Source organism: Chenopodium album, chromosome 3 (genome assembly GCF_948465745.1).
Source record: "Chenopodium album chromosome 3, dcCheAlbu1.1, whole genome shotgun sequence".
Classification (NCBI taxonomy): Eukaryota; Viridiplantae; Streptophyta; class Magnoliopsida; order Caryophyllales; family Amaranthaceae; genus Chenopodium; species Chenopodium album.
In genome coordinates this window covers 61,815,554-61,959,732 of record NC_137836.1, presented here as the reverse complement: position 1 = coordinate 61,959,732, position 144,179 = coordinate 61,815,554, and the positions used below count along the sequence as shown (strand labels likewise).

The following is a 144,179-nucleotide window of genomic DNA, read 5'->3' as shown; positions in this document are numbered from 1 at the left end:
CGGACTCCACCCGCGACTCTCCTCGGTCACGCCAGCTGGCCCCGACAGGGAAATCATGGACCGCTCCGCGACGCCGGCGAGGAGCCAAGCCTGGGAAGTACTCGTAGAACCATAGCTGCGATAAAAGTAATCTTTAGCACATGAGTCGAACAAGCTAAAGTGAAACAAAAGGGGAAAAGATCATCACCTTTACGACTCTGTACAGGCCATAAACGGTGATAGGGGACTCGTCATTCAGCTGCCGGCAGCCATGACGTAGAGACAAAAGAAGATCCGCGTACCCAAGACTGGCCCAGCTATAGGATCCTATCTCGGGGATCCTGGCCAAAGAGGGGAGGTAGCAAAGGAGCACGCGTGAACTCCTGTTGGGAGAGAGGGTCATAGAGATCAGGATCAAGATGAAGATCCGCACCTGCTGCTCCGCCGTTGTATCCTCCATTTCGAAGCCGCGAGCTAGAACTGAAGCCAGCTCCGATCGTCCACTCCTAGGACCACCTCGAGACACTGGTCGGGTCCTGATGTGCTGAACAATCGGGCCCAAAAAATCAGCTGCCTCAGCCGATCCCCAAGATAGATCGGGCATCTGACCTACAGCCCGGTCGGTGAAGCGCAACCCTCTTATCATGCTGAAGTCTAGAGGGGTCACCGTCATCTCCCCCCAAGCGAAATGAAAGGTGTTGGAAGTATCCGAGAAATACTCCAACAATGCGCGAACGACCGTCGTGCCGCAATCCCGGGGGCTGCGAAACCCTACAACCGCCGCGTAGAAATCTACCCAGCCAACCGATTCCCATAAAGCGCTCGTAGCAGGATCCCTCGTAATGACCTGGTGAAGTCGAGGGATCAAATCGCCGGCTCCGGAACCATGTTGGCGAAGCGTGCCATCGACTATGCCGGATAGTGCGCGATGAGAGACGTGGTTTTCACGGCAGAAAACCAACTGGTCTGGAGTCCACGGAGGTGGAACCCACCTACCCCTGCTCGTAGAAGTCCGAGGATCGGACTCTAAGACATCGTCGTCCATGCCCTCAGGGACAGTGGGAGTGTCCTCCCGAAAAGCCCGACGCCGGCCGTGGGTAGAAAGATCGCAATCTCGTCGTCTAGGCATGCTATTGTCAAAATCTAAATGTTTAGCATCATTTCCTAAATATTTAATTCAAGTTGCATATTTATAAAATAAAAATCTAAATACTTAGCATCATTTCCTAAGTTATTTAATTGTTTATTGAATTATATGCTAAATTTTTACCTCCAGGCTAAAAATTGGCAAAATTATGGTATTTAGTTTCTCCATGACAAACTAATACTACAGTTCTCCTAGCCGCATGATACTATGTTCTCCATGACGATATAGTACATATGAAAAATATGAATCAACACATCATTTCACAAGATTCACCACCATTTTTTCACCATTTCAAGAGCAAAACATGAACATTATTTCACAAATAGCACCCAAAAATGGTGATTTGCTCAATTCTCCATCAAATCATGCAATTTTTGTCTCAAATTTCACACAAACACATATACATACGTATACAAGTAAAATCATGGCAACAATTTCAACATAAAACCTCAAAATCAATAATCTCCAAATTGATTTTTAAGGGTTTTTCCATGTAATTACTTATGTGAAGCAAATTCAAGACAAAAATCAAAGGCAACTTACATGGATGTTTGTAGAGGGTCGAAAATGAGGAAAATAGCAAGAAATTACATCAAATCGGTGAAAATTCGAACTCCAAAAGCTTGAAAAACTTCCGGCCACCAGCAGGACCGCCGCGACACGGTCAACAAAATCCGTGACACGGCAAAGCTCTCCCGTGTCACGGTGAGCTTCACAAGCGACGGAGCTCCGGCGACTCAGACGGCAGCTCCGGTGACTCTGTCAGCGACTTCGAACAACAGCAACAGCAGTAAGCAGCACGAAATGACAGCAGCAGCGGGTCGCAGAAAAATAAAAATAAAAACGAAAGAGAAGAGGAAAACCGCCGTGACACGGTGGTGAACTCCGGCCGACGGGAAACAAAACCGGTCCCCTGTGAAAACTTGACGAGGCACGGCAACCCAAGAAATTTTTGAGGTTTTTGGAGTGAAAATCAGATGAAAATGGTGAAGCAAAATGTGAATTTAAAGAAAAAAAAAACCGTTGCAACGGACCCCGTTAACCGTGCCACGGTTACCGTTATTGTGTAACGGCACAATTTGACGTGGCGCGTTGAGCAATTCAAACAGCAAAATAAAAAAAAGGAGGGAAAAAGTTCCCGTGACACGGGATTCTGTCCCGTCTAACGGGAGTTATTCCCGTGTCACGACGATCCTGTGACGTGGCGCGGCAATCCTGCACACTGTCAGCGAATATTCTAGGCGTTTTTGACTAGTTTGACTGATTTTCCGAGCTTATTGGGCGATTATTTTTTCGCTAGAATTACGCGAAAAATTCTAACTGATACTTAAAGGGGACTAAAATTACCATTTTACCCCTGGCAAGCGTCAAAGTTTTTTTTCCGGCATTTTAAGCACTTAATATGGTCGGATAATCGGCTTAAAATTGTGAATCATCTGCGGCCCACGTTCGGGGATAATCGAACTATTATACACTTACCAATTTCAGCAATCATCGGCTTTCCTCAGGCATGGAAAGCATTATCGGTGGATTTTTCTTTAAGTATAGCAAACCGCCAAGTCGGCTTTCCTCAGGCATGGAAAGCATTATCGGTGGATTTTTCTTCAAGTATAGAAAACCGCCAAGTCGGCTTTCCTCAGGCATGGAAAGCATTATCGGTGGATTTTTCTTCAAGTATAGAAAACCGCCAAATTCTTTTGTCGGCTTTCCTCAGGCATGGAAGGCATTATCGGTGGAATTCTTCAAGCATAGAATGACGCCAAATTCATACGTCGACTTTCCTCAGGCATGGAAAGTATTATCCGGTAGCTTTCTTCAGGCTTAGAAAACTACCAAACTCTTCAGTCGGCTTTCCTCAAGCATGGAAAGCATTTCAACAAATATCACTCGGTGGATTCCTTCAAGCTTAGGAAGCTGCCAAATTCGTTTGTCACCGATACACTGGTGCCAGATATGTATTCTATCCCTTTACTCTTTTATCTGTGGAATTAACATTTTTCTGCAGGTATCGGCGTATACAGAATGATTTATGATCGCAGAACGTCTCAAATCATTCTCCGTCCCTATCGGCTACTTTGATTATCGTTTTCGAAACTGACGTTTCTACAAACTCAGTCAAAGTGGGGGCTTCTGTAGACACCTAAAAATGTCTCCCCAAAACCAAACCCGATGATAAATAACCTTTCACCGCCACTATTGATCGGGTTTAGTATTTAATCCCGAGAGTGCTTAAAAAATCGTATTTTATTAAATTCATATTTTTGAATGGTCCATGGATTAGTCTTGATGTTTGGTAAAAGCATAGTTTGAGCCCAAACTTATTTTTAAGCCCAAACCTTTTATTTATTTTTATTTAATTATTTTCTTATTTTAGCCCGAATAATAAAAGCCAGAAAAAGCCCGAAATTATCAATCGACACTTAAAAAGCCGAAAGAAATTAGGGTTAAAAATGAATTTAGACGGAAAAATGGACTGGAAGTTCCCGCGCCATGGCAGACTGCCACCGTGTCACGGGAATCTTTCTCGTCTGACGGTGGAGCTTCCCGTGTCACGGCACAGTCTGACCGTGACACGGGATACTTTTTTAGGGTTTTTATCATTTTAGGGTTCCGTGTGCTCCCTCAGCACATTTTCCCTATAAATACCCCCTCATTTCTGATCTACGGGGCACCGAGAATTTTATGATTTTTATTTTCTCTCTTCTATGCTTTAACCTAAACACTAGCCTACCCTTTTCACTTCAAAATTCCTTCTTAAAGCACTCAAAGGAGTCCATATTTTACTCGAGGTTCTGTCCTTAAGCCAAGGCGTGAAAGGTAGAACTGTTTGAGGGTTTGGCCCCAAAATCAACTTTATTATATTTAATTTAATTTAATTATTGTTTATTTATTTCCTTGAAGTTACTAACTCGTTTATTATTTTTTAGTTGCAAACAAACAGAATCAAAGTAAGGATCATGCTTCTTTTATTTTTATTATTTTTCTAACAATTTTATGTTGTTGGAATTGTGATTAATTTGGTTTCAATATTAATGTTGTTCTATTATATTTATTGATCACCATATTGCATGTTTAAAGGGAATATGTAATTGAAAATCACGCCTAATAAGATAATTTGGACAACCGGTTTAGGTTCCTTTTTAATCTTGTTATTAATTCAAGTGATCACAATATTTTAGAATTATGTGTTGCATTAATATTAAACCAATTTAGTTAAATAATAGTTTGGAGCGAATTGAATTATTGTTTGTATGACTTTGAGATCACAGGAATGCTTTTCACTATAAAAATCGAGTAGAGGCTAATACGGGCGAATGTGACTCCATGACTCACTTCGTACCATCATCCCCGATCCTCCTTTCGTGGTTCCGAACCATATGGAGTTAGTAATCTCATGGATTCTGAATGGGGTGTAACCTTCACGGGTCAATCGTTGTTGCCTATCGTTGTCACTTATCGTGGTTGCCTTTTTATGATCCGTGAACGGTTTACAAGTTCCTTAAAAACTTGTTGGCGGCTCCCTATTTTATTTGTCCCTAATCGTTGTCCCTAATCGTGATGTCAATTCCCACTTCCTATGAGTGCCAAGCATATTCACAACATGCTTTTAACGTAGGCGCACTTCGAACGACGCCTACAGGTATCTAAGGAAGGACCCCCCTACAATGGGATCGCCCTCCTTACAATTAGTAACTTCAATAAAATATAAATCAAATTGAAATTAAACTAAATAAAAAGTAGAGTTGATTTGGTCCAAACCCTCACTCAATTCTACCTTTCACGCCTTGGTTTGAGTATGGAAATTCGGGTGTTGTATGGACTCCGTGGAGTGCTTAAGGGATGTATTGTGGATGAAGAGGGAAGGTAAATGTTTAGGATAGAGCATAAAAGAGAGAATGATTTTGTGTACAAGAGAGGAAGAGAGGATTTTTTTGTGCCCCAAAACTGGTGAAATCAACTTCGTATTTATAGAGAAAATATGAGGGGTGAAGCACAAAACCCTAGAATTGAAGTTCCGAGAAGAAATCAAACCTAAAACTTGCAGTCCAACGACATAAATTTCCGTGACACAGTACAGCTTGTCGAGACACGGTGCAATTTGTTGTGGCGCGGCAAATTAGTTTTCCTGAATTCGGTCTAAATTCATTTTATCTTTTTCTTAAGCATTAAGCAAGTTATAATTAGGCATCATTACAATTATCTGGACTTATTTCAAGCTTTATTTTTTTTATTTATTAATCGGGTTTAATTAATAAATAAAACAAAATGGCTTAAAATGGTTGGGTTGAAATACGGGTTGGACTGTGGCTGACTACATGTTTGGACTGATTTGTGGATTGTATATTTTTACTGAATATGAATTTTAAGCACTCCCGAGATTAAATACTTGATCTGACCAATAATTCCGGTGAAAGGAAATTCATCATCGGGTTTTGTTTTGTAGAGACATTTTTAGGCAAGGTGTCTACACTAACACTCATTTCTTCAGTCTTAAATTATGAATGTTAAAGAGTTTCTTCCTCACATGATCAATCACTTTCATCTATTTACACATAAAAACAAATCAATTTCAATGCTATTTCACATAAGCAGTTCAATTCATAGATCCTATTTGCCTAAAGCAATACATAGCTCAATTAACTAAGTATAACTTAAGATCACCCAATCATGGACAATGGCTCTAAAATTTAGAACTCGTGACTCAAATAAGGTGTTATGATACCTTCTTAATACGCACAAATTCACAATAACTCAAGCTTTAAATAAATTTAATTCATTTTGTTATCGAAAATAATAATAATGTACTCGAATTATGATATTATATAGTCGAGCTCGCGTCTCTCGTGTTAGTTGCCTACAACATCGAGGAAATCCTTCATAGAGAGGCGCACCCATTATAAGCCTCTATAGAGAACTCGAGAATCCTTTTTTCAATCAACTTTCCAAATAAGAAAATAGTTTTTATTTAAAATAATACTTTTGACTTTTACGCAAAAACGTGATACTATATCCTATATGCCCTCTTAAGCCTACCCATCAATTTCATTTTCCCAATTTTAATCTTTTTAAGACCCGAAAAACTGATATCATTTTGTAACACCCCCATATATCCCTCTAAGGAAATACCAGTATAATACCTAAAATTATACTTTAGAGATAGACTTAGGTGGCGCGTATTACCACCATGTTATAACGTAAAGTTGCTTTAAAAACTCAAATCAACAATAACTTGCAGCATAACTCAACTCTTTCTTTATTAATACTTCAAAATAATAAACCATTGTCATGAGTACTCAAAAACTGAAACACCATTCCTAATTAAACTAGGTGAAACAATCTTAGGACTCCCATATGCGCATTACAGACTCCACCTAAAATTCATCATTGTTTACCAATAAGGTAAACAGGGTAAACCAAAACAAATAGGAAATACAGATTAGAAAAATATGCTAAGTACATTTAATTGCAAGAAAAGTAAACTCAATTTATTAGCAAACATGCTTTTAAAACCAATCATGGAACATCAAATATTAATTCAATAATGGAAAAATGGAAACTAATAATCCCACCTTTACTCCATCTTCTAAAAAAAATCTCACCATTAGATTATCCCAAAAAAATCCCACCTTAGACCTCAATCTTCTTCAAACAATCCCTAACCAATTTTGTTAAAATGGTAACCTGTTAGTGTAGGTAATTTGCCACGTGTTGATTGTTTATTGGTCACATTAATTTTTTTTTTTAAAAAAATTCTTACCCTCCTAGCCTTCTTCCTTTTCCCATGACCACCATCTTCCATGGCTTTCCAAGTTCCCAGCCACCTTCCTTTCCTAGTCTTGCATGAAAACACTTGTAAACACTAAATTGTGTCTCCTCAAAACCAAACCCAATGATGAGTACTTTTCACGTCATTTGATTATCGAACGAGGTGAAATGTGAAAAAGTCTCGTGATCTCTCTGTTTTTAATAAAAATAATTCATTTTGTATTTCGAAAATAATTCATTTCGTGTCTTAATTATGAAAATGTCCAATCCAATTTTGTTTGGTCCATGATATAGGTCCAAAAGTAGTGTAGGTGGATAGAGTTCGAAAAGAGATTTCCAACGATATATTATAAGCCTTATTCTGATGAATAGTGATTAAGTTATGACCCTAATATTAAATTAGATATTAAATGAGTTTTATTGGCGACCCAATGATCAAGTGGAGGGTCCAATAATTATCATTCCTATAGTTGTTAGGAATTACTAAAGTTTAGTTAGAATATAACTAATTTTTTAAAGGATTTAATCTAATTTTAAATGATAAAGCACAGACTCTAATTATCCAATTATATTGGAAAAAAGGATTTCGCACGATTAAAAATTATCCAGCAGAACCATCGCGTTGCGACAAATGCATCGCGCCGCGATAGGCCTATCGAGCCGCGATGGGTGCAATTTTACTTCAATTGGAATTCGATCTTCTCTTATCGTTTCCAGATGTTTTTCTCTATAATAGAGTCGTATTTCCCCGTTTTCAATGGTACGGTAAACAATCAACAATCATCTTTCTATTCTATTCTTTCTCTCTCAAAGCTAGAAGCTTGTTTTTTCTTCCTTTTTCTAATTAAGCCTTGCCTTTTCAAACACCATACGTCCATCATGAGACTTAGACACACATAACCAAGCTCGAAGTTTTCTTCGCCCTAGACGTAAAAGGTTGATAATTTCTGAAGGTTTGGTCCCAAATCCCTATTTCAATTATTTAAATCAATTGTTTGATTTAATATTTTCATTGAAGTTACTAACGTGTGTATTGTTTTGATCGAAAGAGATACGTGGCAACAAAGTGAGTAATTTCATTGTTATATCTTTAGAAAGAATGCTTAGTGTAGGGAATATTTTCAAGCCTTTAAAATCCCACTAGCTTGAACCCCACTGTGATCATACACTAAAGTACGGTGGCGTCCAAAAGGGAAGAAGATAGAGCAAAAGAGTCGCCAACAAGTTTTTTAAGGAACTTGTAAACTGTTCATAGGATGAAGGTTACACCCCTTAACGATCCAAGAGATCGTCAACTCCATAAGGTCAAGAACCAAATAAGGGTTCGGGGATGAAGGTACAAATCCAACCTAAAAGAGATTGTACCTGCCCTAATAATAGGCCTTTACTTTATTCTGATCGTATTCATGTGCGCTTTTCAATTAACATGCAATCAATAGGATTAACCCTAAACCTGTTTATCTATGTTGGTTGAATTTAATGCACAAATAAACTATTATTGGCGATCACCTGAATTATAATCACAATTAACCCTAAATAAGATTATTAATTATCTTATTAAGCGTGCTTACAAGTACCAATTCCCTTTAACATGCAATAAAAGATGTGATCAAGCAATAAATAATAAATAATATCAAGCAACATAATAATAATCAACAAATAATCATGAATAATAATTATAATAAATAATCATCATCAAAATAATAATAATAATCATCATAAATTATAACAATTATAATCATAATCATGTTCATGTTAATATTAAAGCATAATAATAATAGCAAGATCCTAGGCATGATACTAACAAGATTAATAATAAACCCTAGCATGTCACTAAGCAATAAAAATCAAATCTTTAACCGTAACATGATACTAACAATCACAAATATTAGGAAGAACATAGGAAGTATCACAGGAATCATATTTAATATTAAAATTACCCTAGACATGATACTAGGAATATCATAATAACAATATAAACATGATCTCTACATCATAATATCAATAAAACCATTAAAGTACTTACTTTGATGCTTCGTACCTCTTTTTAATAACAAAATACACACGTTAGTAACTTCAAGGAAAATAATAATCAAAACAATTAAATTAAATAATTGAAAGAGAGATTTGGGACCAAACCCTCAGAAATTAAACCTTTCACGTCTAGGGCGAAGGCAACTTCGAATATGGCTAGGTGTTTCTAGATCTTGCGAATGCGGAATTTTGTATGAGAAAACAAAGTTTGAAGAAAGAATTGAAGAAAGATAAATGCTAATTAAAACTGATTATAGATGAATGTAGATGATGAATGAAAACCATAGGTGAATGAAAACGGAGTTTTTAAAACGATATTTATAGAGAAAATCAGCCAAAAAGATAAATTAAACAAAACAGAGTCTGACGCTCAGAAAACAGAGCTGGCGCCAGGCCTGGTTCCAGGCGCCAAGGCCTCGGGTTAGGCGCCAAGCCTAATTCCAACGCGTTTTCGAAAATCCGATAAGTTTACCGTACTGGAGGATAAAATAATATAATTTCCTCAAAAATGCTATTTGATTTTGATTAAAACTTTGAAAAGTCAACAAAAGTCAATTTATCAATGCTAATTGAATTAGGAATGAAAAGAACCTTCTAGAAGAATCTAGAAGACTAAAACCATTCCTAATTGCATTAGGAATGATAAATCATATTAGGCCCTCCCCTAGATCATTGGGCCGTACATAAAGCTCAAACCGGGCCCAGTTTGGTAAATTGGCCATAACTTCCTCAATATTCATCGGAATTGGGCTTATAATATATCGTTGGAAAGGTATTTGTAAGCCTCATCCAAATACACTACCATTGTACCCATATCATGGACCAACCAAACTGGATTGACTGTTTTCTTAAAATAAGTTTTCAAAAACAGAGAGAAGAGAAAAGAAATAAAACTTTCCGCAACACTAGACCTTTCCACACTTTCGTTTCATTCGATTATGATTCGACGTGAAAGGTACTCATCACTGGGTTTGGTTTTGGGGAGACACAAATGGGTGTCTACTGAAGCCCTCACTTTGACTGAGTTTGGAGAAACGCAAGTTTTGAAAACAAAAAGTCAAAGTATCGACAGGGACGGAGAATGATTCAGAACACTCTGCGATCCTAAATTAATCTTGCAACGCCGATACCTGCAAAACTAGCATTAGTTAAACAGATAAAAGAGTTAAGAAACGCGTATCTTGCACCGTCGAGCACACGTCTCTGAAAGTAGCCGATTTGTTTTGTTGACCTCCTACAAGCTAGAGAATGCCATCCCGCTTGAAAACCGCTACGCCCGTAACTGCTTCCAAATAGAAGATTGCTTCGCCTGAATCGATCCTCCTCCGCTATGATAATATTCCACATCCTAGGGAATACCATCGAAGATTATTTCTCTTGAAACAATCTCCATCCGCATTGATAATATTCCACATCCTAGGGAATACCATCGAAGACTATTTCTCTTGAAATAATCCTCATCCGCATTATGATCATCTTCCATGCCTGAAGGAATATGATCGAAGACAACTCCGCCCGAAATTACCTTCAGTTGTTTGTGACAACTCTCCACAAGCTAGGGAATGCTGTCGAAGATATCTTCTCTTGAAGTCATCTTTTGATGCGATAATTTTCCAAAGGAAATTACCGAAGATCCATGCCTGTTGATCTTTAAAGTGGATCTTTAAAAGTTCGCCTGAACTTTGCTTCCGCTATGCCTGTACGTCGGCGCTTCCGTTGCTTTGAACGTGTATGTCGGTGCTCTTTCGCTTTTGAACCTATATGTCGGTGCCTTTCGTTAATGAGCCAATGCTTAGGCGCTTTAAGCTAAGTGAGACGATCTCTTATTAGGTCGATCACTTTATGTAATCAAGTCGATTACTTAATCATGTCAAATTGTTTAGAGGGGCTAACTGGCGTACCAAGGAACCCAAAAATATGTTGCAGAAGGCTAGCACAACCTCATCAGGTGGCTGGGTGCTTTGGCGCCGCTGAAAAACCATCAGCGCCACCTTATTAGCATTAGCGCCAGGCGTTGATATTGGCGCCAGGCACCAAGCCATATTTGTGACGCCAATGCATAGGGCTTGGTGCCAGCACGGGGATTTTCTTAAATACCCCTTTCCTCTTCATTTCGCTGCTTTGTTCGTCGCGAAACTGCTCGAAGAAACCCGAAAGCTTTAATTGCTCATTGCTTGCTCGTTTTTCAACCGAATTTGCTCAAATTTGTTGCAAATCAAAGCTCTTCTCATCTATTTTCTCGATCTATGTAAGTTTTCTTCAAACTCACATCAGTTTTTATGAATTCTTGGCATGTTTATTCACGAATTTCATGAAAATTCGAAACTTATAATGCTTAATTCGCTTTGTTTGTCAAGTTTTATGCCATGAAGGGTTCGTTTGGCATTGCTGTGGTTTTCTGTTTTTTGGTTTTTTGTTTTTTAAAAGTATAGGATATATGTCCCATAATGAATCAAAAATTATTTAAACATATTAAAATCATAATAATTTTGAAAACTGACAACAGAAAAGTGGAAACACCTTTTTCTTGTTTCCTGTTTTTGGTTTTTAGTATAAAAAAAAAAGGAAACTGAAAACCAAAAATGATGCCAAACAAGCTCGAAATTGCTTGATTATGTTTATATATTGCCTTGGGAGTAATTTGAGACTTGTTTGACTCAATTTGGTGAAGAAATGAGCAATTTGCCATTGTTGGACCTCTTAAGGCCGTGAAGAACAATGTGACTTGTTCTTGATGTTTTTGCTAGAAATTCTTGTTCAATTTGTCACAATAATCACTATAGTGTTGCAAGAAATTGTTTGATTGCTTGAAAAATGCCGTTATGCTTAATTTGAATTTGTGCTCTGTTTTAGTACTACGTACTCTGTTTTTGCGAACATAGTATCATGCGGCTAGGCGAACCTTAGATACTATAGAATCTTAATTCATGATAATTTTTCACAATGTAGCATGGCTAGACAACGAGGCTCGGGTTCACGGTCCCGAAACACTAGACGGGAGCATGAGCCCGTAGAGGATGACATCACGCCTTCCACTTCGCTTGGTCAACTTCCGGAGTGGGATGAGCGAACCTTGTTCTTCGCCCCTGTCCACCACATTTCTGAGAGGGTTGACAGGGCATCGCGCCCGGGAGGACACGACATCACGGCTCTGGCTGTGATGGTTTAGGCGATTTTTACATGATGCACATCGCTAGGGATCTTGAGACGAGACTCCTATGGGAGTCTTGCAGGCTAGCTACTCTGTTCGAGACCTCTGAGGCTATGGTTGCCTCTAGCGGGGGTCATCATGTAGTGCGTGCTTTGGTGGAGTTCTTCTGGGACACCACCTACACCTTCCATTTTCCCTAGGGCGAGATGATGGTCACCCCTACGGACTTTAGTCTCATCACAGGACTGGAGTTCACTTCTGTTCCACTGCCGTTTGACAGTGGAATCGACGTCTTCTCTTCGGAGGTCGAGGAGCTGTTGGGGCCGATCGCTACTCGGGCCCGAGCTGAGGTCGAGACGACTAAGTTTAGTGCTAGGGGAATTCGCCACTCGACGCTGGCAGCGGCTCTTGATGACGATGCGACCACCCGAGAGCAGCGGGTGCGCATCTTTGTGCTGATGTTGTTGTCAGCGACATTCTCCCCTGACAAGGGTAGTAGAGCGTTGCTTTACTATCTTCCTGCTGTCCGTGATCTTCACCAGATCGGGACTTATGACTGGGCCAGCTTGGCCTATGCTGACTTTGTTCGTGCGCTGAGGGACTCGTGTCGACACCGGTCCTTTGGGACGAATGTTGCTTTGTCTGCCTTTTGGAAGGTCGTAGAGGTAAAAATTTATTCCCTATAAGGTTTAGCTCTGCATATTAGTTAGCATTTACCCATACTTTTAGCTCTTTGTAGATCTGGTTCTACGAGTATTTTCCTTTTGCTGCGCCGGCGAAACTATCGCCGCGGGGATTTCTTGTGAGCGCCTCTTGGGGCGGTCATCATGTGGATATGTCTACTACACATGTCCGGAATCGGATCATCTCGGTACGACTTTTATTGTTTATCTTGCTCTTCCGCGGTGCTTTAGATATATTCTTGCCTGATTGATGTTTTTTATAGGGACTTGAGGTGGTATACCGTCCGTGGGGCGGTTGGACAGTCCCTGGGTTAGCCGCACAGTATTCTACTGAGCGTCGCTATTTTATGGGGACTTATGGAGCGGTCGCGTACTTAGGAGAGAGGGTTGCTAGACAGCATTCTTCTGATGTCTTCGTCGTTCCTGCTGCTTCACCACGTCATATGTTTGACGAGGCGCTGTTGTCGAGTATGTCTGAGGGAGCTGGTACCCCTTGGCGGTCCCATGTGATCCTCGGGCGGTGTTATGCTGAGGAGCTACTACCTTTGTTAGCTCCAGCCCCTGTACCGGCTGAGGATGTGAGGGTAAGATTTTCTTAGCTTTACTTTCCACTAAGTAGCCCCCAAGTAATGTTTTACTGACCTTTTTGTCTTATCAAGACAGTGCTGCTGAGTTCGTGCCACCCCGTATGTCCATCCACTACCAGGGGATGTACGGGCCGATCGAGGAGATGATTTCTCCGGCTCCCGAGGGCGAGCGCTTCGTAGAGAGGTCGATTCCTCGCCACCAAACTAGAGTAAGCCCAGTTTTTCCAGAATTTTTGTGTTCATGTATATCATGTATATTTACTGACTTATTTTTCTGACAGTTTTCACGCGAGGTGGTTTCGGCGATGGCACGATGCATAGATGCCTTCCGGAGCCAGCTCGTCCGGATGAGGAATGCGGCCACTTTACTCATTATTTTTGCATTGCTACTTCAATTTTACTTTGTTTCTGATTTAATTCTTTTTGCAGGGTCAGCCTATCGCTTCTCACACCCGCGCGAGACCTGAGGGGCGGAGAGATCCGGCGAGGTCTAGCTCGAGACGTCGTCGCACTTCGTCAGGGGGTAGAGGTGGTCGCTCTGAGGCTGCTCGAGCTGACGTTGCTGAGGGCTCGGGATCTTCTTCTGAGGGTGCTCACGCTGCACCGGTAGGAGAGGCTACCTCAGCTTTTAGAGGTGGTGGGATGTACGAGGTTGGCTCGTCATCGCAGCAGCCTCCGCGTCCTCAGCCTCAGGTTGATCCTGGCTGGAGTGGTCCCATATTGAGTCTTCCTCCTCCTACGGAGACTGGAGTTGGAGCTGGAGCTGGTGGAGAGGTGACTCCTCGTACGGCGCAATTTTATGACATGATGGGCCTACGTCCTCTGGCGCCGTAGTTTGTTCCTGTGTATATTTTATTTTAACTTTTTTATAGAACTTTGCCTTAGACTCTTTATTCATAGATACATTTTGCATATTTATGCTATTATGAATTTATTTACTGTTGTGTGTGCAAGAAATGTGTGACAACAATTTTGCGCAAAAATTCCGTCATTTTTATTATTGATGGAGGGTATCCGACTCTCTCCCCCAAAAAGAAAAAATAAAAAAGGAAAAAATTGAATAGAATGTCGGGTGTTTGGAATTTAGAAGTAAAGTCCAACAGGAATAATATCAATTAAAAATAATAGCTATATTTAATTAATTAAGAAAAGGATAAAAAAGATGTTTAGGAAAATTAAACGGAGCCATAAAATCATTAACCGACTCGAGTCTAATATTAAAAACGCAAGTTGAGCACGCGCGATTGGTCTGGCAACTTAGCGCCAGTTGGCGCCACACCATGGCGCGTGGCGCCAGGCGCTACACTTAGCGTGTGGCGCCAAGCGCTGGCGGCTGGCGCCAATTGACGCTGATGCTGTATTTTAATCTGATTAAAATTCCTCGCAATTTGTGTATAAAAATCCCCCTGTCCAGTCGATTCTTCTCATAATTCCAGCGAATATATAATTCTCTTCTTTATAAAAACAATAATCATGTCTTTAGTCACCAAGACCTTCACCCAATACACTCATGAATGGTGTCGATCTCTTAATGCGAGGGAGAGAAAAGAATTAGATTTATTTCACTTGGGGGGAATTTATGGCATCAAAGGGGTAGATCTTGACCTAGACTTCATACATACCGCTTTAGAATTTTGGAATGTTGATACTCATTGTTTCAGAATAGGGTATGATGAGATTAGCCCTTTGCCGGAGGAATTTGGTTCTATCTTAGGCTTCCCTGCAATAGACCTTATAGCAATCCATAGAATAGATGCATACTATTATAAGGATTTTGAGCGCTTCTTTAATTTAAAGGAAAGGGATTTATCAAAAATAGTAGATGGCAACATAGTTAATTTGAAAGAATTTGCACGCCATTATTTTGATAAACCTCTTTCTGAATCTTTTCATATATATAGAAGAAGGGCGTTCCTATTTTGCATGCTTAACCAATTTTTTCTTAGTAGTGGTAAAAATAATGAGGGCCAATCAATTATAACCACTGTTTTAGAACAAATTGAATCAGGGAGAAATCCAATGCCATTAATAGTTGGAGAGACTATGATTAGTTTAGATGAATTGAAAAGGGACCCAAAAGCGCCTCTTCGCAGCTCTCCAATTTTATTACAGGTAGAAAAATAATATTTTTAATTACAGAAATCAAAATATATATTTTTGTATTGTAGTAATAATTTATTTGCATTGCAATTTTTTACAGATGTGGCTAATGGAGAGGCTAGGATTAATTAGCTCTCCAGACGATATTGAAAAGTATACTCCCAATTGCTAACACCACGGATAAAAAAGCTTGGGTGGAAAAGAAGGATGGAGTGTTAGCTGAAGGGGAGATCATCTACTCTAAAATTGAATGTAGGTCCTCTAAAGGATGCCTACTAGCTAAGGTTATGGATGAAGAGGAGGAAGCAGACAAGAATTGGAAAAGAGCTAGAAAGGAAAAGAAAGATTAAGAGCATTGCTTAGCTTTAGATTTATTAGACTTAGATTGTTATTTTTAATTAAAGTTAATTTATTTCAGCTTTATTTAAATTCCATCAATAATGTAATTTTATTTTATTAATAAAATTTCAGCTTTCAATTGAATTATTTACTTTAAATTTATTTTATTAAAGCAATGAAAATCGAAAAAAATTAATTTTCCAGAAATTCTTCGAGTACAGAAGTCGAAAATTTTCCGAAAAACACCGAAATTCGCCCTGATTTTATTCACGAATTGGCGCCAGTCATTGGCATTTGGCGCCTGCCATTGAAGTCTGGCGCTGATGATTTCTGGCTGGCGCCAGGTTCTATACTGCGACGCCAATAATTCGCCGATTTTTTGTTGAATTTTTAATTAATTCTGGAACGCGGAGATGTCGAAAAATAAAGTGGCCGCACCCGTAAAGGGTTGCCTTCGTATCCTTTCTTAAGGAATCAGGCCGAACGTAGCTCTCTTGAGTATCCTACTCAAGTAATTATGGGTAGTATTTCTTAAGTTGGTCAAGATTGTTCATGTTTGAGAATTCATTGCCATCCATATCAGTTAGTTTTGCTGCACCTCCTGATAGGATTGTCTTGACAATGTAGGGTCCAGACCAATTAGGTCTAAATTTTCCCCTTGGGTCTAAAACATTTTTCCTTAGTGATTTTAATACCAAATCTCCTACTTTGATATTTCTTGTCTTGACCTTCTTATTAAAATGCCTAGCCATATGAGTTTGGTAACACTGAGTGTGATGTAGAGCTTCTAGTCGTTTTTCGTCGAGTAGAATCAATTCTTCATATCTTGCCCTAGTCCATTCAACTTCATCGAGTTTACTCTCTAGCGCAATGCGTAGAGATGGTATTTCTAATTCGACAGGTTGTACGGCATCCATTCCATATACCAAGGAAAATGGCGATGTACGGATTGACGTGCGATAACCCCAAAATGCGAAGTGAAGCTTGTCAGGCCAATCCTTATAATTTTCTGTCATTTTCTCGATGATAGTCTTTAGATTTTTATTAGCTGCCTCAACTGCTCCGTTTGCTTGAGGTCTATAAGGGGAAGAATAATGATGTTGAATGCCGTATTTTTGTAGCAATTCTTCACATTCGGCTTGAAAGTGAGTTCCATTGTCACTTATCATTTCATCTGGGACTCCATATCGGCAAATAATATTTCTTTCAATAAAGAGTGCTACATGTTTTGCAGTGAGTTTAGCATATGATTGCGCTTCGACCCACTTTGTAAAGTAATCAATTGCTACTAGAATAAATTCGTGGCCTCCTGTTCCCGGGGGAGTGATTTTGCCAATGATGTCAATTCCCCATGTAGAGAATGGCCATGGCGATGTGTAGGTGTAGAGCAAAGATGGAGGGACATGTTGTAAATTGGCATAAATTTGGCACTTAGGGCATCTTTTTACGTATTGATGGCAATCCCTATTCCTTGTAGTCCAATAATATCCTTCTCACATTATTTTCTGGACTAACATTTTGCCGTTTACATGAGTGCCACAGATTCCTTCGTGAACTATTCTCATTACTCTTTGTGCATCCATCTTTCCTACACATAAGAGAGCTCGACCTTTAGGTACCCTTTTATGTAGCTCGTTGTCTATGAGTACATATTGAGAAGCCAAAAGTCTCAACGCTCGCTTTGCTCTTTTGTCAGCATGAGGAGGGTATTCTCCATTGGTGACATAATTGAGTATGTCCGTGTACCATGGTTCTTCTTCTTCTTGGACTAAGTCTTCGTCTTCTATAGCCTGGATATATGCTGGTTTGTGCCTTTTTTCGATAGTTAGAGGCATTTGCTCGATTTCCGTGGGAATCCTAACCATTGAGGCTAATCTTGCCAAGGCATCGGCAAATTGGTTTTCCTTTCTAGGTAGATATGTATATTCTATCTTCTCTAACTGATCGGTAAGAGTTTCCTGATAGGTTTGATCGCTCCTTACTTTCCACCTCTTAGATATCTGATTGATGATCAAAGAAGAGTCTCCGAATATTCTTAATTTCTTTACTCCCAATGCCAAAGCTGTTTCAAGGCCTACCACGCACGCTTCATATTCAGCGGCATTGTTGGTAACGTCGAAATCAAGCTTTATGGAGATTGGAACATGTTCTTCTTTAGGTGATACTAGTAGTACTCCAACGCCACATCCCTTTTGGTTTGAGGCTCCGTCGAAATACAAGGTCTTAGTATCATCTTTAGTGACCATTAAGTCTTCATCTGGAAATTCATTGTCTTGTATTGGCGTCGAGTCTTCTATTCGAAAGTCCGCTAGAAAGTCTGACACCACGAATCCTTTAATAGCTTTTTGTGGCATAAACCTTACATCGAACTGGGCTAGATTGACTATCCATCTTGATATGCGTCCATTGAGTGTAGATTTCTCGAACAGATACTTGAGTGGATCTAATCGGGAGACTACGAAAACGGTATGCACCAACATGTAATGTCTTAACCTAGTTGTGGCCCACACCAAGGCGAGGCACAATTTCTCAAGCGGTGTATAGCGTGTTTCGTATTCGAGCATCTTTTTACTTAGGTAATAGATTGCGTTCTCTTTGCCTTCTACTTCTTGTGCTAGAATGGCTCCCATTGTCTCTTTGGTGACTGTCAAATATAACCTAAGAGGTATTCCGGGAAGTGCTGGCGCTAATACGGGAGGATTTGCGAGATAGGCTTTGATCTTTTCAAAGGCTTTTTGACACTCGTCATCCCATATTACTGGTACATTCTTCTTGAGCTTCTTGAAGATCGGTTCGCATATTGTCGTTAGTTTTGATATGAACCTACTTCTGTATTGCAACCGGCCAATAAATCCTCGAATCTGCTTCTCAGTCTTGGGCGGTGGCATAAAATGATTGCTTTAATCTTGGTTGGATCTACCTCTATTCCTCTAGAGCTTATGACGTATCCCAAGAGCTTGCCTGAGGTGACTCCAAAAGCACATTTTGATGGATTCAACTTCATGTTATATTTTCTTAGCCTTTCGAAAAATTTCCTTAAGGCTACTTGATGGCCTGGACGGTCTTTCGATTTTACAATCATGTCGTCGACATATACTTCGACTTCTTTGTGCATCATGTCATGGAGTAAGGCAGTTGTTGCACGTTGGTAAGTAGCACCCGCGTTTTTCAACCCGAATGGCATTACCGTGTAGCAGTAAGTGCTCCATGGTGTTATAAAGGTTGTTTTCTCCATGTCTTCTTCTGCCATGAGAATATGGTTGTACCCTGCATATACATCCATAAACGAAAGAAGCGCGTGGTTTGCCGTGTTATCTACCAGAATATCGATGTGTGGCAAAGGGAAGTCGATAGTCGACACACATCCTTACCCTTCCGTCTTTCTTTGGAACTGGGACGACGTTGGCAACCCATTCGGGGTATTTGGATACCTTGATGAAACCTGCAGTTATTTGTTTTTGAACTTCTTCTTTTATTTTAAGTGCTACGTCGGGTTTCATTCGACGCAACTTTTGTTTTACAGGTTTCATTCCTGGAATTAGTGGTATAGTGTATTGAGCTATTTCTCTATTAATGCCTGGGATATCTTCATATGACCAAGCAAATACATCGATAAATTCTTTAAGTAAGTTAATTAAATTGGTTCTTTCTTGTTTATTCAATGTTAATCCGATTTTAACTTCTCTTTTATGAGTTGAATCATTCGAGATGTCAACTGTTTCAGTTTCTTCAATTACCGGTGTTTTCTTTTCGAGTGTTTCCATTGTTTTAATAATTTCTTTGTCTTTTTCATTGTTAGCTAAGCAATGCTCGTCATCTTGGGTTAGGGAGGAACACAAGAAGTAAGGAGAATGAGAAATATTATTATGCTATGAGATCATTACATCAAAGAGTGATATGTCCTCAGGGACTGGATCACTAACTATCCTAGGAGAAGAAATAGGAGGGGGAGGTGCTAATACTGAAGATCTAGAAGACTCTAAAGGGAAAGACTCTGACTCTGACTCTGACTCAGACGACTCTTCAAACATCGGTCTCTGTCCTGTCGTGATTGATATTTTCCTTCCGCTTGGAGTAGCCACTTTGATAGTCTTGTGCCACCCTTGTAGTGATCCTTCAGCTGGAGTAATTAGCTTCGAGGGGTCGAAGCCTTCACTTTGTAGGACCGTTTGAATGAGTGGGGAGTTATCTTCTTCATAAGTTGGCTCATTCTTTTCTCGCCCAAACAGTAATCCCATGACGTTAAGGTCAAATCATGGGGGTGCTTTCTCCTTATGGACAGGAGTTGGGATTTCATCAGTGAAGTAGCAATCCAAGAAAATCTCGAATCCCGGTTGTCTTATGCTGTTTACAACAAATTGCTCGGGAAATTCATGGCATGGATAGTCCTCTCCTTCTTTTATGAACCGACCATTAAGCGTAAGAGGGTACTGATCCATTGGAATTGCTTTCTTTTGAATGCGAGCGTCCCTACGTGCTTTCAACTTTTCCTGGGCGAGTGAGATCTTTCCGAGTCGGTTCAAAACCAAGTCCGAAAGTATCTAACTTAGGGAGGCCAGGTGACTCCAGCGGTTTTGCTATTCCTTTCTTCTTTCCTAAAGTCCCAGGAAAGTGTCCTTGTTTCTTCAGCATGGCGTTGACGGTCATGTTGGAATGGGGGTCATGGCAAAGAGATGTCCTTTCATCCTCCTGGATTAAAGAGACTTCTTCGTTAAAGCCCCATAAGTCTTCATCATCCTCGTCGTGCTCCACATTAATAATTGGATTTTCTATGGATTTGATTCTCATTGGTGAAGCATCGATGGTGATTGGAATTCCTCCAACTATAGCCTTCACTTGTTGGTGGAGAGATGAAGGGACGGCCTTTAGATCATGAAGCCAAGGGCGTCCCAACAATAAGTTCAATGAAGCTTTGATGTCCACTACTTGGAAAGTAGTAGCATGTTCTATTGCTCCTGCCATTACATTTAAGGTAATCTTGCCAAGAGCTTGACGACGAGTATTATCATAGGCTCTTATTCCTTGGGTGGACGGAGTTAAGTCTTCATCCCTTATGCCGAGCATCCTCGCGGTTCTAAGTGGACAGGCATTGATAGCCGATCCATTGTCTACAAGAGTCATAGGAACATTCATCCTTTTGCAGACTACCGTGAGGTTTAATGCCTTGTAATGTTTGTCACCTTCTGGGGGTAAATCTTTGTCAGAAAAGGTGATCAAATTAATCGGACTAGGAAGGTCACTTGTGAGGAAGTTGGCTAGTCCCTCAGGAGTAGTGTCAGAATCTATCCCGATTTTATCCAAGGCATTCATTACAGCCAACCTATGTTCTCGAGATGTTGCCAGAAGTTTCCATACATTCATCTCAACTTTTGTCTTCTTAAACTGTTTAACAATGTCGTTGTCTTCGATGATAGGTATGGGAACTTGATGTATGGTTGGCATAGGTTGTGTTGAAACGGGAGGTTGCATTCTCCCAGATCTTGTGAGGACATCTATTGATGAATCTTCTTCAGCCCAAATGTCATCTGTGGTGTATGACACAGAAGGTGAAGGTCCTACTATGTCCTTTAGATAGACATCTTCTTCATCACTGTCCCAAACTCCATTAATGGTTGTATCCTCTTCTTGTTGAACTTGGACTAGTTTCTTTTCATCAATCATTTTCTGTACCAAATCCTTGAATTTGAAACAGTTTTCTATAGTGTGACCCCCTGATTGATGATACTGACAGTAATATCTATCTGTCCTTTTTAATGACTCAAATGGTCTCTGTTCGAGAGGTTTGACCTCGCCACTCTCGGAGAGCATTTCGAACATTTGCGCATATGGGATCCCAATTGGAGTGTAGATTCTATTGCTCTTCTTGGGTTTTTCAGTGACTTGTAAGGGAAAGTGCTTTGCCTCATAAGTCGTTCTCACTGGTGTGAATTCTCTTTTAGGTTCTTCTTTTGGAAGTGGAAGCTCATCATATTTCTTATGGATTTTGTTCATAACTTTGAGAGCTTCACGTAGTAGTTGCGATGCCTCCTTCATAGACAGTGTGAGCAATTGTATATCTTCCTTATTCGCCGGTTCTGGAAGACTATCCTTGACATCGAAAAAGATCTCCTCTTCTTTTTCTATGGCACAGATTTCTTTGACAGGTTTAATGAGAGAGGAGGGGTCAACCTTGTTTTCCTCATCAGAGATAGCCAGGGTATGAGCTAGAGGTGCATTGTCAATGCTTGGCTTCTTACTGGCAGGGGGCAACGACAGTTTGTTATTGTCGATTAGGTCTTGGATAGCATCCTTAAGCTTCCAACAGCTTTCAGTGGAATGGCCCCTACCTTGGTGATACTTGCAGTGTGCGTTGGGGTTCCAGTTAACCAACCTCTTCTCAACTGGTGGGTCCCCAAATGGTCCAATAGGAGTTATAAGACCTTTTGCATTTAATCGGTCAAATGCGGTGTCATAACTCATGCCAATAGGAGTGAAGTTCCTCCTAAATGGTTTCTTCTGTCCTTGGTTGTTCATGGCAAGAACTTCTCCTAAATTAAAGGTGCTAACATTATTTGAGTGGGCGGTTTTGGAAGAAGAAGGATTGTCGTTCTTCTTTCCTTTCCAGCCACTGTTGGAGTTATTGTTGGCAGCTTTTGACTTAGCCAAGTCATCTTCAATATTGATCCCAATGTCATAAACGACCTTGAAGGTATGGAGATTATTTAGATATTTGAGATGCTTGGAATATTTTTCTTGGATATTCTTGATAAACAGTCTCACATACTCTTTTTCACTTGGCACCTCAATCATCTTAGCTGAGGTTTCTCTCCATTTGTTAAAGAAAAAGGTGAAGCCTTCATTCTCTTTTTGTTTGAGGATTTCAAGTTCTTTATGGTCAGTCTCAACTTAAATGTTGCACTTATACCTATCAACGAAAGCGTTTGCTATAGACTCCCAGGTAGAGGTCTTTTCTTTCTCGAGAGAAAAGAACCATTGTTGGCAAACGGTCTCGAGAGATAGTGAGAAAAGAGAAGGGAAGACCTTCTTATCGATACCCTTGATACACATTATTGTTTCGAATGCTCTTAAACGAAAGTAAGGGTTGTCAATTGCTCTGAATTTTGGGATGTCGTTGGCGTTGAATTTCTGCGGAAGAAGATCCTTGTCCACCGAGACCCCTTGTGATGTAAGCTCTTGAAACTTGTAGTCGCTGGACAACTTGCTTAAACTCTCTTGCATGAGGTCCATTTGTTGTTGCTTCACGGGATCATCGATCCTAAGTGCGAGAAGCTTCAGTGTCTCAGTCACAGTAGCCAGTTGGTTCTTAAGATCATTGACTTCTTCTTGAGTTGCCATTATAACCTTAGCTTTTCTCTTGCGAGCTATGGGTTTGTCAAAAATTTGGACTTGTACGAAGAGATTTTCTTTGACTAATCGTCCTTCCTTTCTTGACCACGCGCTGTAAATTAAACCATTTTGCGTTTTAATTACTTAACTCGAATCATTTGACTTTATGGTTTATTTTAAGGGAAAAAGAAAAAGACAAGGGTGCATATTTTTGGCAAAAATAATGTACATATTTTTAGGGAACTAAGTATTATTATTTTTTATTGGAGGATTAATATCCGACTTACCCCTCTAAAAAAATGACGGAAAAACGCGCACACAAGACTCTCTTAATCATGGTCAAAGTGTGTGTATTGGTGTGTGCGTTGAGTGTAAGTGACATGTTTGGGCTCTTGTGTAAGACCATGGGACTTAGTGCCTAAACTCGATCATTGATTCAATTAAATATTATTGACAGCAAAACTAACCGAATTAAACAGAAAACTGATTAATTAGACCCTAGGTGATGACTCGACCAATAATCCGAACTGTCGGCCAAGCGACAAGACTGACGTCACACTGTGGAGATTGGCGCTAGACAACATAGCTGTCGTGAGGCGCTACACTCCATAGTGTGGCGCTACAGCTCAGACCTTGGCGCCAATATTGGAGCTTTGGTCTGAGACTGTTTTCGGTGTTATTAGTCAACAGGGGTATGCCTAAAGTCGTACTAGGTCAATTCCGATTAAAATATTAGACTTTATTGACTCAAATTAATTAATTAATTAATTAATTAATTAGGCAAAGTTCTTTAACTCATTAATTGATTTAGTCTCAACACAAGTTAACAAACGGTTAAGAGAAACATAGAATATATATGCACAATAAATAATGCACAATTAGTCAAGTAGGCACAATATGATGCAATGGGTTCGCTATCTAACCATGGCTCTAATTCTCTAAAGTTCGGGATATGGTTTAGTCAAAAAGGGTCCATGGTTAATTGTCCGGATGCACCGCGCGGAAGCCTAACCGTGAAGGGTTGGCGCGAGTGGATGAGACACCGCGAGTTTTAGAAAAAACTCGCTTCCATGGTTTGGTGAATTCAACATCTCGGATGTACCCTTTGTTGCACGGAGCATTCAATCGGGTAGATGGAGCATGAATTCCCAGAGGGTTATGTCCATATGTAGAACACATATGGGTTTCAGAAAAGTGAGAAAAAATTCAATCAGGAAGTAGGATCGAGCAAACAATACGAAAAACCGGTCGAAATTAGAACGCATATTTCTGGCTCGGTATTGGGGAAAATTGGCGCTAGCAAACAGAGACTGGCGCTAGCTTTTCACTGTAGCGTCTGGCGCCAATATTGGCGTCTGGTGCTACGGCTAAAAGTTTGGCGCCAAGCTCTGGCCCCTGACGTTACTTCCCACATGCCTCAGCAGCTTTCTGTGCTCGATAAAATTTTCCAGTTTCGCGCGGTGTTATTTCGGTCCTAGTTGTGAAAGACGTTTCTCAAATTTCCTACGTGTAAAATCCTATGTTTTTAACTCATTACGGATGGTCTTTCCAATGAGATCTTTTTTATGCATATGACAATAATGTTAATCAAAATTACGCACATGAAATACTTAGAACTTTTCGAGTCTCATCCACTCATTCTAAATCATTTCCGAAACAAATTCCGGAATTAAAATAGAAATCCTCCCCAGTGGAGTCGCCAAAAACTGTAGGGAATAATTTCAAGCCTTTAAATCCCACTAGCTTGAACCCCACTGTGATCATACACAAGTCGTGCTCGAAGTGCGCCTACGTTAAAGCATGTGTGAATATGCTTGGCACTCATAGGAAGTGGGAATTGACATATACGATTAGGGACAAGGAAAGTAGGAAGCCGCCAACAAGTTTTTTAAGGACCTTGTAAACCGTTCACGGATAATAAAAGGCAACCACGATAAGGGACAACGATAGGCAACAACGATTGACCTGTGAAGGTTACACCCCATTCATAATCCATGAGATTACTAACTCCATATGGTTCGGAACCACGAAAGGAGTATTGGGGATGATGGTACAAAGTGAGTCATGGAGTCACATTCGCCCGTATTGGCCTCTACTCGATTCTTATAGTGAAGAACATTCCTGCGATCTCAAAGGCATACAAACAAAATATTCAATTCGCTCCAAACTATTATTACGCTAAATTGGTTGAATATTAATGCAACACATAATTCTAAAATATTTGTGATCACTTGATTTATAACAAGATTAAAAAGGAACCTAAACTGGTCGTCCAAATTATCTTATTAGGCGTGATTTTCAATTACATATTCCCTTTAACATGAAATATGGTGATCAATAAAAATAATAGAATAACATCAATATTGGAAGCAATTTAACAATAATTCCAACAATATAGAATCGTTAGAAAAATAATAGAAATAAAAGGAACATAAATCTTACTTTGATTCTATTTGTTTGCAACTACAAAATAATAAACGAATCAGTAACTTCAAGGAAATAATAATAAAACAATATTTAAATTAAATAAAGTAGAGTTGATTTGGGGCCAAACCCTCAAACAGTTCTACCTTTCACCCCTTGGCTTAAGGACAGAACCACGAGTAAAGTATGGACTCCTAGGAGTGCTTGAAGAAGGAATTTTGACAGAAGAAGGGTAGGCTAATGTTTAGGCTAAAGCATAGAAGCGAGAAAAAACTAGAGAATTAATTGATGCCCCGTACATTAGAAATGAGGGGGTATTTATAGAGAAAATGTGCTGAGGGAACACACGGAACCCTAAAATGATAAAAATCCTAAAAAAGTATCCCGCGACACGGAAAACTGTACTGTGACACGGAAAGTCCCACCGTCAGACAGGAAACATTCCCGTGACACAGTGCAAATTTAGAGTGACGCGGGAAATTTTTAGTAAACGGGGAAGAAAACGCGTTAAGGGTTTACGCGGAAAGGACACGGAAATTCCCGTGTCACAGCAGGTTTCCCGTGTCACGGGAAATCCCACCGTCACACGGGAATGATTCCCGTGACACGGTGGGTACCTGCCGTGGCACGGGAATTTTCAGCCCGCTTTTCCGTCTAAATACATTTTTAACCCTAATTTCGTTCAGCATTTTAAGTGTCGATTGATAATTTCGGGCCTTTTTCTGATTTATTATTATTTGGGCTAAAATAAGAAAATAAGCAAATAAAATAAATAAAAGGTTTGGGCCAAAAATAAATAATAAAACAATAAAATAAAAAAAGGTTTGGGCTGAAATTAAAACTATGCTTTTACCAAACATCAAGACTAATCCATGGACTGTTCAAAAATACAAATTTAATCAAATACTATTTTTTAAGCACTCTCGGGATTAAATACTGAACCCGACCAATAGTAGCGGTGAAAGGTTGTTCATCATCGGGTTTGGTTTTGGGAAGACATTTTTAGGTGTCTACAGAAGCCCCCACTTTGACTGAGTTTGTAGAAACGTCAGTTTCGAAAACGATAGTCAAAGTAGTCGATAGGGACGAAGAATGATTTAAGACGTTCTGCGATCCTAAATCACCCTGTATACGCCGATGCCTGCAGAAAAATGTTAATTCCAAAAATAAAAGAGTAAAAGGATAGAATACGTATCTGGCACCAGTGTATTGGTGACAAATGAGTTTGCCAGCTTCCTATGCTTGAAGGAATCCACCAGATGACATTTGTTGAAACGCTTTCCATGCCTGAGGAAAGCCGACTGAGGAGTTTGGTAGTTTTTCTAAGCCTGAAGAAACCTACCGGATGATACTTTCCATGCCTGAGGAAAGTCGACGTATGAATTTGGTGTCATTCTATGCTTGAAGAAATCCACCGATGATGCTTTCCATTCTTGAGGAAAGCCGACAAAGGAATTTGGCGGTTTTCTATGCTTGAAGAAAAATCCACCGATAACGCTTTCCAAACTTGAGGAAATCCGACTTGGCGGTTCTCTATACTTGAAGAAAAATCCACTGATAATGCTTTCCATGCTTGAGGAAAGCCGACTTGGCGGTTTTCTATGCTTGAAGAAAAATCCACCGATAACGCTTTCCATGCTTGAGGAAAGCCGACTTGGCGGTTTTCTATGCTTGAAGAAAAATCCACCGATAACGCTTTCCAAGCTTGAGGAAAGCCGACTTGGAGGTTTTCTATGCTTGAAGAAAAATCCACCGATAACGCTTTCCAAGCTTGAGGAAAGCCGACTTGGCGATTTTCTATGCTTGAAGAAAAATCCACCAATAACGCTTTCCAAGCTTGAGGAAAGCCGACGGCTACTGTAATCGCTGAAATTTGCAAGTGTATGATGGTTCAATTATCCCCGAATGTGGGCCACAGATGATTCACACCTTCAAGTCGATTATCCGACCATTATAGGTGCTTAAAATATCGACAAAAATTGACTTTAATGCTTCTAGGGGTAAAATAGTAATTTTGGTACCCTCCAACCGTCAGTTAGAATTTTCCGCGTAATTTTACCGAAAAATTAACTGTCCAATTTGCGCAGAAAATCGTGCAGCTTTGGTAAAAAATGCCAGGAATATTCGTTGCCAGCTTCGAAAAATGTGCAAGACAACAGCCTGAACCCCATGCCACGTGGACCCATCCCGCGACACGGTGATGATTTGCCGTCAAACGGGAATAATTCCCGAGTCGCGGGAATTTTTGGCACAAAAAAATTCCACACGCTTCGTTCCACACGCCTGAACACCGTTGCTTAATAACGGAAAATGTGGAACGGTAACGGGGTCGTGCAACGGTTACTTTTGGCTTTAAATATCAGCCATTTCTCCCATTTTGTTCACTCACCATTTCTCTTTCTTGTCCTATTTTCACTCCATTTTTTTTTAACTGCTCGGATTCCCGTGTCTCGGCGGCGGCTCACCGGCGCTCGTTTTTTCCTTCCGTCTGCCGGAGTTACTTCCCGTGTCACGGCGGTTCTGCGGTTCTTTCCTCCCCTCTTTTTTTTTAATTTTTCGCTACTGCTTGCTGCTATTCGTTGCTGCTCACTGTCGTGCTGCTGTTGCTGTTTATCGGAGCTCCGGCGACCCCTGGAATCACCGTGACACGGGATTTTTTCCCCGTTACACATCATCTGTTCACCGAGTCGCGGCGTAGCGTAACCGTGTCGCGGCGGCTGCTCTGGTCTTCACGGTTTTTCGAGCTTTGGAGCTCAAATCTTCATCAATCCTGCTCTAATTTTTTGCTACTTTCTTCATTTTTGGTTCTCCACAAGGATCTATGTAAGTTTCCCTTGATTTTGCCTCAAATTTGCTTCAAATGAGTAATTTCGTGAAAAACCCTTAAAAATCAATTTGGGGATTTTTTTATTTTGAGGTTTATGTTGAAATTCTTGCTATGAATTTACTTGCATATGTGTGACATGTTGGTTGTAGATCTTGTAAAATATGCGTCGATCTACTGTTTTTGTGCAATTTTGAGACATGTTTTGTATTGTGTATGTACTACATTGTCATGAAGAACATAGTATCATGCAATTAGGGGAACATAGTATTAGTTCGTCATGGAGGAACTAAATACTATAAATAATTCCATTATTTTGCCAATTTTTAGCCTTGAGGTAAAAATTTAGCGTATAATGCAATAAATAACTAAATAACTTAGGAAGTGATGCTAAGCATTTAGATTTTTTATTAAAATGCAACTCGATATAAATAACTAAATGTCTTAGGAAATTATGCTAAGCATTTAGATTTTTATTTTTATAATAGCATGCCTAGACGACGAGATCGCGATCTTTCTACCCATGGTCGGCGTCAGGCTTTTCGGGAGGACACTCCCACGATTTCCGAGGGTATGGATGACGACGCCTTAGAGTCTGAGCCTCGAGCCTCTACGGGTAGAGGTAGGTGGGTTCCACCTCCGTGGACTTCAGACCAGTTGGTTTTCTGTCGTGAGAACCACGTTTCTCATCGCCCACTTGCCGGTATAGTTGAAGGCACGCTTCGCCACCACGGTTCTGGATCCGGAGATTTGATTCCTCGACTTCACCAGATTATCACGAGGGATCCTACTACGAACGCCTTATGGGAATCAGCTGGTTTAGTGGACTTTTATTCGGCGGTCGTATGGTTTCGCAGCCCCCGGGGTTGTGGAGCGACAGTCGTTCGCGCATTGTTGGAGTATTTTTGGGATACTACCAACACCTTTCACTTTTCATGGGGGGAGATGACAGTGACCCCTCTGGAATTTAGCATGATTAGTGGTCTACGCCTCACTGACCGAGCCGTAGCACAGATGTCTGATCTTTCTTGGGGAGCGGCTGAGGCAGCCGATTTGTTAGGTCCGATCGTTCAGCATATCAGGACTTGTTTTGATTCCCGTGGATCCTGGCTTATTTTCAGCTCCATCGTCTGGGATTCCTCCACCGGTGTCGGGCATGTTTTCAGTTCCAGTGTATGGGACGATGCCTCCACCGTCGATTCCCATTTCTTTGAGTCAGTCTACACCATTTGCCAGTTGGACGGGTCCTGCTTTGAGTTTGACTGCTGCTGGAGTTACAGGGATTAGTAGGGATACTACTCCTCGTACTCGGATGATGGCGGGACTCTTTAGGTCACCGTTCCCATATTCACAGGCTGGAGATGATACTGATCCTAACTCTTCTAGTTCTGCAGATTTTTGACCGAGGGTCTTTATTTGTACAAACTGTGATGACACTTGACGCTGCTTATTTATTATGACTCATTTTGTACATTATTCACAGTTTATGTATTTATTAGTGTGTGTTAGTGTGTGCTTGAGACTCATTGTGTGTGATTGTGTATTTATTAATGACGCGACAAAAAAACGTAAGTGAAGTAAGTGGAGGGTACCGACCTTCCCCAAAAGAAAAAGAAATAAAAAGACAAGAAAAAAATTAATAGATTAAATAAATAAATATATAAATAATAAAGAAAAAATAGAAATAAAATGAATAAATAAATAAAAATTAAATAATAAAAATAAAATGATAAAAATAAAAAAAATAAAAGAAATAAAAAAAAAAGTTGAGAATTTTATTAGGAATGAAACTCTCAGAAAACTGAAAAATAAACGGTGAAGATAAAATACTAAAAAAAATCCGGATAGATACAGGAAAAGATAAAAAAAAAAAAAAAAAAAAAAAAACGCGTGGGCGCCGTGACACGGCACTGTACACCGTGTCACGGCAAAAATTTCCATATCGCGGCGCAAATTCCCGTGACACTGTGAAACTCCCCGTGTCACTATGCGCGTATTCTACAACGGTGTGGTTTACGCGTATGGAAAGATAATTTCTGAGTAGTTCCGAGCGCGTTTGCTATAAAATAGGACAAGTATATTCGTGATATGAATAATTACGAAACACAAAATAATTAGAATTTCGTATTTCAATAATAATGTCTCAGAATTTTGATAATACATTGTGCGACTAGTCTTATTCTTTGACCAATGCTGACAAAAGAGAGTTAGAAATGTTTCATGTCAGGGGTTTACTAGCCCTGAGGCATGTAGCGATTGAACATGATTTTCTTAGGGCAGCATTAGACTATTGGAGTCCAGAAACACATTGTTTTAAATTTGATTACGATGAAATTTGTCCCCTGCCGGAGGAATTCGGTGCCATCTTTGGATTTCCTGCTAGAAATCTTATTGCCATGCCTACCCTACGTGAATATTATTACCAAGATTTTGAACGCCATCTGAATCTAACAGATCTAGATTTAAATAGAATTGTGTGTGGTAATGAGGTAGACTTAGAAAAACTTGCAAATTTATATTTTAATCGCCCTATCTCTGAGTCTTATCATGTATACCGTAGAAGAGCATATATTTTTTTCATGTTTAGCAAGCTTTTATTTGCGAACGGTAGGGTAGGACATGCTTGTCTAGCATCTGTGCTTGAACTTGTTGAATCTGGGAGGTCTCCGATGCCTACGTGCCTTGGAGAAACATTTCTTGGCCGTGACGAAGAAAAAGCTGACCGGAAATCCATTAGGAAGGGCTCTCTCTAGTACTGCTGCAGGTAAAAATACGCTCCGAGTAGCCCCCGTGACACAAAACATGCACCGTATCACGGTGGCTATCTGCCGTGACACGGTGGACTCTGCCGTGTCACGGTAGAATCTGCAATTTTTTTTTTTACTGATTTTATTTTTTCGTAGATTTGGTTGATGGAGTGTTTAGAACTATTTGAAGCCCCCGACGATATTGAAAAATATGGCCCTAATGACCTAGTCCGCATGAAGAAGAATTACTCTATGAACATGTCGTATGAAGACTGGAAAAATTTCTTTGCAAAGAGAGAATTTTCCATTCGTTGGGTGGTGCCTTGGTGGAGGCTTACTAGGATGGTTGGTACGAATGATACTCCGTATTGTCGTGTTCCTAGTATCTCAAGACTGACTTTTTATTGTCCTTCTCGACTGATGCGGCAGTATGGACTTGAACAATTAGTTCCACGCTATAACGATAGTCCTCGTGAAGTATCGTTGCATGAAAGTAACAATCACAAGTACGAGACTTATTGGATTGGAAGACCTTTGTGGACCGTTTCTGCAAGTAACCAAGCTCCTCCTCCCTTATCTAGTGCATACAAGGCGTGGTTGAATCCTAGAAGTAGGAGGGAACGAGTCGGATCACGCAAATCTGATGTGAAGAGCCGTCTTGGAAATAAGAAAGCGCCTCCTAAAGATCGTCTAGGTCCAAGAACGCAAGGGATTGAGTTTAAGACTCCTATAATGCCGAAAAGGAAGAATTATGTGAAAAGGGAAGGGTAAAGAGAAGATGGTCTATAGAGATAAACAACCAAAGAATTTTAAGAAAGGTGAAAGGGGTGAAAGTTCGACTAGGGGTGTGACGATTCGGGCTACAAAAGACACATTAATGGTGAAGGTTGACCTAGTTGAAAAAGATAATGAAGTTCCTAAAGTGAAGAGGGATTAGATCAGTATTGCTTTGCTTTTATGATTTATAATTTTTTAAAATAAGGCGCATGATGCCAATAATTGTAGTCACATTTATTTCAATAATAATAGCATATTTATTTTAGCCTTAAATAAAAATTACAATGATTTTTTTTTAATATCCGATTCAAGAAGTCGGACGCAATTGAAGAATGAAAATAAAAAAAAAACCTCGAACAAATAATGAATTCGCAAAGACTGCGTCATTAAAAAAAATCGGAAAATCTGAAATTCCACCGTGTCACGGTGAAAAATTCCGTGACACGTTGGAAATTCCCGCGTCACGGCAATTTTTTTTTTTTTGCTCAGGTCCACCGTGCCACGGTGGATTGTGCCGTGACACGGTGGACATTCCCGTGTCGCGGCAAAACTCCTCTTTTTTTTTGTCGTGACGCAATGCTGAACTGACGCGTATACTTGATCGACAGAGGGAGGATTTTATTTTTTTTAAGTGGTCGGGCCCCCTTGAGGGGTTGCCTACGTATCCTTAAAAAGGAATCAGGCCAAACGTAGCTTTACTGGGTCATGAACCCATGCGACTAGGCATAGAATTTCTTGAGTTGATCCAAGTTGGTTAAATATTGGAAACCGTTACCGTCCATGTCTACCAATTGTGCCGCTCCGCCAGACAATATGGCTTTAACAATGTACGGGCCTGACCAATTTGGTCTGAATTTTTCTCTTGGATCCAACACATTTTTACGAAGTGCCTTAAGCACCAGGTCACCCTCTTTGATGTTCCTAGTCTTGACTTTTTTATTAAAATGTCGCGCCATACGCTGTTGGTAGGTTTGGACATGATGCAAAGCTGCCAAGCGTTTTTCATCGAGTAAGACTAGTTCATCATATCTTACTCTAATCCAGTCGACTTCATCTAGTTGACTTTCCAACGCGATTCGGAGATAAGGGATTTCGAGCTCTATTGGTTGTACAACTTCAACTCCATAGACCAAAGAGAAAGGGGTAGCCCCCATTGATGTACGAACAGAGGTTCGATAACCCCAAAGGGCAAAATGTAGCTTACTTGGCCAATCCTTGTAATTTTCTGTCATCTTTTCGATGATAGTTTTTACATTTTTGTTGGCCGATTCGACCACACCATTTGTTTGTGGCCTGTAAGGTGATGATCTGTGATGTTTGATACGATACTTCTGTAATAATTCCGCGCATTCGGCTTGGAAATATGTTCCATTATCACTGATCATCTCATGAGGTACCCCATAGCGGCATATGATATTTTTCTCAATGAATTGAACTACGTGTTTCGCCGTTAGCTTAGCATATGAGGCAGCTTCGACCCATTTGGTGAAATAGTCGATCGCTACGAGGATGAATTCGTGCCCCCCTTGTCCTGGTGGTGTTATTTTTCCAATGATGTCGATGCCCCAAGTGGAGAAAGGCCATGGAGAAGTATATGTGTAGAGAAGCGAAGGTGGAACATGCTGTAAATTTGCGTAGACTTGACACTTCATACATTTCTTGACATATTCGTGACAATCTCTCTCTATAGTAGTCCAATAATAACCTTGTCGTTGAATATTTTGGACTATCATCTTCGTATTCATGTGCGTTCGACATATACCGGCATGAAGATTTTCCATGGTTCTGTGTGCTTCTTTCTTGGCTATGCATAAGAGATTTCTCCCCATTGCAGTTCTCTTGTAGAGTTCTCCCCTGATGAGCACATACTGTGAGGCTAAGAGCCTCAAAGCACGGCGTTCCCTTTTATCAGTATTAGGAGGGTATTCTCCTCTTGTCACATAATTAAGGATATCTGTGTACCATGGCTCTTCATCTTCTTCTTGTGATTCTTGTTCATCGTCGAGTGCGTGAACGTAAGCTGGTTCATATCTTCTTTCTATGGTCAACGGCATTCTGATTGTATCCGTTGGAATTCGCACCATTGATGCTAATTTAGCTAGTGCGTCGGCGAATTGGTTTTCTTCTCTTGGAAAATACGTATATTACACTTCATCTAGTTGCTCCGTGAGAGTTTCTAAATGAGCTTGATACGTAGCGAGACTTTCACTTCTCACCTTCCATCTCTTGGAGATTTGGTTAATGATTAGTGAAGAATCACCGTAGATTCTGAGCTTCTTAATTCCCAAGGCGACAACTGTTTCTAACCCCAAAATACATGTTTCATATTCCGCGGCATTGTTGGTGACATCAAAGTCGAGCTTCATGGAAAATCGGATGTGCTCTTCATTGGGTGATACAAGCAAGACTCCTACACCACATCCTTTTTGGATTGAAGCTCCATCGAAATAGAGCGTCCAGCTATCATCTTCGGTCATGAGTAAATCTTCGTCAGGGAAATCGTACTCATGTTCTTCTTTCTCAACTTCTTCTAGCGGAAAGTCTGCTAAGAAGTCAAAAACCGCAGAATCTTTAATGGCTTTTTGTGGTACAAATTTCAAGTCAAACTAAGCAAGATTGACTATCCACCTTGATAATCTTCCATTGAGTGTTGCTTTTTCAAACAAGTATTTGAGAGGATCCATCTTGGACACGACATGCACTGTATGAGTGAGCATGTAATGTCTTAGTTTTTGTGCGGCCCACACAAGTGCGAGACACAACTTTTCAAGTGGTGTGTATCGTGTCTCATATCCTTGAAGCTTCTTACTCAAGTAGTAGATTGCATTCTCCTTGCTTTCAATCTCTTGTGCTAGCATTGCCCCCATCGTTTCTCTTGTGACCGTAAGGTAGAGTCGAAGGGGAAAGTCAGGTATTGCTGGCGCTAGCACGGGTGGGTTTAACAGGTACTCTTTGATTTTGTCGAAAGCTTTTTGGCAATCGTCATCCCATGTGACTGGGACATTTTTCTTAAGCTTCTTGAATATAGGTTCACATATCGCTGTAAGTTTTGATATGAACCTACTTATATATTGCAACCATCCAATGAAGCCTCAAATCTCCTTCTCATTCTTGGGCGGTGGCATGGCCATGATCGCTTTTACTTTTGTGGGATCTATTTCAATCCCTCGAGAACTGTTCACATATCCAAGTAATTTTCCTGACGTGACTCAGAATGCACACTTTGCTGGATTTAATCTCATGTTGTACTTGCGGAGTCTTTCAAAGAACTTGCGAAGTGCAATGATGTGGCCTGGGCGATCTTTAGACTTAACGATCATATCATCGACATAGACCTCCACCTCTTTGTGTATCATGTCATGTAACAATGTTGTAGCTGCTCTTTGGTAGGTGGCACCCGCGTTTTTCAACCCTAATGGCATTACCGTATAGCAATATGTACCCCATTGTGTGATGGATGTGGTTTTCTCCATATCTTCTTCAGCCATCAATACTTGATTATATCCGGCGTAGCCGTCCATGAATGATAGGAGTGCATGGTTTACTGTGTTATCGACCAGAATGTCAATGTGAGGTAGAGGAAACCCATCTTTCGGGCTTGCTTTATTGAGGTCCCTATAATCAACACACATTCTGACCCTTTCATCCTTCTTTGGCACTAGAACCACATTTTCTATCCATTCTGGATACTTGGATACTTTGATGAAACCTGTGGCCAACTGCTTTCTGATTTCTTATTTGATTTTGAGAGCTACATCCGGCTTCATACGGCGCAGCTTTAGTTTGACAGGCTTCATACCTAGAATGAGTGGTATCGTATGCTGAGCTATATCCCTGTGAATTCCTGGCATATCTTGGTATGACCAAGAAAATACATCAACAAATTCACTAAGCAAGTTAATTAGCTTTTTGCGTTCATCTTGACTTAGTATTAATCCAATTTTTACTTCTTTAACGGTCGTATCATTGGAAATATTAACTGTTTCTGTATCTTCGATAACTGCCGTTTAATTTTCGTGTTCTTCCATTTCTTTTATTATTTCTTTGTCATTTTTATCATTAGCAAAGCAATATTGATCAGGGCTAGGGGAATGACACGCATCGTAAGCAAAGGTACTCATTTTATTGAATTCATCGGCTAATACATCAAGAGGGGAAAGGTCAGCTGCGACCTCACCGGAAAGAGAAAATTCAACAAGAGACTCAGGATTGGACTCTATAGCAGAAAGAGGGTTGGCCTCAGACTCTAAGGACTCGTCTACAGACTTAGACTAAGACTCGGACTCGAATCTAGACGACTCAGACTCATCAAACATAGGACCTTCGCCAGCGGTTATTTCCAACTTCTCTCCTCTTGGTGTAGTGATCCTCAATGTCTTGCGCCACCCCTTTGAAATATTATCAGCTTGGACAATTAACTCGGAGGGGTCAAAATCCTTGTTTGCTATAACAGCTTAAACGAGCTCGGAATTATCATTGCAAACGGGATTAGACTCATTCTTCTCCATTCCAAAAAGCAGGTTGATTCCTAGATCATCAGAGTTTCGGCTAGCTGGTTTCTCAGTTGTGAAGCGCTCTTCGTCTTCATCAACAATGTCACAATCAAGGAACATCTCGAATCCTGGCTCACGCTTCCCATCGTGGACGAATGGCTCAGGGAATTCATAGCATGGGAAGTCTTCCCCTTCTTTGATGTACTGGCCATTGAGGGAGAATGGATATGGATCCGTGGCCATTTCCGTCTTCGTGATTCGAGCGTTATTGCAATCCTTCATCTTCAAGAGGGCTCATCTCACATCTTCTTTTGTCGGCTTGAATCCTAAGCCAAAAGTATCCTTCTTGAGTGCACCAGGATGGCCCCAAAGTTCAGCCATTTTCTTTTTGAGTCCGAGGGTCATTCCAGGGAAATGCCCTTGCTTCTTCATAATGGCATTAATATTGGTGTTTGAATAGAGATCGAAGTCGAGATGGCACTTTTCCTCTTCTTCAATCACGAGAACATCATCGAGTGAAAACCCCCAAAGATCTTCATCTTCTTCGTCATGTTCGACATGGATGATAGGAGTGTCAATAACTTGAATGCGCATAGGAGAGGCATCAATGGTAATTGGAACCCCTCCAACTATGGCTTTCACTTTCTAGTGCAGCGATGATGGAATCGCCTTTAGCTCATGAAGCCAAGGGCGTCCTAACAACAGATTAAAAGAGGCCTTAATATCTACCACCTGAAACTTGGTGCGACATTCAATGGCCCCAGTAGTTATGTTTAGTGTGATAGTACCCACGGCTTGACGGCGAGTATTATCATAAGCACGAATCCCTTAGGTCGAGGGAGTCAGTTCTTCATTCTTTATGCCCAACTTCTTTGCAGTGCGGAGTGGGCATACATTGATTGCAGAGCCGTTATCAACCAGGCTCATAGGAACATTCATCTGCCTACACACCACAGTGAGGTGTAAGGCCTTATTATGTTGATCCCCTTCCGGGGGTAGATCCTTGTCAGAAAACAAAATCAGATTGCTAGTACTTGGCAATTTAGTAGTGAGAAAGTTGACCAGTCCTTGAAGAGTCATGTCATCATCAACTCCTATTTTCACCAGAGCATTCATCACAGCCTTTCGATGCTCGTGGGAGGTGGCCAAAATCTTCCATACATTCATCTCCACCTTGGTCTTTTGCAATTGTTTGACCACATCGCTGTTCACAGGGTCGATCGGATCAACTATCGGATGTGATTGTGGTGGAGGTGGAGGTGGACTAGGTTGTTGCAACCGTCCACTTCTGGTGAGAACCTTGACCTCAAGGTCTCCCCAAACATCTTCACTTGTGCCAAGGGATGAACAGGCTATATCCTTGAGATAGACGTCTTCATCGTCACTATCCCAAATTCCATTCACTTCTTCAAAACTCGAGACAAATACAACTTCTGGCAGAGGTTCATTCACAGGTTGAATGAGTATTGACGGATCAAAGGAGACTTCATCTCCCATGATAGCCAAGGCATCGGAAAGAGGACCTGTTTGAATGTTAGGCTTCTTGCCCCCTGGAGGGACGGGAAGTTGATTAGCATCAATTAGGTCTTGGATCGCATCCTTCAACCTCCAACACTTCTCAGTATTATGACCCTTGCCTTGATGAAACTTGCAATAAGCATTGGGGTCATACCTAGTGGTCCTATTCTCTGGTCGAGGTTCTGGAAATGGTCCAATTGGCAAAATCAGTCCTTGACCATGCAAACGGTCAAAAGCAGCATCATAAGTCATTCCCAAAGGCGTGTAAACCCTCCTTTGCCTTTGGAATCTTTGAGGAGGAGCAGTAAGGGCCAGCACATCGTTTATATTGATATTGTTGGTAGCATTATTGGGCTTGGAAGACAAAGAAGAAGGAGTGTCGTTCTTCTTGTTTTTCCAACTGCTGTTATTATTGTTGCTACCAGCAGTCTTCATCAGTTCATCCTCGATACTGATCCCAATATCGTATACAGCTTCAAAGGTACTCAGAGGCAGAAACTTCAAGTGTTGCTTGTACTTATGAGTCGGATTGGCAATGAACAAGCGAACCATCTCTTTTTCCTTGGGGGGATCCCCCAAGAGTGCGGCTGTTTCCCTCCACCTACTTAAGTAAGTGGTGAAGCCTTCATTCTCTTTCTGTTTGAGAATGGGGAGTTCACGTTCAGAATTCTTGGCCTGGATGTTACACTTGTAACGATTCATAAAGCTTTCAGCCACATCCTCCCAGGTCGCGACACGTTTGGATTCCAAAGAGTAGAACCACTGTTGACAGGCATGCTCCAAGGAAAGAGGGAACACTGTAGGGATGAGTGTCACATCTACTCCCTTAAGAGCCATGGTTGCAGAAAAAGCCTTCAAATGGAAAAGCGGATTATCAGTAGGCTTGAATTTGGGAATGTCAGCAGTGGAAAACTTCTCAGGAAGCTTGTCCCTTATGGACGAAGAGGTGACGGGTTGTTCCACATAAGTGAATTCTTCAGAAATCTTACTCATCTGTTCCTTAATCTTGTCCATTGCAGCGGTAGTGACATTGTTTTGATTGTCTTGCTCTACCGTGTTGACCCTAGTGGTGAGTTTTTGCATCATGTTAGACAACATTTCAATTGTCTTGTTGATGTTCTCGATGTCTTCCTTAGTAGCCATTGGTTGAAAGTAGACTGGAGATGGATCTTGTGGAGATGATTGTGGTGGTTTCCTTGTACACCTCTTTGGTATAAAAGGTTGTTGAGGTATTGACTCGAACTGTAACAATCTACCCCTGCTTCTTAACCAAGTGTTGTGACACCAAAACAAACACACCTTTAATGACCGAACTTAACCCTAACCCATCCGGAGAAATAAATAAAATAAAATAAAATTGAATTTTTTTTAAAAAAAAAAAAAACTATAACTTTGAAATTCTATTTATTTTTTTTTTTTAAGAAAATATGGGAGGATACTATCCGACTTACTCCGGTAAAAAAAACGACACAAAAAAAAAGACTACCCTAAAATACGGTCAAAAAGTGGTGCACGACTAAAGAAAAAAGTGTGTGAACACGATATGTGAGTGATTAAGTGAGGTTATGGACGCGTGTTTTGACCGTACAGCTAGACATGATACCAAACTGGACATAAAAACTACATACGTACGCACAAAAACCGAAAAAAGACTAACGGGACACTTTTCCTGGGCACCGTGTCATGGTGTTGACTGTCGTGACACGGTACAGTCTACCGTCAGACGGTAGAAAGCCCCGTGTCACGGCACTGTTCACCGTGGCGCGGCAGAACTTGTCGTGACACGATGCGCAGTTCCAGGTCTGTTTTGTGATTTTTCCAGAATTTAGTCGATTTTAAGTCCGTACTAATTACTTTGTGGAAATAAAAACCCTCGGTCATGGGTTAAACAAAAAAGAGTAAACACATAAAGGTTAGCACCAAACAACCATGTAGCACTTAGTCACGATGATGTAAAAAAAGTTCGCAACCTAGAGTCAAGATCTATGTTCAACTATTGGTCAAGCTTTAGTTGTCAAAAGGGTACCATGGTTAAGAGTTTGGACGCGTTAGGAAGGCAGCCTCCCTTAAGGGTGTATGCCAACGGGCGGCTCCGCGAGTTCGTGATGAAATCGAACTCGACTCCATGGTTTGGGTGGATTTAATAACTCGGATGAACCCTTATTGCCATGAGCGTTTTGGGTAGATAAAGCTTAAATCCCCCGGGGCTAAGACGCATGTAGAACACACACGTTTTTTCAGAAAAATCGAAAGAAGTTGACTGTGAGAAGAGAAAATAAGCCACCGGACTGATTTTAGGACTGTCGTGACATGACAAAAATTCCCGTGCCACGGTACGGCACACCGTCAGACGGTGCACTATACCGTGACACGGCAGATTTTGCCGTGGCACGGCAGTCAGAAAATCTGACTGGTGCCCTGTTTTCCTTCGTACGCAATCAAGTTATTCAATTTTTCCTACGGGACAGACCTAAATGCGACGTTAAAACGTCTATGCATATGCAAAAATGCCAAATTAATCACAGGAATATTTTTTCAAGAATCTTTCAAGTCTCATCAACTCATCTTAATTAAATACCGATCATTCAAATCGATAAATAACCAAGAATCCTCCCCAGTGGAGTCGCCAAATTGTAGGCGTCGCTCGAAGTGTGCCTACGTTAAAGCATGTGTGAATATGATTGGCACTCATAAGTAGGGGTGTTCAAAAAAACCCGACCGATTTCCCGATGACCCGGGAAAAACCCGATGGGAAATTTAGGAGAAAAAACTCTTTTTTCGGGTCGGGTACCCGACCCGGGATAATTGCCTTCTATCCGGGTCGGGACATGGGGCACATTTTTTCATTACCGGGTACCCGATTACCCGGTAATAAATTAAATTTTTTTAAAAAAATCGCTACTAATAAGCCCAGCCCACAGTTTTGAGACAAAATTAGGGTTCTCTTTTCTTGCCTCCGCCGCTATCTCTCTTTTCCTCTCTCTCTCTTCCTGCCTATCTATCTCTTACTGGCTTACTACCTCCTTCTTCGTTCTTCCTTGAGTTAGTTCCTTCGATGTTCTTCCTAGTTCCTACTTCCATTGCTTCTTCCTACTTCTCTTCTCAAACTCTCAAAACCTCTTCTCAACCGCCTTCTCATTCAATTCCCTCACTCTCGATCTGCAATCTCCCACTCCTACCACTGCTTTGCCCATCTCCGTCTGAGGCTCGATGGTGCTTCTCCTAACTCCGTCGTCGGTGCCTCGGTGGTCGCTGCGTGCTTCGCCTAACTCCGTGCTGCGTGCTTCGCCTAACTCCGTGTTGCTGCTTCGCCTAACTTCTGAAGATGATAATTTAATAGACCATGACCATTGAATACGAAGAACAACATTGAATAAGGATATGGTTTTTTTATATATATATATATAAATTTATTTATTCGCATATGTAAGATCCATTTTTTCTTCTTCTAATTCTTTGTATATTTCAAATTTTATTATTAATATTGAAACAAAGCTTTGTGTAATTGGTTATTTTGTATTTGGGTGTTAGAATGTGTGGAGTTTGGGTAGTAGATCTAAATTGATTTTCAATTTTTTACCTTTTGGAGCAAATTAATTACCATCATTCAAAAATCCGGGTACCCTATGTCCCGATCCGAATAATTCGGGTACCCGGAACCCGGGTACCCGAGATATTCGGGTCGGGACATGGGACAAATTAACAAGTACCCGAAACTCCGGGTACCCGCGTTTTCGGGTACCCGAAAATCCGGGTACCCGGATTTGAACACCCCTACTCATAAGTGGGAATTGACATATACGATTAGGGACAAGGAAAGTAGGGAACCGCCAACAAGTTTTTAAGGAACTTGTAAACCGTTCACGGATCATAAAAGGCAACCACGAATTAAGGGACAACGAAGGCAACAACGATTGACCCGTGAAGGTTACACCCCATTCATAATCCATGAGATTACTAACTCCATAAGGTTCAGAACCACGAAAGGAAGATCGGGGATGATGGTACGAAGTGAGTCATGGAGTTACATTCGCCCGTATTGGCCTCTACTCTATTTTAGTGAAAAACATTCCTGCGAACTCAAAGGCATACAAACAAAATATTCAATTCGCTCCAAACTATTATTAAGCTAAATTGGTTGAATATTAATGCAACACATAATTCTAAAATATTTTTGATCACTTGATTTATAACAAGATTAAAAAGGAACCTAAACCGGTCGTCCAAATTATCTTATTAGGCGTGATTTTCAATTACATATTCCCTTTAACATGCAATATGGTGATCAATAAAAATAATAGAATAACATCAATATAAGAAGCAATTTAACAATAATTCCAACAATATAGAATCGTTAGAAAAATAATAGAAATAAAAAGAACATAATTCTTACTTTGATTCTGTTTGTTTGCAACTACAAAATAATAAACGAGTTAGTAACTTCAAGGAAATAATAATAAAACAATATTTAAATTAAATTAAATAAAGTAGAGTTGATTTGGGGCCAAACCCTCAAACAGTTCTACCTTTCACGCCTTGGCTTAAGGACAGAACCACGAGTAAAGTATGGACTCCTAGGAGTGCTTGAAGAAGAAATTTTGAAAGAAGAATGGTAGGCTAATGTTTAGGCTAAAGCATAGAAGAGAGAAAAAACTAGAGAATTAATTGATGCCCCGTACATCAGAAATGAGGGGGTATTTATAGAGAAAATGTGCTGAGGGAACTCACGGAACCCTAAAATGAGAAAAAAAAAACCTAAAAAAGTATCCCGCGACACGGAAAACTGTACCGTGACACGGGAAGTCCCACCGTAAGACGGGAAACATTCCCGTGACACGGTGCAGTTTTAGAGTGACGAGGGAAATTTTTAGTAAACGGGGAAGAAAACGCGTTAAGGGTTTACGCGGAAAGGACACGGAAATTCCCGTGTCACAGCAGGTTTCCCGTGTCACGGGAAATCCCACCGCCAGACGGGAATGATTCCCGTGACACGGTGGGTACCTGCCGTGGCGCGGGAATTTTCAGCCCGCTTTTCCGTCTAAATACATTTTTAACCCTAATTTCGTTCAGAATTTTAAGTGTCGATTGATAATTTCGGGCCTTTTCTGATTTATTATTATTTGGGCTAAAATAAGAAAATAAGAAAATAAAATAAATAAAAGGTTTGGGCTGAAATTAAATAATAAGTTTGGGCTGAAATTAAAACTATGCTTTTACCAAACATCAAGACTAATCCATGGACTGTTCAAAAATACGAATTTAATCAAATACGATTTTTTAAGCACTCTCGGGATTAAATACTGAACCCGACCAATAGTAGCGGTGAAAGGTTGTTCATCATCGGGTTTGGTTTTGGGGAGACATTTTTAGGTGTCTACACCCCGGTTTGCTATACGTTGTCAAGAGTAGAGAAACATATGTTTTGTGCATGTATGTACGGCACTAAGGTTCCATCAGGGTATTCATCTAACATGAAAAGATTTGTAACCTTAAATGGAGAATTGAAGCTGACAAGTATGAAATCCCATGATTGTCACATTATGATGCAAGTATTCCTACCGATTGCAATCCGTGGTATTCTACCGAAACGCGTGAGGGAAGCGATTAAAAGCCTTTGTTTGTTTTTCAATACATTTTGTAGCAAAGTGCTTGATCCTTGTACACTAGATGCTTTGCAAGCAGATGTGGTTGTGACATTGTGCAAATTTGAGATGTATTTCCCACCCTCATTTTTTGACATAATAGTTCATCTAGTTCATCATTTGGTGCGTGAGACTAAGTTGTGCGGTCCAGTGTTCATGAGGTGGTGCTACCCTTTTGAAAGACACATGGGTACATTACAAGATAAAGTACGGAACCGGGCTCACCCTGAAGGAAGTATGATGCAAGGGACCGTTGGTGAGGAGATAGGTAACTTTGTGGCGGACTACATTGCCCTTGCTCAACCTATTGGTATTCCTACTTCTCGACATGAAGGTAGACTTGATGGTCATGGCACAATTGGGTCGAAACGAATGTCACCTAACCGAGATCAGTTCTTACAAGCACACCTTTATGTGTTGCACCATGTTTCAGATGTGAACCCATATTTAGACGAGCACATGGCTAGTTTGCGTGACGAATTTCCATCGAAAGGTGAAAGGGCACTTATTTAGTTGGATAATAAGAGACTTGTTAATTAGTTTCGTGATCGAGTAATGAGTCGATTGGATGATACTAATGTGACCAATATAGTACGGTGGCTTGCGTACGGTCCTAGGGATGATGTTCGTTCATTTGAGGGATATGACATCAATGGGTACACTTTTTCGACCGAGGGTCGTGATTTGAAATCTTCCTCCACCCAAAACAGGGGTGTAACGCTTGTGGCATCATCAAGGGAGTTTGCAAGTGCTAAGGATAAATCACCTGTCGATGCAGAGTTGTCATACTATGGTCGAATTCAAGAAATATGGGAGCTTGATTATTGTGACTTCACGGTTGCTCTTTTCAAGTGTAAGTGGGTTGATAATATCAGGTGTAACGTCAAATATGAGGACTTTACTCTTGTAGATCTTGGCCACTTGAATGATAGTGCGGAACCATTTATCCTTGCATCTCAAGCTAAGCAAGTGTTCTACGTAACTGACCCAGTCGATTCAAAATGGTCTATAGTGCTAGCTGTTAAAAGAAGAATCCTAAGCATTGGAGATGTTGAGGATGAGGAAGTGTAGACACCCATTTGTGTCTCCCCAAAACCAAACCCAGTGATAAGTACCTTTCACGTCGAATCATAATCGAATGAAGTGAAAGTGTGGAAAGTCTAGCATTGCGGAAAGTTTTAATTCTTTTCTCTTCTCTCTGTTTTTGAAAACTTATTTTAAGAAAACAGCCAATCTAGTTTGGTTGGTCCATGATATGGGTCCAATAGTAGTGTAGTTGGATAGGGCTTGACAAGACCTTTCCAACGATATATTATAAGCCCAATTCCGATGAATATCGAGGAAGTTATGGCCAAAATACTAAACTGGGCCCGAGTTGGTTTTTATATGCGGCCCAATGATCTAGAGGAGGGCCTATTATTAATTATCATTCCTAAATCTATTAGGATTGATTATAGTCTTTTAGAATACTCTAGGAGGTTCTTTTGAATCCTAATGGAGTTAGGATTGATAATTATGTTTAAAGAGTTTGAAATTGAATAAAACTACTCCTTTTAAGAATCCTTGTTTTGTACGAAGTGGAATATATTCAGATTTTATTTTTGGGCCTCATAATATTTAACCAAATTTTATATGGTTGGATAGATCTTGAAATTATCTTTCCAATAATATATTATAATATTAAATCTGAGTTATAACGAAAAAGATATGAATGAGACATGAAACTTTATCCAAAACTGACACCCTTCCACTATTTTGGCCATATCTTTTTATCTACAAAATATTTTAATCTGATTCTAATTGGGTTGAAAAGAAGATTTTAATAGCTTTCCAACGACATATTATATGTCTTATTTGGACTTTCGGATCAAAATATATGATAAAAACAAAAACGCGTGAATTTCTTAAATCAGCGCCTGGAACCAGGCCTGGCGCCTGGCGCCAGCCATTGGCGACTGGTGCTAGCCATTGGCGCCTGGCGCCAATAAGCTGGTGCTGGCGCCAGCTCTGTTTTTTGTGCGTCAGACTCTGTTTTGTCTAATTTATCTTTTTGGCTGATTTTCTCTATAAATAACGTATTAAAAACTCTGTTTTCATTCACCAATTTACACCAATTCTAACCAACTCTCATCAAGATTTTCTTGATTATTCTCTCTCTATATTTCTTTCTCTAAAATTAGTTTTTCAAATACAAAATTCCGCATTCATTAGATCTAGAAACACCTAGCATTATTCGAAGTTTCCTTCGCCCTAGACGTTAAAGGTTTTAATTTCTGAGGGTTTGGTCCCAAATCTCTCTTTCAATTATTTAATTTAATTGTTGTTTATTATTTTCCTTGAAGTTACTAACGTGTGTATTTTGTTATTAGAAAGAGGTACGAAGCATCAAAGTAAGTACTTTAATGGTTTTATTGATATTATGATGTAGAAATCATGTTTATATTGTTATTATGATATTCCTAGTATCATGTCTAGGGTAACTTTAATATTAAATATGATCCCTGCGATGCTTCCTATGTTCTTCCTAATATTTATGATTGTTAGTATCATGTTAGGGTTAAAGATCTGATTTTTATTGCTTAGTGACATGCTAGGATTTGTTATTAATCTTGTTAGTATCATGCCTAGGATCTTGCTATTATTATTATGCTTTAATATTAACATGAATATGATTATGATTATAATTGTTATAATTTATGATGATTATTGATGTTATTATTATTATTATTTTGATGATGATTATTTTATTTTGATGATATTATTATTATAATTATTATTATATTGATTATTTATTATGTTGCTTGATGCTTATTTTGTTATTGCTTGATCACACCTTTATTGCATGTTTAAAGGGAATTTGTACTTGTAATCACGCTTAATAAGATAATTAATAATCTTGTTAGGGTTAATTTTGATTATAATTCAAGTGATCGTCAATAATAGATTTATTTGTGCATTAATATTCAACCAACGTAGATTAAACAGGTTAAGGGTAATCCTATTGATTGCATGTTAATCAGAAAGCGCACATGAATACGATCAGAATAAAGTAGAGGCCTATTATTAGGGCAGGTTCAATCTCTTTTAGGTTGGATTTGTACCTTCATCCCCGAACCCTTATTTGGTTCTAGACCTTATGGAGTTGACGATCTCTTGGATCGTTAAGGGGTGTAACCTTCACCTCGTGAACGGTTTACAAGTTCCTAAAAAAAACTTGTTGGAGACTCTTTTGCTCTATCTTCTTCCCTTTTGGACGCCGCCGTACTTTAGTGTATGATCACAGTGGGGTTCAAGCTAGTGGGATTTAAAGGCTTGAAACTATTCCCTACATGAAGAATATGATGTGTTTGATGATTCTACACCTTTCACTGTTCCTAGACCTGTTGTACTAAATGACATAGACAACAAAGCAGGTTATATGTGATCATACCACAACGAAGGAATTTCATATTAAGGTAGTTTGATTAAAAGTTAGTAATGGTTTCATTGCAAATATAGTTTAGTTATCATGTATATAGGAGCATAAGTAGGCGAAAATGACCATAAATGACATAAATGAGCTTGTATTTGACCCAAATCCTTTGTTTTGTATATAAACTAACATGTTTCTAATTTTAAATTGCCTAAGTGTACTCATTATCATGCATATACAAGGTTATAGGACCATAAATAGGTGAAAATGTCTTAAATAGCTTCTACTTAACCCAATTCCTTTGCTTTGTGTATGAACTAACATTTAATCATTCTATGAACTCATATTCATTATATTTAACATGTTTGTAGTTTGAAATTGCCTAAGAATACTCATTATCATGCATATAAAAGGTTATAGGACCATAAGTAGGTGAAAATGGCTTAAATAGCTTCTACTTAACCCAATTCCTTTGTTTTGTGTATGAACTAAAATTTAATCATTCTAACAACCCATATTAATTATATTTAACATGTCTTTAGTTTGAAATTGCCTAAGTGTACTCATTATCATGCATATACAAGGTTATAGGACCATAAGTAGGTGAAAATGGCTTAAATGAGCTTCTACTTAACCCAAGTCCTTTGTTTTGTGTATGAACTAACATTTATTCATTCTAACAATCCATATTCATTATATTTAACATGTTTGTAGTTTGAAATTGCCTAAGTGTACTCATTTGCACTCATACTTTACTATACACTAATATTGTTTTATGATTGCTTTGACAGGTACTTATATCTCATGGAGGACGATCATGACCCTCATTGTGTAGAGGACATTGACGATGATGAGTATGAGCATGAGTACGAGGATGAGCCTTATGATGTGAACAAAGAGGATGACTTGGGTGAGCTAGAGGATCAGGCTCAAGATGAGTTTGAGCGTAGGCTTAAAGAATTTGAAATTTCAGCTGAATGTGCACCGCCTATTGAAAATACAGCATGTGAGATTGTTGGTGAGAACACGACTCCTGAAACTCATGGCCAAGGACAAGATCAAAACAACACAGGTGATGGAGGGGGGGTACAGGCACCGGCTCAAAGAAAGGGAAGGGGTCCGACGAGAAATTTTAAGAAACCGGACGGTCCCATGGTGATGGAGTATGACAACAACGGCCAACCCGGGGCCAAATGGCGTCGACAATATGCTAATCGGGTTGGCATGTGTGCGCGGAAAATCCCCATTACACTTGTAATGCGGCAAGTACCTTCGGGTTTGATTCAAACCTTTTGGGATGATACAAGGGTAAGTGTGTTTTTGGCACATTTAGACAATTTAAGAAACCTTAACCTTATGATTGTTAGTAAATAAAAACTAATAATCGGTTTTTATTTATGCTTGTAGAGGCTATTTTCTATTCCTAATGATCCCGAGAAGAGAAGGGTGTTTGAATCTTTATTAGCGGAAAGATTCAGAGGCTTTAAGACCAACTTGATTAATGGATGGATCTACAAGAAGAAGAAAAAATCAAAGAAGAAGAAAGCTGATGAGGATAACCTTCTCCCGTGGCAAAAATGGCCAACCGTGTCAAAAGAAGACTGGGAAGAGTTCGTTAGAATGAAGACTTAAAAGAAAGCCATTGTAAGTTTGTGTAAATCTGATCTCAATTGAATAATAGTTTGACTCTTTTTGTAGCAATGATACTAACATTTGTTTTTATGTAGGAACTTCGAGAGCAAAATAAAAAGAATGCAGAGATGAAGGAGTACTTCCATCGTATGGGGCCTAAGACATTTACTGAAAAGAGACCTGAGTGGATCGATAAGGGTTTATACCCTAAATCGCTTCTAGTGGCATTGAAGGAACCCTCTAGTTCCTCAATCACTACTTTGGTGAGTCGTGCTGGTGATTTCTTTTGTTCTCTCCATACGTTTGATAAGGAAACCGGAAAATGGGTCATCAAGGGTCCGAAAACCAAAAAAATGGCAGATAAGCTTGTAAGTTACCTATGAACTGTTGAATTTTAAGTCACTTTTGCATCAAAATCACTATACAAACCATTAATTGTCTTACTGACATCCTTTTTCCTTTTGCTACAGCTTGAGCACACTCAAGAGCTAGTGGAGGGAAAATTTGAACCAAGTGTGGAGAATGACCGTTTCACCATGGCTTTGGGAAGACCATACCATCCAGGATGAGTAGTAGGTTCGGGAGGGTCATTGCTTGGATGGAAAAAGGTGATGGGTCCAGAATACACGAAATTGGGTAGATCTCGAGCCAGTGTTAACTCACCGGGGGAGTTGGATGCCAAGGTGGCATCAATTAAGGAACAAGTCCGCAACGAGTTAGTAGGTGAATTCAATGCTTGGGCAAAGCAGATGAACTTACCGACTTTGCCGTTCCTCGCGAGTACACCAGACGACTCATGTTCTCAACCAAAAGGACAAGGAGAAGGTGATAGACATGGAGGAGATGAGATACGTGGTGAAGATGTGCCACCTGAGGTAATTTCAATTGGGTTATTAAAAGTTTTAAAATACTGAGTTAATTGAGATCTGAGGTGGCATGATTGATGTACTGTTGCAGGTTCCTACTCCTACACATGCGGACTCGAGGGAGCTTGATAATCCAACATCGCATGAATATCCAGAGTTAAAGGTGATTTGTAACCCTCTACCTTAATGAATTTCGTTACATTATCTATGTTGTAGTAAAAGACCTATTTAACTATCTTCTTTTTGTACTTGTGTAGGAAGAAACCCGGTGTGCACTTCTAGCCTCGGGGCATGCAAATAGTATGGAGTTGAGTTTCGTGGCGTATGGTAGTGCCCAAGCGACGACCGGTGCTACGGCGGGGCCACATCATTACTCGGTTGGGATCGCTTCAGTGGTTGAGGGGTTCGAAGACATCCCACTACCTGTACCGATAGAGGAGGTTGAGATAACAAAGCTTTGGCAAGTTATAGGTAGCTTCGTTGATTGGCCACGTGCGTGGGTCAGGTTGATTAAGGAGGTAAATTATTTATTTCTCAATTTTTTTAGTGTTAAATAACCGTTAGGCACTCTCTAACTGCACCTCTGAAAATAAAACCGCAGAAATAACACGACTCCCCAGCCCCCATCTCCGATGCCAAGGCAGAGGCGGCCTCGGCTGGTGCTCCCTGCGCTGCTCCGGCCTCTAGAGCGGCTGCCAATAGATATATCCTACCAATAGATATATCCTTAATTAATATAAGGTCATCAAATAATAACAAACAACTAAAATAAATTCCCAATTCTATGTACATGAATCAATAAAATTCTTTTCAATAAACCTTAAGATATTTTTTGATTTTATTTAAGAAAAATATTAATAATAATTTTATGTAAAATCAATAATAATAATTGAATTCATTAGAATGAGAGTGAAAGAAGGATTGAAAACCAAGGGAAAAGAGGAGGGTGGCGACACACGGCACCAACACTATAGCAGGTGATTGCTGATAGTTAGAGGTGGTGTTCGCCGATGTAGTGTGGCAATTGGAGCAAATACCAAAGGAAAGAGGGGAGAAATCGTAAGAAATTAAAAGGGGGAAAAGAGAGAATTTGTGAGGTTTGTGTGAGGTTTTGCATTAGCATGATGAGGGGGTATTTATAGGCTAATGAATGTAGGTATTAAGGCAATATTTTGTAGGTAAAATGATGGTAATTTTAGTTTATGAAATTACTTGGTGAGTTTGAGCTTAAGTTTAAGGAAAGTGTGAGTTTGATGATTAAGTAAATGAGGAAATAAGGTAAGTTTTAATTTCATGTTTTATCATGAAATTAAAGAAGACAAATATGAAGGCTTGGAGAATAATCAAGAGGAAAAGTAAGGCAAGATATTTCATGGTCATATATTTGCTAGATTGGAATAGAAAAAAATTAGGAAAATAAGATCTAATTGAAATACTTGTCTATACAAATCTAAACAAGAATATAAATAATTATACCTAATTGGATGAAAATATTCAAGCATATAAGTCTTAGGATTTTTGGACCTCTTAGTTAGTTAATCAAGTATTATTAGTTTTAGATAAATCCAAAAATTACTTAATTAATTTTCGATTTTTATTAAAATAGTAAAAACTTATTAATCCAAACTAATTCACTTAGGAAAATAAGATTTTCTAATGCTTAGAAAATCCGAAAATATTAAGTTAACTAGCTTAGAAATTTAGGACCTCGTTTAACAAAATAGGAAATTTATTTTTGATAATTAAAATATCCGAAAATATATATATGATTTGGTTTTTATTAAAATATTAAATGGATAATTAATCTTATCTAATCTAAAATATTGATTGAGTTTGTAAATAATTTTGACGCCAAAATTTAAATATTATTTTGGCTCTAAAATTCAAATAAATAAATAAATTACCAAATTACTCTTTTTACAAATTAATAATTAATTAATTAGAAAATACTTCTCAAATATATGAGGTATTACATACCCTTATCTGCTAGAATTCTTGGTTCGTGGCCATATACTAACAGATATGGAGTAGTTCCAGTAGCATCCCTTCTTGATGTTTGTAGGCCAAACTAGCGTAATGTAAAGAACGTGCCAATTTCTAGGATTTAGATCTATCGCTTTAGCAATTCCTTTAGCAATGATGTTATTAGTGTCTTTTTTAAAAAAAATAATGTTAATGACTTTGCTTGTTTATTAGCTTGTGCAAAATATGAAGTTAATTGAATCTTTTGGATTTAATTAAACTCTTTTAGATAAGTATTGAACTCATGCCTTATGAACATAGTGTTAGAAATGTTTAGCGGAAGTAGTAGTGGGTTATTGGTTTTAGTATGTGGTGTATTGGAAATGAAGTATTGAAGTCAATGATGATGATGTAAATAATGTGTTTGTATTGCATGGGAATGATTACATTGTATGGCTACACCTACTCCTATTTATAGTAAATAATGTCGGTTATAATTCCACCGACTTACCTCAACAATTTACTTCTACATGTTTCTATTTTTATCTAGCATAAATATCTAGTTGTTAGAAGGACCTAGATAAAATACTAGCACCTAGATTTATCTAGATAAAAATAGAAACATGTAGAAGTAAATTGTTGATGTAAGTCGGTGGAATTATAACCGACATTAGTTACTATAAATAGGAGTAGATGTAGCCATACAATGTAATTCATTCCCATGCAATACAAACACATTATTTACATCATCATCATTGACTTCAATACTTCATTTCCAATTCACCAAATGCTAAAACCAATAACCCACTACTACTTCCGCTAAACATCTCTAACATTTGGTATCTAGAGCCAATTAATCCAAAGCCTCCATTTTCCATTCATCATCCAAACTCAAATATAACAACTCCATATAAATTCAAATGGCCTCCCCTACTCCAAATTCAAACACAAACTTAAACACAAACACAAACAATTTTAATCCCCAAGTTAATTGGGTACCTACATTTAAGGGGGAGAAATTTGATCAATGGAGTATGCAAATGAAATCAATCTTCATCACCCAAGATATTTGGGAAATTATTGAAGATGGTTATGAGAAACCCAAAGATGCCAATGAAGAGGCTTCTTGGGATGCCTCCAAGAGAGGCCAATACAAACAAAACATAAGAAGGGATCATTATGCCCTTTCCATAATTTATTGTGGGGTAGATGAAACAATACTACCTACGATCATGGCCGCTACAACGGCAAAGGAGGCGTGGAGCATCCTGGAGACAAAATATAGAGGCTCGGAAAAGGTAATACTTTTTAAACTTCAATCTTTGTGGGGTCAATTTGATAGCTTACAAATGACCGATAATGAATCAATTCAATCCTATGTTGATCGAGTCTCAAATATTGTTAACCAAATTCGATCTATTGAAGACACAATTGAAGATGTTAAAATAATCCGAAAAATACTACGCACTCTTACCAAAAAATTTGATCACATAGTGGCTGCTATAGAAGAGTCTAACAAAGATTTAAAATTGCTCAACATGACTGAGCTAATGGGCTCTCTATTGGCTCATGAAGAAAGAATGTGTAGACTTGATGAGCAACCATTAGAACAAGCCTTTCAGGCTAAATTAAAATTTTCAAATGGAGAAAATAAAAATGGCCATTAAAATAATTTTCAACCAAAAAAGAAAAATTTTAATAGTCGAGGTCGGGGAAGAGGAAACTATAAAAACCAAGGGAGCCGAGATAATAATCCTTTTTGCATATTATGTAAGAAAAACAGTCATAATACAAGAGATTGTCGGTACAAATGCAAAAGATGTACACGACACTCTCACTTTGAAAAACATTGTTATTTCTGGCAAAAAGAAGAGGTCAACTTCACTGAAAATAATGATCAACTATTTTATACCTGTCTAAAGGCTCAAGAAGAGCAAAATGACATATGGTATATAGATAGTGGTTGTTCCAACCACATGACCGGAAATAAAAATTTCTTTGTAACTCTTGAGGAGAATATAAAATCACAAATTACTCTTGGTGATGGGAGTAATCAAGAAGTTTCCGGAAAGGGAACAATTGTTGTTAAAACAAAAAATGGCTCCTCTAAATTCATCCCCGACGTCTTTTATGTTCCTGGGCTGGCACAAAATTTACTTAGTGTGGGTCAATTAGTCCAAAAGGGCTATATGGTGAAATTTGATAATAATCAATGCCACATATATGACAAGAAAAGGGGGCAATTAATCACTACCACTAAAATGGCTCCAAATCAAATATTTCCACTTAAAATGCAATTGGAGTCAAACATTGCCCTAAGCACAACAGTGGATGAGTCAACCTTGTGGCATTTGAGATTTGGGCATTTAAATTTTGACAGTTTAAAACTGTTAAAAAATAGAGAAATGGTGATTGGGCTATCACCAATCACTAATGAAAAGAAAAAGGAAAAATTGCCCGCAATAATCCGACCTTTTGGCCGTCCGCTGAAATTAATCCCACCTATGGATTATTTTTAAATAATCCCACCTTTATACCCACTCCGCTATAAATGGTCCCAACCGGTCATGTAACCTGTTATAACAAGTTACTTGACACGTGTCGCCATGCTATTTGTCAAAAAAATAAAATTAAAATAAAATAAATTTTAAAAAAAGTTAAATGTTTTTTTAAGAAAAACTAAATAAAATTAATAAATAATTAAAAACTACCACCAGCCACAACCACCCCTGACACCTCATCCCGGTGGCTCCGGTCAACCAGACCCCCAACGCCGGCGGTGCCCTGAACCCCCTCCCCTGAACACTGCGCCTCCCTCCATCACATAACCACCGTCTTCTTCCCTCACGACAGCCCCAACCTCCGTCACGAAAGCACCAGCCTCCAACCCCAACTCCAACGTCAGCGCCGTCGGCCACCAACAACTCTGACCACCCTCTCCCTCCACCTAAACCGCCGACTCGGGGTCCCCTCACCTTGAAACCACCAACCAGTCAACCACCCTCGAAAACCCCTTCCCCCGTCTCGATCCCAGTCCCCCTTCCCTGCCCCGTCCAAATTCCGGTTGTTCCCCCCCGTCTCGATTCCAGCCCCCCTTTCCCGATTTCGGCACTCTCTCCTTCAGGCGATTCCGACCTCTCTCTTTCCTTCCTCCGTCGTGATTCCGGCCTCTCTCTCTTTCCCCTTCCCCGATTCCGGCCTCTCTCTCCTTCCCCTTCCCCGATCAGCGCGGTGGTGGGTGGGATGGCGGTTCTAGGGTTTAGGTTAGGTGGTGGTGGGTAGGGTGGTGGCTGAATTGGTGGGGCTTAGGGGGTGGTGGTGATTTTTTACTATTTTTTTATTTTTATTTTTTTGACTAATCAAGAAGTGACACGTGTAAATTCTACATTAAAAAAAAAAAATTACCTGCTCAACCGGTTCCAAGTAAAATGGGACCATTTATAGCGGAGTGGGTATAAAGGTGAGATTATTTAAAAATAATCCATAGGTGGGATTATTTTCGGCGGACGGCCAAAAGGTCGGATTATTGCGGGCAATTTTTCCAAAGAAAAATTGTGAGGGTTGTATCTATGGAAAAATGCACAGATTACCATTCCCAACCTCATCTTGGAGGGCTAGAGCTCCATTAGAGCTTGTCCATGCTGATGTATGGGGTCCTACCAAGAATCCGTCTTTTGGCGGAAAAGGATACTTTCTGTTGATTATATTGTTGATGATTTTTCACGCATGATGTGGGTATATTTCTTGTAGAAAAAAAAGCAGAAGCACTATCCCACTTCATGCAATTTAAAGCCCTCACAGAAAAACAAAGTGGGCATTCAATAAAGGTTCTAAGAACCGATCGTGGGGGAGAATTCACAAGCAATGAATTCAACAAATTCTGCAAAGAGCACGGCATCAAAAAGGAGCTCACAGTCAGACGTACACCACAACAAAATGGTGTTGCAGAAAGGGGAAACAGGACAATTGCTGAAATGGCTCGGAGTATGATGCAAGGAAAAAATCTGCCTAAACATTTTTGGGCAGAAGCTGTCCGCACAGCTATTTACATCCTGAACAGATCTCCCACGAAAGCAATAAGAAGCATGACGCCATACGAAGCTTGGCACAAACGAAAGCCAAGAGTTGAGCACCTCAAAGTTTTCGGGTGCATTGCATATGCCCACGTCCCGAAGGAGAATCGGGATAAGCTAGACGGAAAAGGAGAAAAATGTATCTTCATTGGATACAGTCAAAAGGATATCGTCTCTATCAGCCCGAATCCAAGGAGTTAATCATCTCCAGAGATGTCATATTCAACGAAGGAGCACAATGGCAATGGAACGACAGCAATCCAGAAGTTCAAGATCTAGAAGTTCCTGCAACAGTCATTCCATCTTCAAGCCAAGATGAAGGTGAAGGCCCAAGCAGCCCAAGATCAACACCAAGCAGCCCAAGATCACTATAGAGCAGCCCAAGGTCACCATCAAGCTCAAGCACAACGCCAGAATCAAGTCCAACACAAGAAGTTCGACGATCACAACGACCCAGGCGTCCTCCAGCCTACTTGGAAAAATATTAGTGCAATCATGCTATCATGGCCCTCATCACCAGCGAACCACAAGGCTTCCAAGAGGCAGCGTAAGAAGAAAAATGGATCGACGTTGTGAATGAAGAAATCAAGATGATCGAGAAGAACCGCACAAGGGATCTTGTTGAAAAGCCTCGAGACAAAGAAATAATTGGCCTCAAATGGGTCTACAAGATCAAGTACAATGAAGATGGCTCCATTCAAAAATACAAGGCTCGCCTAGTTGCAAAAGGCTATTCACAACAACCTGGAGTTGATTTCAACGAGACATATGCTCCAATTGTTCGAATGGAGACGATCAGGTCAGACCTTGCACTCGTAACTCAACTTAAATTACAAGTTTTTCAATTAGATGCCAAATCTGCTTTTCTTAATGGCGAGCTAAAAGAAGAAGTATATGTTGAGCAACCGCAAGGATATGTCATCGAAGGCAAGGAAGAAAAGGTGTATCGTCTTCGAAAGGCACTATATGGGCTCAAGCAGGCTCCTGGTGCATGGAATAGCAATATTGATGGCTATCTTATTCAAAATGGGTTTATAAAAAGCCCAAGTGAGACATCACTCTACATCAAGGCCTAAGGGCCACATGATTTTCTCATCTTGTGCCTTTATGTAGATGATCTTATCTACATGGGCACCAACTCAAAAATGATCGAAGATTTCAAGAAAGCAATGATGTCGAAATATGAGATGATCGACCTTGGAGCTATGAAATACTTCCTTGGCATGCAAGTCAAGCAAAGTCCAGGAAGAATTTTTCTCTCACAAGAGAAATATGTTGAAGATATGCTCAAAAATTTCAACATGAGAGATTGCAAGCCAATGGCGACACCAATGGCTACGAATGAGAAGCTCTCCAAATATGATGGAAAGGAGAAAGTAGATGCATCACTCTATCGTAGCATGGTCAGATCTCTCATCTATCTCACAAACACAAGGCCCGACATAGTACATGCAGTCAGCATTGTCTCTAGGTTCATGAGCGAACCTAGCAAGACACATCTTGCAGCAGTAAAAAGGATTCTCAGGTATATCAAAGGGACGAAGAGCCATGGAATAACGTACGAGTCCGAGATCGGCTACAAGCTCACATGCTACACAAACATCGACTGGGCTGGAAGCATTGATGATCGAAGAAGTACGAGTGGATACGTGTTCTAGATAGGATCGACGTCCGTTTCCTGGTCATCAAAGAAACAGGCAACGGTGGCACTATCATAATCAGAAGCAAAATACATATCGGCCACAAGTGCAGCATGTGAAGCAGTCTGGCTAAGGAGAATTCTTCAAGATCTACGACAAGACACTGAAGATCCAACAACCATCCATTGTGACAATATGTCAGCTATTGCCATGACAAGGAATCCAGTCTTTCATAGTCGCACGAAGCATATCGAGATACGACATCACTTTATTCGAGAACTGGTCAAGAAACAGGAGATCAAACTACAATTCTGCAAGACCAGAGAGCAGCTCGCAGATATATTCACCAAGGCATTACTGACAGATAAATTCCTCCATTTCCGAAGACAACTCGGTGTTCAAGATTTTTCTGATTAAGGGGGAGTGTTGAAAACAAGTATAATAATCTAGAAAATTCTTGAATTGTCTTGTTAGAAAAAATCTAGCATAAATATCTAGTTGTTAGAAGGACCTAGATAAAAGACTAGCACCTAGATTTATCTAGATAAAAATAGAAACATGTAGAAGTAAATTGTTGAGGTAAGTCGATGGAATTATAACCGACATTAGTTACTATAAATAGGAGTAGGTGTAGCCATACAATGTAATTCATTCCCATGCAATACAAACACATTATTTACATCATCATCATTGACTTCAATACTTCATTTCCAATTCACCAAATAATAAAACCAATAACCCACTACTACTTCCGCTAAACATTTCTAACACATAGTCGCTTGATCTACTATGATAGATTCATCAAAAACGGGCCGGATTACTGCTTTTTCATCTAATTTCTAGAAAGCTTGGACCTCTATCCAGGCCACCTAGTGACATAGTCCATTACTATAAGGATTTAGGATGTACTCGTGATGGTTAGCAAATAAAGGTGGTTTAATGACTCCTATTGCATCTATATATTGCTCATCCTCTAAAAGGTCATAGCTTGATGATTTGATGCAGTTCAATTGTTGGTATTCTACTTGGATAAAAGAATGTAGTTACAATAACATGATCACCTATGATAATTTATTTATGATCGTTGATTGGAACTACGCCTAAAAATATATTTGGACAATCGATTAAGGTCCCATAAATAATATATTTGTATGACTTAAGTGGTCATCTAACAATTAGTTTTATGTTTATACTATGTAAATGTTTAAGCCCCCACTTAGATTGTTTGCAATTCTTATGTATTTTTGGGATTATTAAAAGGTTAAATGTCACTACAAAAAAAATAAGAATAGGCAACACTTAAGATTGCATCACTTACAGAAATATTACTCTTAATAATATAACGCAACAATATTTATTTGTTACCTTGAACTAAAGTAACAAAAAAAAAAAAAAAAAAAAAAAAAAAAAAAGAGTGTTACTCTAGACTATATAAGGCAACAGTCGCTTAAAGTGTTACCTTTTTTCTTGTATAAGACAACAAACATAATAATTGTTGCATGAAAAGATAACAATAACAAAACTATTGTTTGAAAATGTAACATTAATATCTATGTTGCCATCTACGACAACATTTGTATTAAAAACACAACATAATTTAAGATTTTGCTTTTATGGCGAGTGTTATATATATTGGTGGAGTTGGTGGGCAACTCACCTTGTGACTTCGAGGTCACAAGTTCGAGCCCTACCAACTACTAAATGCTTGGGAGTTGCAACATTTAGAAACATTTTTGAAGTCTCCTTAGATGGCAACATTTTTCATTTGTTGTCTTTGTAAAAGTGTTGTCTTATGTATTATTTTACCTTGGCTTTTAAAATTGTTGCCTTTGAATAAAAATGTGTTGCCTTATGAATAGACAACGGGGGTATATACTACACCTCATATGTGTTGCCTTAGCTATAAAGCAACACTTTTTTTTATACTAGGCAACGGTTTTGCACTGTTACCTTTGCTTTATTTTGTTGTAGTGTGTTTTGTTGGATTGCACTATTTGCACCATTCATTTTTTTTGAATCCTCTCATTTGTATTTCATGCAATGCCTAATGTAAAACTTGACCTAAATAAGATCTTTAATATCTTACTTGTAAAATTTTAATAAAATCGATATTATGAAGACATGCCACATATTTAAATGAACGAAAATTTCATCAAATGCCCCTGAGTTATTTTTTTATTCACCAAATACCCATCAAAACTTTCAAATTCACCAAATACTCCTGAGTTTAAGAAAAATGTCATCAAATGCCCATAATGACTAACGGCGGTTAACACCGTTAGTCATTAATGACTAATATGCCACGTGGCAGCCTCTAATTGGTTGTTGTAATATTAATTAATTAATTATTAAAAAAAACTTTAAAAATAAATAAAAAAAACTTTAAAAATGGAAAAAAAATAAAAAAAATATTACCCCAACCACCCAAGACCCACCCCACCCCCAACGGCTGACCACCGGCCACCACCGCCACCACCCCCAGACCCTGCGCCGGTGGTCCATTTTCGCCGGCGAGGGCAGCCCCCACCCTCCGACACCCCCTCCCCTACCCCCAGCCCCTTCTCCCTCCGTTTCCCCTACCCTTAAACCCATCCCCCACCTCGAAAAACCCCCCTCCCTTCACGGCCGGCGCCCAAACGCCCTCCCCGGCGCCGGCGCCGGCGAACCAATTTCGCCCCACCACCAATCTAGGGTTTCGATTTGGGGGGTTTCTGGCTTTTTTGGGTGGTGGTTTAGGGGGGAAAGGGGGTGGGGCGAAATTGGTTCGCCGGCGCCGGGGAGGGCGTTTGGGCGCCGGCCGTGAAGGGAGGGGGGTTTGGTGCTTCAGTTTCCGTGTTTGATTTGAAGCGGAAAGAGTTAGTAAGGAGTATGGGGTTTGGTGCGTTGTTAGAGTTAGATATGAAGAATATACCAAGGCAGTTCTGCTATTGGCTTATGGCTAGGGTTCGCGAAGATGCAACCATGGTATTTGGGGAAGGTGAAATTCTGTCGATGGGTCCAAAGCAAGTGAGGTCTGTTCTTGGGATTCCTATGGGTTCGAAACCCGTGCCAATGGATATTGGTGAAGATGAAGAAAAGATTATGTTGGTGAAGTCTATGTATGATGCATATGGGACGGGACCGAAGAAGGAGACGATATCTTTGAAAGCTGCTTCGAGTGTGTTGTGTCCATTGAGGACTGATCACAAGCCTGTGCCGTTGCTTACAGAGAATGATGAGGAGGAGTTCATGGTGGCTTTTTTTATTGTGGTTCTCGGCAAATTACTATGCACCACAACCAATTCCTCAAATTTGGCTTCCTCCCTAATTCCTTGTGTAACTGTGGCGAGCCATGCTTCTGAGTATGATTGGTGTAGTTTCACCATGGACTGGCTTTGTGACACAGCCCGCCGTTTCCAGTCAAAGTTTATGAGGGACGGGTTTAGATTCGGTTGTGGAGGTAGCTTATTGTTTGTGATGGTGAGAGTCCCACCCTTTTTTTGTTTAATGTTGTCCTTTGTTGTGTTTCACTGTTTGATTTGTATTAATTGTTTTGTAACTTGGTGTCCCTACAGATTTTTTATCTAGATCACTTGCACCGTAAACCTGTGAAATGGGGAGTGTTCCCAAGGGTGACGGTATGGAATTCGTTCGAGATAAGGGCAGCTCTTATGGAAGACAAGATTACTCGTGACGAGTACGGGAAGTTACTGGTAAGTGCAGCATTCATGTATTGGGAAGTTGTGGTAATGATGTATGTGTTGTGTATTCTGATTTTAGTATTTGGTTGTTTATGTTTGAAGGCATATGATATAGCCTATGGTGAGGAGCATCCCCTTGTAACAAGGGATGCTGATTGTCTGGGAAGGAATGGTTCATTAGTGGGTGACACGTAGTAGATGAATGCTATGATGAGTGATGTGGTTGACAAGGTAAATTTACTTTTTTTTTTTATGCAGAATGTAAGAGTTAGTTCCAGTTGTTGTTAAACCATTGTGTTTGTAGATTATTACACAGTTCACCCCGAAGCTTGAGATCCTTGTTGAAAAAGTGATTGAAAAAACTTTTAGTTCTTTTGTGTCCAAGATGACTGGCATGGGTATGGGCAGAAATTTTGATGAGTTTGGTGGAAACATGGGTACTGGGAGTACCGGTCCTCTGAATGATAACGGCCTGTCTATGGATAACATGTTCCCAACTGGAAAAACAGAGAATCCTTTCCAGAGGGAACAAAAAGAGAATGCAACTGGGAATGGAGAATCCAAACCGTCGACAGGAACTGATCCACAAACCTCAGCTAATTCTTTAGTGAGGGACAAGCCCAGGAGTGCTGTCCGAAACCTCAATGGTTTGTTCGAGAAGAGGCTTGTGGAATTTGTCAAAACCTGGAAAGATTTGAAGAATGAAAATGCGTACGTGCAATTGATTGATCTTTTTTTCCTCGATTTAGTGTACTTTGGTTTGTTATTCTATTTTGGTGTCCGTCGTGATTTATATTGGCTCTCTTTTATTGTGCAGGTCGGGCCCATCCCTTATTGAATGTGATGGGATTGATGCTACACAACGGGATTGTTATCGTGTGGTTTCGCCAAGGGCAAGGGTTGGCGACCAATATGTGAGGATGGCATCTGTACTCTACACCAAAACTTGGTCAGCCCAGTATTCTTTGAAAAGGATTCTGTTAGATCCTTCATATGCTGTGAGTCGTCTTTGACAATTAAATAGGTCATTTAATGTCTGTGAACAATCTTTTAAAATTTGTGATTATGTTGTGTAGCATTTTGTAATGCTTGGGAAAGACGAGCCCAAATGTCTTGGGAAAAAATACTGCAAGAAAGTCCTTAGTCTTCCTCTAGATCAAATTCATACCGTATGTCCTCAAATTTTGTTTGACTTTTTTATCTTTATGGTTTGTTTGAGGAATGCAGACCCGGTAATATATTGTATCTTTTGTTTTTTAAAAAAATAAGGTATTTGTCCCGGTTTTGGTGTCGGAAAAGAATGCAGAACACTGGTTTTGTCTTGCTTTGGAATTAAAATCACAAAGGATTTGGATGATTGACTCTATGTACGAGGACCCATTCTCGACACATGATGCAATCGTAGAGTTGTTGGTAAGCTTCCATTTTACCATGTCCACTGAAACTAAGTATTTCATACTTAAATTGCTAAACTTTGTGTCTTGATTGTGTATTTAATGTGGTTGTTGTTGTAGTTGAAGGCGTTGGAGGAGATGCTCCAGATAAGTAACCCATTGTGGATGGCTGGAACTATAGAGACTTGGTTAAGGATGGTGTTTCCGGTGCAATAAACTGACACGTTCGTGTTTTTCCTTTTCTTTAAAGTGTTTTTTTTCTGTTAATGTGTATTGGACCATGAAAAGGAGGTCATCTCTGACTTATTTGATGCACTTATTGTTATTCTTCATTAGGTGTTCTTGTGGTGCCCTTATGCTTGCAAGTGTTAAACATTGTGCCAAAGGCTTTGAGGCGAAGTTGCACCTGGTGAGTCTTGTATTGGTTTGAGTACGTTGTTGACTTGGATTGTATGGAGCTGTTTGGTGTATTGAGATAAAAATTGAGTGAGTATTTGAACTTTGTTTCCTATGCAGGAAACAATGGCAAAGGTGCGGAAGAACTTGTTTCTAGAAGATGTTAACAGCGATTTCAATGAAGTCAGGGGAAACTTGGAGACTGATATCCTTCCAAAGGGACGTCGCGGCCCTAGAAGGACAGGGTCTCATACAACTTGCTGATTTGAGAAAACAATGTCTTTTTGGTGTTAATGACTGCTAACTATTGGGGTGATGTTATTATTTTGTGTTAAACCCCTCTTATTTTGGTGAATATTAATTTAGTTGCAGCAACATAGTCTTTCAATGCACGTAGTGTAGGTATATTTTGCGCATCATCTGCACTTATGTATGTGACTGTATTGGTTTTAGGTGGATTGTAGTAGCTGAATAGGAATGACGGCTATTTTATTGATCGTAGCCCTTAGTTATTCAAATTATCATACTTATTTTGCTAAATATGTGTCAAATGTGGAATTTCAACTTCCGAACATATAACTCCATTGAAATGCAGTTTATTAATTCACAACGTAAATGTGAGGTGCAAATGGCAATTGGACGGCTAACGAAGGGGTTCTTAGTTTTGATGCTTCTAAGGGACGGTGAGACCTTCATGTCTATTATCGCCATCATTCTGAAGGCTTAATTGAACATCGATGTAACCCTAGCACTCCTGCGCACAAGCCACCCTTTAAGGATTATGGATTTTCATATTTTAACTACAGGGTATGCATGTTACTAGGTAATGCTTTCAAAATAAGGAAAAAAAATGGCATATTCCAGGATTTTATTTACGAAAAATATGAACAATGTAGTATAAGTGAGTAAACTTCCACTATCAAAAGTAACCACGTACCTCCGCTTACGCTTGGACGGTATCTCTTTCCTAGAGTTTTGGGGCTTGTACCAAACTCTATCCTCAATAACATGCTCAATAACATGATCAGAAACCTGTCTCCTCTCAATGACACTGACATACATCATACGAGTGCATTCATGTTGAACTTCTTTGAATTTAGCATCCGTGTAAATCTTCTGGAAGATAAGCTCAGCAGGGAAATCAGTGCAGGTCTTCCTCACATATCTAGCATTGTTGTCATCAGTCTTCTTTTCTGTTTTTGCTCTTACTGAGAGCGCTTCTTCATACCTCTCGACAAATTCATGTAACAACGTGTGTCTGCTCAAATACCCATCAAAAAAACTATGAATACTTTCGACCCTCTGAGTCGTTTTCATCCCTGCCCAGAACAAATGTTTCACAAAAGCTGGAACCCACATAGCCCTATCTTCAAACAAGCCTAACATGGTACCCAGACAACCACTCAAAATTAAACAATGAGAAGGATCAGCCAAAGTAAATTACAAAATAACGTACATTACTACATATATCACAAGAAGAAAAATAGTACGATAAACCAAAAAATTATGACCAGCAAAAAATACAACACATCAGCCAAATTCATTACCCAGAATGAAGAATAAATTCCCAAAAAACAGAAATCAAGCAAAATACACCATCTACTAATCATCATCAACAAAAAAGGAGAACGTGATCTGTTAAACTTCTGAAAAACCGTACCTGCCAGCCACTCATCATCATCAGCTTCATACTTCTTAACAACCTCTGGCCATCGTTGTTCAAATTCCTCACAGTCAAGGCTGTCATATACCGCTTGGTGCAGTCCCACCTTCAACTCAGGGTAGAAAACACGCTTGCCTAACTTCTGACCGAACTTGTTGAGAATGTGCCAAATACACCATCTATGCGTCGTACCCTTCATAACCGCCTTCAAAGCCTTCCTCATTGCCTGATCTTGGTCAGTTAGAATCCCAATTGGAGCTTTGTCACCCATACATCTAAGCCAACTTGAAAATACCCATTCAAAAGTCTCGGTTGTCTCCCGACTAACAAGAGCACAACCAAGTAGAATGGTCTGCCCATGGTGGTTGACACCAACAAAGTTACAAAAAGGAAGCTTATATTCATTAGTCAAGTAGGTAGAATCAAACACAACAACGTCACCAAATTCTCATACGACGCCCTACTTCTTGCATCAACCCATAGAACATCTTTCAACCTACCTTCTTCATCAACTCGATATGTATGAAAGAATTTGTCATTGTCCTCCACCATCCGCTTAAAGTAGTCAAACATAACTTTAGCATCTCCCTGCTCAAACACAAGTTTCTTCTGCTTTGCAACTTCATCATGTAAATCCTTCTGCTCAAACGGCATATCCTCCAACCCATTCCTCTGCCTTGCCATATTCCTGTATATATTTGCCACAGGTACCCCAGCCTTCCGTTCAACAAACAGCTGCCGCACAAGATGAGGGTTATCCACCAAAAATTTCTTCCGAAACTTACCAATATTTTTTGATTTCCCAGGATTGGGATTATGCCCAACATGTGTCAGATGAACTTTATCAATAACCCATTTGCCTGACTTATTCACCTTAGCATATAAGAAAACAGTGCAATCACATTTCTTCGACTTGTGTTTAGGACACATGTCTTCATCCCCATCACTGATTTGAGCATCATAAACCAACCTTGGTTCAGGCTTTTTCCTCTTTCTTACGGGCCTACCAAAGCATTCACAAGTCCACCTACAATTACGCTTATCTCCTTTTCCAGACTTAGCCCCACTAGCCCTTACAACCCCAAAGCCCTGTTGCTGGCCATAACTACGAAAGTATTCATCGACCTCTAGCATTGAACCAAACAACATTCCTACAGCAGGAGGCGGGAGAGGAACATCCAACTCCAATTCCATCGGCTCTTCAATCTCAACACTAAGTAAGACATTGCTCTTACCTTTCTTTGGAGTCCTAAAAGACTCCTCCCCAACAACAAACTAAAGCACACAATTCACACAACAATCAACAATCTTACCCAATTTTACCAATTTAAAACATCTATTTACCAATATTCTATTCGAACATAATAAACAACAATTCCCACACAAATCAATAACCTTGATATATACTACATTGTCCAATATGAAACTTCATTACAAATTAAAAAAACACCAACAATACAATTATATAACAATCATACCACGAATCATCTTTAAGAAAAAAATTAAAATAACACTCTACAACAACAAAATCCAATGAGAATCATACTACAACAAACTGAAAAACAAAAATAAATCAAAAACTAATTCCACCAAAATCAATAGCAGCCCAGCTTAAATAAATAACATACCCACATATTTTAACACACTATTTACATAATTTAAATCAAGAAAAAGGAAAATTTACAATTTAACACCTTAATTATCCTACGAATTTAAAATACCCTAATTTCAAACAAATTCCTCAACTAACTTACCTGATTTAACAAAGCCTCCAACGCTGCAGCGCAAGAATCACCGACTTCATCTTCAACTACTCCGGCACGATGGACGACATCATCTACGCTAACCCCATCCTCACCACCATGGTACTTTTCAAGGTCCTCAGTTGTTTCCAGATACTCCATCTACCTCTTCCAATTCATCCAAATTGAAGAAGTACTTCAGCTGAAATTATGGCAGGTTCCCCAAAATTGAGGACCCCTGCCTTGTCGCGAATTTGGAGATCAAGAGTAAGTTTCTGGTGGGGATTAATGGAAGATTCTGGTGGGGAATACTCTTGCTCAAGAAGTCAGACAAAAAGATGGTGGGGTTTACTTGCAATATTTTTTTATTCCACTTAGTGTCCCCACACCGTTACAAATTTTACTATACAATTATATTTTCCCTCCAAATTGCATACCCGTTACAACAATTGTTGCCTTTTATTTACAACAATGCCATGTTATGTATTTGTATATACATAACTAACCTCCTTTAGTACTTCTTCTGCCTTGACTTATATAACATAATATACAAAAAGAAAAAATAACCCTAAAATTAGACCAATGAGTAGTAAATGGTTTGAGTAGATATTAAAGGCATGTTCTGTTCAGTTTCTATTCAGTTTAGTTCAGTTCGGCTCCAATCAGTTCAGTTCTTTTGCTAATTTATTTGTTTTATATGATTTAGTTAATGATATTGTCAATGACAATTTAGTTTAGGCATGCCTTTGGGCCGATTTTATTAAGTTTACTTATATCTAATGATACTATTAATGATAATTATTAAAGCCAGGTTTAATAATTTTTAGTATATATTACAACAACAACGACAATAATGATAATAATATCATTTTATTTTGAAATAATAATAATAATAATAATAATAATAATAATAATAATAATAATAATAATAATAATAATAATACGAAAAATTGCTCCCATTAATTTGAATTTTGCCTCGTCCGCCCAAATTAATCCCAACTTTCGTTCATTATCTATCACTCCCAACTTTAGGGGGTATTAATTTTTATTGCACCCAAATGACTTGCAACCGGTAAATCAGGTAAACATTTGTGAATTATTTTTTTTGCACACGTGTCAATATGTAATTGGTTGAGAAAAATAGAGAAAATAAAAAAATGTAAAAAAAAAATTTAAAACTAAGCAGCAGCTGCCCCACCACACGAACACCACATCCACCACCACACGAACACCACCAACGCACACCACAGCACCGCCACTGATGGCCGAAAATGGGCACAAATGGCCAAAAACGGCCGATGTTGGGGCTGAATACCCTAATTCGGCCGATTTCGGCCGTTTGTGGCCGATTTCGTGGCTGAACTTCGCCGATTTCGACCGATTGAGGCCGATTTTGTGGCCGATTTCATGGCTGGGCTATTGGGGAGGGGTTTTCGAGGGTGGCTGGGTTGCTGGGGAGGGGTTTGCGAGGGGGATGAGGGGTTTTTGAGGTTGGTTGGGCTGCTAGGGAGGGGTTTTTGAGGGTGGCTGGCTACTAGGGAGGGGTTTTCGGGGGTGGGGGAAGGGAAGGGGTGGCTGGGCGGCGGTTTCCGGCAGCGAGGAAGGGGTTTTCGGGGGTGGGCGCGAATTTCCAGCAGGGTGGGGGTGGTGATGGAGTGTTTTCCGGGAATGGGGGGTGGTGGCTGGGTTAGGTAGTTTTTTTTTTTTAATTTTTGTTTTTATTTTTTTTTCCTTTTTTTTAAATTTTTTTGGACCTATCACATGTTGACACGTGTCTAGGTAACCTGCTACATCAGGTTGGATGACCTGTTGGGTGCAATAGAAATTAAACCCCCTAAAGTTGGGAGTAATAGATAATAAACGAAAGTTGGGATTAATTTGGGTGGACGAGGCAAAGTTCAGATTAATGGGAGCAATTTTTCCATAATAATAATAGTGATTTAATTTTGAACTCCATTTTATTTTTCATAATTATTAGTGGATTAATATCATTACTAATCGATAGTTAAAAATCATTAATCCATAGTCAAATACTTCAATTCAGTGCAATTCAGCTCCAATCAGTTCGGTTCAGTTCAGTTCAGCCCCAATCAGGGCCATTTCATATTTACTTAATTTCAGTTCAGTTCAACTCCAATCAGTTCAGTTCAGCTCCAATTAGTTCAGTTCAACTCCTAATTTCCCTCTCTCATAAAACATTCCTTTCATCTTAGTTCAGCTCCAATCAGTTTAGCTCAGTTCAGTTCAGTTTAGCTCCAATCAGTTCAGTTCAGTTCAGTTCAGTTCAGGTCAATTCAGTTCAGTAAATGTGAACAGGCCCTTAGTTCAATTAGTTTAGGTCTTATCAGTTCAATTCAATTATTTTTAGTAAATCGGAACAGAGCCTAAAAAGAAGGGGAAAAGCATTGTGTCATATTGTAACAACATGGAGGTTGTTTAATGGGTAGATTGTGCCATTAATCATTTGGCCCAGGGCCGACCCGGAGGGGTAGGCCTCGAGTGCGACCGCCTAGGGCCCACGCCAGAAAGGGGCCCAAAAATTCAAAAAAAAAAAAAAATCAGTTTGCATAGCTGTAGAATTTAAACTGTAGTTTTTACTCTTTAATAAATAAGTTACTTTTAAAAATGATAATTAATGCATTTAGTTAGAAATTAACATTAGATTACTTAGATATCAATTAGGTGGAGATAACTATGCAATATAACCTCTTCTTCTTCTAATCTTCCAATTTCTGTGAGTATCTGCTTCAAAATATTAATCTTTTCAATTACACCGTTTCATATTTATTCAATTATTGAAATATTATGAAAAGTTATTACTCCAGTATTGTGTATGGAGACTTACTATTCAAATAATTTAAGTTATTTTCATTGTCTTATATTTAAAGCTATTGCGTGTAAAAAAATTATTTACGTAAGGGGCCCTTACATTATACCTAGGGCCCATAAATTTCTAGGAACGGGGCTGTTTGGCCCTTTCCATTTTTCATTCCTAATTTTAATTGACTATTTTGAATCATGCATATATCTCATGGATTTATAAGGGGAACCTATTATATGCATGTGTCATGTCAATTTGGAATGTCTCTTTTGATTGTCTAATGGTTAGACCCATATACAAAATAGTTTATAAATTTTTATAAAAGATTTGTCGATGACTCTATTTGTCCCGAATTGTTGCTCCTTTTTTAAAAGCTAATTCTCTACCAATTATAATCATGTGTGAAACAGAATACATCATTTCTTTTAATTTTTCTTAGGCACAATTCCACGACTACAAATAGTCTTTTAATAATTATTTAGGGAGTATGTAATATATGACAACTCTTCAAACAAACAGAAAAAGGTAGTTTATGACGACAATTTTTGTACTCTAATTACGTAATTAGTACTAATGGGATGAGCTAATAGAACTCTCAAATTCCTATAATTGTCAAAAACTATTGAAAATTATTAAATTATACTTTATCTAGCGCGCCGAGTCGTAATCCAAAAAGGTTGTATTTAAGAGCCTTAGATATGCTTGATGACACTATCAACTTTGACAAATTGCAAAACGCCAAATATGCATCACACACACACATTTTTTGCTTTTATCTTTCAATTTTATTTTATCTTTATTACTAATTTTTATTTAATTTTTTGATTCACAAAAATTTTCTCTTAACCTTAAACAATAAACTAGTACGAGTACTATACTTCAATTCAATTGGGCAAAATATAAATAAAATATATATATATATGCTATGGAATCCTCGCCAACTTTATATTATAAAATATAAATAAAATAAAATAATCTAAAATGGATGGCATTAGAGAAGGGAGACCCATTCCCATGTCTTTAGTAACTTTTGTCTCCTTGTACAGCAAATATACAATTAGCACCATCATTACACTAATTAATTAATTTATTAATTAATAAAATTAATGGTTATTATAACCTAAACTTCCATTAACTTTGTGACAAGGGTATAATCTTTAATTTGCAAAAGAACTCTCAACATAGGTCAAATTGGTTAAACTACTATCATCCCAAAAACTAAAGGACGATAATAAAAGGGAGATTCTCATTAACTCGGATCATAACTCGGCCGAGGTACAATTTAACTCGGATAATCGGATATTATAAGGAAAAGAGTGGGAAATAGAATCCATATTCTTCTATTGTACGTGTAAAAGCATCTATATAAAGCTAATGGAAATGGATACTTAATTTGTTTTTGTTAATTTATTTGCCACTATCATCATTAATAATAATTCTTCTCATATAGAATAAAACCTACTCGAATAATACGCACCTTTAAGACATCACACAATTGACGTCAATATGTTTGGTACTTAATAAGTTACTCCATAATACCACCTCTGTTACATATTATGTGCAACTTTTGAGTATTATTTGTAAGATATAAAATATTCCAAACTTGCACATAACATGTAACAGAGGTAGCTTATTTTTGTTTCACAATATATGTGTATCATTTTGACTTTTGCACTTATTTTTAAAATATTTTATTACATATTAATTTTGCATGGTATTCAAAAAGTACAATACATTTGATCTGAATACCTTTAATTCCATATTTCTGTCTTTAAAGAAGTTTGGAAAAGCTTTTATGAATACTATGTGGACATTTATATCTCCATTTTTAATAATTTTGATAATGCTCTTATGAGTAGTGTGTAGAATGTTAATCTCTTAGGTTAATTGAGTCCCCCCTCATTTAAAGGACTCTCTTTTATTATTAGTCATTTGTGGATAGATTGAAGGCTTGTTCTCTTCACCTTGAAAATATACGTTTTAGATTTAATAAGTTCAAATTAATTTGAAAAAGTGCAGATACGTTTCAATAAGTTCTACCAAGTTTCATTATACCTAGCTAATAAATTTAGCTAAGTTCAGTTCAGGAAATATAAATTTATGATAATAAAATTTTGATAAGGGTTATTCAAGTACAAATAACAATTAAAGTAAGTTTTAACAGGTTTAATAAGTTCATATAAGTTTAATTAAACTCTGATAATTAAGTTCTGTTAAGTTAGGATATGTTTTTATAAGTGAATATCAAGTGAATATAATACACTCTAAGTTCCAATAAGTTCAATAAGGTTTATTAAGTTTCAATAAGGTCTAAAAATTTACTATAAGGTCTAATAAGTTCCCATAAGTCAATCTTAATATATCAAATTTATATTTTTAATAATATAATATTCTATGTTATATATCATACTTCGTATTGATTATACCATTATAGTAATTTTTGTAGAACATTAAAATAAAAAAAAAAAAAAAACTTATATAAAAAATATGTATTTTACTCTATTCATCATAGTTAAAAATTAGATCAGATTGATTAGATGGTTTGGATTATAATAGATTAGTTAGATTTTATATAATAATAATAATAATAATAATAATAATAATAATAATAAAATAAATAAATAAATAAATCATAATAATAATAATAATAATAATAATAATAGCAGCAGCAGCTGCTGCAACAACAACAACAACAAAAACAACAACAACAACAATAATAATAATCAGCATTGTGGAAATCGCAGCAAGAATATCACACCTCTGCATGGCTTCGGGCTGTTCCTATTTCAAGGTTGGGTTAGACGATGAACGCAAAGACTTACTGATGTGTTTTGTGCTACCGTTTGGGTGTTCCTTTATTCTCTGTTTCGACGCCATGTTCTGCTTGTTCAAGGGTTTTTGCTGGGGATATTTTCGGTGATTACGTGGTGTCTTGTGTTGGTATTGTAGGCATTAAACATCGGCATAATATTGTTCGGGATACCCTTATTGATGTTTGCTACTGGTCAGGGATTTCAGCTAGAAAGGAGGTGGACATTGGGTTGTCTAGAGGGAACGACGAGGCCCACTGACCTGCGGATGTGTTATTCTTGGGATTGTGGTCGCTAAGTCTGTGTAGATTTGACAAGATCTTCTCCTTTGACACAGTGAGGGATATCTGACTTTATTCCTGTTCGGGTTGTGGTTGATGCAGCTCATCGGAAACAGGTTAAGTATGATGCTCGTTGTCAGGCGATTGGATATGGTTTCATTCCCTTCTCCTTTTCTACGCTTAGGGAATTAGAGCAGGAGACTATTGCGTTGCTGAAGCGAGTTCAGAGGTTCTCGACGACGCAAGACATTGGAGCACGTGCTGCAGCTCATATATTTACTAGGGCCAGCATTGCTATAGCTAGAGGAGTGGGGGCCCAGAGTGTATCTTGGCTTCCCACTAATTTATTGTAGGTTGTATGACTTTTGCTTTTGAGATATAATAATAATAATAATAATAATAATAATAATAATAATAATAATAAGTTTCCACCAGGTGTAATATGTTTCAATAAGATTTAATAAGTTCATTTAAGTTTCTATAAATTTCAATAAATTCAGGGCTAATAAGGTGAAGAGAACAAATCCTAAAAAAGATATGTATATATCTTTTTTGTTATTAAAATACATAACTATTTAATTATTGTACAAAAAAGGATCAACATCCAGACATATAAGTATTTTGGACTAGGCATGACAATATACTATTTGGATCAACTCAAACGGTTTTAATAGAATCCGAACAATATAAATACATACTAAGGAGTATCTAATAACCTAATTTAATGACTTGAATTCTAGATTTGATTAAATTTCATATGTATATGTATATGTATATGCTCGAAGATGACATGCCATACATGACCCATCCGAAACTAAAAATGACCATAATGAATCAAATCAAACATTGAAGGAACCGTTTTTCATATATATTCTCCTATTAGAGTGACACTTGTATATTCGATAAATGTGACTATTGTTTAGTGATATAGTAACAAACAAATCTTGTAAACTTTATTCTAATGTGTAAGAATTAACCTTTGTATTTGATTAAACATACTACCTCCATTACTGAAATTTTGAATCACTTACTATTCAAGTAGTCAAAATAAAATAATTTTGACCACATTTATAATTTAGGTTAATTTTTAAATTACCACCCAAAAATATAACCATTTTCGATCTAACCACCCGTTTAATTTTTTATTTTAAATTACCACCCCTTAAATTAAATAAATGCTCAGATTACAACCCATTTCAAAAATCTGGTGGATTTTCCGTCTATAGGCCCCACCTAACACTTATTTTGACCACTTTTGACTGCTTTTTCCCCCGATTTTTCTCTTTAAAAACGCTCTCTATACTTTAATTCTCCATTTTTCCCCGATCAGCAGGTGTAATTTTATATACTATTAAGTTCTCCATTTCATATCACCATATGCTCAATGCTTACATTTTTTTTAAGGTTGCTCATCCGATTCACCGGAGCTTAGCTCCGATTACATCCGGATCCGACTCGGGTAGCACACCTGGCTTATGGTGGATGAGTCTCCCAACAACAGTTTCTGTATACGGTGAGGCTCGAACCCGAGACCTCCTTTAAGCGACATCAAGTTGCTTACCACTTGAGCCAACTCTTGTTGGTGCTAAATGCTCATATGTATGATAGAGAAAGTGAAATTTTGGGAAATTAATTGGGTGAGGAATATGAGAATGAAAAATGAGATAGAGTAGGATGAAAATATTCCAAGAAGACATACTACAACTTTAGTTTATTGAGTTTTTTTTTTTTTTTTTTTTTTTTTTTTTTTTTTTTTTTTTTTTTTTTTTTTAACTACAAAAAATCAATGATGAAAAATTGGCATAGTTTGGACTAAAGTACATAGTAGCATGACACAAATTTCTACCGGGTCTAGACTTTATGAGTAAATACAAAATATTTGTTTGAAAAAATGGTTAGTTTAATCAATTATTTATTATTTATTTTTTATTAACTAATTAGGTTTGTACAAATTTATATTGTATGCTATGCATATTGTATGCATAGCCCCTTGTTAAAAGACTTGGAATGCTAACATAAGCAAGAAAAGAAGAGAAAAAATAGAGTAATTTGTCCTATAATTTGGAGATTAATCAAATAAAGAAATGAAGAAGGAAGTAATCAAGGTTGACAATGACATGCCAATGTCTTTATTTGACAACATATTCAAACAAATGAACCCAGCTAATACACTAACCGACAAAATTTTCACAAGGGGACAAGACATGGGCAAGCCAAACAAGAAAAGGAAAGTAAATAATTCCAAAATCAAAAAATTAAAAGCCCCCACACACAAGGAGGAAAGGTTATTATTTAAATATTTAATTTAAATTTAAATTTAAATTTAAAGTATAAATTAAATTAAATTTAAAATTAATTAAAAATAAATTTAAATTAAATTAAAAATATAATTACTATTAAATTCTTTCCAAAATTATTATTGAATCAATTTAATTAAATTTAAAATTGAATTAAAGAAATATAAAATTAAAATTAAAATTAAGATTAAGATTAAAATTAGAATTAGAATACTAATATAAACTGACAGGTGCTAACCAAAAAGCACAAACCATGTAGTTTAAGCAAAGTTTAGGCCAACAAAGTCAATTAAAGCAACAATATTAGTGGCCACTAATGATTTTAGACCAACCCCCCAATTTCTCTCTCTTTCTTGAAGAACTTTTGTTTGATTCATAGCTATAATATAAATAATAATAAGGGTACTTTCCTAGCCTCCCCAAAAGAGATGATGTGGTCCCTCATAATACTTCCAAAACTTTCCAACCACTAAAGGATGAGTTTTCTTTTGCCTTTTTTTTTTTTCTTATTTGTTTTGGACTACAAACAAAAATCTTTGAAGTTTGTAATAGTTATGCATTTAATAGAACTTAAAATGATGAAATAATTTTTTTAATTATTATAGATTGACCATGATTAGTTGAATGAACAAGATTGTTATATGATTATTATTCTTTTTGTTCACACTTTGGTCCGACTAAAAATTAACATCAACAACATATCTATTATACATCCAAACAATAAACATTATAAATCGATTATAATTTCATATAAAATATAATGAAGTATCACAACTAATATTTAGACAATTTCAAAAGATTATTTTTATTTTTATTTTTATTTTTGAAATCGGCACGCCAAACTCCTGAAATTGATACCATTCCAAATTCCAAGCAAGACACCTAAAATGGGCAAAGAGGAAATGACAAGGATTAATCAAAATTGATGTGGATAGATGGCGAAATTGATGGTGTGGCCTCATATAACCCCACCACTCCCCAACTATCTAACCCCAAACCCCAACCCCAATCATTTTTTATGGCCAATTTCTAGGGCTCTTCTTTAGTGGTGGATAGGGTTAGTCTTGGCTTTTCTTTAAGAATCAACCTCTATTCTATGTCTTCTTTTTTCATCAATAAATACAATTCTATAGGAAATTGCCCATTACATGAATTTGGCATGGTATTTCCATTGATATGATGACTTTTTTGCTTTTTATGGTGACCATTTCTTCTTTCTTTTTGAGCTTTCTTGGTAAGGTCGTACATGATTTACACATGTTTCACCATTCATTCGGTTCAAATAAGTCCTGTTAAGTATTAACACCTTTTATTTTGATATTTATCTGATGTATGACAAAAGGAAAAATGACGGAAAAGTTAAGTGACATGGGTTATATTCTGTACATTATTATTAGCAAGACAGTCTTGTATATTAATAGATCTATTACTTTTAAATGATTTTGCATTGCATGAATCTAATTATATCACCCCTTATGTCACATTTGTCACATTTGAGTTTTGAGTGAAAAGTCTCCACCTTTTATTATACTTTAATAATAATAAAAATAAAAATAGTCAATAGAATTTTTGGAAAGACATACATGAATCATGAAGTGCTAAATCTTTCGTAGAGTTGAAGCTTGACTTGGGAGCAGAATCGACAGAGCATATCCTACTTCAAGCTCACCAACCAAAATAAAAGGATGATATAACAGCATTTATATTGATATTTATATTTTATAAATAATTTTTTGTATGAAGTTGGAGTAGTAAGAAACAAATCTTAATCTGAAACAAACTGTTTCTTCTACAGACGAATATGTACGACAAGTACTAAGTAGTTGCACTGTACTTTCTCTATCAACATAAATTTGACAAGATTACATCTCCATTTTTGAGGATTTCATGACTCTCATCATGGGAGTCGCAGGATATTTACTCTCTCCATCCAATATTAATGAAGACGTTAATAATATGTTTAAAATAATAACGTGACAACTGAATCGAAATGAAAGTTGTGTTACATAAGCAATTAGAGTTTGCAGAAAAACCAAACAAAAATTTCCTTTATATTAATATCTAACACAACTGTATAAGATTACATTAATGCTTCACAAAGTCATGGATTTTATAAATGTTCATAAAATCCAAATCCATGTTTTCTCTAAAATTAGCACCTTTATAACAATACCCAATTACAGAAACCCATTAAACCCCCCAAGACAAAACACCAACCTTGCTATTTTGTTTAGGTTCAACCTTCCTTTCCGGGGGCAGATCGAGTTCTGTCGAATCCGACGATGACGCAAACAATGTCCGTTCTACGCGGTCACATTCACATAGAGCTGATGGATCAACCCAAGAACAATGTTGGAAAGAACTTCCACATAGCATCAGCTCGAACAACCCAGAAAACCTCGCTCGAAATCACCACCAATAATGTGATTAACACTACTAACACATCTTTATACTACTAAGCACATGAAGCTAGCTACCTTGATTCTTAACTACACACCAACTTCAGAGAATTAAAAAAGGAGGCCCGGAGCAAAATGATAATAATAATAAAAAAAAAAATGTTAAAGCTGTTTTTGTCATTGTATAAGGATGATCTGATCTGATATATCTGGTGTAGGTCACAGGGGTGGTTAAAAGGACAAAGATACTACTAGTATTAACAGTTAGGATTCACAAAGTTCTTTATCTCTTCCATAAGAGTATAGAAATTGTCATTATTTGGCAAGAAATAGAATCCAATTGTAGCTTGCTTTAAGTATAAAAGCTTCACTTCATGCCCTGCATCTTTGAGCCCTTCAACATACGCTAATTGCCAATCTTGAACCAAGTCTAACCCGGCTACAACCACCAAACTCTTAGGGAAATTGATCCCCTTAAGCGCCTTTCCCCTCGGCCCGAATATATTACACGCCGGGTGATCTCTATCCTCCCCTTCAGGGAGGTAAGCACGCCAATACCAATCGCGATCTTGTACTGTAACAAAGTATTTCCCGTCCAAATTGTTTTCTGATTCCGTCCTCTGCTCCCCACCAAACATCGGATGAAGTAGAATATTTCCAATAACATCAACGCCTTCCTCGGCCGCCCTGACTGCAACATGATGCGCGATATTACCACCCGAGCTATCCCCTGCCATATAAACATGAACTTTCCTGTTATTTTCCTTGCCACTTTGTAACCAAGGCCTAGTACTAACCCACTTCACCGCAGACCAACCATCATCATACGCAGCCGGGTACCTATGCTCCGGTGATCTACGATAGTTAACCGACACTACGACCGCCTTACAAAGTCCAACAAGGCGGCGACAAAGGGTGTCATAGATAGCACTGTTAGCAGACGAATGAGTAAAACTTCCTCCGTGAAAGTACACTATAACAGGTACTATTTCCTCTGTACTTAGTGGCTTTTCTAGCTCTTGAACACCCCAACAAGCTCCGTTTTCCGACGAAGCCGGCATATAAACCCGGTTCAAAAGATTAGCAGATTTGTCAAAAATGTCGAAAGAGAACACCCCATCAACTGGGATTGTATTGGAAGACACTTTACGGTCTAAAAATTCACTTAATTCTCTGTTAAATGTTCCATCTGGCCGGCGAAGAAGGTTGTATGCAAGTTTGAAATTCGATATCAGAATCCATGTGTTTAATGGTACTACTTTCTGCAATCAAAATTATCAAACAAGATCAGAATTATAAGTATTTATAGGCCAATTTTACTAACAAATGGAGTAAATCATCATAAAACATGAAAAACAAAAAGTGGGTGATTAGACTATTTTTAGATGGGAAAATTAAACAAAAAAAATGATCAAATGAAGGGGAAATATTATTAATCATACAAATCAAAACAAGATAATAAAACAAATATAAGAGACTATTTAGTATATTAGTATGTATGTATGTACATATATTTCAAATCAAAACATTAAAGATGAAGCTAGCTCCTATTTCTCTTAATCTTGACTTTCTAAACAAAGTAAGACCAAACCCATAAATGGAAGTTTTTAAACAAGGAAAAAAAGATCAAAAACAACAAATTTTTCACTCCTCAAAATTTCACACTTTCTCCCTAAAAATCCGACATCTTTTTTTTTTTTTTTTTTTTTTTTTTTTTTTTTTTACCCCATTAAAAAAAAATTGCAAAAATTGAGAAAAATAAATTAAACCCATTAAATTAATTAGAAGAAATAATCAAACCCACTAAAAAAAATTCAACAAAATTTAATCAAAACAATATTAAAAATAACAATAATAATATTACCTTGCATTCATTGACGTTGATTTCATTACTGCCGGCCATATGCCTTGTAGAAATTTTTTATTTTATAAACTAATAATAAAATAAAAATTCTCCACTTGTGAAAAAATCAACCAAGTCCCAAAGCAAAAATCAATGATCTTCTTCTTGTTGATGTTCTTCCAAAAATAAACTTGATCTTCAAAATATGGACCCTAATCCATGATAATTATGATTTTGTTGTTCAAGCAAAAAAAAAAACTAGAGAGAGAGAAAGTATAGAGAGAGAAAGGAAGAGAATTTTAGTAAGAAAAGGAAGAAGAAAAATGGAGGATAAAATAAAAAAGAGGAAGTGATTTAAAGGAAGTTAGAGAGAGAAAGTAGAGAGAGAAAGAAGCGTGGAGTCAAACGAAAAGGAGGAGCGACGGTGGTGGACGGAGACGAAAGAGACGACAAAGCGGGGCGGCCGATATAAACTGTTTTTTGTGGGGTCCTTTTTATTGTTTTATTATTTTTTATTTAATATTTATATTTTATTTAACTTTTATTGATATTAAATGTGTAGTTTATATTAAAAAGTTAAATATTTTTGGCACATATAATTGGTATACCAATAGAGTACAGAAATGTGTCACTTGGAGGAATGGGATACACTGGATCCGAATTTGCGGTTTTTTTTCTTTTCTCTCTTTTGGCTCTTTCTTCAAGGGATTAAAGGTTAACAACATGCCATTTTATTGTCAATCATATTTTTATTTTATATTTCTTTGTTTTTAATTATTATCAAAAGAATGCCAAGTGTCTTTTTACTCTAATATAATTTACTTTTATAAACTTTTACTACGTAAATAAATTGATCTACAATAACTATTGTGATTCAATTGAACATCAACCTTAAAATATTCAAAAGTTATATATATACTCCGTTTTTTTTTCATCAGCTGATACATATTTAGTGACACATTTAAAGAGGTGAGTTAAAACATGTTACTTGTATAAAGTAAAATTTGTTATTTATGCTCCAGTATACCGTACACCCAACTAATTTAAACTTAGTTTTTTCATTTCATTTAATAATTAAATAAAAAAATAATCATCAAAATGAGAATAGTTATAAAGGGTCAAATAAGTTTAATCAGGTCAAATATGTTTAATAAAATTTAATAAGTTCAATAAGATCTAATGAGTTCTAATAAGTTTTATTTTATTTTATTTATTTATTTATTTTTTTTTTTTTTATGGAGAGTTCTAATAAGTTAAATAAGGTTTAATAAGTTCCAATAAGCTCTAATCAAGTCTAATAATAAGGTCTTATAAGATCCAATAAGTTTTAATAAATTCAATTAGGTCTAATACTTTTTTTTTTTTTTTTTTTTTTTTTTTTTTTTTTTTTTTTTACGGGAATTAGGTCTAATAAGTTCAATAAGGTTCATATTCAATAAGGAAAAGAGAACACACCCTTAAGACAATAAAACCCCTTACCCAATACACTACAAATTAATCAAAAGTTGTTCAAATAAGGGTATAATAGAGGAAATGATTTTGGCAAACCTCTATGTGAGAGCACAGTTTTCTATGCTCTTCCTATGTAGGAGTGTGCTAAAATCAATTAAAGTTGTACCAAATTCAATTTTGTTTTGTAGGAACTATAGAAACTTACAATTGAAAAACGTGATAGCTAAAAAGAACTTTCTAAAAAGAATAGTCCATGTTTTTTTTTAAGTTAAACGTTTCTCTAGAGCATGTATATCAGTGTTAATCTTTGACCAATAATATTTTTAATTGATAATAAATAAAAAATTGTAACAATCGAATATTAATGAGCTATTCATTGACATGATTCCAACAAGTACACAAAACACTTATACAGTTATACCTTTTTCCTTATGTATAAATCACTAGCTTTAGTGAAAATGAATTAGATAAACAGTACAAAAGTCAAAACGTACATTTATTAAAAAAAAAAATACGGAGAGACTAAGAGAGTATGTGTCAACTAATAAAACGAAAGAAGTACCTTTTTTGCTCCAATATTTGTTTATGCAGTATACATCCATTGTGTTTAATTCAATATATATATATATATATATATATATATATATATATATATATATATATATATATATATATATATATATATATATATATATATATATATCACAAATTTTTGTATGTGGCTGGCCACACGGTGTAGCCTGCCACAATTTTTATTTTTTTATTTTTTTATAAAAATACTACAACTCTTCTCTCTCCTTTTTTTTCTTAGCTTCTTCTTCAAGCCAAATCACACATCACCAACAACCATATCTCTACTCCACCCATTTTCTCTCTCCTCTTTTCTTAGCTTCTTCTTCAAGCCAAACCACACATCACTAACAACCATATCTCTACTCTACCCATTTTCTCTCTCCTCTTTGCTAAATTGCTACAATTAAAGCCCGAAATTGTAGAAATTGGGTGTCAAATTGTTCATGAACAATATTTGAAGTAGTGAAATCGATGAGAACCAAAGAAATTTGAGCTCTTTCTTTGTGGAATCTGAAATCGAACATTCTACGTCAAAAATTGTAGGGTGTTACTAGTTTGGTCAGGGGTTACTTATATGGTGTTACTGGTTTGGTCAGGGGTTACATGTAGGGTGTTACTGGTTTGGTCAGGGGTTACTTGTAGGGTGTTACTGGTTTTGGTCAGGGGATACTTGTAGGGTGTTACTGGTTTTGGTCAGGGGTTAGGTTACTTGTAGGGTGTTACTGGTATGGTCAGGGGTTACTTGTAGGGTGTTACTGGTTTTGGTCAAGGGTTACTTGTAGGATGTTACTAGTTTGGTCAGGGGTTACTTGTAGGGTGTTACTTGTTTTGGTCGGGGGTTACTTGTAGGGTGTTACTGGTTTTGGTCGGGGGTTACTTGTAGGGTGTTACTGGTTTGGTATGGGGCCTACAAACAACCCTTTTTTTTTTTTTTTTTTTGAAACCAACCTACAATCAACCCTTGAATAAGTAACAAGTAACCATTGAATAAATAATTCATACAAATAACCTTTGAAGTAACTCATATAAGTAACCCTTGAATAAGTAACTCGTACAAGTAACCCTTGAATTAACCCATAAAAGTAACCCCTAAAAAAATTATATATATAAAAAAAAAGTACCCTTGAAAAAAAAATATAAGTAACTCCTGAAAAAAAAAAAATACAAGTAACCCCTGAAAATACAAGTAACCCTTGAATAACTAATTCATACAATTAACTCCTGAAAAAAAAAAAATACAAGTAACTTCTGAAAAAAAAAAAATACAAGTAACTCCTCAAAAAAAAAATATACAAGTAACTCCTGAAAAAAAAAATACAAGTAACTCCTGAAAAAAAAATTACAAGTAACTCTTGAAAAAAAAAATACAAGTAACCCCTGAAAAATACAAGTAATGACAAAACCAGTAACCCCGTTATGCGCGCGTCAGAATCCGTTATTTTTACTGACTTGGCAGCAGGCCACATGGTGTGGCCTGCTGCACCAAAAAAGCTTTGTATATATATATATATATATACCCAAATTGTATCTAGTTGAAATCAATTGATTCTTATTGCCGTTATTGAACTTTATTTTGGAACATTTGGAACCAGATTGAAACTTAGGTCATGGTTATTAGTTGAACTTATTTTTATTTATTTTAGAAAAAATAAATTCAGATCAAATCATTATTTTATGTGTAGTTTTTTTATCTCTAAATATTTTTAATTATGTAATAAAAATTTGGAAATTTTGTGGAAAATCACCCACTTAAAACACACTTTTGTGAAAAATCACCCACAATAAAAAATGTTGTAAAAAACCACCCAAACTATAAAAAAAATGTTGCAAAAAGCCACCCACTGCCAGAAACAAGTTGTTGACCATATTTTCCGGCGTTGACCGCCCTCCCTTGGTGTTGGCCACCCGTTCCATCCCCTTAAAAACCCCTAGAATTCACCGGAAAACGTTCGATTGCCCTTCTCCCTCCCCCTTTCTTGAAAACCTTTAAAATTCACTTGAAACAATGAAAAATCCTAGACCACCACCGGAAAATGTGGTTGGAGTGATTTTCGAGGTGGAAGGGAGTGAATATTAGAGGTTTTCAAGGGGGAGTGAATGATAGGGGTTTTCGAGGGGGAGGGGGAGGGGCGGCCAAACTTTTTCGGTGAATTCTAGGGTTTTCTAGGGGTGGGGAGTGTGGTCAACGCCGGGGGAGGACGATCAACAACCTGTTTTCAACAATGAGTGGCTTTTTGCAACATTTTTTTTTAGTTTGGGTGGTATTCTGTAACATTTTTTTTTTATTGTGGTGGTTATCAAAAAAATTGTTTTTAGTGGGTGTTTTTTGACAAAATTTCCTAAATTTTTTGTGAAATTACATATTAATAAAATACACATTAATTACGAATTTAACAAGACCCCACTTGATATTTTTCTTCTTTATTGATTACCGTCAACATAAAAATCAAAGTTTGATTAGATTAGATAAGATAAGCAAAAATGAAGCTACTAACTACTTTTCATTTCTTTTTTTGGCTACGTGTAAAATATAGGCACTTGATCTTTCTAAAGAGTATCTTCAAAAAAGTTCAATACATAAGGGTTACAACCTGTTTTTTTTTTTTACAAAAATATTTGGGCCAATCCATTATAAAACTTGTTCAGGCAGGCCCAAATAATAAAAAAAACATGGTTAAGCCTCATTTGTGCTTTAACAACAGCTAGAAGGAATGCAACTGAATGGAGAAGCAGTTAGTAAAGGATGAATGCAGGGTTTAACCACTTTTACCTTATAAGAATGAGCGTAATTCAAAAACTTCAAGGCAAGAGCATGAAAACTAGTAATTGCTACTGATGTTTTGTCTATGAATTTCGACAATGATCAAAGCTTCAGGGGCAAACAATCGATCAACGTAGTTTCTTATCGTTAACCTTAATCTTTAGGCTTAGTAGTCTAGATTAGGATAACTTAGCTTAACTTCCATAAATTGGAAATCTTTAGTGTTTTCTTCAATTGTACGACAAGTTTTGGAGGTAATCTTTCTTCTATTATGACGTCCCTCAATTGGCTAGCCTAAATATATCTTTATGCTAGTGTATGCTTCTCTGAGTTGAATGTTGAAATCAATAATCCTGTACTTATTTCATTTCTAATCTTTGTTTGCATCTTGCAAATTGCTTTATTAATAATTTCTTAGATTGAAATTACTCGTACATTAGTGACTCTCTTTGAGTAGAGATTGCAACCCCTAGCTAAAAGCGATTGGGTGTCAGTGCTTGATAGCAATTTTTCTCTAACAATAAGAAAAACATAATCATGGTAGATCTTTTTTACTTATTCATCAAGTAAATAATTGTACGAAAATCATCGAATCACACTTAAGAACTCTTTACTACGGAGTAATAGGAAATAAATGATACTTTTTTTTTTAAGGAAATAATTGATACTTATTGTTTATGCTGAATTTCGTCGAGTGGGATTGAATAGCAAAATCTAGGTTTCGAACCAAATAAATACACCTTATTTTAAAATAATACGAAATAAAGAAATGACACAATTAAGGAATTGTTGATGTGGAAAATCTAAAAGAGGCAAAACCGCGGGTAGAATGAGGGTCTACCAAACTTTCACTATGTAAAATATTGAAGAAGGATTGCAATGTATGCTCGGTGTACTCTGGTAGCTAGGTTTCAGTGTGTCTAACATTGATGATGCTTCTTCCTTTAATAAATGTTTATTAGGGTTCAATGTAGTCAATATAAAATGATAGAATGCCTCCCTTAATCTTTGGCCTTATCCTTTTAATTGCTGACCCTTAACTTAGCCCAGTAACGGCTTGATTTAGCTAGCAAAAGACCAAGTCACTGAAGCTTATCATCTCCTGGAAAATAGGCCGGGGGCTGTTTATTAAGGTTTTGTCCGTCGAGCATGGGCTTTATTCATCGATGCTTTACTCTTCGTCTTTGACCTTGCCTGACTTGTGTTGATGTTGACTTACTAAAATTTAACCATAACAATTTGCCCCTAATTGCTTAATATGGGCAGCGATGTACAAGTTCAACAATTAAAACTATGGAAATGAAAAACAAACGAGTTAAGTATAAAACTGAGTACTGACTTTTTGTTTTTTTCACCTTTTGGGTACTCTATGTTTTTTTTTCACCTTTTAGGTACTCTAGTTAGGAAACCGGTGACTTAACCCAACATTAAACCACCGGAACAAAACTCAGTACCTTAGCTAATTAAATCCAAAAAAAACTCAGTACCTTCATTTAATTTTCAGTCCAAAAAAACTCAGTCCCCTATTTAATACATGCACAGCAGCCAAAATAGGTAAGTCCTTAAATATGTTTATGCAAATACAGAGTATATTTCACTCCCAAAAAAAATTTTAAAACAAAAGAGTCAAAGCAGCATCACTAATTCCTTCAGCTCTAACAACATCTTCAATGCTTCTTCCCTGAGCAAGCCCTGCAGAAGAAAAGAAGAATGCCAACAGTGAACTTAAGTCTACTTATAATTATAGGATGAAGAATTGGCTTTCTTTTTATAGGATTGTTATCTTAAGTCTACTTATAATTATATGTGCAATAATTACTTACAAGTAAAAGTAGTTACCTACTTAGTACATCCTCACTGTTGTAGTAGTTGAACCAGTCTTGGATTGTGACTGAGATGCTTGAGTTGTATGAACATGCTGCAAAAATGATCAATAAATAAGAAATTTATTTTAAAATTTGTTGTTTGATATTAATGACTAAGTAATGTTAGTTTGTTTACCTGAGCTGCTCTCATGTAACCATTGGGGTAAGTGCATACTCCCACACCCCTCTGATGCATAGGCAGATTAACTTGACTCTGTTGAGTGGTTGGAGTAGCCTCATGAGGTGGGTGTTGTGCTTGCTTCCTCTTGCCTAACTTAGGTGGGGCAGGGTCCTTCAATGGCATAGGGCATTTCAGGTTGTTGTGCCCTTGCTGTGAACGGTTGCTGCACTTGTGAGTTTGTCCCTTCTTGGACAATTTAGTGCCCTCAACCTCACCTAGTGATGGTTTTCTTTTTGTTGCAGGTCTGTTATGTATTTTCCTCACTGGTGGAGCTTGAATTGGTTCATATGGTGACTCAGGCCATTGCTGAGGACCATTTAAGGGCTCTAAAGGGAAGGCATAAGCCTTCAAATATGTGTCTTTGTTGAACCAGTCAGACACATAATGCTCAGGGTGCTCTACTGCCTTCCAAATGGCTGCAACAGCATGGTGGCATGGCACACCACTAAGTTGCCATGCATTGCAACTACAAGTCTTGTCTAGAAGACTGACAACATACCTAGTCTGTGTTGCTCCCTCCCTAACTCCATAGCAATAGTGCCCATCCCAAAATGCAGACCAACCACCTGCATCAATTTTAGACTTTTCTAATCTTGTCTTGATCCTAGGGCAGATGGTAATGTCCTTGTTGCCAATGTAGTCTTTTTTCTTGTGAAGCCTCTCCATGAGGCTCTCTCTTATGTCCTCTAACATTGTGATAATAGGCTTATGCCTACTTGACATAATGTATGCATTGAAAACTTCATTCATGTTGTTGTCAATCACATCACATGTGGACTGTGAAGTGAAATATGCCCTCACCCATTTCTTGTAGTTCCTCTTGAGCAAATCTTGTCCTGCTTTAGCTGATATTGTGTTGGACAATTCCCAATTCCTCTGAAATCTATTTTCTGTTATTGATTTTGCAATTCTCCAAAATCCAATTCTGTAATCCAAACTCCCCCCAAAAACTTGCCTGAAATTGCAATATACATGCCTTGCACAGACCCTAGTTTCAGCACTAGGCCATATGTCTGACACATCCCTCAACAATCCTTTTTGTTGATCAGACATAATAGTGTATCCATGGCCATCTACAGTCCCCAAGTCATCAGCCAAAAGCTCAAGAAACCAAGTCCAAGTTTCTGTATTTTCTATTTCCACACAAGCCCAAGCAATTGGAAACATTTGATTGTTTCCATCCCTACCAACAGCCACAAGCAATTGGCCACCAAATGGGCCCTTTAAGAAGCATCCATCTAAGCCAAAAAATGGCCTACAACCAGCTAAAAAATGTTTCTTCAAAGCAGAAAAGCACACATAAACCCTTTCAAAGACATTGTTGTTCAGTTTGAACTTGATGCTGTTGTCTGGGTTAGATCTAAGGATTTCCTGAGCATATCTATGTAAGAGAGAGTATTGTTCCCTATACTCACCCAAAATCAGTTTTTGTGCAAATCTTCTAGATTTCAGAGCCATCCACAGACTTATCTTAACCCCCCATTCAGCCCACACAGTGTCAACAATTTCTTGGCATTTCAAATAAGGGTTTACATTAAACTTGGAATGGTAATGCTTAGCAATCCAGGAAGCCCTTATCTTTCTCACCTTAGCTACTCTCCCACAGTTATGATCAGGATAATGTGTTTTAATAGTCATTGTCACTATACCCCCTTCAAGTGATGCCCACAAATACCATTTGCAGTCATTTCCTTTGCATTTTGCCCCAATTTTTTTTTTTTTTTTTTTTTTTTTTTTTTTTTTTTTTTTTTTTTTTTTCTTGTGTACTGAACATCCCTCCCTACACTAACACAATATGAAGTAATAGCTGACCTAAGTGCAACTGCATTTTCAAACTCCTGCCCCAAGTAGAAAGGTGATTGAATTTCAGCCCTGCCCCTATGTGGCTTATTCAAGTTAAATTTAGGTTTATCTGGTTTACTTTTCTTAGGCTTAGGTAACAAGTAACCACAGTCATCCTCTGTGTCAGATTGGGGTGGTGAATCTAAGTCTGAATTTGACTCATCATCCCCATCACTATTAGTCTCAAAAGTGTAATCACCTGACCTTTCAGCTAGCCTATTCAGTGACTGTATTTCTTGAGTAAACTGATACTCAAGATCTGCATCTTCCTTCAGTTTAGCCCTAGCATCCTTCAGTTCAACATCATAATTGTCACTACCCTCCTCATCATAATCTATTTTATCCCCTAAACCCATATTCTCACCATGTAAACTGTAGTCAGTCTGTGTCAAATAGCTTAGAAGTGGGGGTTCACTATGTTCACTCTCCTCTAGTTCACTATGTAGTAGTTCTTTTCCCTTGTTCTTAGACACATAACCACTACCTGACCCTATGTTAAACCCTGGCCTGTTCTCATTGTCATGTTCAGTGAAAACATCAATAATTTTGTATTGAAACAAAAGACTCTTGAACTTAGTGAATGTGATATCATCATATGCTAGGAACCTTACACCATTTGACAAATTATTCAAAGGATCACAATAGTGCAGTTTGATAACATTGGAATAACCTAATGAGTCGATTAAGGTTTTGAGATATGTACCATCAAAATCAACATCCAAGTCATTGAAAACTTTCAATTGACCACCCACATATGATGAATTACTCTACCAATGCCCACCATGATGAACAATAATGCAAGGTGCAATGTCATCAGCCATATCTACAAATCATTTAGAAGTTGGATTCATGTTATGAGAGGTACATTACCAAAGATCAAATACAATGCATAACAAAAGTCACACTGCATTGTCATTAACACTTTAACAAAAAAGATGTAAAGAAACATGAATTATGAGAGAAACTAAACCTTTTTTCATTTCCTAAACAAAATATTTCATTACAAAGATAATCATTTGAATCAATTACTTGTCAATGCTTTGACAAGGTGTTACAAAAAGGGACATTCTCACAATGTCATCTAGCATTGACAACAACATTAACATAAACATAAACCTAAACATACATACACATCCAAATAGCTACAAGCAAAAAACAGTTCTGCCCCCATCTAACTAAGTTAGCTATACAAACCCAAAATGCTAACTACTACAACCCCATCCACCTACACCTACATCTACAGCTACTCCTCCCCAAACAAACAAGGGAAGCCATCACATTAGGCTGTCCAATCACCAGTCATGTGAGCCCAAAAGTCATGACCTCCATTGTTAACTATGTCATCAGCTTCCCACCCTAGGTGGGCATTGTAGTTGTTGAAGTGACGGTAGGCAACAATCCTACGCTTATGGAAGATCCTCCACCAGTCCATACAAACCCTCCCAGCCTCAAGTTGATCTGCCCAGCTAAGTTTGGGGAACACATGGAGCACCATAATTTGCTCCATACCTAAAACAGGGTGTGCCTCCTCAAGGCCAAATCTTATCATCTCCCTCCACCTCCTACAAGTATTAGAGGCCACAGCCGTAGAAGAAGCGTCCAATCTTGGGAAAACATGAAAACGAAGGACTTCAAGGTGTAACAATGGGTGAGCATCCTCAAGACCCTCCATTTTCCTCCTACAATCACCAAAGACAACAACTTCTTTAATCTCTCACACTAAGACTCTGTTTTTATCAAAACCCTAACCAACACACATCTGACTAACTAACGCAACCAAAATCAAACACATAACCCATTTTAGCACATCCACCATCTAATTTACACACATAATCGCATAATTTAAGCACAAATTTGAAAAAAAAAACACATAACCCTAAAACCTAAATATACCCATTCGAAACTTTGAACAATTTCGCAAAAAAAAACCACAAAACTAGAATTCAGGATGCTTACCTCAACAATCTTCAACAATGGAATGTGAATTACCACTTTTGGAAGCCCCCAAATCAGAAGAATTTTCAAGGTTGCAGAGAGAATTTGAGAAGACGAATAGAGGAATAAATGAGAAATGGCGCCTAAATAAACCCCCTTGGTTATCCAAACGCTGCGTTTCATTTTAAGCCACAGAAATGAGTTGCTTGTATAGCAAGCTCCCACTCACCCAGGCACACGTGTTCAAATCCAATGCGCCGCCATCAAATCATTCTCAGACGCATTTAATAGGGGAATCAGTTTTTTACGCTTTCCATTTCATTTTTTAATGCGGGTCCCACGTTTAACCAAGGTACTAAGTTTTTTACTCACCTTTGGTTAACTTTTGGACGGAATATTCCTTTCAGTACCCAAAAGGTGAAAAAAAAACATAGAGTACCCAAAAGGTGAAAAAACTAAAAAGATAGTACCTACTTTTATACTTAACTCAAAACAAACAGAGAAATTCAAAAATCAAAATTGATTCAAAATCAACTTATTTAAGGGTAGAGTCATCTTTTCGCTTGTTGTACTAACTCGAGAAGTTACTCCAACTTCCCACTTCTCCATTTAACCGTCACTTAGCTTCTTGCCTTTATTACTGCTACATGTTTCCCGCTTCCCCGGAATTACTACACTCCTTCTCTCCCTTCTTTCTCTCTCTTTGGCAAAAGTTCTCGAGTGATTCTAAGGCGGTGAGCGGCGACGATTCTCGATTTTGAACTCTTGTTAGCTCTAATGGATAGGTAATTACTTCAATTCTTTGTTTTCTTAGTTAAATTCGGCAAATGTCAAATAGAATTCCTAAAACTAGGTTTAGATTTTTGCTTTGAGTTGTTGAGAAAAGGGGAACAATTGTTTTAGAAATGAAAGTGGTATTAAATGCGGAGTCATTGATGATGACTGCTTTGAAGGATGACTTCGTTAAAATGGCAGGGTTCCCTGAGAGTGTGTTTGCTTATGTTCCGGGAAAGGGTCCGAAGGTGGAGAACTAACTAAAAGGGTTTATAGTGTTCTTTAGATACCCATTTATGGAGACAGGGGCTGAATTTTCCTTCAAGCCTCTGACTAGGTCTTTAATTTCTTCGAAGTATTGGGGTTAAGCCCTGGCAGTTGATGCCGTCAGGTTGGAGAATTTTATCAGTTTTGGAAGGAATTACCATGAACTAGGAGGATTCTTTTACTTTGGAAGATCTAGTTGAGGCTTATGGCATAAAGATGAGAAAGCATCGTTTTGTGAGTTTACACAAGAAGGGAGAACCGTTGGTTTTGAACACTGATTGTAATGATAGGGGTTGGGCCAATTATTTTATTTTTGTCAAGAAGTATTCACTAGGTAATGACATAATGTGGCTTACGGAAGGATGGCCGGAGAAGGGTAAGCAATTTATCTTAGGACTTGGTATCATAGAACTAAGGTTTTCTGAATGTTTGATATTGGTTTTATATGTGCAGAGCTTGATCTTGATTTTATTAAGCTAACAAAAGGATCGTTGACGAAGGTGTAATGGGCTTTAGAAGCTGGGTACGCGAAAATAACTTTGGAAGGACGAGGCACCCTCTTGGTGAATCGTTGGGACAAAAACACAAGGATTTACCGAACTTTTCCCTAAGAGCCGAAGATTCCGAGGAAATGATGTCTACTTGTGAGTCTTTGTCATTTTGTTAAATTTGTTATTTGTGTCATTGCTTTTGTTTAAGTGTTAATCCGTCGTACGTTATGTTCTATTTTGTCAGAATTTGCAGCGCAAGGCGATCGTCGAGGATGAAACTGAAGGAGTTGTGTCTTCAATAAGTGCAATTACTAGATATATCAAGGATCACTATTATGGGGATAATAAGTTCATTCTCTTGGGGCGTCATCATCTGTTGCTAGACTATGAGAGATGATCTTTGGGCTAGTAAAATAGTCCAAAGCCTGCTAGAATGGATCCTATGAGGTCACACACAAAGGTATTGGGTTAAGCAAGTAAGAGGCCCATTAATGGACCCTAATAACATTTAACTAATCATGAATAAGATTGGGATAGTGTAGTTTTATTGGGATTAGGAATTGGGCTTTGTCATGGACTCTTATTTAGAGATGTGATCTATAAATAAGATCCATGCCTAGGGTTGATCAATTAAGTCACAATTAACTTACAGTGAATTGTGAATCAAGACAACCAAATCCCAAAAACCCTAAACCTCCCCCTCTCTCTCACGGCACCCCTCTCCCCCCCTTGGACTTGCGGCCGGCCGCTCCTGGTGGAGTTCGTGGTGGTTCGTGACTAGTTCATTGTTCATTCTTCTCCATATAAAGTCGGTTGAAGAGTTCGATCGCGACTAACTAGCATTAGTGGAGGTCTTAATCCGTGCTTGTGGACCAAGTAGAGGAATCACGTTTGAGGTTCTTTGTCTCCCTTGTTCTTATTCGATTACTAGTGGAATCACGCTTCAAAGGTATAATTCTTACTCTTTATGTGTTATGCATGAGATCCTTGGTTTGGTGCTTAATGAATGTGATTCATGTTTATTCCGCTGCGTAGTACCTATAATTCCCTACAGAAGCTTGTCGCAGGCAGAGTAAGATGTGAAGATGAGGAGAAAATGGGGTTGACCACCTCAAGTGGCGTCGCCATTCTCGGCGGTGGACTGGACAGAACAACACATGCTTCGTTGCACATAAAGTTAGCGACAAAGCTGTTGTGGGTCACGTAGCGTCGTCTCCTCTGCATAAACAGCAGAAGATGGACGATGCCCCAGTATTTTAAGATGTGGAGATATGCTTTCCTTCTGAATTTGTCAACCTTGCTAAGGGGAATCGTCGGCCTATGTTCCCTCAACTAAATGAAGTGTTGTTTCGGGGTTCTCGAGAGCATTTGGCTGGGACTTCCAATTTGGACATCGCGTCGGAGGCTGTTTTCGTTCATCTTTATGTAGTTTTCCTTCCTTTGTTTATTTGGTTAGCAATGTGTATTTTGGTTTGTAATTTGTGTTTTGCCGGATTGGACAATATTTGCAAAATTCCTTGGTCTTGAGGGTGAGGGTGATCGGGTTGGCTAAGCATATGAAGAGGTTGGATGATGTTGAGAAGAATAGTTAAGCTAAGACAAAGAATGCAACGAGGCAATTTTTGACCAGAGGAAGGAGCTCGACGAAGCGAATAAGAAACTGGACAAACTTGAAAGTTGTTTAGAATAATTGTCCAAGAAGACGGACGAGCAATCAAAGAAGGTGGAGGAATAAGCCCAATAGTTGCAGGATAAGGCCAAGCAACTGAAGGAGCAAGGTTAGCATTTGGAAGACAAAGTTTTTATCATTCGGGATAGGGACCAAGCTTTGTCAAAGGTGCAAGGTGAGTTGTTGATAATAAAAAAGGAATTAGACGACGCTCTAGATGAGGGTGCGGAGCTGGAGATCAAGCTCAAGGCTAAATTGATGAAATAGTACCCGGATGGAAGGCTTCGGAGTGGCGACCTCGAGAGCACATTAATTGTTTTATAGCTAACGGAGGAGATCTAGTTGCACTAGGAGATTATACTGCAGTGGTTTCGACTACGGATTCAAGACCTCATCCGTCGATCATTGTTCGTTATTCCTCCGTCCACTAGCGATGCTGGAGCGTAACCGACAACTGGTGAAGGCGTTAGGGGTAATGCTCAGGCCGACGAGATCGTTAAGGACGTCGTCGAGGAGCTGAACACTGATGACAATGCTACTGAAGGCGCGTTGTTTGAAGACCATTGGTTATGATGGTTTCGCTTTCTTTTGTTATGTATTTCTATTTTTGTTTAGTACCTTGATGTTCTTTCTTTTTGGCTTGGATATTTTCCTGTTGATTCTTTTCAATTCTCTTGTTTTGGATTTTGTTGCTTTATGTTCCACTTGATGACAAGTGGTTCTTTTGAACATTGTTGTGACTTTGTCATAAATTTTGTTATGATATTTTTCCTTTGTTTCATATATTGTCTTTTGCTTTTGATCTGCGTATAGCAAGCAATGTAAGGAAAAGACTGAATAGTTTAGAGAAAAATAGTTAAGCTAGAACCAAAACAAAAGGGAACAAACGAACAAGAATAATATAAATTAAAAGGTATTTATTAGACTGTTTCTAAATACACTGGACAATGTAATAAATGAAAGATGTAAAACTTAGTAATTTTTTTTTTATACATTGGTCTTTTCGATGTACAATGTTTTCATCGAAGACTGTATATACTCGAGTTAAGCCTTCTTTGTTTGCCAATGCCCCTTGCGTCCCAGCGTCGACGCTGAACACTAAAGACTAAGTTTGTAGTTCAGGTGTTGGGTTTTTGGCGTTGGACGCTAAGGTCAGATTTTCCTAGGCTTTGTTTTGTTTTGATGTTCTTGTTTGAACGTCAAATATCCTCATCCTTTTAGAGGATGTTAGTGCAGCCGACGACAATTTTTTTCTGTGTCGTTTGATGTGATTTTGGGTCATGAGCTGAGTCTTTTGTTTCGTCGCTGCATATTTCGTCAATTAATGTACTGCAAAACTAACATGGTTAGAGTATCGTTGGCCGTTGGTATGGTCAACGACCCTTCAATGCTTAAGTTAGAACTCGTAGTGAAAATAAGTAATCAAATGTAAGATCAGAGATGTTACCTTATCGTTGACGAATACTCTTTTGACACTTTAGAAGTAGTAATTTCTGAGATGAGTTGCGTTCCAACTTCTTGGAACAGGTTTACCTTGCTGATCGCACAATCAATAGGCGTTGTTGCCGATGAATTAGGTGATCTTGTACGGATCTTTCGGGGGGGGGGGGGGCAGCTTACCATTGGTAGGGTCCTCTGTGTTTTGGAAACTTTCCTTAGTACCTAGACAAAACATTTTTATTGAAGCTTCTTGTGACTATTTGTTCTTACGCTTCCATTCTGATTAGGGCTGTTTCTCGCAATTCTCTAACTGCGTCTAAGCTGTCTTCCATTTCTTCTTGGTTTCTGTCTTCCGTCATCATCCCAAATCAAGATGTTTGAAATTCAAATTTTACTAGGAAGACGGCTTCACAACCATAGACAAGGGAGAAAGGCGTCTATCCTGTTACACGCCTCGGCGTCGTTCGATTGGCCCACATGACGGTTGAGAGCTCGTTGGCCCATCTTCCTTTTGCTGATTTTAATCTACTTTTGATAGCGTTCAAAATGACTTTGTTGTTGGATTTTTCTTGTCCATTAGATTGAGGGTTTGTTGGTGTTGACGTCCCCAGTTCTACTCAAAATGTCCTACAAAACGAACGAGTTTTGTTGCTAATAAACTGTGATCCGTTGTCACAGACTGTCACCGACGGAATGCAAAACCTGCAAATAAAGTTAGTCCACGGAAACGAGATGACTTCCTTGTCTGTCACTTGTTTCAAGCCAATTGCTTCTATCCATTTATAAAAATAATCTATTATTGCTAGCATATAAACTCTTTGTCCTGGTGCGGCAGGTAGCTTCCCGACGATGTCCATTCCCTAACTCATGAAAGGCCATAGAGATAAGGTTTGGTGCAAGGATTCCGAATGCTTGTGGACTGTGTTGGAAAATCCATGACAGCTATCACATTAGGCAACATACTTGACGGCGTCCTCATGGAGTGTTGGCTAAAAGTATCCTTGTCTCTTTGCGAGTCTTTCTAGTCCTCTGCCCCCTGAAGTGACTAGTGCATATGCCGTCGTGTAAGTGGCTAAGGACGAATTGTTGTTCATGACTTTGGATTCATCTTTGTGATAATCCTGACGCTGACTTATGGAACATGACTCCGTTGATGAGGTGGTATCTGGAGGTTTTGTATTTTAATTTACGGGCTTCTGTTTTGTCGTTGGGAGGGGTGTCGTTGGCGAGGTAATTTATGAGTGGTTTGGTTCAGTCGTTGTCATTGTTGACGTTGTCGACGGGGAGGATTGCATTTTGTTGATACCGAAGGTTTTTGTTAGTTGACTAGGGGGATCGATGTTAAGGTGGTCTTTTTGAGTGCAAAGCTAAATTTTCAAGTGCGTCAGTTTGGGAGTTTTGGTCTCTTGGAATTTGTTGTATTGCAAAAAGGTTAAAGTGTTTGGCTTTTTCTTTTGCTACTTCGAGGTAGGCTGTCATTTTAGAATCTTTTTGCTGTGAAGTCTCTTGTCATTTTGCCGACGATGAGGAGGGAGTCACTGTACACGTCCAGAGCTGTTGCCCCCAAGTCTTTGGTGACTATCAATCCTGAAATTAATGCTTCATATTCCGCGTCATTATTAACGACTTTGAAATCACAAGATATAGATTGCATTATCATGTCCCCTTATGGTGACTTTAGCAACATTCCCACGCCAGCTCCACGTTGATTGGATGATCCATCGGTGAACATGATCCATTTGATTTCTTTTTCGACGTTATTTATTTCTTCTACTTCTATGTCAGCTACGGCCTGCAGATCGGGGCTGAAGTCAACCACAAATCTGCCAAAGCTTGTGACTTGATTGCTTTTCCAGGTTGATATTCAATGCCGAGTGTACTCAATGAAATCTCCATTTTCCTAATTATCCCGTTAACTCTAGTTTTCTAAAAACAGACTTGATAGGATAGTTAGTTATCACCACTACGTGGTGGGTTTCAAAATAATACCTTAATGTAGACACCTAAAAATGTCTCCCCAAAACCAAACACGATGATGAACAACCTTTCATTGCCACTATTAGTCGGGTCAAGTATTTAATTGTTGGAGTGCTTAAATCCATATTCAATCCCAAAAAATTTCGTAAACCAACCCAATTCTTAGCCCATTTTGCTAAACTATAACTTATTTTCCACTTTTTGTGTCCACATCGCAAAACCGAGCTTAACTAATTTTTTGGCCCTATAATTTTGATCCAAATATAATTTGGTTTGATAGGCCTTGAAATAAAATTTCCAACGATATATCATAAGCCTAATTCCGATTTAAACGAAGAAGATATGAGCAAAACACTAAACTCGGCCCAAAACCGAAACCCTTCCACTAAAACGTCCATATCTCAAAATCTACAAAAGATTTTGAACTGATTCTAATTGGGTTGGAAATTAGAATTGATAATATTTCCAACGATATATTATATTTCTTATTTCGAGTTCCGAATCAAAAGTTATCACAGTTTTAAAAACGCGTGAAAACAGAAAAATACTGCTTCACGGTATGCACACCGCGTGACGGAGTTATGCACCGTATCACGGCACACACGCCGTGACATGACATCCAATTAGGGTTTTTTTGCGGAGCCTTTCACTTATAGGATTCCTTGCTTCACCCCTCATATATTCTCTATAAAGACGAAGTTGATTTCTCCAGTTTCGGGGCACGAAAAATCATTCTCTTCTTTTTCTATCATATTCTAAGCCTTAAACCTACTATCCCAACTACACTATTCCTTCCCTAAGCACTCCAAGGAGTACATACAACACCAAAAGTTCTATACTTAAACCAAGACGTGAAAGGTAAAATTGATTAAGGGTTTGGACTAAATCAACTCTACTTTTATTTGATTTAATTTCAATTTAATTTTATTTATATTGAAGTTACTAACAGTTTCTTCATGATGTAGCAATTCAAGGAAATGCAGAAAGTGAGTAATTAATCACTTAATAATTACTCTTATTATTATTATTCTTATTGCTAGTATCAAGATTAGGGTTATTATTATAATTTGATTTGATTAACGATTTATTGTTAAATTGCTTCCAATGTTGATGTTTATTTTATTATATTTATTGTTGATCACCATATTGCATGTTTAAAGGAAATATGTAATTGAAAATAACGCTTAATAAGTGTAGGGAATATTTTAAGCATCCCACACTGGAGCCCCACTGTGATCATACACTTAAATATGGTGAAGTCTAAAGGGAAGGAAGTTAGAGAAAAAGAGTTGCCAACAAGTTTTAGGAACTTGTAAACTATTCACAGGGTGAAGGTTACACCCCTTCACGATCCATGAGATCGTTAACACCATAGTGGTCTAGAACCATGACTGGATATTCGGGGATGAAGGTACAAATCCAACCTAAAAGAGATTGAACCTGCCCCAAAAATAGGCATCTACTTTATTCTACTCATATTCACGTGCGCTTTTCGACTAACATACAATCAATACATTAATCCTAAACCTGTTCAATCTATGTTGGTTAAATATTAATGAACAAACAAATCTTATTAATGGCGATCACTTGAATTAAAATCTCTGTAGACATCTACTTTTGGCCTCCTGTCCCGACAGGAAGTGCAATGACGATAAGTAAAACCATCTTCGTGTTGGATTGAATTGAAGAATGCTTATGGATAACTAGTTAAGCCACAAAACACAAAAACTAGCCCAAACCAAAAAAACAAAGCTAAAAAAGGTCCAATTAATTAAATCCGATCAATACTAGGCTTAAGCCCGTGCTTAAAACCCAATAATGACGGATTTAGGAGCGCCTAGGTTAAATTTTAATGCTGCCGCAGGAAAATCCGCGCGCATCTTAATCAGTCGCGCTGGGAAGGCGCGCGCAACTCATTCAGTTGCGCGCGACACTCAGCGCAACCTCTAGAGATGCGCTCGCAGAAGATTAAAAATTTACGAAAATATAGAATTGAATCTTACCATAATGCCGCGCGCAAGACACTCAGTTGCGCAGCCCGTGGCAGCGCAACCCAATCACTTGCGTTGGGATGCCGCGCGCAACTAATCCTGTTGCGCACGACACTTGCTGCGGCATAATGTTCAAAACCATAATCCTACCCATTCCTTATAAATAGAGACTTATTCGAGGCTTAAACACACAAGAAAATTAACCTAAAACTCTGGCGGAATACTTGTGAACTTGTGCTACCTAACCCCTCTTGTCCTAAACACTCACCTCTTGATATTTTGTTACTACAGTGGAGGTTCCCCAACAAGAAGGTGTCCATAAGTGTTCAAAACGGAGATCTAGCAAAGAGAAGTGGTAAATTCCCGAGCACTTAGATAAATCATATTTATTTTCTTGTTTAAAAGAACCTTAATTAATTAATTAGTGTTGTTTGATCACCTTAAAAGGACTAATTAATTATTTCCACATAGTACATTGTGTTAAATAAAGATTAGTATTAGATAATTAATTGTTGGTTGATCACTTAAGCCAAGGCGAATATTGTTTATTTTCTTGTTCTTTTCACGAAATTGATTAAATAAAGAATAACGACGTTGCAATGTAATTCCTACGTGAATTAACGTGTGTAAATAAAATCAACTAACTTAGTTTTAGGTATCGCGTTGCATATATTGTTTGGTAATGAAATTGTAAAAAAGGAAGAGCTAGTAGAGGCCGTACTGGGGCTAAAATAGCGATTCCTCCCTAAAAGGAATGTTATTTTAGTACCCTCGCTCCCGAACTCATTTCTGGTTTATGTAGTCCAATTTGGGCATGGGTAAACTTACGATTCGTGCTAATTATTCCATGAACTCCACATGGAAGAAAGGCATGAACGAGGTTTATGAGTTTTCCTAAAACTCAGTGGCGACTCCTACTTGTTGCTTATAAAAAAGAGTAATGATAGAATCAATTCTAATTCAAGGTCTCCCAAATAGTATGGAATTTAAATCCTAATACACACTAACAAGTATACAGTCCTAGGCTTTTAAACGGCCATGGGCATCTAAGGAAGGCCCCCTTACGATGGGATCACCCTCCTTGCAGTGGCGACTCCACTGGGGACTTAGAGGTTACATGATTAGTTCTTAGTTATGGTCCAAGGTTTCCAACACTAGGTTGCCTATGGGTTGTAACGAGAATTAACTTGGATAATCTCTAGTTAGAGAGCGAGACTTGAACGCATAATATCTTCCTTTTGCACAAAAGTAAAAACCAAACAAGCAACATTGCATCATGCATAAGCATAGCACACTTTAACCATTGGGGATTGGCTCATTTATTAGGGGTCGCTAACACTAGGCTTCTATCCCGAAATCAATAACAATCATCCCACCCATGTCACCAACAAAATGTTGGGAGGATGATTCCATTAGTCAACACGTCGAGTGATTGATTTGTGCGTCGTTTCTTAAGGTATGGTACCTTTGGACACCCAAGCCTCTTTGACCTTAGAATAACATTACGTGAATCTTGGCTTATGACATGCTTTATGTCCTTATGTGACTATATTCAACGTGTTAAGATAGTCTTTTTTTTTTTTTGTTTTTTTTTTTAGTTTGGTCTAGGTTCCTAATTACGAAGTAGTCTCTTCGTAAATTTGAGTCATGCTCGAAAGGTAACATATAAAAAAAAAAACGATGACAAAAAAAAAAAAAAAAAGAGAAGAGCGCTCGATTTAAAAAACAAAAAATAAAAAATCCTACGTGAAGGTGGCGCGCGCAACTTAATAAGCTGCGCGACCCCTACCAGTGCAAAAGATTAGGTTGCGCGCGCCTTCAGCGTGCAGCTTAATCTCATGCGCGAGCCCACTGTTACAAGTCGATTTGATTTTCCAAAAAACAAATTGATTCTTTCAAACAATATCTTCATTGGAGAATTGTTTAAGGGTGATGTTATCCGTTTGAATATATCTTGCGTCATTTCTTTTTTTTTCCTTTCTTCTAAACAAGCATATCGATTTACTTATCCTCTCGTACTTCCTTTAGGGCTGGTTCTCAAGCTTGGGAACGAAGACTCCCGGGCGCTCGTATTCTACGTTTATTATCAAGTAATCCACCTTTTTAAAACCACCTTCCCTCGACCACTAGTCCTAGTCCAACAACAATGTCAACCATCGAACAACTCCAAGAAGAAATTGCTCGCTTGAGAGAAGAAAAGGCTTAAGAGGCCGAGGAAAGAAGAATTAGAAACTTGAAAAAGCTGAAAAGAAAAATGCCGAGGCTCTAGCCTTGCAACAAAAGATGGAACAATTATCCGTCAAAGAAAAGTCGTTAGAGAAGCTTGTTCTTCGTTCCACCATGGGGAACAAGTACTTCGACGCAGACTAGTTTGCTCCTCCCTCAGGACTTGCTTTACCAGAAAAGTTCGTAGCTATGGACTTGCCAATATTTAAGGTAATCCACCAAACCACTTAATTTGTTTTACTGGCACCATGGCATTAAAGGGAGTTGATCCTAAGCTTTATGCTTTGAATTTCCCTTTATCTTTAGACCCAACCACAAGAGAGTGGTACTATGGGTTAGATCCGAAATTTAAAACAACATGGGAAGATGTAGTTTCGGCATTCATTACCCAATATGAGAGTAACGTAGAGTTCAAATCGACTCTACGTGAACTTGAAATGCTTAAGCAAGGCGACGATGAAGGTTTCCTTGCTTTCTATGGTAGATGGCGAGAAAAGGCGGCCCACCTTGCCCAAAGGCCACCTGAACTCGAGTTAGTACAACAATTCATTGACAACTGTCATGAAAAGTACAACAAACACATACGCTACTTTGGTTTAGACACTTTCAAAAGGTCTATTATGTGGCTACTAGGATTGAAGATGATCTTGCTAAAGAGAAAGCAAATAAACCCCATTATCATCATCAACCTAAGAATAACTACAAAAAGGGGAATGATAATACATCATCCTCTATTGATGTATTTGCGACCACCATGCAATACAATAATACAAATCAATACAACAATAATGATCCTAGAAGGAGGTGGACAAAAGAAAGAAAATTTACACCATTTCCTATAAGCTATAAAGAGTTATTAGAAAAATTAAGCGAAAAAAGGCTTACTTGCGCCAATAGGGCCGATACCACCCACTCCACCAGAAAGAAGGTTTCCTCAATGGGATGGTAATGCTTATTGCGCTTATCATAGAGGCGTTGGGCACGGTACTGAACGTTGCTACATCTTAAAGCAAAAAATGTAAGATTTAGTAGACGATGGGAGAATTCCCACGCCTAAACCTAACAATAATGCATCCCCATTAGGATTGTTTCATATTGATGAGGATCATATGGGAAGTGGTACGTTCATTCCTTTGGACTATATCACACCTATAGAAAAACCTCTAGCCACAATACTCATAGGGGAAACTAACGAAGTATGTGGACTATGGGACGACGACTTTCAAGACTTATATGTCTCTAAGTATGCCGTCGTCCCACCTCTATCTTGTTTACAAAATGAGACAAATGGAGTGCTTGATTGGGATCATTTCTTGGGGAAGTCACAAGATCTATCAAATCTCTCCTTGGATGAACAATGGCATCAAGAACAACTCATGTAACATCTTGAAATGGAGGCACATCCAAATCCTCTAGAAGAAAGTTGGTTTGTGAGTCCGACAACTAATCCAAACGAGGTAGATCATTTAACTTGTTATGGGCAAGTTTATCAAGCACCACCACCACCAAATGGATCTTTGACCACACAAAACCAAACTCAAGGTCAAATGCAAAACACAATACCACCTCCACTTGAGGTGGAAGATCCATTGGTTAAACAACTTCGCCAATCCAAGGCGAAAGTTAGCATTTGGGAACTCTTAAGTACTTCTAAAGAACATATGAATTCTCTTATGAATGCTCTAACGGCCTTGTCTGTAAGCACAGACACGACCCCTCAGGATCTCGTTAGCTTGCTTACTTGCGAGAAATCCGACAAATCAATCATTTTCACTAATGATGATTTGCCTTCAAAAGACACTACCCATAACAATGCATAATACCTAACTGTGGGGTGCAAGGGATACAATATCCCTCTTACTTTGGTAGATAATGGGTCAGCTGTAAACGTATGCCCATAGCGAATTGCAAAATACTTAGGCCTTAATCCAGAAAAGATTTTCAATCAACAACACAAAGTATTAGGGCCTATGACAACTCAAGAAGATCGGTGTGTGGATATATTAAGCTACCAATTACCACAGGCCCAATTCAAAAGATGGTAGAATTCCATGTTATGGACATTAAACCTACAGTCAACCTTCTACTTGTACGTCCTTGGATATATGAGCTTGGTGAAATACCATCCTCACTTCATTAAATGATTAGGTTGAACTATCAAGGGCTTCCTATGACTATACATGCTTCTCCACTCAAAATCTCCATAAATGACCAATCACTTTTGGAAATAAACCATGATAATGATGAAGAGGACATGTGGGGATTTGCCGCAGAGCCAATCTACACAATTGAAATGGAAGAAAGCCTTGAAGAACCATTCAAGCTTGATCCATATTCCACCAAGATAGTAAACAACATCTTATTCAAGAGTAGTTACTTTCCTGGGATGCCTTTGGGAATAGGAATGGGAATGAAGAAATCTCTCTTACTTCCTATCCCAAAGAAAAGTTTCTCCTTTGGATTGGGATATAAACCAACCAAAAAAGAACTAGAGTCTCACGATGCGAAAAACAAAACACGCAGAGACAACAACAAGAAAGGGATAATCACTTTACTCTCATCCTACCAACAAATCCTTAATGGACAATTCATTAGGGTGGGAGAAGATTACCCATGCTATGACTTTCCAGAACCATTAGTTATGGAAGGAATCAAGAAGCCTAGATTCGAAATATTCCACGATTGCTACTTCTTGAATGACGATCTTAAAATTGTTGAATCAAAACGCCCAACTCTAGGGTGCTATGATTGGCAAGCGTTTAACTTGCTATTTGGACTAGAGCAAAATCATGTTGCTACAATGACCAATCAGAATGCCATTCAAGATAAAGCTTTTAACCTAACCTCGTTGATCACCCCTTCTAATGAAACCTTTGAGCATGGATGGAGGAATCTTTCAAATGGACCAATCACAAAGGCGATAAACTGGAGATCATCACAGGCGAAGGGAAGATGTTTGAAGAATCAGACAATGAATCTAGTATAGACTCTAGGGAAGCTGAAAATTTAGGTCTTGTGGCCATTATTGAATCTTTATTTTCTAGTTCTAAGGACAAGGATCCCAAAAAGGATTCTTCTCTTGATGTACTCTCTTTTGATTTTAATAATATGAGCTATATTTCCGAGTATATGCCTTCTCTTAAATCTTTTGAATGCAAAAATCAATCTAATAAAGATGCTAATATTAATAAATTGGTTGAACTAATGAATGAATGAGAACAAAAGAACCCTATCATTGAAGAAACTAAAATAGTCAATATAGGAACCAATGAAAACAAAAGAGAAGTCAAAATTGGCTTAACTCTAAATCCGGAAGAGCGATCGACCCTCATATCGACGCTTAAAGAATTCAAAGACGTGTTCGCTTGGTCATACAAGGAAATGCTTGGAATAGATAGGGAAATTGCGGACCATACCATTCCCTTGAACCTTACCTCTAAACCAGTAAAACAAAAACTTCGATGAAGGAAACCTGATGTCTCATTAAAAATAAAAGAAGAAGTTCAAAAACAATTGGACGCAGGTTTCATTCGCTTATGTAATTATCCAGAATGGGTGGTGAACATCGTCCCATTCCCCAAAAAGGATGGACGAGTTCGCATGTGTGTCGATTTTAGGGACCTTAATAAGGCTAGCCCTAAAGACGATTTTCCTCTACCACATATTGATATATTGGTAGATAACATGGCTGAAGATCCGATGTTATCCTTTATGGATGGATACGCAGGTTACAACCAAATTTTAATGGCAAAAGAAGACGAAGAAAAGACATGCTTTATTACCCCTTGGGTTACATATTGCTACACAGTCATGCTATTTGGTTTAAAAAATGCAGGAGCTACGTACCAAAGAACGGCTACGACTCTCTTGCATGATATGATGAATAAAGAAATAGAAGTGTATGTGGATGATATGATTGTAAAGTCCAGAGATAGAATGGGACATATAAAAGCTTTACACAAATTTTTCGCTCGCATAAAAGAATACAAAATGCGATTGAATCCACAAAAATGCGCCTTCGGAGTAACTTCTGGCAAGTTACTTGGATACATAGTAAGCACACGTGGTATTGAGATCGATCCCTCTAAAATAAAGGCAATTGTTGACATGCCTCCCCCTCAAACAGAAAAAGAAATTAGGGGGTTCCTTGGCAAACTAAAGTACATTAATCGATTTATCAACAAATTGACTATGGCTTGTGAGCCAATATTTAAAAAATTAAAAAAGAGGAAAAACATGAATGGGACTGTCAATGCCAAAAGGCGTTTTAGAAAATCAAAGATTATCTCAAAAGTCCACCAATTTTAGCACCACCAATACCCAAACTACCTCTTAGGCTATACATCACGGTTACAGACACGACCACAGGCGCCATGTTAGCACAAGAGGTAGAAAAAGTCGAGCGTGCAATATATTACATAAGTAAAAAGTTCATTCAATATGAAAAAAATATAGCACCTTGGAAAAAACAAGTCTAGCATTAGTGTGGACAACTAAAAAATTACGACATTATATGCTACCACACACCACTCATGTAATTTCTCAACAAAATCCGATAAAGTATTTGTTTGAACAACCACCTATACAAGTAAGGATATCCAAGTGGTTGGTGATGTTGGCCGAATTCGAGCAAAAATATATTCTTGAAAAATCAATGAAAGGAAAAGTGATTTCCGATTTTCTAGCCCAACATCCAATTCAAACAAGTCATGCAGAAACTACTCATCTTCCGGATGAAGAGTTTCTCATGATACAAGATGACAAATGGGTAATGTACTTCGACGGTGCGTCCAATAAAAAAGGATGTAGCGTAGGAGTGTTACTCATAAGTCCAGAGGGAGCACACACTCCAATCTCTGTTAAATTAGACTTTGAGGTTACTAATAATGCCGCGGAATGTGAAGCGTGCATTATTGGATTAGAAGCAGCAGCTAGCATAGGTGTGCAAAAATTAGAGGTATATGGAGATTCTAGTTTGATTATAAATCATATACTGAAAAAATGGAAAATAAAGAACTCTACAATGATATTATACCAAGCACACCTAGAGCAACTCATCGAGTATTTTGAACATATTGATTTTAAATATCTCCCAAGAGATGAAAATCAATTTGCCAATGCGCTAGCAAAATTAGCCTCAATGATCAACATTTCAGATCACTTAAATATGATGCCATTATGCGTTGATAGAAGAGAAGAACCAGCATATTGCAACGCAATAGAGGAAATAAATGATATCGAAGGAGATAATCCTTGTTATGATCATATCCTCCAATATATTACCCATGGCACATATCCTGAAAATACTTCATCGAAAGACCAACGAGCCTTAAGAACACTTGCGGCACAATACGGTCTAGTAAACGGTCAATTATGAAAAAAAGGACCTAATGGTCAAAGCTTATTGCGTATAGACCAACTCGAATCCACACGCCTTATAGAAGATTCTCACAAAGGTGTTTGTGGACCTCACATGAATGGAAAAATGCTTGCAAAAAATATTTTTACGACAAGGGTACTATGGGTCCACTATGGAACATGATTGCATACAATATGTCAAAAAATGTCAAGAATGCCAAATGTTTGCTAATTTACAACACCTTCTACCATCTGAACTATACAATCTCACTTCCCCTTGGCCTTTTTCAACTTGGGGAATTGACATAATTGGTAAAATTTCTCCAACAGGAGCAGGAGGGCACGAGTACGTATTAGTAGCCATCGATTACTTTACCAAGTGGATTGAGGCTGCTTCTTACGTGAATATCACTTCTAAACATGTTGCAAAGTTTCTCGAACGAAACATATTTTGTAGATATGGAGTTCCACATGAACTAATTAGTGATCAGGGATCTAAATTCAAAGCTGAAGTCGAGACCCTCTTAACTCGTTATAAAGTAAAACATCATCACTCATCTCCATACAGACATCAAATGAATGGAGATGTAGAATCGGCGAATAAAAACATAACAACCATCATTAAGAAAATGACAGAAAATTATAAAGACTGGCCGAATAAACTACACTTTGCATTATGGGGTTATAGAACGTCCATACAAACATCAATAGGGGTAACTCCATGCTCCTTAGTTTTTGGAATGGACGTAGTTCAACCAGTTGAACTGGAAATACCATCCCTACGCATCGTACTCAAAAGTAAGCTACCGGAAGCTGAATGGGTAAGAGCGAGGTATGAAGAGCTTTTATTCCTCGATGAACGACGATTAAGAGCTTTGCATCATGTACAAGTCTACCAACGGCGCATTGCGCGTCATTTTAATAAAAGGGTAAAACCCAAAAAAAATCAAAGAAAGTAACTTTGTACTAAAGGAGGTTAGGGGTCCACCAACCGATCCAAGAGGAAAATTCAAGCCTAATTGGATAGGTCCCTACCGCGTAATTAAAATCCTATCAGGAGGAGCCGTCAGATTAATGGATATTGGAGGAGATGAAATTCACCAATTAATAAACATTGATCGACTTAAAAAATATTACATATGAAACCCGGATAAACTCGTTCATTCATTAAATAAATCATTTTTTTAGCATTCAATCGAAAGATTCTAAGTATTATGCACTTTACCGAATAACACGGAAAATGACATAACACTTGGGGGGAGGGGGGTAATTTAAAAATAATAGACCATTCTAAGTGTTCAGATTTTTTTTCGAACATCACGAAAAACTCTTCACACTTGGGGAGAGGGGTAATAATGCAAATAATTTTTCTTTAAAAAAAAAAACACTTGTAGTACAGGTGTCGCGCTGTAGGGAAGGTTTCAAGCATTACCCCAAACTTGAACCACACTGTGATCATACACTTAAGCTTGGTGGCGTCCAAAGGGAATGAAGCTGTAATCCCCCGTATTTATAAATATTTTATAAATAAAAATTTATTTTATTTATAATATTTAATTTTACTTTTCCGGAATTTAATTTCAAAAATTTCAAATTATTAATTTGGGTCAAAAATTATTTTGGTATAAATTATTTTATGAACCTTCATTTTATAATTTATTTCAATACAACTAAAGTTTAGTCCATTTCATTCATTTGGCCCATTAATTTTATGAGGCCCAATCTTTCTCTTTACCCTACAACATTCTCCCTTATAAATACCCCATTAATCCCCAAAAATTTCCCACACAAAATGTTAGTCTTATTTTCTTTCTCCTTTGTTTTATTAATTTGTGTAATTATAATTATTGATTTATGGGTTTAGATTTAATTGTTTGAAATTAATTAAATTAGTATCAGATTGTATTTTGATGAATTTTCAGATTTTATAAATGTCATAATTTTCAGATTTTGTAAATTTTATAACCTAGGGTTTTTAATTATTGAAAATCATGATTTTAGGGTTTTTATGAACAATCGATTTAGAGCTTTTATAGTAATGATGTTTTACAATTTTGGTGGTTATAACTAATGATTAGTTTAACTTAATTCTAGATTATTTTGAACACGTAAATTTGTGTTTTAATTTTCAGATTTCCGTTCGTTAATATTAATCCCGTTTTAATCCCGATCAGGTTCTGAACTCATCCGATTTTGACAAAAAAGTAGTGTTTTCCATGTGGAAATAACGTTTTAAGAAAGTCTCACTACATTTGGCAGTGAGCACCACCATCTCGTGGCCAAATTCAGCCTCTAAATATGATTTTCGGGCAGTTTTTGATTATTTAACTAGTTACTTTATGTTTAAATATTTTTTAATCTTTAGTTTTGATTATTAAAAGTAATTTTCAGATTATAAAAGTATGAATATTTGGGTTAAAACTATTCTAAATCATACTTTTAGAATTCTTTTTATACTCCCGAGCTATTCCAATTAAACTATGTTCATGGGTTTCTAATAAAGTTTCAAATTTAAAGTTTTTAATTAAATTTCAGACTTTGTAATATGAATTGTATTGTTTTAGTATCAAAATAAGAAGTTTTAATGTTTCTACATATTTTATTAAGCTAATTCTTTGATATTTCAAGCGTATATTGTTGATTTTCCGAAAGATAATAACAAACTAAAATTTCAGATTTTCGAATTAACTTAAGTGTGCTGAAATTTTATGTATAAAGGTGTATTTTAAGGTTTTTATGAAGGAAATATAAAGAGTTATGTATAAGCTTTTAATTTTAATTAAAGGAAAGGTATTAAAGTGTTGTTTAATTAGATTTTGAAGGTTTTTAAGCGAGTTAGTATTGTTGTAAATTTGGTTGTTTGGGTATTGATTGAGGTTTTGTTGTTTGATTTAGGAGAGGACCTCATAGAAGGTGTTTTTAGTTGGAAAAGCGTTTTACCAACTTGTTTATTCAAGGTACGTACAAGTTACGAAACCTTGCTTGTAGGTGCATGTTTAAGGACGGATCGAGAACTTTGTATCATGCATAGGAATGACTGGGTTAAATTGTTTGGTTATACATTGTGAATTTCATATGATGTGCAGTATTTTATATTGCAAGTATTATTCGTGCTCTAATTATGCAAGGTGCGCTTAGAGGCAAAGGTATGTGATTGGTGTAAAGATTAATTTATTACTCATTCATGATTATGCAAACAGGATGAGTAAAGGAAGAATTCAAATCTTATAAGACAAGGTTGAGGTTTTGGGGTTCCTTATGCACTCAAGGTGTTTATACACCGAGGTAGTAAAGGAATAAATAATAAATGTTGTTTGTCACTAATAAATCAAGAATTGAAATTGGAAACTTGCCTTGTTTGATTGAATTGTGTTTGGAATGTTTGTATTGTTATGCATATGAGTCATCACTAAGTCTAAACCTGTAAATCACGTAAAGTGCAAGATGGATGAGCAATAAAACTCTGGATTGGTGCACATCTAGAGTAATGACAATCAGGGGTTGGGGTACATGGGGTATTAGCCGTGTACTTTTATCGAGGTCGTCTGATCTACGAGTCTCCTATTTCAAATATTTTTTTTAAAACTAGGAGTTAGGTGAGATCTCATACTAACTACGGTCACGGAGTCGCGCCCGTGGTCGTTGGATGTTTATTGATGATTCCGAAAGGAGGCATGTGGTTTTTATTTTATTGATGTTCCAAATGGGGCATGGGTTGGACAACCTTGTCTATTGCTAAATCCAATGAAATAAATAAATGAGTTAGTTAATATCAACTAGTGAGGTCTTAATAAATTTGATAATTGAGTCATGTGTTGAGTCTGTATTTAATTAATGATGCTTATGCTTGATTATTAGTAGCATGTTAGGTATTTTCTTAATTTATTTTGCAGCTTGTATGTACTCAGCTTTGCTAATTACGTGCTTTTGTGTGTGTCTTTCTTTGGTCATGGCCTTCGACTTTCAATGACCCTGTGACGATCCAATTTTTACACTTGTAATAGTGGGGAGCAGATTAACCACATTTTCTTACACATGCAACATCTATTTCTAGATGGTGGGATCTTGAGTGAAGAGTTGGATGCTTTTCTTATTTTATTTACTATTTACAATTAAAGTTATTTAAACTCAATTTTGCTTTCATACTATTTCTATTGGTCTCAGTTTTGAATAAGGGCCTTAAGGGTTCCAAGTTGTAAGATTTAATTTGGTTTTGGTTATTGGTTTTGAAACTTATATAAATTTATTTTAGTTTTTCCGCTGCTATTTTCTGAAAAAGCCTTAACGTTTGAACACGTGGCGGTAGCACGCCAGTAATTCTCTTGGAATTGTTCAGGTTATTCACAGGTTTTTAAGAGAGAATTATTGGGGTGTTACAGAAGCTAGAGCAAAAGAGTCGCCAACAAGTTTTAGGAACTTGTAAACCGTTCACAGGGTGAAGGTTACACCCCTTAACGATCCAAGAGATCGCTAACTCCAATAGGTCTGGAACCATGACTGGAAGTTCGGGGATGAAGGTACAAATCTAATCTAAAAGAGAAATAACCTGCCCTAATAATAGGCCTCTACTTTATTCTTCTCGTATTCATGTGCACTTTCTGACTAACATGCAATCAATAGGTTTACCCTAAACCTGTTTAATATATGTTGGTTGAATATTAATGCACAAACAAAACTATTATTGGCGATCACTTGAATTATAATCAAATTAACCCTAAAAAAGATTATTAATTATCTTATTAAGCGTGATTACAAGTACCAAAATTCCCTTTAAACATGCATAAAAGGTGTGATCAATCAATAACAATAAATATATATCAAGCAACATAATAATAAAAATCATCATAATCATAATAATAATAATAATCATAATAATAACTTTAATCATCAAAATAATAATAATAATCATGTTAACAATAAAGCATAATTATAGCAAGATCCTAGGCATGATACTAACAAGATTAATAACAAATCCTAGCATGTCACTAACATCAAAATCAAAGCTTTAACCCTAACATGATACTAACATGATATTAAGAAAGAAAATAGGAAGCATCATAGATATCATAATTGATATAAGCAAATCACCCTAAATATGATACTAAGAAAAGCATCCTAACATGATACTAGGAATCAAAATAACAACCTAAAGATGATTTCTATATCAAAATATCAGTAAAATAATTCAAGTACTTACTTGGATGCCTCGTATCTCTTTCTTCCATGTCTAGGGCGAAAGTAACTTCGAGTTTGGTAGGTGTGTCTAGTGCTAATGTATGAGGATTTTGTTTGTAAAAGGCTAGGCTAGAAAGAGGGAGAGAGAGAATAAGCTTTAGCTTAGAGAGAGAAGAGAATTAGAGAGTTCTGGTTGAGAGTTGATGAGAATTGGTGATTGAAAATGGAGGTTTTAGGAGATATGACCTCTATTTACAGAGAAAAAAGAGGGTCGAAAAATAAAGAAAAGAATCCGAATTCGAATCGAAATAAAACTCGATGGACAACAGTTTTTGCGAACTTTGTTTTTATCATATCTTTTGATATTGAAATCCAAATAAGGCATATAATATGTCGTTGGAAAGATATTAAAGTCTAATTTCCAACCCAATTGGAATAAGATTAAAATCTTTTGTAGATAAAACGATATGGCCGAAATAGTAAGACGGTGTCAGTTTTGGATAGAGTTTTGTATTCCATTCATATCTTTTTCGTTATAGCTCGGAATTAATATTATAATATATCATTGGAAAGATAATTTCAATATCTATCCAACCATATAATATTTGGATAAATATTATGAGGCAAAAAAACAATATCTGACTGTCTTTGAACATCTTTAAATTCGAATAGAATTAGGATTTAAAAAAAGGAAAGTTTTAAAAAAGGAAATTTATTATTTAACTCAAATTCTTTAATCTTATCTTTTCAAAAATGATAACTAAGATCTTTTAGAAACTTATAGAAGCTTCTAATTAATCCTAATTAGTTTAGGAATAGGATTAGACCTTTGGACCCTCCACATGATCATTGGGCTGTAGGTAAAAACCGGTTACGACCTAGTCTAGTATTTTTGACATAACTTCCTCATTATTCATCGGAATTGGGCTTTTAATATATCGTTAGAAATGTCTTTTAAAGCCCCATCCAACTACACTATTATTGGACCCATATCATGGACAAAACTAAACTGGAATGCACGTTTTTCATAAATAGGGTAAGAAGAGAAATATTTTCAAACACAGAAAGAAGAGATATTTTAATAAAAAACATCCTTTTTTTCCTCATCACTAGACTTTTCACACTTTCGCTTTGTTCAATAATCAATGACATGAAAGGTGTTCATCACTGGGTTTGGTTTTGGGGAGACACATTTGGGTGTCTACACACGCGCAACTGGAATTGTTGCATGCGGATGACACGCGCAACAAATTTTGTTGCGCGCGACAGGCCCGCGCAACCTCGGCTATTGCGTGCGTCACCTGATGATGAACTACGAACCAGGATTTTTACGCTTGAAAAAAGTTGTGACTTTTACTTGTGACAAAAAGAGGGTGTTTCTTGAATATAACATATACTCGGAAAATAAAAATTAAACTTTGATTTGAATTTTTTTTAAACAAGGTTTGATTATTTTTTTCATTTAATTTCTATTCTAGAGATTAAAGAAAAAAAAATATATAAATAATAAAAAAACATTGTAAAAGAACTACGCAACGAACTGATTTCGTATTACGAATACGTAGGCAATCTTTATGATTCGGTCATATCAAAATATAAAAATATATAAAGCTCATTTTTATTTCATTCAAAATCAAAAAGAGAGAGACATTATTGAATTAGATAGTAAATGACAAAAGCAAAAAAAAAAAAAAAAACATAGTAGTGATTACACTTTATTAAACTAATGATAAAATTGTGTAACACTCTAAGGTTTTACTATGTCCTCGATTGTCACGGATGATGGAGGAGTAGTTTCCATTGCAGTATTTTTAGAAGCCTTTAAGCTTTCCCCTACACTCTTCTTTTTCACCCAAACAGTGTTCTTCAATTTAGGGATTGGGGCCTTTGCATCCCGTTTTCCTTTCCCTTTGACAATTGGAGCTTTCTTGCGAGTGTTTGGTGAAGGTTCTTTGATTTTCACACCTTGTTGCGCGGGTTTGGAGGGAGCTATCCTTTTTGTTTCCTTCAAACAAGACTTAGGAGATGAGAAGTCTAATTTTCTTCTCACTCCTTGTTTTGGCCACTAGGAAGAGTAGTGGTGGCGGAATGCTTCAAAGGCTTAGGTGGATTGCGAGCCGTGGCAGCTTGAAGTTGAGATCGAGCCTTGTTCAATTCACCCTTACCCGCCGCATTCATCCAAGCTTTGTAAAAGGAAGATAATAGAATAATCGCGGTAGGATTTTATACTACCCATCTAGGAAGACTTGACCAATATTCCATCCAACGAGGAATTCATTCGGGTTTAAAGATCACATCTTTAGGGGCATCACAATCTTGCGGGGGAATAATTTGTTTCATCCTATGTTTTCTCATTACCCTGCAAGGAAAAATATAAGTAGTACTAGATAGGCCTAGAAGCCTAATATAAGGGCAATTAAAACTATTTACAACCATACTACTTATGTTCCGCCAAGGAATCACAAAGCGTATGTTGGGAACCCCGTGACCGAAAAACGACGTCCATTCTTCTTCATTCTTATGCTTGTACAGAATTCGACGTGCAGGGAATGTCCTTACTCCATTAGCCTCAAGGTTTTGTGGCTGATCAACAATTCGCAAACGCTCCATGAGCCAAATCTAAAAAAAAAGAAAATAAAAATGGTTTGCGATTTTACACAAGCAGGTGGCTTGTGCATCAAAAATAGTTGTGCGCGCCAACCGCGCGCAGCGCAGAAGATTGCGCTGGTCATGCCAGCGCAACTTCATGACTTGCGCTGAAATACGACGAAAAAAAACGTACGTGTAATAGGAGTGGACTTCCCATGAAATCGTTTTCGTTAGGGTCTCCCCTAAGGCGATTCAATCATAGAATAGTTTCCGCCAAAGGCAAAGGATTGGGTGAATGACATCCCTCTATTTGCTTTATTATGGACACCATGGAATAATCTCCATACTCTTTGCCTGTCCTAAGCAAACAATTAACAACAAGACAATAACATAAAGCACGAATTTTAAAGCGTTGTTTAGTCATGTTGTCACGAGGGGCGACGAAGTGTTCAATAAATTGGATCAAATTCACACCTTGTTCAGTTCCAATGTTAGTCATATCATTGTCAGACAAACCAAAAAATCTTTGGAATATAGGTTTGGGATCCGGCAAGGTAGGCGCATAGGTCACAGGGAGAGTATTTATAGGGAAGCCTAGCAAGGCCTCAAACTCACCAGGAAGTGGGACAATCTCGTCCCCTTTAAACAAGAAAAGATGATGGTTAGAGTCCCAATGGTTGACGACGGCATGAAGAAAATCAAAATGAATCACTAGTTGCATGTAATTCAATAGAGGGTCTAGGTGGTAAATTTTGAAAGCTAGTTTGTCCTTGGTTAAGAGGGAAGTGACCCATTGCTTCAAGCGTTGTTCAAAGGTTTTCACAATTGTTCAAATAAAAAAAAACAGAGAGAATTTAGAGAGATTAATTCTTTTTAGTTCCTTATGATATTACTAACGAATGAATGCGTGATACTCAAAAGCCTACACGAAACCACGCTTAAATAGACCCAAGATGGGCAAAATTTCGGTAATTTTCGCTCGAAGGATAGTTCACCAGCAGGCATCCGCGCGCAACCAATTTACATGCCCGCGACAGCCGCGCGCAACTCCTTTAGTTGCGCGCGTCTGTTCTGCCGCGGCATGTGAGTTAAGATTATTTCTATATTTTGGACTACATAATGACGGATTCTCACGAGATCTTAAGACAAATCATACGCTTACCTTTTACTAACCCTTGTGTCCTTTTCCTTAATATTTTCTTTTTTTATTTTTCTTTTTTTTTTATCATTTCTTCTTTCCTTTTTCCTATTCTCCTTTGTTTGTTTCTTTTTTGTTATTTTTTCGAAGGGGGTAAGTCGGGAACCCTTCCCTCCCTTGAATTTTTTTTTGTTTTTTTTTTAAAAAAAAAAGTAAAAACAAAAAAAAATATATAAAATAAAAATTGTACACATGGAAACAAAATGACATATATAATATATATACAAAAAACGTGTTACACTGAAAAAAAACATCTGTTTCCTAATCAAAAAAATGTGTGTACAAAGGAGGTGAGGATGCTCGGCGACTCCCAAATGGTTGCTGCACTTCCTGCAAAATCCGAACGAAGATTAATACATAAAATGTGTGATAACTTTGTTAAATGAAAAATAAATATATAATAAAATTACCGCGACCATCCGATGATCACAGCAAGACAAAGTGATGAGAGCTCTACGATAAGCAGCTCGGAAAGCGCGCAAAGTCCTCACCATGCCGTTCACGGTCTCTCGCGGAACCTGTTCAAAATACAAGGACAGTTAGCAAAAAATGTATATGAAAATATATATATATATACATATGCATATGGAACATACCTACTCAACCGTCTCAGGAACAAACGGTATCCCTTCCTCATCCCGCGCTACTGGAAGGATCTAAAAAATTACCGACCCAACGACATCGGTATACGTGATCTCCGCTTTAGGAGGCACCCAACCACCTACACTACAAGAAAATAACCTTTTCGTAGCAATTAATTTAACCTTTAGTATCGATTGTAATTGCAATAAAAAGCTTTCCCAACGAATGGTCATTCGATACAATATCCCCCGTTGCCTTAGCCATTAGTAGTGGTTTTCAATATCGCTGGGGTTGGCCTCAATAATCGATACGAAAAACTACATCCAATCGTGGTGATTATTGTAGCGATTACAATTGCTATAAATGTTTAACTAATTTTCTTCAAAAAAAAAAAAACATGCGTATGATCTTTAGAAGATTCGAACATGCAACCTCAAACTCTTATATTAAATGTTTCACCAATAAGCTATGACATATTTTATAAATTCTTTGTCAAACAATATTTATATATCTAGTGTTGAAAAGGCTTTTCGTATCGATTTTTAGGATTTAGTGGCGATTGTAAATGATACGATTTATCAAAATTATATAAATGTGTAAAAATAGTGTGGATATGTATTATTATGTTTTCCGTATCGATTTTATATGGGAAAACCATGGCGATTGTAAAATGATACGAATTCCTTAATTATTTCACAAACATACTTGCATATTGTAGCGAATGTACAATCGCTACGAAATAATCGTTATGAAAAGAAATTTTTCTTGTAGTGCTAGCTCAACCCGCTAAAAAAAATAAACACAATTAAAGGGTCAAGGTTCTTAAAAAAATAAATATAAATAACAAAAGAGAGTTGAAGTACTAACCGGAACAAAAGCCGGGAAAGGAGTTAGCCTGGATGCAATGAAAGTCGGATACGATGCATCCGGCAGCACCAGCTGCTCCGCTGGATAACCTAGGATCGCCTGAGCTCGATCCTCGGTAGACAGCAAATCCAAACGTAACATCCGGTTCGGAGGATCCATAGGAACCCTGGGCTCCTCAAATGCAGACTACCAGAGAACACGCTCGCCTAAAAACCAAGCGTCTGTCCTCTGGAGGACTGGAAGTCCCTGATAAAGGGCCCAAAAACGGCAACAAATCATGCCAGACCGGATAGCCTCAAGGACTCCGACGATCAAACTCCAAGGATGGAGATCGATCTATAAATACAACCACATGAAAAATCATCAGAAAATAAATAATAAAAAAATCAAATGATGCACATGTAGTTGGAATACTCACTGACGCACGAGTCGCCGAAAGGATCCTTTGGAGAAAGTCGCCGGCTGAAGTGGCTCGTCTCTTCTTAATCGTGACCAATTGATGGCCGATAGGAAAACGAGCAGCCCCAAGCATCATGGGGGCTAAGAAAGGCTGGTACGAGTATCCCCAAGCCTAAAACCGAAAAATGATAAGCTTAAAGGAGAAAAGCAAAAATAATAATTAAAGAAGCTTAAAGTACGTACCTTAAGGATACAACCGTGCCACGTAAGGGAGATCCAAGGCACCTCAGTAGATGCCGCGGAATCCATCACCCGGGTCGCCTTGCCCATAGCTGTAAGCATACGGGCATACGACACCTCCGCCCAACTTAGGTTACTTACTTGCCCCAAATCATTGAGGCGAATAAGTAACCCAATAACAAAACGTTCTCCTCGATCACTCAAGATAGTGACGGAAAGAACGTGAGCAATGTATCTCCAAGCCAGTTGCTCAGGTGTACTCTGTCGATCAAGCTCGTCAACCGACAACTCGTCGGCAAGAACCGAGTACGGACAAGACTGCGCGTACACGTGAAGGGCCGCCGCGAGGCTGTCCCCCACAAGGTCGTGCAGTCTCTCGTATGACCCCTTAACGATATCTATGGCTACGGGCTCGCCTCCAAAAGGAAAACCCGTAATCATAGAGAAATCGAAAGGGGTAACTGTCATCTCTCCCCATGGAAAGTGGAAAGTGTTGGTGGAATCCCACAAAAACTCCAGCAATCTACAGAGAAAAGCTGACGACACAAGTTGACTCGATAAATCCCGAAGAGCCGCCAACTGGGAGCTGATCCCCGAAAGCTCCACAATCTCCTTTGTCACCTCGGGAAAACTCGCAAAACAGGCTCGCAGGTCACCAGAGCCGTATAGACGCATGCTACGCTCACTCTAAGGAAAAAAAAGAAAAAAAAACGGTTATGGTTTAAAAAGAAGAAAAAACAAAGAAAAAAGAGAAAAATAAAGGCGCAAAGAACTCACGAAGCCGCGCCACCCTCTGATCAAGACATGATGGTCTGGGTCCCACTTAAAGACCCTAGGGTCCCAGTTGGTAGGAGCCTCCCAAACCACATCCTCCTGGCGACGTCGATCGGCTGCAACGCGTCACTCATGAACCTCCTCTCGAGGACGGGTCACCCTCTTTCGAGGGCGGACCGCCTCGTCAAGACCCTGTAGAATCTCCTCAGCATCAACAAATGGAGGCGAGTCCATGCTATGATGGATAAAGTTTCTTTATTAGTTTATTTTCTTTCCTAAACTAAGATAATATACGGATTCTAGACTCATTTCGGCATCATAACGGCTGCCGATAGGGAAAAACACGAAAATCGAATGCCACCCATACTTAAGGGCTACGATACCTGCAGTTAAACTCAATAGATGGGGGCTTCTAACACCCATTAAAGCCATCCTATACAAGTTTCAACTAAGCATTCAAGGGATTGTATTTCAAAATCTCAAAGAATCAACTACTCCTAGATGAATAACAGTAATACAAACATGATTATCGTCTACCAAACAATTTTGAGGTTTACAAATGGCAAAAACAAGCTAATAAAATGCTTCGCGCCATTTTTCAAAAATTCAAAATTCGCAAAATATGAATTATGAAAGTAATACTAGTTCCATTACTATAATCTAATTCATAATCAGCAAATGTAACCAAAATGAGCAAGAAAAAGCTATAGATTCGAGCAAAATTCGAAGAAAAAGAACAAGAACGAACTTGAACAAAGAAATGCTCATATAAGGTTCAATACATAACCATTTTTCATGAAAGTTGTTGCAAAACACTCCTTAAATATAGCATAACAACATAGAACAAACAATTTCAAGAATAATGGACCGAATCGAAAACCCCCAAATTCGAAATTTGGGGTTTAGCGATTCGAAAATCGTCCCAATTAAGCCAAAATCAAACAAAATTTAACAAAAGACTTACATTGGATTGTGGAAAATATGAATAAGGGACGAGATCTACTTCCTTTAGCTTCAAAAAACAAGAAAATTCGAGCTTCCTAAAGAGAGAAAGGAACGAAAATGGCCAAGGAAGAAGAAAGAGAGTGCGAAATGAAAATCGCGCTTAGCGATTTCCTTTTGCTGATTTAAATGTCGTGCGAAACTAAATCAGTTGCCGTGACAAACCAATGCAGCTCAGAACGATGCGCGCGCCTGGCCAGCGTGACCCACTGAGTTGCGTGCGGATACTAGTTAATCAAATGACCGGAATCTAGATTTTGATTTGTTTGATCATTTTTCAACGGTTTTTGCTCGTTATTAGACGTAATGGCGTGCAAATTATCTAAATCTTTTAAATTGCTTTGCATTTTGTAGTTTATTTTCTTCTTTGTTAGTTTTTTGCATCATTCTTGTATGCACACCGTGCTTTGTGCCTTCCCTAAGCATACGTATTGAACGTTTTTCGTAAGAGTGTCTTAAGACGTTCCGTGGTGGTGCTTTACGTAAAAGAACCCATAAACAGGTCTGTCATTTTAATGTACTGACATTATAAATGTCCAACTTTTCTTCTTTTTTCACGTCCGAAGCAAAAAGGAAGACGTTGTCATGCAGCGTAAAAATGCAAAAGGCGTATCTTACGATGCAAAATTGTACGGCGTAGGTGTTGCGTAAAATTTTCCTTTAGCCCAAGCTTTGCGAGATATACCTCTCGGAACTAAAAGGTAGAGGATTACTTTAGGCGTTAGCTCATGAGTCGACAGGCGGGCCGAACCATCAGGAACAAACACTTCTTGATTGGAAGCAAATACGGTAGTTAGTGAGCTTACTAGCTTATCGGACAGTTAGGGTGTCCATCCACCCCCCGTATAAAGAAGCGACGAGATGATGTCGCGCCTATGTAGTCACGTGCCCCCAGTCCTGAGACACGTGTACTCATCTTGTGGACAAAACTGCTAAAAGAGTTTTTGACTTTCTTCCCTCTCACTGGATTTGGATATGTGCCTCCAGTCCTGAGACATGTATTTCTATCTTGTAGACATCCGGCTCGAATACCGGACCATTTTGGCTCGAATGCCGAAAACACCTTTTTCATCTTTTTACTTTGTTAAATTCAGGCTAAAGTTTCAATGACATAACGAGGGAATTTAGACAAATGATGACACGATTGAGAGGAAATCATCCCTTTTTATTCTTTTTAAAACCGATCTCTTCTCATGACTTGACATCACCCAGAACACCTTTACTTGTAAAAGCGTTCTACAATTGCAAAGGATCAATCTAGATTCTTTAGCACGTTAAGACTAGGAAAAAACTTTTCCTAGTCTTAGTAGCTACTTGTTTCGAACACTTAGGGAACCAAGGATCATTTCCACATCCTTAACATTTCTTAAAGATTCTCTATTCTTTGAGAACATCGCAGAATTAGTCTCAGATTTATTTCCATGACTACTTTGTTCATCGTCTATTCTAGACTCGATCAAAGTGAGGGCTAAGTGTAGACATCTACTTTTGGCCTACTGTCCCGACAGGAAGTGCAATGATGATAAATAAAACCATCTTCATGTTGGATTGAAGTGAAGAATGCTTATGGATAACTGGTTAAGCCACAAAACACCAAAACTAGCCCAGACCAAAAAAACAAAGCTAAACAAGGTCCAATTAACTAAATCCGATCAATACTAGGCAGCCCGTCCCTAAAACCCAATAATGACGGATTTAGGAGCGCCTAGGTTAAATTTTAATGCTGCCGCAGAAAAATTCGCGCGCATCTCAATCAGTCGCGCTGGGAAGGCGCACACAACTCATTCAGTTGCGCGCGACACTTAGCGGAACCTCTAGAGATGCGCTTGCGGAATATTCATAATTTTATGAAAATATAGAATCGAATCTTACCATAATGCCGCGCGCAAGACACTTAGTTGCGCTGCTTGTAGCAGCGCAACCCAATCACTTGCACTGGGATGCCACGCGCAACTAATCCTATTGCGCGCGAAACCTGCTGCGGCATAATGTTCAAAACCCTAATCCTACCCATTCCCTATAAATAGAGGCTTAATCCGACGATTAAACACACAAAAAAATAACCTAAAACTCTGGTGGAATACTTGTGAACTTGTGCTACTTAACCCTCTTGTCCTAAACACTCACCCCTTGATATTTTGTTACTACGGTGGAGGTTCCCCAACAATAAGGTGTCCATAAGTGTTCTAAACGGAGATCTAGCAAAGAGAAGTGGTAAATTCCCGAGCACTTAGATAAATCATATTTATTTTCTTGTTTAAAAGAACTTTAATTAATTAATTAGTGTTGTTTGATCACCTTAAAAGGACTAATTAATTATTTCCACATAGTACATTGCGTTAAATAAAGATTAGAATTGGATAATTAATTATTGGTTGATCACTTAAGCCAAGGCGAATATTGTTTATTTTCTTGTTCTTTTCACGAAATTGATTAAATAAAGAATAACGACATTGCAATGTAATTCGTACGTGAATTAACGTGTGTAAATACAATCAACTAACTTAGTTTTAGGTATCGCGTTGCATATATTGTTTGGTAATGAAATTGTAAAAAAGGAAGAGCTAGTAAAGGCCGTACTAAGGCTAAAATAGCGATTCTTCCCTAAAAGGAACATTATTTTAATACCTTCGCTCCCGAACTCATTTCTCGTTTATGTAGGCCAATTTGGGCATGGATAAACTTATGATTCGTGCTAATTATTCCATGAACTCCACATGGAAGAAAGGCATGAACGAGGTTTATGAGCTTTCCCAAAACTCATTGGCGACTCCTACTTGTTTCTTATAAAAAAGAGTAATAATAGAATCAATTCTAATTTAATTACCCCCAAACAGTGAGGAATTCAAATCCTAATACACTCTAACAAGTGTAAAGTCCTAGGCGTTTAAACGGCCATGGGCATCTAAGGAAGGTCCCTTTATGATGGGATCACCCTCCTTACAATCTTATTAGCCTAAACAAGATTATTAATTATCTTATTAAGCGTGATTTCAAGTACAAATTCCCTTTAAACCTGCAAGAGATGGCGTGATCAAGCAATAACAATAATATATATCAAGAAACATAATACTAACAATCATCATCATCATAATAATAATACTCTCATAAAAGCATAATAATATTATTAGCAAGATCCTAGGCTTGATACTAACAAGATTAATAACAAATCCTATCATGCATGTCACTAAACACTAAAGATAAAATATTTATCCTTAACATGATACTAACATGATAGAAGAAAATAGGAAGCAACCTAAACATGATACTAGAAAGCAATAAAAGCATCCTTACATGATACTAAGAATTAAAATAATATACGCATGCTTTCTAAAGATATAGAGCAATGAAACAACTTACTTTGTTGCCTCGTATTTCTTTCTATCAAAACAATACAAAAGTTAGTAACTTTAAGGAAAATATTAAATTAAACAATTAATTAAATGATTAAAATAGGGATTTGGGACCAAACCCTCAGAAATTATCAACCTTTCACGTATAGGGTGACGACAACTTAGAGCTTGGCTAGGTGTCTCTAGAACTCGTGAACACGGTATTTTTATTTGAAAAGGCAAGGCTTAGAAAGAGGAAGAAAGATTAAGCTTCTAGCTTGAGAGAGAGAAGAAAATAGAAGATTGTTGATTGTCATCAATGAATAAAAATGGGGAAATACGGCCCTATGTATAAGAAAAATAGCCCGGAAACGATCAGAAAAAGCCGAATTCAACCTAGAATAAAACTACCTCTGTCGCGGCGCGACAACTTTTTCGTGGCGCGCTAGTGTTGTCGTTTCGCGATGGCTCACGTGTTTTCCAAAAAACGTACAGAAACCTTAATCTAATTTAATTAGATTAATTCACGTCCATACTTATCTTTGAAAATGTAGACACCCATTTGTGTCTCCCCAAAACCAAACCCAGTGAAGAGTACCTTTCACGTCGAATCATAATCGAATGAAGCGAAAGTGTGGAAAATCTAGTGTTGCGGAAAGTTTTAATTTTTTTTCTCTTCTCTCTGTTTTTGAAAACTTATTTTAAGAAAACAGCCAATCCAGTTTGGTTGGTCCATGATATGGGTCCGATGGTAGTGTAGTTGGATGGGGCTTGACAAGACCTTTCCAACGATATATTATAAGCCCAATTCTGATGAATATTGAGGAAGTTATGGCCAATTTACTAAACTGGGCCCGGTTTGAGCCTTATATGCGGCCCAATGATCTAGGGGAGGGCCTAATATGATTTATCATTCCTAATGCAATTAGGAATGGTTTTAGTCTTCTAGATTCTTCTAGAAGGTTCTTTTCATTCCTAATTCAATTAGAATTGATAAATTGACTTTTGTTGACTTTTAAGAGTTTTAATTAAAATCAAAGAGCATTTTCGAGGAAAATATACGATTTTATCCTCCTGAACGGCAAAACTTATCTGATTTTCGAAAACGCGTCAAAAAGAGGCCTGGCGCCTGACTTTAGGCATTGGCGCCTGGAACCAGGCTTGGCGCCAGCCATTGGCGCCTGGCGCTAGTGTTGGTGCCTGGCGCCAGTTAGCCAGGGTTGGCGCCAGCTCTGTTTTACGTGCGCTTTCCAGGCTTGGCGCCTGGTGCTAGTTTTGGTGCCTGGCGCCAGTCAGCCAGGGTTGGCGCCAGCTCTGTTTTACGTGCGCCAAGTGCTCTGTTTTGTAATTTTATCTTCTTGGCTGATTTCTCTATAAATAACGTATTAAAAACTCTGTTTTTCAGGGACCTACAATCAGTTTTCATTCGCAATCATTATTCTCTAATTCTCTCTTAATTCATTCATCTCTCTTTCTTTCTTTCTCTTTTTCTAAACTTTGCTTTTTACATACAAAATTCCGCATTCATTAGATCTAGAAACACCTAGCCATATTCGAAGTTGCCTTCGCCCTAGACGTGAAAGGTTTAATATTTGAGGGTTTGGTCCCAAATCTCTCTTTCAATTATTTAATTTGATTGTTTGTTTGTTATTTTCCTTGAAGTTACTAACGTGTGTATTTTGTTATCAGGAAGAGGTACGAGGCATCAAAGTAAGTGCTTTAATTGATTAATTGATATTATGATGTAGAAATCATGTTTATATTGTTATTATGATATTCCTAGTATTATGTCTAGGGTAATTTTAATATTAAATATGATTGTTACGATGCTTCCTATTCTCTTCCTAATATTTATGTTTGTTAGTATCATGTTAGGGTTAAAGATTTGATTTTTATTGCTTAGTGACATGCTAGGGTTTGTTATTAATCTTGTTAGTATCATGCCTAGGATCTTGCTATTATTATGCTTTAATATTAACATGAACATGATTATGATTATAATTGTTATAATTGTTGATGATTATGAATATTATTATTATTATTATTATTATTATTATTATTATTTTGATGATGATTTTATGATGATATTATTATTATTATGATAATGATTGATTATGATTATTATTATCATGATATTTATGTTGTTTGATATATTTATTGTTATTGCTTGATCACACCTTTTACGCAAGTTTAAAGGGAATTGGTACTTGTAATCACGCTTAATAAGATAATTTAATAATCTTGTTAGGGTTAATTTGATTATAATTTCAAGTGATCGCCAATAATAGTTTTAGTTGTGCATTAATATTCAACCAACATAGATAAACAGGTTTAGGGTTAATCGTATTTATTGTATGTTAATTAAAAAGCGCACATGAATACGATCAGAATAAAGTAGAGACCTATTATTAGGGCAGGTTCAATCTCTTTTAGGTTGGATTTGTACCTTCATCCCCGAACCCTTATTTTGTTCTAGACCTTATGGAGTTGACGATCTCTTGGATCGTTAAGGGGTGTAACCTTCACCCTGTGAACGGTTTACAAGTTCCTAAAACTTGTTGGCGGCTCTTTTTCTCTATCTTCTTCCCTTTTGGACGCCACCGTACTTTAGTGTATGATCACAGTGGGGTTCAAGCTAGGGGTTTAACGCTTGAAATCTATTCCCTACAGTTTTTGGCGACTCCGCTGGGGAGGATTTCTATTTTAATTCCTTAATTTGTTTCGGCAATGATTTAGAATGAGTGGATGAGACTCGAAACGTTCTAAGTATTTCATGTGCGTAATTTTGATTAACATTATTGTCATATGCATTAAAGAAAGATCTCATTGGAAAGACCATCCGTAATGAGTTAAAAACATAGGATTTTACACGTAGGAAATTTGAGAAATATCTTTCACAACTAGGACCGAAATAACACCGCGCGAAACTGGAAAATTTTATCGAGCACAGAAAGCTGCCGAGGCATGTGGGAAGTAGCGCCAGAGGCCTGAGCTTGGTGCCTGACTTTTAGCCGTAGCGCCAGACGCCAGCATTGGCGCCTGGCACTACAGCTAAAAGCTGGCGCCAGTCTCTGATTGCTGGCGCCAATTTCCCCCAATACCGAGCCAGAAATATGCGTTCTAATTTCGACCGGTTTTTCGTATTGTTTGCTCGATCCTACTTCCTGATCGAATTTTTTCTCACTTTTCTGAAACCCATATGTGTTCTACATATGGACATAACCCTCTGGGAATTCATGCTCCATCTACCTGATTGAACGCTCCGTGCAACAAAGGGTACATCCGAAAATGTTGAATTCACCAAACCATGGAAGCGAGTTTTTTCTAAAACTCGCGGTGTCCCATCCACTCGCGCCAACCCTTCACGGTTAGGCTTCCACGCGGTGCATCTGGACAATTAACCATGGACCCTCTATTGACTAAACCATATCCCGAACTTTAGAGAACTAGAGCCATGGTTAGGTTGCAAACTCATTGCATCATATTGTGCCTACTTGACTAATTGTGCATTATTTGTTGTGCATATATTCTATGTTTCTCTTAACCGTTTGTTTGACTTGTGTTGAGATTAAATAAATTAATGACTTAAAGAACTTTGCCTAATTAATTAATTAATTAATTTGAGTAAGTAAAGTCTAATATTTTAATCGGAATTGACCTAGTACGACTTTAGGCATACCCCTGTTGATTAATAACACCGAAAACAGTCCCAGATTGAAGCTCCAGTATTGGCGCCAAAATTTGGACTGTAGCGCCACCCTGTGGAGTGTGGCGCCTGGCGACAACTCTGTTTTCTGGCGCCAAACTCCACAGTGCATTGCCAGTCCTGTCGTTTGGCCGACAGTTCGGATTATTGGTCGAGTGTCTAATTAGCCAATTTTCTAATTAATTCGGTTAATTTTCGCTGTCAATCATACCTCGTCGAGTCATTAATTGAGTTTAGTCACATAGTCTAGCCACATGGTCATGACACGAGTCTTAACATGTCACCTACACTCACTAGTCTTAGCACACATTTTGAGTACATCACCATGACCATGTCTTAGGTCCATGCATGAGTCGGTCTTTTCCGTCATTTTAAGTTGGGGGGTATATTCTATTCCTAATTTTTCATATCCCTCCACCTCCATCCAAATCTTCTTTCACATTCTATTCCAATCTTCCTTCACTTCCTCCATCCATTGCATGTTGAATAAAGTTTGAGTCAAATAATGAATATCCCCAAATTCCTTTTCCACAGTACTTGGTCGAGGAGAGAAGGGCGATTAATCAAGGATAATCTCTTTGTTCAAGTCTTACTTTTTGATAAACCGATTCGTCAAAAGAGGAAGGCTAAGAAGATAATGACAACTCAAGAGGAATTCAATGAGCTTAGGAACCAATTGGTTACCGTGACTGAGACACTAAAGCTACTCACACTCAAGATTGATGATCCCGTGAAGCAACAACAAATGAACCTCATGCAAGAAAGCTTGAGCAAGCTATCTAGTGACTACAAATTTCAAGGCATGAGTTCACAAGGGGTCTCGCTGGACAAGGAACTTCTTCCGCATAAGTTCAACGCCACTGACATCCCTAAATTCAAGGCAACTAATAACCCTTATTTTCATCTAAGAGCTTTCGAAACTATAATGAACATTAAGGGTATCGATAAGAAGGTTTTCCCCTCTATGTTTCCACTATCTCTTGAAACCGTTTGCCAACAATGGTTCTTCTCCCTTGACAAAGAGAAAACCTCTACCTGGGAATCGATAGTAAACGCTTTCATTGATAGGTACAAGTGCAATATCCAAGTTGAAACCGACTACAGACAACTTGAGATGCTAAGACAAAAAGAGAATTAAGGTTTTACTTCTTTCTTTAATAAATGGAGGGAAACTTCCGCCAAGATGATTGAGGTCCCCACCGAAAAGGAGTTTGTGAGGATGTTTATCAAGAATCTCCAAGAAAAGTATTCAAAACACTTAAAATATCAACACAACTTGAATACTTTCAAGGCCGTTTATGACATCAGAATTGAGATCGAAGACGACCTCGCAAAGGAAAAAGCTACTAACAATAGTAACCACGGTGGCTGGAAAGGAAAGAAGAACGACAATCCTTCTTCTTCCGAAAATGCCCACTCTAGTAATAATGTTAGTACCTTTGACCATAATGGTGTCTTAGCCATGGACAATCAAGGATCTAAAAGGAAACCCAGGCGACAGTTCACACCCATTGGAATGACCTACGATGTTGCTTTCGACCGTCTCTACGATCGAGGATTAATCAAACCTATTAGCCCTACCGAGGATCCAACACCAGAAAATCGTTCTTCGAGATGGAATACAAACTCCTATTGCAAGTACCATCGAGGAAACGATCATACTACTGATGAATGCTACAGGTTTCAAAATCTCATTCAAGATCTCATAGAAGCAAACAAGATCCCATTGCCTCTAGCTAGCGAGAAGACTGGGTGATGATGAAGCGAATGACACAAGACAAGAGGCGAGCTTCAACGACAAGATTTCGTGACCTCTTTTTTCTATTTCTTTTTCATTCTTTCCTTTCCCCAATAAGTCTAGCATAAGCACCTTTTCCTTTCCCTTAGATTAATTTTGTAGATTCTTTCTTTTCCCTTTTCTTTTAATAAAAATGAGCATTTATTTCCTTATATATGATCATTTCATTATATTGCATTTAAAAAAAAAAAAAAAAAAACCATGTCGAATTGAGCACAAGGTATACCAATGATTTAAGGCACCCCTTGTAGCCAAATTATATTACCTTTCACCCTTCAATTATACATCCTTTTTTGATAAACCACTTTGAGCCTCGTCTAACGATAGACCCTTCTTTTTTCAACCTACATCTACCTAACCTTGGGATGGGATGGCATGCAACTTATGCAATTCTAAAAAGGCTTGAGTGATATAAAAAAATAGCAAAAATAAAAATAAAAACAAAAAATAATAAAAGTGTACAAAAGGGCAAGTGTTCTAATGTCTTTGATATGAAAATATCTTTGATATGAACACGTCTCAGATTGCGTCTCCTATCGAGTGCTCGGTACCGTGCCTGAGAAACATGAATTCCAAGTGAGTGATAGACTGCATGATCGGGATTGCCCACACTTACAAAAATAAAAATAAAAGCTAAAGCAAAAAGAGATAATAAGAGTAGAAACTCAAGCATAAAATTATAAAGATTCAAAAGCAAAGTTGCACACCTTGGGGGCTTATCTAGGGTCTTTAGCCTTTATCCCCTTCTTCTATAACCTTTAGCCTTACCGCGTTACAACCCTTAAAAGACCTTTTTTAGGTATACACACTTGTGCGAGGTTTGGCTAGAGCTACGTTCGACCTGATTCCTAACGGATACGTAGGCAACCTCACATCGAGGTGCGGCCGTAATAAACATGCATTCATATTCACATTCACACACTTGCACCATAATCATATCAAAGGATTTCCTATGCTCATCCCTTTTCACTTAGAGCTAGACTTGGGGGCTTAATCCTTACATTATTAGCTTACCTAGCCTAAGAGTCACTACCATTTGACTCTTTTAACAAATATATTTTTCCACACACTTAGCCCTTGCGGCCTAACTTTAGTGTCACTTTCACACACTACACAGATACATGACCAAATTTTCTCCCCTTAGGAACCCTTTGTCATGGAATCTTAACACAACGCTGATGCATGCCTTGTCACATCACTCATCAGTCATAATTGTCATTGCATCACGAAGTATGAAGTGCTTAGCCTCCGTGCCTAAGTTACCCTAATACTTTCATTGAGTCAACAGTTGAGATAGCATAGGATGGATTAATCCTTGCACCTTGAGAAATAGTATCAAACAACATTTGACTAAGCTCATTCAACATGCACCTTCAAACACTTCGATTCTTTTTCGCGTCTTTCTTTTTCGGGAGAAAGTCGGTACCCTCCACAAAAATGACGGAAATTTTTTGCTTTTTTGCATTTTTCGAGTCGCACGATCACATTACAATGCACACACGAGTCATGTACATATTGAGTCATGTCGTGTCGTATCACTTTGATTTGAGTCTAACACATGTGTTAAACAGTTTGAGTCGAGTCAACCTCGAGTCAGTCAATCACAGCGAGTCAAGTTTATACCTTGAGTCGTGTCAAGTTATTGAGTCAAGCAACATTAAGCCTTAGGTCAACCCTAAGATAATTAAAGATATTGGCAAAGTTCTATAGTCAAAGATAAATACAGGTGCAGCAGAATAGGGAGGACCCTACTCCGATTCCTGGCGTCATAGATATTCAAGCAGCGACAGAGCTCGAAGCCTCTCAGAAAGGTGATTTCGACCTCATACAACAATTTCGGGTTCCTTGGTACGCCAGTTAACCCCTATAAGCAATTTGACATGATTAAGTAGTCAGTTTGATTACAATTGCAATAAGTGATCGACCTGACGAAAGATCGTCTCACTTAGCTTAAGCGCCTAAAACACTGGCTCATTACAATCGGTTCAAAAACAAGCACTTGAACGGCAATTTTTCCAAAAATTGGATTGTCATCCCTAACTGAAAATATTTCCAAAAATGGATTGTCGTGCATCTTCTTCAACGACAATTTTTCCAAGATTGGATTGTCATCTCTGGCAAAGTCTCCAAGCGTAGATTGTCGTGCTCCTTCTTTGTTTGGAAAGTTTTTCCAAGTTCGGATTGTCATACATTCATAGCTGGCAAGTTTTCCGAGATTGGATTGTCATACACCTAGTTCCCTATGGCAAAATTTCCCAAAGGATTGTTATAGGTTTCTATTCATCATAAAGATCGGCAAAGGTTCCTCAACGTGGATTGTCATTCATTTCAATAAGTGGCAAATTTTCCCGAAGTGGATTGTCAGTCGACTCTGTTTTGCAAATGTTCAAAGACGCGAATTGTCAATTGTGGCAATATTTTCCCAAAAGGATTGTCGCATAGAGTTGGCAAATTTCCAAGGTGGATTGCTTTCAAGAGTTATATTCCAAGATGTGGATTGTCGATCGTAGCAAAGTTCTTATGAAAGATTGTTACGAAACATTGGCAACTTTTTCCCAAATTTGGATTTTGGCAAATTTTCCGTAATACGGATTGTCGCTTCATCGTGGAAACATTTCCAAGGATGGATTGTTACGTGGCATTGACAACTTTCCTTAAATCGGATTGTCATACATCATACAAGAGTTGTGTTGGCAACTATTCCCAAATAAATGAGGATTGTCGACATACTGGTTCACAAGCAGCAAAGCGCCGACGTACTGGCATAGCAGCATTAAGAAGCAGTGATCTTTTTGAAGACTATCACAGCGGAAATTCGAACATATCAAAAGAAGCTCTTTGTTCAGAGAAGAGTGAACATCGAAACAACAAGGTGACGTTCCCTAGATTGTGGAGAGTTGTCACAAACAACTGAGGATTGTTTCAAGAGAAGCAATCTTCGATAGTATTCCCTTGGACATAGAATATTATCATAGCGGAGGAGGATCGTTTCAGGCAAAGCAATCTTCTAATTTGGAAGCAGTTACGGGCGTAACAGTTTTCAAGCGGGATGGCGTTCTCTAGCTTGTAGGAAGTCATCAAAACAACAAGGATACAACAACAATCGGTTACTTTCAGAGACGTGTGCTCGACGGTGCAAGATACGTGTTTCTTAACTCTTTTATCTGTTTTAACTAACGCTAGTTTGCAGGTATCGGCGTTACAAGAGTGGTTTAGGATCGCAGAACGTTCTGAATCATTCTCCGTCCCTATCGATACTTTGACTTTTGTTTTTGAAACTTGCGTTTCTCCAAACTTAGTCAAAGTTGGGGCTTCTGTAGACACCCATTTGTGTCTCCCCAAAACCAAACCCAATGATGAGTACCTTTCACGTCGAATCATAATCGAATGAAGCGAAAGTGTGGAAAATCTAGTGTTGCGGAAAGTTTTAATTTCTTTTCTCTTCTCTCTGTTTTTGAAAACTTATTTTAAGAAAACAGCCAATCTAGTTTGGTTGGTCCATGATATGGGTCCGATGGTAGTGTAGTTAAGACCTTTCCAACGATATATTATAAGCCCAACTCCGATGAATATTGAGGAAGTTATGACCAATTTACTAAACTAGGCCCGGTTTGAGCCTTATATGCGGCCCAATGATCTAGGGGAGGGCCTAATATGATTTATCATTCCTAATGCAATTAGGAATGGTTTTAGTCTTCTAGAAGGTTCTTTTCATTCCTAATTCAATTAGCATTGATAAATTGACTTTTCAGAGTTTTAATTAAAATCAAAGAGCATTTTCGAGGAAAATATACGATTTTATCCACCTGAACGGCAAAACTTATCTGATTTTCAAAAACGCGTCAAAAACAGGCCTGGTGCCTGACTCTAGGCATTGGCGCCTGGCGCTAGTGTTGGTGCCTGGCGCCAGTTAGCCAGGGTTGGCGCCAACTCTGTTTTACGTGCGCCAAGTGCTCTGTTTTGTAATTTTATCTTTTTGGCTGATTTCTCTATAAATAACGTATTAAAAACTCCGTTTTCAGGGACTTACAATCAGTTTTCATTCGCAGTCATTAATTCTCTAATTCTCTCTTAATTCATTCATCTCCCTATCTTTCTTTCTCTTTTTCTAAACTTTGCTTTTTACATACAAAATTCCGCATTCATTAGATCTAGAAACACCTAGCCATATTCGAAGTTGCCTTCGCCCTAGACGTAAAAGGTTTAATTTCTGAGGGTTTGGTCCCAAATCTCTCTTTCAATTATTTAATTTGATTGTTTGTTTATTATTTTCCTTTAAGTTACTAACGTGTGTATTTTGTTATTAGAAAGAGGTACGAGGCATCAAAGTAAGTGCTTTAATTGATTAATTGATATTATGATGTAGAAATCATGTTTATATTGTTATTATGATATTCCTAGTTTTATGTCTAGGGTAATTTTAATATTAAATATGATTGTTACGATGCTTCCTATTCTCTTTCTAATATTTATGTTTGTTAGTATCATGTTAGGGTTAAAGATTTGATTTTTATTGCTTAGTGACATGCTAGGGTTTGTTATTAATCTTGTTAGTATCATGCCTAGGATCTTGCTATTATTATGCTTTAATATTAACATGAACATGATTATGATTATAATTGTTATAATTGTTGATGATTATGAATATTATTATTATTATTATTTTGATGATGATTTTATGATGATATTATTATTATTATGATAATGATTGATTATGATTATTATTATCATGATATTTATGTTGTTTGATATATTTATTGTTATTGCTTGATCATTTAATAATCACGCTTAATAAGATAATTTAATAATCTTGTTAGGGTTAATTTGATTATAATTTCAAGTGATCGCCAATAATAGTTTTATTTGTGCATTAATATTCAACCAACATAGATAAACAGGTTTAGGGTTAATTGTATTGATTGTATGTTAATTAAAAAGCGCACATGAATACGATCAGAATAAAGTAGAGGCCTATTATTAGGGCAGGTTCAATCTCTTTTAGGTTGGATTTGTACCTTCATCCTCGAACCCTTATTTGGTTCTAGACCTTATGGAGTTGACGATCTCTTGGATCGTTAAGGGGTGTAACCTTCACCCTTTGAACGATTTACAAGTTCCTAAAACTTGTTGGCGACTCTTTTGCTCTATCTTCTTCCCTTTTGGACGCCACCGTACTTTAGTGTATGATCACAGTGGGGTTCAAGCTAGGCGTTTAACGGTTGAAATTTATTCCCCACAGAAAATCAGATGTTATCTCTTTGAAACACTTAGTTTAATTGGAATAGAGTTCTTTATTATCTAAAACATATAATTATTATTCCTAATCCCATTAGAATTCAAAATAACCTTTTAGATTATTTTAGAAAATTAAAATCAATCCTAATAACTTTAGGAATATTAATTAATGGGTCATCCACTAGATCATTGGGCCATATAAAACCATTTCAAGCCCAACACTACTACATTTTTGACCAAGTGCAACGGCTAATGACAGGCTAATGCAACGCCATTTGTATTGTCGTTGCAATAAAGTAGGCTAATGCGACGGATCTTTCTTTTTAACTTCACTAAGTAGAGCTAATACAACGACTGTTGAGAACCGTGGCGTTAGATCAATTAATGTGACGGGTAAATGGCTACTGCAACGACACACCCAAAAAAAATTAACGCGCTGAAAATTCCCTATAAATTTTTTCCCAAAATTTAGAACGCCTTATACTCTGATCCAGCCCTTATAACCCTTATAATCTAGAAATGGCGCAACCACCACCTGCACCACCACCGTGGTCATACACCGACCTCTTTGGCGACCCAATCTACGATTTAACCCAGATCTTCAAGATTTCATTTTCATTCATCGATGATAATCTAGTTTAGATTAATTTATTGTGTATGAATCTGATTTATTCGACATATGTTTAGATTGATTTGTTTGATTTTTTGTTGCTTGAAATGTTAGTTTATAATTTTGAGTTTATTGTGAAATTTGCATTTTAAAAACTCCAAATCAGTACTATTTTATGCGCTTTTTGTTTTTTTGATCTGATGAGTAGTCGATTTTTTCATTTTAATGCTGATTATTAGCTTAGTTTGTTGGCTTTTGAGGTTGATATCAATTGTTATCTAGGGTTTATGAAACATCTGTTTGTAATCTGTAAGATTTGCTAGCTTTTGAGGTTCATATTAATTGTTATCTAGGGTTTATGAAACATCTATTTGTAATCTGTAATCTTTGATAGTGATTTTAGTTTAGTATATTGGAATTGTTGCCGTCACACTCAGATTTATCAAAATTTGGGCATTGAAAGATAACTTAAGCGTATAAAACAAAATTGTGAATTTGCTTCATTTACTGGTATAAGCAATGAGTGAATTGAATGCTTGGAACTTTGTATAGTGTCAAAATTTGAAGGTGTTAAAGTTGCTTTTTTTTTGTTTTAATTGTGGTATTTATTGGTCTAGAATGTGAGATGATTATGCTTAGCTTTTGCTTAACAAATTTTTGACTTATACCTGTTTATGTAAACAGGCCAAGAGAACCAAGAAGGTTGGTATTGTCGAAAAATACGGTGAGTATTTTCAATTTTGTTTGAATGTAATCTTATTGTATTTCAATTATGTTACATTGCATGAAGTAATTCTTAGATTATGAATAGAAGGAATGACATGATTTTTAATGGAAAAGACACTTACCACCCTGTGATTATTGAGCGAGTTTACATACTTGCCTCTGATTGTGGCCTCTATGAACGAAAGATTTATGGTGGTGCCAAGACAGCTACCTGTAGAAGCTTGAAGAAATGGGTTCTCCCACCCGAGGGAACGAATAAACTCAACTGCGATGCCTCGCTGAACGTTGAGGGGTGGGTGGGGCTTGGTGTTGTTGCAAGAGATTGGCAGGGGGAGGTGTTGTTCGCTACTTCCAGGCGCACCAGAGCTTACTGTCCCCCTGTTATGGCAGAATGCAAAGCTGCTGCAATGGCAGTCAGATTAGCCAAACGCTTTGGCTTGAAGGATGTTATTCTAGAAGCAAACTGTCAAGTCCTTATCTCCAGATTATCAAAGGCCTCAGTTTACCTCACTGATCTTGATGCTATTTTAGATGATATATTGTCTTCTTGTGTTGATTTTAATTCTGTTTTGTGGTTCCATGTTGAGCGAGATGGGAATATTGTTACCCATAACTTAGCTTGTTTTGCCTTACGATTTTGAACAAGTTTGGGAGAACCTTTGTCCCATTACGGGTATTTTTTTTTTAAAGGTAATGAATTATGACAATAATATGATTGATTTAGGTTGTTTAGTGCTGATTATGTTCATAGAAATCATTCTTCAAGACTGCATATGATAATCTTTGTTTTAAACAGCTTTGTATATGATTAGAGATGGGTAATTTGAAGTTCAATACATGTGGTATCAGCCATCAGGATTTTATTTTTGTTTGCTGTTATGTTGGGTTAGTATAATGAAAGTGTATGTATGGGTGTATCTCAATTGATGCTTATTGTTGCATTGTTCAGGTACCATTTATGGTGCTAGTCTGCGTAAGCAAATTAAGGAGATGGAAGTAAGTCAGCACAACAAGTTCTTCTGCAAGTTCTGAATATGGGGAAGAAAGGAGCATAACCCCTAGCCTGGAAAGCAGAATGCCTTAATTGATCGTATCACAGCAAGACTTGATAAGACACGACACAAATATTTAATTTTGATACTTTTTTCATAGTTTAATTAGAGACATATTGTATAATTTTGTAATTTTCCCTAAGGGTAACAAACTAACAATGTACATGTCTACAATTTATATTAATAAAGTTTGGATTTGATTATTATTATTATTATTATTGTTATTATTATTATTATTATTATTAATTCTTGTTGAAAATTATTATAATTATTGTTATAGCCGTTGCGTTAGCACTTTGGCCGTTGTGTTAGCTACATATTACCATCGCATTAGTTAAATATAACTACTGCAACGGCCATAAGGGTGCCGTGGCATTAGATGTTAGCTATTGCAACGGCTATAAGCTTGCCGTTGTGTTAGGTAATTTTACCGTTGCATTAGACCTACTGCAACGCCAGCAGATGCTACGGTACATGGCCGTTGCAATAGGCCTAATGCCACGGATTTTGACGCCTAATGCAACAGATTTGAGGGTTACAATAGGTTAAAAACAATACTACATTTTTGACCAAATGCAACGGCTAATGATTGGCTAATGCAACGCCATTTGTATTGCCGTTGCAATAGATTAGGCTAATGCGACGGATCTTTCTTTTTAACTTCACTAAGTAGAGCTCATACAACGGCTGTTGAGAACCTGGCGTTAGATCAATTAATGTGATGGGTAAATGGCTACTGCAACGACACACCCAAAAAAAAATTAACGCGCTGAAAATTCCCTATAAATTTTTTCCCAAAATTTAGAACGCCTTATACTCTGATCCAGCCCTTATACCCCTTTTTATTACTATTCCTTTTTTCTTTTCAGGTTCTTCAAAAAAAAAAAAAAAAACCCCAGAATTGCTCTCTGCCCCTCTCTTTCTCCTCAAAATCTATGGCTATTCTATACAATTACGAAGAACTCTATCCTCAACAACCACCGTAGAAGAATCGACTCTAAAACCGTAATCTTCAACTCTCGATCCTTTTAGTTTGCTAGGATTTCTTCAATCATCCATTGATTTCGTCACCAAAGAGACGGATTTTTTCGGCGAAACTCTGAGAAAGGAGGTTGTTTGTTCACTTGAGAATGTGTGGGAGATGCTTCAGGTAAAGGTAGATGAGAAGGAGTACATTTTTATCGTAGTTGTTGCATCTGCTTTAAAACCCAGATCTTAAAATCACCAACAATGGCGTCGGCTAATATAGAAATGGTGCAACCACCACTTGCACCACCACCGTGGTCATACACCGACCTCTTTGGCGACCCAATCTACGATTTAACCCAGATCTTCAAGATTTCATTTTCATTCATCGATGATAATCTAGTTTAGATTAATTTATTGTGTATGAATCTGATTTATTCGACATATGTTTAGATTGATTTTTTTGATTTTTTTGTTGCTTGAAATGTTAGTTTATAATTTTGAGTTTATTGTGAAATTTGCATTTTAAAAACTCCGAATCAGTACTATTTTATGCGCTTTTTGTTTTTATGATCTGATGAGTAGTCGATTTTTTCATTTTAATGCTGATTATTAGCTTAGTTTGTTGGCTTTTGAGGTTGATATCAATTGTTATCTAGGGTTTATGAAACATCTGTTTGTAATCTGTAAGATTTGCTAGCTTTTGAGGTTCATATTAATTGTTATCTAGGGTTTATGAAACATCTATTTGTAATCTGTAATCTTTGATAGTGATTTTAGTTTAGTATATTGGAATTGTTGCCGTCACACTCAGATTTATCAAAATTTGGGCATTGAAAGATAACTTAAGCGTATAAAATAAAATTGTGAATTTGCTTCATTTACTGGTATAAGCAATGAGTGAATTGAATGCTTGGAACTTTGTATAGTGTCAAAATTTGAAGGTGTTAAAGTTGCTTTTTTTTTTTGTTTTAATTGTGGTATTTATTGGTCTAGAATGTGCGATGATTATGCTTAGCTTTTGCTTAACAAATTTTTAACTTACACCTGTTTATGTAAACAGGCCAAGAGAACCAAGAAGGTTGGTATTGTTGAAAAATACGGTGAGTATTTTCAATTTTGTTTGAATGTAATCTTATTGTATTTCAATTATGTTACATCGCATGAAGTAATTCTTAGATTATGAATAGAAGGAATGACATGATTTTTAATGGAAAAGACACTTACCACCCTGTGATTATTGAGCGAGTTTACATACTTGCCTCTGATTGTGGCCTCTATGAACGAAAGATTTATGGTGGTGCCAAGACAGCTACCTGTAGAAGCTTGAAGAAATGGGTTCTCCCACCCGAGGGAACGAATAAACTCAACTGCGATGTCTCGCTGAACGTTGACGGGTGGGTGGGGCTTGGTGTTGTTGCAATAGACTGGCAGGGGGAGGTGTTGTTCGCTGCTTCCAGGCGCACCAGAGCTTATTGTCCCCCTGTTATGGCAGAATGCAAAGCTGCTGTAATGGCAGTCAGATTAGCCAAACGCTTTGGCTTGAAGGATGTTATTCTAGAAGCAAACTGTCAAGTCCTTATCTCCAGATTATCAAAGGCCTCGGTTTACCTCACTGATCTTGATGCTATTTTAGATGATATATTGTCTTCTTGTGTTGATTTTAATTCTGTTTTGTGGTTCCATGTTGAGCGAGATGGGAATATTGTTACCCATAACTTAGCTTGTTTTGCCTTACGATTTTGAACAAGTTTGGGAGAACCTTTGTCCCATTACGGGTATTTTTTTTTTAAAGGTAATGAATTATGACCATAATATGATTGATTTAGGTTGTTTAGTGCTGATTATGTTCATAGAAATCATTCTTCATGACTGCATATGATAATCTTTGTTTTAAACAGCTTTGTATATGATTAGAGATGGGTAATTTGAAGTTCAATACATGTGGTATCAGCCATCAGGATTTTATTTTTGTTTGCTGTTATGTTGGGTTAGTAGAATGAAAGTGTATGTATGGGTGTATCTCAATCGATGCTTATTGTTGCATTGTTCAGGTACCCTTTATGGTGCTAGTCTGCGTAAGCAAATTAAGGAGATGGAAGTAAGTCAGCACAGCAAGTACTTCTGCAAGTTCTGAATATGGGGAAGAAAGGAGCATAACCCCTAGCCTGGATAGCAGAATGCCTGAATTGACCGTATCACAACAAGACTTGATAAGACACGACACAAACATTTAATTTTGATACTTTTTTCCATAGTTTAATTAGAGACATATTGTGTAATTTTGTAATTTTCCCTAACGGTAACAAACTAACAATGTACAAGTCTACAATTTATATTAATAAAGTTTGGATTTGATTGTTATTATTATTATTATTGTTATTGTTATTATTATTATTAGGAAAAATACACTTTAATAATCCCAACAATTGGCGATTTACCTACAATAGTCCCAACTAACGATTATTCTACAATAATCCTAACTATGCACCCAATTTTCCTCCAATAGTCCCAAAAACCGGTTACCTGTTGAAATGGTAAAATTTTTTTTTTCTTTTTTAAACGCCACATGTCAACATATGATTGGCTTATTTTACAAAAAAATAAAATAAAAATATCAAAAATAATCTCAGCCACCCCTCCTCCCTTCAACCACCTTACACCCACCACGAAACCCTAGGCCATGGAAGCTCCACCCTAATTCATCTCCCAACACCGTGGCTCCGCCGTCGCCCACCATCGCCTGCCCCTTCCGACCAATCGCAGCCTCACACTACTTCTACCACTCCCCTTCCTTCTTCCTCCTCCAACCTCAAAAACCACCAGTCACCCAAAATCGCAAACCCACCCCACCAAGGCACCAACAACCCTCCCAACCCCTAAAACCACCAGCTACGATCCACCCCCACACCAACCCCTTATTGCTCGCCTCTCGATCCTTCCGATTTCAGACGAATTTGGGGACTTTCTCAGCATTAATCTCGATTATTTTGGTGCGATTTAGGGTTGCTGGTGGTTTCACGGGCAAGGTTTCGGGGGTACGGCTGGTGGTGGTTTCACGAGGGGGCTGTGGTGCGGCTGGTGGTGGTTTCAAGGGGGGCTATTGGTGGTTTCACGGGCAAGGGTTTCACGGGAACGTGCTGGTGGTGCGATTTAGGTTTTTTGGCCGATTTCGGGGGTGCGGCTGGTCGTGGGAGTTGTTTCCGGCTTGGGTGGCTGGAGAAGGTGGTGTTTTACGGTTGGGCGGCAGGAGGTGGAGGTGGTGGTTGGGCGGAAAGAGGTGGAGGTGGTGGTTTGGGTTGGCTGCCAGAATTTTTATTTTGGTTTTCTTTTTATTTTGTTGTTTTTTTTTTTTATTTTTTTTGGAACCACTCACACGCTGACACGTGTCAAATAACCTACAATAATAGGTTGTTGACTAATGTTGACCGGTTTGGGACTGCTAGAGGAAAATTGATCTAATAGTTAGGATTATTGTAGAATAATCATTAGTTGGGACTATTGTAGGTAAATCGCCCATAGTTGGGATTATTAAAGTGTATTTTTCCTTATTATTATTATTAATTCTTGTTGAAAATTATTGTAATTATTGTTATAGCCGTTGCGTTAGCACTTTGGCCGTTGTGTTAGCTACATATTACCATCGCATTAGCTAAATATAGCTAGTGCAACGGCCATAAGGGTGCCGTGGCATTAGATGTTAGCTATTTTAACGGCTATAAGCTTGTCGTTGTGTTAGGTAATTTTACCGTTGCATTAGACCTACTGCAACGCCAGCAGATGCTACGGTACATGGCTGTTGCAATAGGCCTAATGCCACGGATTTTGACGCCTAATGCAACGGATTTGAGGGTTGCAATTGGTTAAAAATGTAGTAGTGAAATGTAGTAGTGCAATTTAGTATTTTGGCCATAACTTCCTCATTATTAATCGAAATTTGGCTTATATTATATCGTAGGAAAGGTCTTTTCGAGCCCAATCGAACTACACTATTATTGGACCCTAATAATGGACCAAACTAAATTGGACTAGACATTTTCATAAATAGAGTACGTGTTTGAAAACAGAAAGAAAGATATTTTTATTAAAACAACCGCATCACAAGAATTTTCACACTCTTACTTCTCTCGATGACGTGAAAGGTATTCATCATTGGGTTTGGTTTTAGGTAGACACAATTAGGTTTCTACAGAAGCCCCCACTTTGACTGATTTTGGAGAAACTCATGTTTCAAAAACAAAAGTCAAAGTATCGATAGGGACAGAGAATGATTGAGAACGTTATGCGATCCTAAATCATTATTGTAACGTCGATACTTGAAAACTAGCGTTAGTTAAATAGATTAAGAAACGCGTATCTTGCACCGTTGAGTACACTTCTCTAGAGTAACCGTTTTTATTACTGTATTTTTGTTGTGATGACCTCCACAAGTTAGGGGACATCACTTGAAGACTGATTTTCTTGAAGCTGTCTTCAATTTTTTGCTGTGATAGTCCTGCATATCCTAAGGGATACCATCGAAGATTTCTCTGCTTGTAGCGACCTTCAGTTGTTTGTGACAACCCTCCATATGCTAGGGAACTTTGTCGAGGACCATTCTACTTGTAATGATCCTCAGTTTTGTTGTTGTGGAGATACCTTGCCACTGTTTATGCTCACTCATCTCTGAACAATGGAGCTTCAAATGAAATGTTACGCATATCTAAACAAAAAAGCTTGATAGGATGCCCACGCGTCTCTAAGCAAAAGAGCTTGATTGAAATGTCCACACGTCTCTGAACAAAAGATCTTTTGATGAGAGATGTTCACTAGTCTATGAATAAAAGAGCTTTGAATGACAAAATGTTTATTGAGATCGTTCAGTTTTGGCCGTGAACAGGAGCTTTGCTGAATGGTTGTTTCCTATAAAATCATAAGATTGCCAAAAGACTTTGCTAGTGTTTTTCTTAGGGTTGACCTAATACTTGGTGTGCTTGACATTATAATTGCTTTGACTAGAGGTTGACTCAATGTGATTGACTGACTTGAGGTTGACTCCATGTGTTTTGACACGTGTGTGTAGACTCAACTCGATGTGATGTCACATGACATGACTTAGCGTACATGACTCGCGTGTACATTGTAATATGATTGTGTGACTCGAAAATGCAAAAAATTTCCATCATTTTTGTGGAGGGTACCGACTTTCTCCCGAAAAAGAAAGACGCGAAAAAGAATTGAATTGAGTGTTTGAGCGTTTGCAGTGCATGTTAAATGAGCTTAATCAAATGTATGCGTCGAAGTTGTATTTCACAGTGAAAGGATTAGTTCATCCTAGGCTATCTCAATTGTTGACTCAATGATGAAAGCATTTTGGTAACTTAGGCACGGAGGCTAAGTACTTCATATTTTGTGATGCAATGATGAGTGATTTTGATATGACAAGACATGTGTGTTAAGATTTCATGACAAAAGGTTCCTAAAGGAAGGTTTATTTGGTCATTTATATGTGATGTGTGTGTAAGTGACACTACAGTTAGGCCGAAAAGGCTAAGGGTGTGGAAATATGTTAAAAAAGTCAAATAATAGTGACACTTAGGCTGGGTAGGGCCGGTATGCTAATGATGTAGGGATCAAGCCCCCAAGTCTAGCTATAAATAGTTAGGGATGAGCATTGGAGATCCCTTGATATGATCATGTATGACGGTGAATGTGAATGAATGCATTTTTATTACGGTCGCACCTCGATGTGAGGTTCCCTACGTATCCGGTAGGAATCAGGCCGAACGTAGCTCTAGCCAAACCTCTCATAAGTGTGTGTATACCTCAAAGAGGTCTTTGAAGGGTTGTAACGTGGTTAGGCTAAAGGTTGAAGAAGAAAGAGTTAAAGGCTCAAGACCCTAAATAAGCCCCCAAGGTGTGCAACCTTGCTTTTGAAATCTTCATATTTTTATGCTTGAGGTTTCCTCACTTTTTAACTCTATTTCTTTGTTTATTTTTTGCTCACACTTTTTTGCTTTATCATTTTTTATTTTGATACGTGTGAGCAATCCCAATCATGCGGTTGTAGACACCCATTTGTGTCTCCCAAAAATAAAACCCAGTGATGAATACCTTTCATGTCATTTGATTATCAAACAAAGAGAAAGTGTGAAAATTCTAGTGATGAAGATGTTTTTATTAAAATATCTCTTCTTTCTGTTTTTGAAAATATTTCTTTTCTTACCCTATTTATGAAAAACGTGCATTCCAAATAGTTTGGTCCATGATATGGGTCCAATAATAGTGTAGTTGGATGGGTCTTGAAAAAGTCTTTCTAACGATATATTATAAGCCCAATTACGATGAATAATGAGGAAGTTATGGCCAAAATACTAAAGTGGGCCCAAACCGGATTTACCTACGACCCAATGATCAGGTGGAGGGTACAAAGGTTTAATCCTATTCCTAAACTAATTAGGATTTATTAGAAGAATCTTTGAGTCTCTAAAATATCTTAATTATTGTGGGGAATAAATTTCAAACGTTAACCCCTAGATTGAACCCCACTGTGATCATACACTAAAGTAAAGTGGCGTCCAAAGGGAAAGAAGATAGAGCAAAAGAGTCGTCAACAAGTTTTAGGAACTTGTAAACCGTTCACGAGGTGATGGTTACACCCCTTAATGATCCAAGAGATCGTCAACTCCATAAGGTCTTGAACCAAATAAGGGTTCGGGGATGAAGGTACAAATCCAACCTAAAAGAGATTGAACCTGCCCTAATAATAGGCCTCTACTTTATTCTGATCGTATTCATGTGCGCTTTTTGACTAACATGCAATCAATAGGATTAACCCTAAACCTGTTTATCTATGTTGGTTGAATATTAATGCACAAATAAATCTATTATTGGCGATCACTTGAAATTATAATCATATTAACCCTAAACAAGATTATTAATTATCTTATTAAGCGTGATTACAAGTACCAATTCCCTTTAAACATGCATAAAAGGTGTGATCATGCAATAACAACGAAAATCAAGCAACATAATAATCATAATAAATTATAATCATCATTATAATAGTCATAATAATAATCAGCATAATAATAATAATATCATCATAAATAAAATAATCATCATCAAAATAATAATAATAATAATAATAATAATAATAATAATAATAATAATAATAATAATAATAATAATAATAATAATAATAATAATAATAATAATAATAATAATAATATTCATAATCATCATGAATAATAACAATTATAATCATGTTCATGTTAATATTAAAGCATAATAATAGCAAGATCCTAGGCATGATACTAACAAGATTAATAACAAACCCTAGCATGTCACTAAGCAATAAAAATCAAATCTTTAACCCTAACATGATACTAACAATCATAAATATTAGGAAGAACATAGGAAGCATCATAACAATCATATTTGGTATATTTGATGTTATAACTTTTTCCCTAAACATGATACTAGGAATATCATAATAACAATATAAACATGATTTCTACATCATAATATCAATTAAAACCATTAAAGCACTTACTTTGATGCCTCGTACCTCTTTCTAATAACAAAATACACACGTTAGTAACTTCAAGGAAAATTATAAACAAACAATTAAATTAAATAATTGAAATAGAGATTTGGGACCAAACCCTCAGAATTTAAACCTTTCACGTCGACGGCGAAGGCAACTTCGAATATGGCTAGGTGTTCCTAGGTCTTGCGAATGCGGAATTTTGTATGTGAAAACCAAGTTTAGAAAAGAGAAATAGAAAGAATTGATGAATGAGAAGAGAATGAGAGAATTATTGAATGATTAAGGAGAATGAAAGAGAATTGAAAACTGATTGTAGGTGAATATTAATTAAAACTGATTGTTGATGAATGAAAACGGAGTTTTTACGACGTTATTTGTAGAGAAAATCAGCCAAAAAAATAAATTTAACAAAACAGAGTCTGGCGCACGAAAAACAGAGCTGGCGCCAACCCTGGCTAACTGGCGCCAGGCACCAACACTAGCGCCAGGCACCAGGCCTAGCTCCAGGCGCCAATGCCTGGAGTCAGGCGCCAGGCCTGTTTTTGACGCGCTTTCTCAAATTAGATAAGTTTTGCCGTATAAGAGGATAAAATCGTATATTTTTCTCAAAAATGCTATTTGATTTTAATTAAAATTCTGAAAAGTCAACAAAAGTCAATTTATCAATGCTAATTGAAATAGGAATGAAAAGAACCTTCTAAAAGAATCTAGAAGACTAAAACCATTCCTAATTACATTAGGAATGATAAATCATATTAGGCCCTCCCCAATATCATTGGGCCGCATATAAGGCTAAAACAGGGCCCAGTTTAGTAAATTGGCCATAACTTCCTCAATATTCATCAGAATTGGGCTTATAATATATCGTTGAAAAGGTCTTTACAAGCCCCATCCAACTACACTATTATTGGACCCATATCATGGACCAACCAAAGTGAATTGGCTGTTTTATTAAAATAAGTTTTCAAAAACAAAAAGAAAAGAAAAGAAATTAAAACTATCCGCAACACTAGACTTTCCACACTTTCACTTCATTCGATTATGATTCGACGCGAAAGGTATTCATCACCGGGTTTGGTTTTGGGGAGACACAAATGGGTGTCTACAGAAGCCCCGACTTTGACTGAGTTTGGAGAAACGCAAGTTT

At 37.7% G+C, this 144,179-nt stretch overlaps 4 protein-coding genes and 1 long non-coding RNA gene across 5 annotated transcripts; 4 read left to right on the top strand and 1 right to left on the bottom strand.

Annotated features, from left to right (window-relative positions):
• Positions 1–61,187: 61,187 nt before the first annotated feature.
• On the top strand, positions 61,188–61,970 carry LOC145625173 (uncharacterized). The gene is made up of 3 exons (XM_081678248.1): positions 61,188–61,513; positions 61,620–61,751; positions 61,879–61,970. The coding sequence occupies exons 1-3, from the start codon at positions 61,188–61,190 to the stop codon at positions 61,886–61,888; spliced, it is 468 nt and encodes a 155-aa protein (XP_081534374.1). The 3' UTR covers positions 61,889–61,970.
• A 102-nt stretch (positions 61,971–62,072) lies between these two features.
• Positions 62,073–62,606, top strand: LOC145614445 (uncharacterized). Its single transcript, XR_014107105.1, has 3 exons — positions 62,073–62,215; positions 62,317–62,420; positions 62,533–62,606. It is a non-coding gene; the product is annotated as an uncharacterized LOC145614445 (long non-coding RNA).
• A 13,628-nt stretch (positions 62,607–76,234) lies between these two features.
• On the bottom strand, positions 76,235–78,846 carry LOC145624019 (gibberellin receptor GID1B-like). Its single transcript, XM_081676946.1, has 2 exons — positions 78,470–78,846; positions 76,235–77,867 (listed from the first exon to the last, which is right to left on the bottom strand). The coding sequence occupies exons 1-2, from the start codon at positions 78,506–78,508 to the stop codon at positions 76,863–76,865; spliced, it is 1,044 nt and encodes a 347-aa protein (XP_081533072.1). The 5' UTR covers positions 78,509–78,846; the 3' UTR covers positions 76,235–76,862.
• An 11,116-nt stretch (positions 78,847–89,962) lies between these two features.
• LOC145625172 (uncharacterized) lies at positions 89,963–134,124 on the top strand. Its single transcript, XM_081678247.1, has 3 exons — positions 89,963–90,079; positions 133,442–133,459; positions 133,558–134,124. The coding sequence occupies exons 1-3, from the start codon at positions 89,963–89,965 to the stop codon at positions 134,122–134,124; spliced, it is 702 nt and encodes a 233-aa protein (XP_081534373.1).
• A 173-nt stretch (positions 134,125–134,297) lies between these two features.
• Positions 134,298–137,247, top strand: LOC145625171 (uncharacterized). Its single transcript, XM_081678246.1, has 4 exons — positions 134,298–134,325; positions 134,433–134,479; positions 136,565–136,582; positions 136,681–137,247. Exons 1-4 carry the CDS (start codon positions 134,298–134,300, stop codon positions 137,245–137,247), a joined length of 660 nt encoding a protein of 219 aa, XP_081534372.1.
• Positions 137,248–144,179: the final 6,932 nt, after the last annotated feature.

Excerpts from the sequence above, each read along its gene's own strand:
- LOC145625172 (XM_081678247.1), top strand. The coding sequence starts at position 89,963 with ATGAAAGTGGTATTAAATGCGGAGTCATTGATGATGACTGCTTTGAAG.
- LOC145624019 (XM_081676946.1), bottom strand. The coding sequence starts at position 78,508 with ATGGCCGGCAGTAATGAAATCAACGTCAATGAATGCAAG. Across the intron at positions 77,868-78,469 it reads TCAACGTCAATGAATGCAAG|AAAGTAGTACCATTAAACAC; the intron begins GTAATATTATTA and ends TTTTGATTGCAG.
- LOC145625171 (XM_081678246.1), top strand. The coding sequence starts at position 134,298 with ATGGGTAATTTGAAGTTCAATACATGTG. Across the intron at positions 134,326-134,432 it reads TTTGAAGTTCAATACATGTG|GTACCATTTATGGTGCTAGT; the intron begins GTATCAGCCATC and ends TGCATTGTTCAG.
- LOC145625173 (XM_081678248.1), top strand. The coding sequence starts at position 61,188 with ATGACTGGCATGGGTATGGGCAGAAATTTTGATGAGTTTGGTGGAAAC. Across the intron at positions 61,514-61,619 it reads GATTTGAAGAATGAAAATGC|GTCGGGCCCATCCCTTATTG; the intron begins GTACGTGCAATT and ends TTTATTGTGCAG.